The sequence below is a fragment of the Choloepus didactylus genome, chromosome 15 (assembly GCF_015220235.1).
Source record: "Choloepus didactylus isolate mChoDid1 chromosome 15, mChoDid1.pri, whole genome shotgun sequence".
In the NCBI taxonomy this organism is placed as follows: Eukaryota; Metazoa; Chordata; class Mammalia; order Pilosa; family Megalonychidae; genus Choloepus; species Choloepus didactylus.
In genome coordinates, this window is record NC_051321.1 from 67293721 (window position 1) to 67415616 (window position 121896).

At 51.4% G+C, this 121896-nt stretch overlaps 3 protein-coding genes across 6 annotated transcripts; 1 reads left to right on the forward strand and 2 right to left on the reverse strand.

Annotated features, from left to right (window-relative positions):
• Positions 1 to 5511: 5511 nt before the first annotated feature.
• LOC119510413 (perforin-1-like) lies at positions 5512 to 12389 on the reverse strand. 3 transcript variants are annotated; one of them, XM_037804696.1, is made up of 4 exons: positions 12264 to 12298; positions 11882 to 12029; positions 9764 to 10303; positions 5512 to 9132 (listed from the first exon to the last, which is right to left on the reverse strand). In XM_037804696.1, exons 3-4 carry the CDS (start codon positions 10297 to 10299, stop codon positions 7998 to 8000), a joined length of 1671 nt encoding a protein of 556 aa, XP_037660624.1. In that variant the 5' UTR covers positions 10300 to 10303; positions 11882 to 12029; positions 12264 to 12298; the 3' UTR covers positions 5512 to 7997. The 3 variants fall into 3 exon arrangements, with proteins under 3 accessions (XP_037660624.1, XP_037660622.1, XP_037660623.1); XM_037804694.1 differs by lacking the exon at positions 11882 to 12029 and having other exon boundaries at positions 12264 to 12389; XM_037804695.1 differs by lacking the exons at positions 11882 to 12029; positions 12264 to 12298 and adding an exon at positions 11559 to 11694.
• A 12129-nt stretch (positions 12390 to 24518) lies between these two features.
• On the forward strand, positions 24519 to 94458 carry ADAMTS14 (ADAM metallopeptidase with thrombospondin type 1 motif 14). The gene is made up of 22 exons (XM_037804684.1): positions 24519 to 24913; positions 26564 to 27006; positions 47246 to 47402; positions 53654 to 53844; positions 64549 to 64632; positions 65355 to 65502; positions 67408 to 67513; positions 69185 to 69328; positions 70268 to 70400; positions 71840 to 71953; positions 74087 to 74235; positions 76132 to 76307; positions 78928 to 79061; positions 79438 to 79561; positions 80546 to 80626; positions 83437 to 83600; positions 84688 to 84856; positions 85126 to 85258; positions 86921 to 87128; positions 90145 to 90274; positions 90397 to 90507; positions 92482 to 94458. The coding sequence occupies exons 1-22, from the start codon at positions 24826 to 24828 to the stop codon at positions 92949 to 92951; spliced, it is 3657 nt and encodes a 1218-aa protein (XP_037660612.1). The 5' UTR covers positions 24519 to 24825; the 3' UTR covers positions 92952 to 94458.
• A 4467-nt stretch (positions 94459 to 98925) lies between these two features.
• On the reverse strand, positions 98926 to 113633 carry TBATA (thymus, brain and testes associated). 2 transcript variants are annotated; one of them, XM_037804807.1, is made up of 10 exons: positions 113555 to 113633; positions 111812 to 111867; positions 110272 to 110507; positions 108746 to 108901; positions 107709 to 107788; positions 106206 to 106379; positions 104221 to 104302; positions 102723 to 102867; positions 100398 to 100450; positions 98926 to 99127 (listed from the first exon to the last, which is right to left on the reverse strand). In XM_037804807.1, exons 2-10 carry the CDS (start codon positions 111856 to 111858, stop codon positions 99042 to 99044), a joined length of 1059 nt encoding a protein of 352 aa, XP_037660735.1. In that variant the 5' UTR covers positions 111859 to 111867; positions 113555 to 113633; the 3' UTR covers positions 98926 to 99041. The 2 variants fall into 2 exon arrangements, with proteins under 2 accessions (XP_037660735.1, XP_037660736.1); XM_037804808.1 differs by lacking the exon at positions 108746 to 108901.
• Between the last annotated feature and the right edge of the window lie 8263 nt (positions 113634 to 121896).

Below are 121896 nucleotides of genomic sequence, written 5' to 3' on the forward strand. Positions count from 1 at the left end.
CAATTGGGTTGTTTATAGTCTTTTGCGCTTACGAACAATCTTTCAATGAATAACCTTGTACACCTCATTTTGAACACATGTAAATGTATTTGTAGGATCGATTTCCAGAAGTTGAGTGGCTGGGTCAGAACCTTCCTTATGCATTGTCAGTTTAGTTATAAATGACACATATATGTCCTACATAGAGCTAGCACCAGTTTTCACTCCTATCAACAATGTACGAGTGGACTTGTTTTCCCTGTCTTACCTACAGAATGTGTGGTCAAACTCTCAGATTTTTGTCTAGTTTATTTTTACTTTCAATGATTTACTTTTTATTTGTAAACTCTCTCATTCTTTTCCAAATGTTGTGATGACCTTGGCAAATCTCCCCTCCTGGTGGCTTGTTTCCTTGAGTGTTGTGTTGTAATTTTAGATTGTGAGCTCATGCTTGGCTGGGCTTTATGTGGGAATCCCGCAAAACCTAGGCTGAGAGCGTTTCCAAAGCAGGCTTGCACTTACTTTTGTGAGGCATCTGCAAGTTTTACCAGGCCAGGCCTCTTTATGTTTGTTTTCTGGCTTGGCATGTTCTGACCCAGGCAGGTGGTGAAAATCTGACCTGCAAATGTGTGAGATTCAGATCAGTGGTTATGATGTTTTAGGAGAGACTCTGTCCTTCCACCCAGCTTTGAGACTGAGACAAGTTTCTTTGTTGGCTCCCGTTTCCAGTAAATAGGTCCTTTTTCTAGTCTACCTTTTCATGGATGTTGCCAGCCCTTTGAGCATTTATTTAGATTTTGTGTGGAACGGTCTCCACTGTAATTCCCTATTCCTTGCCCCCCCAGGACCTTGTTCTCTGTGACCCACTGGTCAGTCTAACCTGAGGCTCTGGCCCGTGGACAGGCACACGCCTTCGGGACATCTGTGTCTGGTCCACCTGCTCTACCCTGATGTTCTTGTTTCTTTGGTTTTTGGCTTCTTGCTATTCTCTTTCATTTTTTTTTAATTAAATTTTTTAATTAGAGAAATTGTAGGTTTACAGAAAAATCATGTAAAAAGTATGGCATTCCCATATACCTGCCCTATAGTTAACACTTTGCATTAATGCAGCACCTTTGTTACCATTGGCGAAAGACTATTAACAATTGTACTATTAACTACAGCCCATAGTTTACAACATTAGGGTATATTTCTCCCATATACCACCCTATTATTAACACCTGGTGTTAGTGTGATACACCTGTTATAATTCATGAAAGAACATTTTTGTTGTTTACAGTAGCTTCCACTTTATTGTACAGTTCGATGCTTTATCTTTTAGTTTTTATTCTACCAACATATACATGACCTAAAATTTCCCCTTTTAACTATTCACATATCTAATTTAGAACTGTTAATTATACTTTTAAGTTTTAAAAAATTACATTAAAAATTTTTCAAGTATGCTTTTTAATATATGTTTTTATATTTAATCCAGCCTGTCTAGGTGTTTTGCAGCAGAGGAACTTTGAAGGATAACTGTTCTATAATATTTGAAATATATTCTTTCATTCAATAAATATTTCTTGATTGCTTCCTATGTGCTAGACTCTATTCTCTTCTCTTCTCTTCTATTCTATTCTATTGTATTCTTTCTATTCTATTCTACTGGTTAGTTCATACCATTAAATAGAAGGGGGGAATTGCCTGTTTTAAACAAAGAGATCTATGCTGATGGTAGATGGTAGCTATAAACAAGTTTATTTTGGCTGCAAATCCATATTGACATTTTCATATGAGGTCAACCCAACCTATCACATTTGTGATACCCTTGATTTGAGGCTCACCTCCACCATATTGATCTCTATTGGTTAGTAAACTACGGATCTAGGATCCTAATGTGCATATCATAGAAGTGTGTAGTAGAAGTAGGATCTCTTGCTCTTGATATTAATCAATGAAAAAAATGAGGGTTGCTCTAAGGATGTGGGAAAATCTCTCTGAATGGACTTATGAAACTGGAAAGACATCAGTCCTCACCTCACCTCCTTCCTTCACTCTCCTCTCCTTTCTCTATTTCTCTTTCAGACTTCATAGTTGTTCATCTCCTCTCCTTTCTCTGTGTAAAGACACTTTCACCTGACTCCTTCCTGGCTCCCTCATCTGCTTCAATGGCCCCACCAATACCATTTACAAGTGGCAGCCCCAACTCCCAATTTGGCCCCCATGGCTCACTCTCAATCTTGTATAGCACAGACTTTATGGTTTACAACAACCTTTACATGTGTTATTTCATCTAAGCTTAACAAAGCTGTGACATAGGCATCATGTTATTATCACTAATTTATTATTATTATTTTTTTTTAGGAAACAACTGAGACCCACCAAGAAGTGTTTTCCAACATTACACAGCCACAAGTGGCAGAGCAGGGATCAAACCCAGATTTTCTGGCTTGAGGCCAGTAGCCCCTCAGGAGCCCAGCTGACCTACACTTGCCTAATAAATCCAGTCAATCAAAATTCCAATGTCTGGAAAAATTGGGTTTCCAACTCCTCAGTGAGCTCCCAATTTTCTGATGTTTCTATGAAAGGATAGCAGGTCTAGGATTTCTCTATGAGAGTGGTGGCCTCATGCTGTATAGTTTTAAAAAATGGGTATAGGTTTTGTAAATGTTCTGAGGGTCTGCCTGCTGGGCTTGATCGTGCCTGGCCGTTTTGTGATGGTTATGTGAAAACATAAACGTCTTACTGAGCTCAAACCTGAGTGGAAAGAAGTTCTGAGTAAGAGTGTGACTAATGACTCTTTGGAAGAATGTGAGCAGTGTCTGAGACTTTTCCATCTGACTTTTGGCTAGACACTTCACAACCTAACACTCCACAACCCTGTGTGTTTGACCAGCACAATCCACTCTGAACACCTGCTATGTGACTGGTGCTGTTAGGTACTGATGATTGTAGAGGAGGCTACAAAGACACACGAGACAAGATTCCAACCTTGAAAGTTTGCAATCCAGTTAGAGATGTTATAACAGCATGATTGAGCCCTTCTCTACCACTTACAACTAAAAAGCAACCTTGGATAAGTTATGTAATCTCTTTAAGCTCCAGTATCCCCATCTGTAAATTAGGCCTATAACTCAAAAGTGTTGCCATGGAAGTTAAATGATGTGTTGTGTATAGAAAGTGCTTGGCACCAAGTAAAGGATTTAAGTAAAAGTTGTAGTACACAATGGGGAGAGGTCATTGACATGTGGTCTTAAAAGTGGTTTAGGATGTGTGGCTTAGAACGAGGAGCTTTAGTGGTCCTTAGAGGGGAATGATGGCTTTGGGTTGGGTTAGCCCATTGACCCCACCAGGATCAGATGCTCTGGAAGGATAGGGAGATGGCAGAGACTGTGCAAAGTCCTCTAGAGAGAGGACCAGCAGGAGTGGAGCAAAGGTATGGAGGCAAAAAAGAGTGATTAAGGAAATAGCATGTGTTTATTGGTAGGACTAGAATGTAAGGTACAAGTGGGTGGGTATAATAATTATAATTATTGTAGGTATCCCATATTTAATACTATCTACTGGGTATCTTAGGAAGTGCTTTATAATTATGACACAGTTCTAACAAATAAAAGCTACCCAAGACATCTCCTAACTAATCAGCCAATATCCACACTGAGGAGAGGAGAGACTGCTGGGAGTAGAATCTAAACTGAGCAGGACAGTGAGGAGCCAAGCAAAGAGAAGGCCCAGGTAAAAGTGGAGAAGCAATTCTCAAACTCCTCTGAAGCCACATTTTTTTGGTATTAATTTTTTTTTTAAGATTTATTCACACACCGTACAATCATCCAAAGCGTACAATCAATTGTTCACGTTACCATCGTATAGTTGTTCATTCATCACCCCAATCTATTTTTTGAACATTTTCCTTGTACCAGAAAAAGTGAAAATAAGAATAAAAAAATAAGAGTGAAAAAAGAACACCCAAATTGTGCCCCTCCCTGCCCTATTTTTCATTTAGTTTTTGTCCCCATTTTTCTACGCATCCATCCATACACTGGATAAAGGGGGTGTGATCCGCAAGGCTTTCACAATCACACTGTCACCCCTTGTAAGCTACATAGTTATACCATCGTCTTCAAGCTTCAAGGCTACTGGGTTGTAGTTTGATAGTTTCAGGTATTTACTACTAGCTATTCCAATTCATTAGAACCTAAAAAGAGTTATCTATGTAGTGTGTAAGATGAAGCCACATTTTAAAAGCATTTTCTGTATAATGGGAGAGGACATCCTAGAGGCATGACTCTTGGCCAGAATAACCTTGTCCACTCTTCCCCTTGAAGAGTACTGGGAAACCTGTCTCACCTCAGCATGGACGATAGAAAAGGATTGCAGAGGAGGGAGCTGGGCCCCACACAGGGTTATCATAAGGAAAAAGAGACGAATGAGCACAATAACAAGTCCACAGACAAGGAGGAGCTCTAGAAAGACATGTCACAAAAAATGAACCATTTCATTTAATATTTCAAAGAGAGGTAAAAGAATTTAAGAAAATGACAGGAGCTACACCATTAAAGCATGCATCACGATTAAAGACAGTCAGAGATGAGATAACTGGACAAAAGGAAGATTTGGAAAGAGCTCATATGGAATTTTCTATTTAGAAAATGTTTTATAAATGAAAACTAAACTGGGGCAAATATGGTTTAGTGAACAATATGAATGATGCCATAAGAGACATAGAAGATGAAAAGAAGGAAAAATTTAAAAATAGTCAAAATAAAATGGAGAATGGTGAAAAACAGTTATGAGAGAGAGTGATAGCTATGGAAGATAGAAAAGAGGATCCAACCTGTGTATGAAAGAGAATCCAAGCAAGAAAACTAAAGCAGTGGAACAGAAGAAATATATAAACATAGTGAGAGATTTAAACTTACCTTCCTCTGTAACTGATAAAACAAGTAGACAAAAATAAAATGAGGAAAGGTACAGAAGATTTGAACAACACAATTGATAAGCCTGATCTAATTGCATATTTAACACACTGTACCCATGTGCTGAAGGAGATAACTTCTTTCCAGTAAATATAGAACATTTATCTGAATTGCTCACATAGTGGGCCATAAAATAAGTCTCAACACATTTGAATGGACTGAAATTTTACAGGGAGTGTTCTATGACTTAGGGGATTAAGCTAGAAATCAATTTTTTAAAAAAGGAAAATAAAATTTCAAAATGTTTGGAAATTAACCACTGCCCTTCAAAATAACCCCCAAGTCAAAGAAGAAATTAGGAAATACTTTCAACTGAATGATAATGAAAATACGATTTACCAAAATGATAGTTGTTCTAAGAGGGAATACATAGTCTTTAAGACATATATTAGAAAAGGAGAAAAACCTATTATCAATAAAGTATCCATCTCAGTATTTAAAAAAAGAAAAAATTAAACTCAAACAGCAGAAATAATAAAGAGAAGTTAATGAAATAGAACACAATATGTAATTAAGAAAATTAGTAAACCCATAAATTTTTTTTTTTTTAAATAAAAGTTTTATTGGAGAAAAATAGAACCACTACATACACAGGGAAAAATAGCACAAAAATTCAAGTGTCACAGAACTGAAAGTCGGTTATTTAATATTGTTTGCAATTACTTTTCAATTTCTTAAGTAGCTCCCCTCAACTTGTTTTTTTAATAGTTTTGTCCATTTTTCAGCTGAAACAGCATCAAATTTAAAACCCATAAATTTTTAAGCGACTAATAAAATTTATTAACCCCTAGAAAGATAGATAAAGAAAAAAAGAGAGAAAACATACACATTACCAATGAGGTCAACAAAAATCATGAGAAAATTTAATGAGCAATTTTATGCCAATAAATTTAACTTATATGAATTCAATAAATTTCCTAAAAACAGTAACTTTTCAAAACTGACATGAAAAGAAATAGAAATTCTGGATAATTCCATATCGAGAAAATAATTTTTAAATTGAAATTCACATTCCATAAAATTCACCCTTTTAAGGTGAATCAAATTCAATTCAGTGACTTTTAGTTTATTCACAAAATTGTGCAATTGGTCACCACTATCTAATCCCAGAACATTTTCATCACCCCAAAAAGAAATCATTAGCAGTCACTCCCCTTCCCCTTCCCAGCCCCCACCTCAGCTCCTGGCAACAACGAATCTATTATCTGTCTACGGATTTGCCTATTCTGGACATTTCATGTAAGTGGAATCATAGATTACATGGTCTAGTGCCTCTGGCTTTTTCACTTGGCATAATGCTCCCAAGGTGCACCCAGTTTGTAGCATGTCTCAGTGCTTTCCTCCTTGTGGCTGAGGAATATTCCACTGTGTGGGTCTACCACGTTTTATTTATCCATTCATCTGTTGATGGACACTTGGGCTATTTCCACTTTGGAGCTACAAACAGCAGCATTGTAAATAATGCCATTTTAACATTCATGTTTTTTTGTGACCGTGCTTTCATTTCTCTTGGTATATAGCTAGGTGTCCGTGCCCAAATTAGCCTGTCTCCTGCCTGTCCAAGGGCTGTAGGAACTGGGAAGTGTGCTGCATGTGGCCAGCCTCACCAGCAAACACCGCGGAGTACTTACCACTGTCCATCATGGCCTTGTCCAAGAGACAGGGTTGCTCTGGATGCCAGAGAAAGGGCCAGAATCATTAGGTAGAAGGAAGACAGAGAGAATAACACTTAGGCTCAGCAGGTGAATTAATTAAGAATTGTTCTGTCATGGAAATGAGCATCCTTTAGAGGTAGTGAGCTCCCTATCACTGGAGAGGGGCAAGCAGGTGCTGGATGGTGCGCACTGGGTGAGAAAAGCTACTGGATAAGCCAGGGTCTGAGACCCAGCTCACAGTGAGAGTCTACTTCTCCGAGAGAGACTCTGGTTCTATAAAGAAAGGGGAGTTCTGAGATGAGACCCTTGTGTTTGAAAGCTTGTCATCAGGAAATGGGGGGATATGTCTCGTTAAGCATTACAGTCCAGTCTTTCTAGAGAGTAGCAGAGTCCAGCAAACCCCTTCGGCCATGGCCAGAGGCAAAGTGGGAGGGGAGCCTTGCCAGGAGCAGGAGGATGTGCTGGGGACCCCCAGCCCTGGGACGACCCGCAGAGCTTGTCACCTTGCTTCAGGAAGCAGCAGGACCTAGTGAGGTGGGGAAACTGCCCAAAGCCTGGGTCCCTCTGTCAGCTCGCTAAGGGCTTGGATGAATGGTAGTTGGTTCTTAGAGGAAGCGTGAGCCCTCAGGTGGAAGAAGGACAGGAGGGATTCTGTGACCCTCAGGCACCCTAGAAAGAGGATTCAGTAGAACCATCTGCATGGCTGAAAGTCTTGCCTTGCAAACATCTTTCTTTTCCTCGGGAATCATTTCCATTGAGAGAAATGTAATGACAGAGAAGCTCCTTCCAATTTCAGATGGACTCATAGTTCACCCCTAAGGGGACCCACCTGGAGAGGGTTAGTAGGGCTGAGGGGAGAGGGGGCTGGGGAGGCTGGACAGCCCTGTTTGGTTCCAAGCCCAGGATGAGGAAGAAGGAAAGAAGGCCAGTAAGTGGTGTGAGGAGGTTTGGGACTTGAGCAAGGTGAAGTTCGTTGAAGCCCCTCCACACCCCAGGCTGTAGGGGGGCTCAGGGCAGGTCAAGCAGGGTCAGAGAGCAGCCCAAGACCCATGTTACAAGATCCCCTCATTCTCAGGGCCCAACTACTCTAGGAATCAGCCCCTCTGATCTGAACACGGGGATTGGAGACTCCAGTTAAGAATTCTACAAAAATTCACTCATTCATTTCACAGCCAGGCCTCCTGAGGAAAGGGCGTTTGCAGAAGGCATCTAGTGGGTTGGAAAGTGGGGGAGGTCCTGTTCCTGTCCCCACTCTGCCCCATATCAGCCCTCTTCATAAACTACAGCCAGCCTCTTTACCTCCGTGCCCAGGACACAGGATCTGAGAGCTACCTGGTTCCTTGCTTCCAGCCTCCCGGGAATCTGGGCAGCCCCAGGCCTGCGGTGGGGGGATGGCCACCAGCCCTTACCACACAGCCCCACTGCGGTTCCCCGGGAGCTCCCCCAGGACTCCCTGCGGCCTGTATTGTAGGCACTTGGCCCCTCTCAGGTGTGGGGCGCAAGTCACCTTGTACATGAACTCCAGAAACCCTTGATTGAGAAAACAGGCGTCTCTGACCTCCAACTTCTGGGCAATAAGCCTTCGGTCACAAGAGCCGAGCAGGTCATCGTCCCAGCCAGAGTCCACATCCCAGACCTGCACCCTCAGGGGCCCCTGCGTGGCCAGGAGCACATTCCCAAAATCCAGCTGTGTCATCCACCTGGGGTTATCTTTGTTCCACATGATGCCCGTCCGCAACTCCTGGCCACCAAAGAAGACCTTCACGTAGGCGTCCGTGGCAGTGATCCCGTCTCCCCACAGATTCCAAGCTTGGACGATGGTCACCTCCAGCTGGGCCAGGCCCCTCCTCCGCGGACAGCAGTCCTGGTTGGTGACCGCTGAGCCGTGGCACACGCACTGGCAGGGGTCCTTGGGGCTCTTCTGCTGGCCCGGGGGGCAGGGCCGGCTGCAGTCTCTCCAGCGGGCCCTGTCGGTCACGTAGCTGCTGACGGCCCGCCTCAGCGCCTCCCGCCGCGGGTCCTGGCCCTCCAGGAGCACGTGCAGGGGCTCCAGGCTGTAGCCCACCAGGCCGGGGCTGTCCTGCAGCGAGGTCATCCAGGCCAAGAACTGCTGGGGCCCGGCCTGGCCCCCAAACAGCAGGTCGTGCATGGCGGTGTGGTGGCCGCCCACCACTTCAGAATGGCGTTCTCGGTAGGCTTGGTGGAAGGAGGCCGCCATCTTGTGCTTCTGCTTCTTCTCCTCACATTCCTTGACCTCTTTGGAGAAGTTGGCGTGACCACCTATGCTGACCGTGGCCTCGGCAGTCAGGCAGTGGGTCACCTCATCAGCCGTGAGCCCTTCCAGGGCCAGCTGGCAGGTGTGCAGGGCGGTGATGGCTGAGACCCGGCCCCCCAGCTCCACGGCCCGGATAAAGTGGGTGCCGAAGTTGGAGATGAGCCTGAGGTAGTTGGGCTCAGTGGAGGCGTTAAAGTGGGGGGGCAGGGCTCTGAGGGCCTGCCTGAAATCAGGGTGCAGCGGGGGATTGTGCACCAGGCGAAAGCTGTGAGGGGAGAAAGAACATTTTAATTCATTTGCACAAATTTGAGCACCTATTCTGTGTAATTTGACAAGATATATAGGCATTACTGGGCTAAAGGGAGGAGACGAGCAAATGCCTGTGTCACCTTAAGAGTGACAAATGCTACAAAGGAGGAAGCATCTCATTGTGGGTTTGGCCATCTGGTATCAGCAGGGATCAGCAAAGTCTCTGTGCAAGAGGTGGCATTTTAAGTTGGGTCTTGATGGGCCTATAGCCTTGATTTTTTTGATTCTTTTTCCCTGATTATTAAAGCAATACTTGCCCATATTGAAAATTTGGAAAGTACAAAAAAAAGCACTTTGACATGTTAAAAACTCTCTCAGCAAAATTTTCCATCTGCACCGTGAACCTCATCACGGACCTACCCCTTAGTAAACTAGTACTGCTTGATCAAGCCTGACCCTGGCTTGGCTCCTGGGTGGCATTTTGAGTGGCTTGCTTGTCTAGTAGGCTAAGGCCTCTGCTTGTCTCCATGTTTCCATCTCTATTGCTTCTCATTGCAAATGGAAAATTGCTGCTCCTTCCTCTTGACCAATATGCTCACCTTGACCTCTCCCCCAGCCCCACAGCCCTCACCCCTGTGCCCACCCACCTGTACAAGCGACACTCCAGCAAGTTTGTGCTGAAGCTGTACTGGTCCCGGAACATCTTCTGGGCCACAAAGTTGGCCACCTGGGAGTGGGAGCCCGCCACGGCCACCTGCAAGTTGGTGCCCAGCTTGGGGGCCACGTCCAGCCCGGCCCACCAGTCATTGTGGATGCTGTTGGCCACCTCCTGGGCCACTTCCTCTGGAGAGTCGGACACTGTGCTGACCATGCGATGTTGGCAGCTGGAGCCCCGGATGCGCCAGTCAGTGAGCGCCAGGGGCAGGCGCTGGAGGGCGCCCTGCTGCAGGGTGTTTTCACAGAGGGTGCAGGAGCCGTTGGGCCATAGGGACCCATGTGTGTCCACCGGGAAAGAGCCCGAGAGGCGGAGGCTGGTCACGTCCACGCCTTCCCCGGCCAGCCCCACGCCAGGCACCAACCTGCGGACATGCCGGCACTCGGAGCTGTTGGCCACACGACAGGGGGCCCGGGTGGGTGGTGGCAGCAGCAGGAGGGTGCCCAGGAGAAGCAGGCAGGCGGCCATGGAGCTGTGAGGACAGGGGGTGCAGGTTTACGCAGAGCTGAGCTGCTGAAGCAGGTGCCAGGAGAGCAGGTCTCCACAGCTTCTCACCTTTCCCTCCTCACCCTCCCACACACTCAGCCCCCTTTCTAGTACCTCCACCTCCTGCTGGGGAACGTGCCTGGGGCAGGAGCTAGAAATGGCTCAGCTGAGGGTGCACGGGGCCCTTCTGGAAGGCAGCAGGCTCGCTTCTCATGGTTTAAGTGCATCTCCCTCTCGGGGTATGACCAACTGTCCCAGTTTGTCTGGGACAGGGACTGGGAATGTCCTGGTCGCCCTATCCATGCACCCAGCCACCACTTAACCTGACCCCAGAGAAAGAGGACAGAGACTCTCTCGATCCTCGGGTCCCTCCTGGCCCTGACCCCACTGTGGCCTCTCCATGGCAGACCGCCCAGTAGTTTAGGGGCCCTGGGACTCTACTGAATGGGTCTGGTCCTGGCTCTTTCTCTTCCTGGCTCTGTGACCGCGGGCCAGAGCCTCAGTTTCCACCTCTGTACCCCGGGGTGTTGATGCCTCCCTGCCCAGCAAATCACAGAGGGTCACTGTGAGGACTGAGCTGGCAGGGCCCTTTGCCAGGGGGCTGCTGGCATGCCATCATCTGCATCTCTGCTCTCACTCTGCTCGAGGAAGCTCAGAAAACTGAGCTCACCCACAGAATCCATGGTCCTTACCCTGCTGCAGCTCTAGTTACTCGCTGCGCTTCCAGACCTTTCTGACATACGCCAATTTGTCATGAGCAGCAGAACCACTCTCACCTGCATAGCTTCTACCGTTTACAAAGGGCTTTCACATCAGCCATTATCTTATTCAGTAATTTCTCAATTTCTCATTTACAGAGCACAGAATCCTCCAGAGCCCCTCACACCTGAATGCCTGAGCATTTTGTCACCCTCATTTAGAGCAATTAATACCAAATGTAATCAGAATAACAGCTGACCTCTGTGGAGTTCTCACAATGGGCCAGGTACTAAGTGTTTTGCATTTAACCCCTGCCACAGTCCGGTGAGTTGGTCCATGATTTTGTGTATGGGGAAAATGAGGCTTAGAAAGGCTGAGAAACTTTCCCTAAGTCACACAGCTGGTAAGTGGCAGAGCCAGGATCAAACTTCTATCTGCCTGACCCTTACAGGGTCACTGAAATCCTAAGCCAGGAACATGAGAATCCCCCTGCCAAGATATCTAGGGCCCTGATGAGGGGCTGGGGGTGCAAGGCTGCTGACCTTGGAGAGAAGGTGGAAAGATGGACGTTGATTGGTCAATAGGCTGCCTCTGGACAGATGGCAGAGAGCCTGGGTGCAATATCAGAGCTGTGGTGTTCTCCTGCTCTGTGACCTTCTCTTCCTTCTGCTCTCAGCTTTCCCACCAAAAAAATACGATAGTAGTGGTCATCAGGCATGGTGCTGCCACTTCATGATTTACCACTCACCATGAAATACTGAATTCATCCTTACCAAGGTCCCTCAGGGGTAGATACAATTATTTGTTTTATTTTACAAAACAGGAAGGCGGGGCACTCAGAGGCGCAGTGCCTTGTACCAGTTACCTGGGTGGTTGAACCTTGGGCCAGCCCGATTCCAGAGCCCAAAAGTTTAACCCTCAGGTTCCTTCCAGCTGGGTTGTTCTGTGCTGGATGAGATCCAGGCTCTCTGGGGCCCTCTCTCTTGCTAGGATCAGGGAAGTATTGAGGGAACCTGGAGGAGGGAAGGGGGAGGCTCGTAGCAGCTAAGTATCCTGTGGCTGCAGTGCCAGCCTGTGGGGACTCCCAGGGTCACAACAGAGCCAAGAGGGGCAGTCATCTAAGTCAATGGCTGCACCCTGGGGAACCCCCTTATCAGTTTGATGCAGCCCTGGAAGGTGCCTATCTTTGCCCTGGCCTCCTGCCCTTTCCTGGACCCCAGGCCCCTGGCTCCCCCACCAGGACTCACCTGGACTGCCCGAGACCCCGCTCCCAGGTGCTGACTCCAATGCAGGGCACAGCTGAGGGAAGGAAAGAAGGGGCTCACTGCTTTCCCTTCCACCTACAAAGACAAGTGGCCTCTCGCTCCTCCGGTCTCAGGCTTGTGTTAGCCCCCACGGTATCTGTTTGGAGACAATTCTCTGTGGGTCTCTGTAGGTCATGTGATAGCTTTTGTTCTGGCCTATCTTTGCAAGGAGTTTTGAATAGCAAAAGGCTTTGGAAGATAAAGACTTTGTCTCCCTCTAGGGCAGGGGGCAGCTTGTTTGCTGTCCGCTGGGCAAAGATTGGGCAGGTTTGCTAGCTGCCCCTTTAGAAGATTGGGGGTTTCCTAAGTTTAGGGTTCTTCAGCTGGGACATAAACCCGCTGTGGGTGCAGCCTCCACCTGGGCCCACTTCTGAATCACCCGGTGGGGCTTGGGGGTCAAGGGGAGTTGATGGGAACACAAGGCTCATGCTGCCTGCTAGGCTGGAAACAGTGAGTTAATAAAATGACTCCAGTCTCACCAGTGTGGTCTAGAAAATACCATGACTTGAGTTTGACTCTCTGGATCATTTGCAGCTGGAGAATGGCTTGTCTTCCGTCACAAAAGACAGACTCACGACCTCCCTGCCTTCCCCGGCCCTCATGGCTTAGGAAGGAGCGAGATCTTGGAGTGTGGCTGTTCTCAGCTGCTTCCTGGGTCAGGACCAGGGGGATTGGGATGGGGCGGGACAGAGACCTACTTTGAAAATTCAGGAGAGGTTAGTGCTTCCAAGTGAGAGAAAGCTTTCTCTCCACCAGTTGGAGTGGAATCTGGAACCACACACCTCTGGAGCCCTGCTTTTGCATCTCCTAACATGCAATCTTGAGTCCTTTTTTTAGCCTGTTCCGGATTTGGGTCTTCAAACTGCACTGTAATTCTCCCTGCATTTTGTTCTCTCCATGACCCTTATCTTCCCACTCCCAGGCCTCTGTCTGTCCCAGCTCCACTGGCCCAGCCTGAAGTAGCCATCCGGTGACTGAGTCAGCCACCCCAGGAGGGCCTCCTGACCGGCTCCCACCCCCAGGCCTGCCCCCAGCTGACCAGTTCCCACCCCACAAGCCTCTCCCCAGTGCTGGCCTGGCCAGTTGATCTGTAGGCCTTGCCAGAAAGCCTCTCCTGAGGGCCTGTGGGGCTGTGAATTTGGGCAGCCTGGGGCTTGCTGGGCTCAGCTGCTCAAAGTCCAGTTATGAAAGGAACAGCAGGGCCTGGGTCAGGCAGGGGACAAAAGGCACCCATTATTGTCAGGTTGCAGCACTCAGCTGTTGGGTGAGATGATGTGTGTTAAGACCAAGCCTCCCTCAGTTCCTGAGGCTTGACTCTGGAGGCTGATGTCCCTTCTCGCCTTGTAGTCCAGGGTGCAGGGGCCAGTGACCTGCGGTGTCTCCTGAGAGCTGCCTGCATGTCCAGCCCAGTTCTCTGCCCCGCGGGGAGCTAAGGAATAGTCATGCAGCTGACAAGTGAGGCAAATCACCTACTGATGGTCGAAGACCCCACAGGAATGTGGAGAGGGCATGGGTTTTGGGGTCTGAAGAGCTGACTCCAAGTTCCAGTTCTGCCTCTTACTAGCTCTGACTTTGGGCTGGTGACTTAACTTCTCTGGACCTCAGTTTAAGTCTCACCTGTAAAATAAGGTCAATACCCACTCCTCAGGGGTTACATGAGTTAAGGTGATCCAATCACTTTCCACCTGGCCTTGGGTCCTAGAGAAAGGTGAGTTATCCCTGGCTGGGTCACACTCTGCATATCCAACCTCGGGGGTGAAGGTCTGTGCCCACACAGCCCAGCCTCCCAATGGCCGCCTGCGCTCCTCATACTGTGCTCCACAAACAAATCATTCTTGCTACTGTTGGTGTTGTTTTTAGGAGAGGGTCTCTCATTGGGGACCTTCTTGTAAAACCTGGAAATGCCTGCAGGTCTATAAAGCAGGTGGCGATGGGCCTGTTGGGCAGCTGCTGGGGCCTGTGGCAGGGCCCTGCCATCGGCTATGGGGAGAAGAATTGGGATGCTTCAGAGGAAGCTTTTGGCCTCCTGGAGGGAGCTGCTCACCCAGGGTGGGAAGTTGGGGGGTAAAGAGAGCACCTTGATGCTCTTCAATCCAACATGCTTTTATTGAGCACCCACTGTGTCCAAGCCCTAGGGAGACAAAAAGTGAGCAAGACAGGGCCCTTGCTGTTGAGGAATTTATGGGAAACGCTTCAACAAGAAGTTGTGTGTCTTTCTCTGGACCATACTAGGAACCTCCTTACACTACAGTAGGCTTAAGAAACCACATGTAATTCGTTTATTGATTCATCAAGCATTCATTGAGCATCTACTGTGACCAAGGATCTATGCCAGACTGTAGGGAGGCAAAGACAGTAAACCAATAAATAATTCCAATATAGGGCATCCCACTTTGGATGTATGTCCAAGGTACAGCTGTGCAGCAGAAGAGGGAGTGACAGAATGATTTGCTGGGGGAGGGTGGGGATGGTTCTGTCTGGGAATGTTTCATGGAGGAGACCAGCACTAAAAAAGGATTTGAAGGAAGAGTCATAGTTTGCCGGGTGGCTGCATGGGAAAAAGGCATCCCAGGCTGAGGCAGCAGCTGCTTAAAGGCTCGAGGCTGAGTCATGGACGGCCGGAGGCACCGCGGTGATGATCTCATCCGACCCGCTGCCGGGCTGCAGGGAGCGGAAGTGAGTGCTAGAGCTCCCCGGCCAGCCAGCAGCGGATTGTGACTGGAATCCTGGTCTCCAATATCCCAAATACTAGGCACCACACACAACATCTTCACCACTTGATAAATCACACGCAGGTATAAGTTCAAGTCAACTGAATTTAGTCTGATGTTTGTCCGTGGAGAGCAGAGCTCGCGGGACTGACGTTACTGATGTCTGCACAGCACTTTGCATCAGGCCTACGGAGGTTTGCTGAATGCACACTGCCGCCTCCATGACCGAGTGGAACACACAGGCTTCTGCCTCTTTTAGGGGGCATGCAGATGACAGCCTTCGACTTATGACAGTTTGTAGAGGGGGCTTGTAAAAGCTCTGGGCAAATGAAAGGCAAGAATTTTATTTGCAGAGTATCAGTGGCAGGTCATCTTGGAAACAGGCCAGGGTAGAGTCACTTCTAGGCAGTCTGCCCATTGTGGGAGCAGCAAGCCAGGCCTGCTCCATTGTGCAGGACATTTCAGTTCTGTGTGACTAAGAAGCAAGCAGAAATGACAATAGCATTTTGCCTTTTCTGCCCTGCTTCTTAAAGAGCTTCCGGACAGCTGGCTGGTTTCGTGTGTGTCCTTTCTTGGTAGGAGATAGATATTACTATTCTCATTTCCAGATTTAAAAAACAGGCTCAAAGAGGGGCCATGGCATTGGGAACCTATTAGGGTAACGTTGGGCTTGGGCAGAGAGAGAGAGAGAGAGAAGTCTTGGACACTGTGACGTGTCTTCGGGACTCAATTCCACTGTCAGATGTGTGCATGTGTGTATGTGTGTGTGCATCTGCATGTGTGTGTATACCATATATGGTATATTTGATGCATTTCAGAAACCCAGGAAATGATAGTGTAAGTTCCCATCCACTGTGTCATAAAGCTTCTACCCCTTTGGCTCTGAAGACCCCAGTCTACAACCATAGTTGACGCTAGTGCTACAGTGTAGGTGAGCAATTCAAGAGCAGGTTTTGCATCTCACTGTCTTTCTGAATCATCACTGTGTTCCTGCCCCGCTCTCAAACCTTCTGGTGGCTCCCAAAAGGCCTCTGGATCAGCCAGACCCTAAGTGTGATCTTTTGGGCCCGGCATGGTGGAATCCCTGCCGCTTCCACCCACTGGCCGCTCGGCTTCTGTCTCTGGCCACGCTGGTCATGCAGCCCTCTCTGCCTGAGAGGTCTCCTTTCCTCTTCCCCTAATTCCTGCTCATCCTTCAGGCCTTGACCGAGATGGCACTTCCTCCAGGAAGCCTTCTCTGTCTGCTCGAGGATGGGGTTGGCGTCCCTTCTCCATGCCCTCAAGCGCCTGTGCCGATGCCCATCCCTGGAGCAACCTGCCCCTTGTCTGCAGCCCTCAGTAGAGGCAGAGGCCAGAACGCTCAGACCCACCTGCCACTGTCACCCCTGCATGCCCATGCCCAGCTCAGAGCTGGGAGGGAGAAGCCCTTGATAGGTGCAAAATGGTGCCTGCATGTGGGAAAGCTGGGGCAGGGGAGGGAACCCACATCCTGTGGCTGAGGAGGAACCCTCAGGGAAGGTTAGGGCCAAAGATTGGTCCATTTGAAAGGTTGGAGTCATCATCAGTTGCCCACCTCGTAACCTTTGCCTCCCGTTTCTCCTTTTGGATAGAAGCCTAGAAACCTGATTTTGTTCACCTTCATACGAGCAACTGTGTGAGTCTGAGGAGGGGGCTCAGCCCTTGTCGGGAATGGCTACAGAATAGACGAGGGGTAATTTTGAGCATTGGACTTGAGGGCAAACTACCACAAGGGGCCTCTGGGAAGCCTTTACCTTGCTCTTCAGAAGAGGCATAAGAATGCACGGAATTCTGTAGGGTGAATGTCCTGGCTTCTTCATCCCCAAAAAACAAAAATAAACAAACAAATCAACAGGGGAAAAAAAAACAAAACAAGGAGAAACTGTTTAGATCAGGAGTCTGTAAACCTTTTCCGTAAAGGCCTCACAGTAAATATTTTAGGCTTTATGGACCATGTCATCTCTGCTGCAATTACTCAACTCCACTTTTGTAGCAGGAAAAGAACCATAGAGGACACATAAACAAATGGACATGGCTGTATTCCAATCAAGTTTATTTATGAAATCTGAATTTGGCCCACCCATGTTTTAGATTAAAATGTATAGTCTTTGTTTAGATCCTGATCTGAATAAATTGAGTCTTAAAATTTTGAAGAGAGATTGGATATAAGATGAATTCAAGAATTATTGTTAATTTTCTTAGGTATGACAAAGACATTATGGTTTTCATTGTTGCCGTTGTTTTGTTTTTGTTTTTAAAGTAGAGAGTGTCCTTATCTGTTAGTTATTGATACTGAATGGGAGAAGATGCCTGGGATTTGCTTTAAAATAAGCCAGGGTGTGGAGGGGACAGGGGTAGAAATGAAAGAAGACTGGCCGTGTGATGATAATTATTGAAGCTTGCTGATGGGTACACCATGAAGATCTTCATACTATTTTGTGTTCTTTTGTGTATGTTTGAAACTCTTCATAATAAAATCTTTTAAAATTGGGAGGGGATGAGAAAGAACCTCCTCTTCCACTGCCTCTGGTCATCATCAAGTGAATGAATACGGAGCTGACGCAGCCATTTTTTGACTAAGAGGGGCAAGCCCGAGGAGGAGACTAATCAGCAAGCAGAGCGGAAAGATGAAGGAACTTGGGTGCTTGATGATTCTGTCGGGCAGCCAAGTGAACCAGGTCTAGAACAAGCCTGCTTCAGGGTTGCCTGCAATCTGAGACAGTAAACTAAACCACATTTAATTTTTGTTGTTGTTTAGCATGTAACCCAAAGTGTCCTAACTGATCTAGAAAAAGGAGCAGAATGGAAGGGCTGGTCCCCCTTCCCTGCTGCTTCCCACCTGCGGCATCTAAGGGGGAACCAAGATTGGAAGGAAAGCTTGTGAGCACAGGCCCTTGCCAAATTTCAAGATCCTTCAACCATATCCAAGGGGCCCCAGGAAATGGGGTGGAGGGACCTCTGCATTCTGCCTTGCCTTTCATGAATCCCAAAGGACCAGGGCCAGAGACTGCCCTGAACTTTGGTTGTAAGGATGCTGATGCTGAAATCACAGACCTGTAGTTTCAGGAGAGGAGACGGCAGAAACAGAGCTCCCTGAAGGACAGCTGGCCTTTCTGGCACCCCTCATTGCAAGCACAAGGAGACCTCCTTTCCCTGCACCCCTAGACCCGCGGTAACCACAACCACACAACATCTATACACAGGGCCCAAACAGCATTGTTCTGAACTGATCTCATGGTTCAGCTGGTCTCAGGGGGCTCAGCTGTTGTGTGAAGCTTGACGAATCACTGTGGTTAACGTAACCCGTTTGGGTCTCCTGGATACGGTCATTAGACACTTGCCAAAAAATGTGCAGAGGGAATGCTGGGGAGAAAGGGAGAAGGGTGATGTGGAGAAAGGCCTTGATGGGCTCCAGTTCATCCGGACTCTCCTGGAGCTCTGCCCAGGCTTCTGGAGTTCCGATCTGGCTCAAGCCCAGGCTTTGGAATCCGAGGGGATGGGCGATGAGGGGATGAGGGTCACAGCCTTTAATTATTAGGAGCAGACCACAGATCTCAGAGAGTTTGTTCCCAGCCTTTATTTGACCTTGACTTTCAAGGCTTTGCTTTAGAACAGCAATTCTTAAATTTGACATTGCATCAGAAACCCCTGAAGGGCTTGTTAAAATGCAGATTTCTGGGCCCACCTTCTAAGTTTTCCCTTTCAGTAGATGTGGGGTGGGGACTGAGAATTTGCATTTCTAACAAACTCCCAAGTGAAGCTAATGCTGCTGGTTGGGGTTAGGGTGGGCCACCCAGTTTGAGAACCTGGCTCAGAACTTCCTGGCAGTATTGGGACTCTCAGGTAGCTGGAGGAAGAAATCCAAACTCTTCCTCTTCTTCCCTTTGGCTGAAGTGGGAACCAGCGATGGATGGGCAAAGGGCTCCCTGGTTCTGTGTGGGGGCACCAAGGGGCTTGATGCTTTAGGATTGCTGGATCTGGAGCCAGGACATCTGGGGGGTAATCGTGCCCCTGAATGATCTCACTGTGCGACCTTGGGGAAGTCCCTTCTGCTCTCGGCTCCTCAGCTTGCCCCTCTGTAAAATGGGTGGATGGAATTTTTCTGTATGTATTATATACATATGCACACACTTTCTTTAAGAATTTTTTTATTAGAGAAGTTGTAGGTTTATAGAAAAATCATGCATAAAACAGAGTTCCCATGTAACACCCTATTAACATCTTGCATTGGCGTGGCACATTTGTTAGAATTGATGGAAGAAAATTTTTGTAATTGTACTATTAACTCTAGTCCACAGTTTACATTAGGGTTCACTGTTTGTATTATATATATGGCTTGTTTAAAAAATTTTTTTATTCTAGTAACATAAATACAATGTAAAATTTACCCTTTTAACCACTTTGAAATATGTAATTCAGTGCCCTTAATTACATTCTGCATGTGTTACATTTTTCACAACAGAGAAGCTTTAAAAACTTAAAAAAGAAAAGGAAATGAGCTCATCTCTAAGGGTCCATGAGTGTGCAATCACCCACCCGGCCCCTTCGTGACAGCACCCCACGTTCACCTGCCCCTGCCACCCCCTTCCTCCGGGGCTGGAGGTAGGGGTGGAGAGTTTCTGCAGGCAACCCCCTGTACCTGGAAGCCTGTGGGTTTGAACATGGCTCTGATACTTGCTAGCTGCTTGTGCTGGGGCAGATGGCTAATTTCACAGGGTCTTGGTTTCTTCATCTGTGAGTGGGGCTAAGGAGACTGATCTTATAAGGTTACTGAGGGAATTGAGATAAATGCATGAGGTGCCTGGCCAACAAATGGTAGCCATGAAGATTGTCTTTGTGATTTTTAACGATCCTTTCAAGACTTAGGGGAACAGAAAAGCAACACCCTCCCCCTAATCGTGGAGCCTGGTGGCCTTCATGTGGATGGTGGGCTCAAACTTGCAAGTGTGTGTCTCAAGTTTTCCCCTGGAATGATTATGGGAAATGCTTAACTCCCCCAATTCTGTATGAACTGTTCCTTCCCCAGCTCCATTTGTTCGAGTGTTAATTTAATATTTTTTGAGGGTAGTGGGGATACAGCGAAGGGAAAAAACAAAAAACTCAGATAAGGTCCCTGCTCCCCATGGAGCTCGCAATCTAGGGGGAAGCAGATGTTGCTCTAAGAATCACAAGGAATCAGGTGAAACCCCACGGTGAGAAGTGCTGTGAAGGAGATGTAGACAGTGCAACCCAACATGATTTGACCTAGTTGTGAGGCCAGGACAGGCTCCAGGAAGTGACCCCAGAGAGGATAGCTGCAGGATGGTCAGGGATTGATGAGGTGCAGAGGGTGGGTTGGGCACTCAGGGCAGAAAGAGTAGCCTGTGCAAAGGCCCTGCGGCAGGGTGAGCACGGTGGGTACAAGCAGCCAGGCTGGAGGGCAGGGAGTAGAGGGGATGGGAAGCAGGAGGGTCGGCAGGACCACCTGGTGCACAGCCTCACAGGCCACTCCCAGGAGCGCTGGGGGGTTTTATACAGACAGGACGACAGGATTTGAGGTGTATTTCAAATACCTCCTCTAGAAGCGGCCGAAGAGATTCCAAGGCTGGAGAGGAGGTGGGAGATGGATGAGGCCGTGGCTATGTCAGCATTCAGGGAGGGAGTGCTGCTGGCTGGCTGGGGCTGGCGGTGCGTTTAAGCTGGAAAGAAGCAACTTATCTGTGAGGCCTTTTGATGTAGGTTCCCAGGACTTGGAGGTGGTTGATGTGGAGGGTGAGAGAGATGCCTAGGGTAGCTCCTGGCCACCTGGCTTCCTGACTGGGGAGATGATGGCGACTTTCCGAGTTGGGATAGAACGCCCTTTCTCCTCTCCCAAGTGCTTGCAAGTCCAGCTGGTCACTGGTCACTCCTGGAGTTGTGAGACAGGGTCCTCGCCTCCTCCAGGTGGCGATAAAGCCTGTGACATGCTGAGCACAGCACCTGGTACTCGACCAACAGCAGCCGCGCTGGGCCTCCTGAGCTGCGGCAACACGGGGCCTCGGGGTCACCCATTCGGGCCTGTTTTCCAGGGCCCTCCCTCCGGGGCTCTGGGGCTCCTGGCCTCTGAGTGTAGAGACCAGTTTCAAGCTGACACTCTCACTTCTTCCCTTGGGGAAGTCCATGGCTCCCCCTGAGGTGGAGATTTTGTTGTTTCAAACTCCAAACACAGCGTCTTCATCTTGGAAGGAGTAAGGGAGGAAGTGAGCTGAGGCAGAGGCTGTGCTGCGGCAGTGCCTTGGTTTTGAAGCCAGGGAAACTGGCCCTACGCTAAACTGGCTATGGGGTCAGAGGCAAGTCCCTTTCCCTCTCTAGGCCTCAGTTTACCCAACTGTAAAATTGGGTGGGGTTTTGGATTAGAGACTGTCTTGGATTCCCTCTACCTTCCACTCTCTGGGTCTTTGTCTATGCAAAGCAGCGTAAGACTGAAGCCAGGGGCTGCCTTTTTCCTTGGGGTAAAATCCTGGGGTTTTGCTCAAGCCCCAGCTCACTCGTCCCATCTTCCTACAATTCCCACCACAGCAGTCTTTTGGTGATGGACAGCTGCACCATCTGTCTTTCTAGCCTACCTGTACCTGGGGTCTTACTGCATCAGTGGCCCTAGCAGCCAGGTTGGCCTTCCTGCTCTGCTTGGAGGGCACCCACACGGCCAGCCGGGCCCACCTCCACACCTATACCCATGCCCTTCTTCTCACTAGGAGAGCTGTCTCCCCTTGACCTCTCCTGTGGATGGCTCAGTTAGGATCCCATGTCTTTCATGAATTGTTCCTCTGAGCCTCTCTTTTATTCCCAGCACAATTCTCTCCCCTGCCTTACCTGGCTTTCAGGCTCTCTCATGCACGCGGCATGCCTTCCAGTTAGTTGCTGGCTCTATGCAGTGTGACCTTTGGACATCCACCGCATTCCCACCCACTCTCAGGGCCTTGGCCTGTAAGAGTGTTGGATAAGTATTAGGGGACTGTTTGTAGAAGAAATACCCAAGCCATTCTCCCCTGTGCAAATCCCAAGGTGAGAGCCTGGGAAACCCAGAACTTGCCTTCCTAGGAGGGTCCCGAGCTGACACCTATGGATTTCTTTGCTTTGGTCCTGTTTATCTCCAGAAAGGGGGCCACCCAGCCATCCCCCCACCTTCTGACCCAGACTCTGAGCCACGCTCCCAGGTCCCCTCTTCCTAACAAAGACTTCCTCAGTGGAAGAGGGCTTGGACACACAATACTTGCCAACAAAAGCAACCATTGTAGCCCCCGGGAAGGGGGTGGGGAGAGAGAGCCAGGGTGAGGTTTTGCTCTCTGCGTGCCAATGACTGGCTGGGAAGGCCCCAGCCCACGGCCCACGAGTCAGGCCTACGGGGTCCTGATGTAATTGGTCCCTCTCCACTTGCCTCGTCAGAGGCAGGAAGAAGGGGGAGGAGTGGGGCCAGGGAGGTTTGGACCCTCGAGTTTTCTAGGAGAGCTTTTCTGGGATAGGCCTGCAGCAAGGAGAAAACCACCAGTCCTCATGCTGTGACTACCTCCCTTCATCCCCCATTCTACCACCAAGAAGACTGAGACCATGAGAAGAGAAACCATTTTATCCTGAGATTGTTTAGTGGGTTCGAGAAGGGCTGGAACCAAAACTGCTCCAGTCTGCTCGCTTATCCCACACCCTTTCCTCCAAGCTCCCCCCAAGACACCCCCCCCCCATTATATTTGGGCTTCATTGGTTTTCACACAAACGCTAGCCTGGCTCTTTAAGATCTTACGGGACCAGAAAGAAGACAAAGAGGAACATAATTCTTCTCAAACTTAGTATACATTAGCTTGGTGGTGCCGTTTCCAAATGCTCTGATGTTGCTTGGAATATAATAAACTGTATTTCCATGGGACTTTAGAGTTTACCTAGTAATTCCTCTGATCCTCATGATTTCCCCTTTGGCAGAAAACATACTGACGCTCAGAGAGGTAAATGACTTGTCCTTGGTCACACAGCCTGTACAACACTAGCCCTGGGTGCTGCTCCAGCTCTTCTACTAAGGAGTCGTGTGACCTGGGACACATCACTAGAGCTCTCTGAAGCTGCTCCATAAATGCACTGGACCTTCCAAACCTCAGCATCACTTCATTCATTCAACAAGAATTGCCTCTCAGGAAAGCCTGAGCCAGGTCCTGGGGCCACAAGGGCGAATTCACCTCTCCACCCACACAGCCGGAAGGCAGACAAGGAATCACACTGGAGACAAGGGTATAGGACCGGAAGAGCTCACGTGGGAGCAGAGTAGGAACCCATATCTCCTCTCACGGGGCTCTGAAATTCCCATTAGAAGTCTTTGCAGAGATTTTCAATCTGCTAGTGTGCCTCCCTTTAAGAAAGCCTCACAACAAAGTGTCTGAACTCAAAAACAGAAATAATAGAATCTTTATGCCATTTACACCAAGATTCTTTTTTTAAATGCAATTTTATTGAGATATATCCACACACCATATAATCCATCCAAAGAATACAATCAATGGCTCACAGTGTCATCATAGAGTTACACAAAGAGTCTTTATTTCACAGTTCTTAGGGGAAAAAACCTCCTTTCTCCAATTCCTACCTCTGGATTACTTGAAATACAGTTTACTTGCAGATTGTCAGGAACATGTTTACAGAGTAAAGCAAGATGCATAACTTTCTTTAGGGCTATTTACCCTGACTCCTGAACTGGTCTTGGCAATTTCGGGATGTGGCATTTAACCTTCTCAGCACCACTCTCATCTCATTATCTCTTGGTACATCTTGGTGCGGCAGGTGCCTCAGATGCCAGGGGTGGAAGTGGAGGACAATTATCATTTATTGAGCACCTATGTGTTATATATAACACTCACTTTACAGATGAGGAAACTGAGGCTAGGACTGTCTGACTGTAGAACCAAGGCTCTCAACTCCTCACCTTGCTCAGCCTGGCTCTGGCCTAGGATACCCATCAGTCATGGGGGCCCAGGGGAGGGTCTAGTCTGAAAAATGGGTAGATTCAAGATCCAAGGGTGGATAGTGGGGCATCAAGATCACTGTGAGAGAAAAAAGAGTATGCCCTTCCTCTCGGAAGACTCACTGTCTCCCTCCACCCTAAGTACAGTCAGGCATCCCTTCTACGCCCAGCGTGGAACAGCGAAAGAGTAAGCCTTGCGGCTGAGCCGGTGAGAGGGGTATGTGGGGAGGGTAAAAGGAGGGAGCTGGTGGGGCAGGGGCGCAGGGCCATGGACAGAGAATTGGGGCCGTCACTCCAGGAGAGCCCAGACGTTTGAGAGGACACTCGCCCCACGCTCCCGGAGCCCCTGCCCCGGCTCCGCGTGGCACTTCCGATCCCGGGCCACAAGCCGCTGCTCTCCCCAACCCCAGCCCCGCCCCCGGGCGCGCTGCGCCCCCCATCCGTCCCGCTCCCGGCCCCGCCCCGCCCGGTGTGCCCACCCCCGTCCCGCCCCGCTGCCCCTCGCAGGGCTCTCGCCGCGTCCCGGGAGCGTCACCGCACTGGCGGAAGGAGCGGCAGGCAGTAGGCACCCGGGCGCTGGCGCGTCGGCGGCTCCGCTCTCCCGCCAGCAGCCTCGGGCGCCGGGAACCCGCGGTCCGGGCGGCTGCACCGCGCGTGGGGCCCGCAGCGGGCGAGCAGGAGGCTGCGAGGAGGGGAAGTGGCGGTGCCGGAGGCCGGCGGTCTCTGCAACAGCTTGGGGCGCACCCCAGCCTCCGCCCGCAGCCCGGGACTCCGAGCTCGGGCGTCCTCCCTGCCCGCGTCCCCGCGCGGCCACATGGCTCCCCTCCGCGCGCTGCTCTCGTGCCTGCTTCCCCTGCACTGCGCGCTCTGTGCGGCCACCGCGGCGGGCAGCCAGACCCCAGGTGCGTGCGGGCGGGGGCGCGTGGGGTCACCGGGGCACGAGAGGCAGGTGGTCCCGGGTGCTCGAGCCAGCGGGGGGGACTCAAGCAGAGGGAACTGAAAGCTGGGGCTGAGCTCACTTTTCTCTTCGTGTGCCGCTGGCGCTGTTCCACGCATTTTCTCCCTTTCTGGCACAGGAGGGAGAGACCCCAGGAGATTTGGGAAGCAGGCCGGGCGTCCTGGAACACTGAGTCTCTCCCTAGGGACAATGTATCTGATGTATCTGAATCTCTGTTTCTCTCTCTCTCTCGTGTTTTTCTTCTGTATGTGTTATTTGTCTGTGTCCAGTTGTGCTTGTGTGTGCACATGTATGTGTCTGTTTTTTACAGAGTCAGGCCGGCAGGTGGTTGCCCCCACTTCTGCAAACACAGGGCACTCGCCCCTGCCCAAGCACATTCACCCTGTGCCAGCCCCAGCACGGTCCCTTGGTGCAGACACCCTCTCATGCACAGACCATACATACTCCACCCTCAACTTGTGCATGGAATGCCCTCCTGGTGGCTCTGAGCATGTGGGTTGGGGGTGGGGGGGCTCTGGTCCTCTCCTGGCAGGCTGCCTGCTTGTCTGTGAGTTGTTCATGCACCAAAGTGGGACCTCTGCTGCAGCATTCTTGGGGGTCTTCTGCTGCAGTGGGTAAAACCAGAGGAGAGGGGACACGTTTCCACCTATAACTGCCCTGGGCATATGGGATTTTCAAGACCCATCGTTTCTGGGTTTTATCAGTGCTGTGAATGTGGGTAGGAGGTGGCAAGAGACTGAGCCTTATGGAAATGAAAATTCCTCTTGAACTTGTATCCATGACTCACCAGGCCTGGAAGCCAGGGAACTGTCATTCCCACCCGGCATGGCTGGGCTCAGAGAGACCTAAGGGAAGACTGGGCACTGGCACACAGCCTGGACCCTGGGGCCATGACCTCACACTTAATTCAGCCCCAGTGGGCAGGTCACCCCAAGCATCTTTTATTTTTGAAGATCTATATTTACCTCCTTGGGGCTGGGCCATGCAGAAATCTCGGCAGCCAGTACACTTCTTAAAAAAGTTTTCTTTCTATACTTAGGAAAATATAGAGAATGTATTCCCTCCCTCCCCTCTCCAGCTCCTCCTTCCACCCTGACACATGCCCACCATCCCTTGGGTTTCTAGGTGTGTTTGTTTTGCCAGCTGCATTCTTGGGAGCTTGGGGAGGAGGTCCCTACCCCAGGCTGAGCTGGTGACTTCAGACCTTGGGGAGGTTGGGGCAGATCTGGCCTTCCCTCTCTGCCCTGGGGGCTTTCGGGGAATTTCACTCCTTTCCTAGGCAGTGCCCAAGGTTGGAATGCCTGTTGCTAGAGTGACAGGGCTCTGTTTGGCATCAGTTTTCTTCTGCCAAGTTGAGGGTTAGAGGGAGCAATTTATGCCCACAAAGTACTTGAACACCACTCATCCCAGGGTAGAGACCCAATGGATGGAAAATGGATGACAGATGAAAATGTCCACCCCAGGTGACACTCGGGTGTGGACGAAGCAGTGTGGCCAAGTTCCCTGCCCTGTCTCTCCTGCCCCTGGGGGCTGTCAGGCTTCCCCTTACTTCTGCACAGTCTGCATTGAAGTAACTCTTTGTTTACTTCAACAGAGCTGCGCCTCTCTGGGAAGCTCCGGGACTATGTCGTGACCGTGCCCTGCAGCACAGATTTTCGGGGACGCTTCCTCTCCCACGTGGTGTCTGGCCCAGCAGCAGCCTCTGCAGGGAGTGAGGCAGTGGGCAGGCCACCCACACCACCATCAGGCTCCAGTCCCCGCCGGGTGGCTCGCAGCCCCCCGAGCCCCAAAGGAGGGACCCTGTGGCCTGGCAGGGCAGGACGTGATTCCCTGTACTTCAACGTGACTGTTTTCGGGAAGGAACTGCACTTGCGAGTGCGTCCCAACCGCCGGCTGGTGGTGCCTGGAGCCTCGGTGGAGTGGCAGGAGGATTTTCGGGAGCTGTACCGGCAGCCCTTGCGGCACGAGTGTGTCTACACCGGGGGCGTCATGGGCATGCCGCGGGCAGCTGTCGCCATCAGCAACTGCGATGGATTGGTAAGGGGCGCGACACATCCTCTGACTCTCCCCCTTCCCTCCCCACCCCTCCAGTCCAGGCCAGCTGAGCCAGCCCAACATGGTTTTCTCCTGGCTCCCCTGTGTTTGGGATTCCTGTGGGTACGTCGTGCGGGCTGGGCCAAGTTCAGGGACTGTGCTGCCTTCCGGAGTGCTCCATGCTCCCTGCTGGCTACCATGCTCTGCCTGGGGTGAAGTGGCCAAGTTGGGATGGTTCCTTTGTCTTGTCCATCCCCTCATCATCCATGGGACCCACCTGGACCACAGCTTATCCGGCTGGGATCGCTGAGCCCCGACCAACGCCGGGGTTAGGGAGGTGGGCTCTGGAGCCTGGCTACTGGGGTTCCAGTGCTGGCTGTGCCACTCACTCATTAGTTGTGAGGACTTGGATAAGTTCCTTAGCCTCTCCGTGACTCTTTCCCTTACGTGTAAAATGTGGATTGATTCCTCCTGCGTGTATTTTCTGTGTGTCCTGCACGCCAGCATGGTCCCTGCCCTCATGTTACTGCTATGAGTGACCTCACTGGCAGGCATCGGGTGGTTGGCTCCTGCCCCACACACCATCAAGGCTCTGTTGGTGTTAGCTCTGTCCTTATTTTCACCATTACCTCCTTCCTGTTCTCCCAAGTATCTCTGGTTCCAAAGCCAGCCTGCTCGTTCCCAGCTGCTCTGCATGTCTCCTTTCTTAGGACCCTCTCCCCACTCCTTGGTGCTGGGAACACCCCTGCCTGGCTGACTCCATATTGAAAACCCGAAAGCCATGGTCTGGCTTCTCCCTCGCTCACTCTCCACTCCCACGAGATCTCCTTCTCCTCGCTGCACCGTCCTCAGATTGTCAGGCCCTCGGGAGCCTGCCCGGCAGCCTCAAGGGCTGATGGGTGGCTCTTTCTATAGTCTCTATTTTGCCAGCAACCTTGGGTATGAGCTGATGTGTCCCAAGAAGGGACCCCTTTGCCCCTCTGCCCTTCAGCCTTAAGAGAGGAAGAGTCAGATGGGAAAGGGGTGATAAGGGGTGTCCTTCCTCAGTGGCTGGGCTGGGAGGACAGCTCACCGTCTTCCCATCCTCAAGAGGTGTCTTCCTGCTGAACGTCGTGGCTGCCTTTGTCTAGGCCAGTTTTTTCAACTTTTTATTTCATTATCACTTCCCTAAGGAGGCTTTTTAGAAATTGTTTTCCTAATTGCTTTTGCCATGAAAATTTAAAATCACAGGTATATTGAATATCTGTTTATATGCTTTATGTATAGTCATGCTTTGTATATAAAAACAATATTTTTTGCCCCCCCCAACCAATTTTTACCCCTTGTGGTTGATATTGCACCCCCTTCCCTGCGTTGGGAAAGTGTGGTCTAGGTTGGTTCTCGACATTGGACATACACTGGAATCACCTGAGCACCTCACCAGAGATGCAGAATCCGAGTCTCTGCAGGGAGCAACCCAGGAACTGCGTCTCTACTAAGTTCTCCAGGTGATCCTGACAGAGAGATTCCCTGGAGCAGACTTTGAGGAAGACAGCTTGTAGGGTCAGCCGGGGAAGGCTAATCCTTGCCCCGACTCCAGCAAGAGCCTCGGCTGCTGGCCCCAACTCAGCATTTCACATTTCTGTGCAGCAGGAGCCCTCAGGCAGCCATTTGGCTAGTGGGCTATAAGGAATCCCCTCGGGATACAGTGCCCATGCAGTCAGAAATACAGAAAGTACCTGAATTAAATAGTGGATTTCTTGTAAAGTCGTCAAGCCAGTATAAGCTCTTCAGTCACAGGGCTCCTTGAATACTGTCCTGGCAGAAGGCAGCGAGGCAGTGCTCTGTAGTAAGTGCACGCTGGGGACCTCAACTAAGGTGTGAGTGCAGAGTCATCACGTTGTAAGTGGAACTGGCCACCTCTCTGTGCCCTGCAAACCTCCCTTGTCAAACCCTCCCAGCAGCCCTTTGACAAGGTCAAGACTCTCTGTCATCAAGGGCCCTGCCCCTGCACCCCAAGAGGTGCCATCCTAGGGACACATGGTGCATGGGCAGGACGACAAGCCACACTCTACTGAGGGTGACTACGCTGGTTGTTGGGGGGCAGGCCTGGGGCCGGGCACTGCTCGGCCAGTGTTGCTGACTTCGCTGGCCTCTGAGTGAATGTCCTCATCAGCTGGGTGACTTCGGCTCCCATCTCTTTAAAAACATTATTTTTTTATTTATTAAAGCAGTTGTAGGTTTTCAGAAAAATCATACAGAAAGTACCGAGTTCCCATATATCCACACCCCCCACACAGAGTTTTCCCTATTATAAACACTCTATTATTAGTGTGGTACCTTTTTTACAATTGATGAAACAATATTATTATAATTATACTACTAACTGTGTAGTCCATAGTTTACATTAGGGTTCTCTCTTTGTGTTGTACAGTTCTATGGGATATTTTATTTTATTTTTATTCTGGTATCATATATAAAACCTAAAATTTCCCATTTTAGCCACTTTCAAGTATACAATCCTGTGGTGTTAATTACATTCGCAATATTGTGCTACCATCACCACCACCCATTACCAAAACTTCTCCATCACCCCAAGCAGAAACTTTGAACCAATTAAACATTAATTCTCCCTTCTCTGTCCCCACCCCGGTCCTTGGTAACCTACATTCTAGTCTCTGACTCTCTGAATTTGCTTATTCTAATTATTTCATATCAGTGAGATCATACAATATTTGTCTTTTTGTGCCTGGCTTATTTCACTCAACTCGATGAATTCAGGGTTCATTCTTATTGTCACGTGTATCAGAAATTCATTCCTTTATGGGCGAATAGTATTCCATCGTATGTATATACCACATTTTGTTTAGCCATTTCTCCATTGATGGACCTGAGTGGCTTCCACCTTTTGACAATTGTGAATAATGCCACATAGAATGTTGGAGTACAAGTATCTGTGCGAGTTCCTGCTTTCAATTCTTTTGGTTTATGCCTAGCAGTGGGATGGCTGGGCCATAGGGTCGGGGCATTATTCTTCCCCTTTGTCCAAAGAGGGGCTGCACTTGATGCCCCCTGGCAGATGGGAACTGATTCTGCGTGACATTTGCAGGGGCTGCATCGGGTCTCAGAGGCCGTCTGCGGCTGGGCTTCCAGAGCTTACTTCTGCAGCCCTTGTGGAACCAAGGCTCTGGGGAGTGGCTTGCTTTGTTTTCTCCTGCCCTTAGTGAGGGGCAGAAATGGACTTCAGGGGTCTGAGCCGTGGGTTTGGTGCCTGCGTGTGCCCTCAGCTGCCTCCTGAGGCCAGTCCCTGAAATCCAGCTCCTGGAGGCCTCAGGCCCTTCTCCCTCACTCTGCCTGTCCCCCTGTGGCTGCAGGGGCCACAGCCCAGCACAGGGGCCTTCTCAGCAGGGCTGTCCTTACTTCTAGCCCACTCCAGAAAACTGCCCTGTGTCGCGTGCGAGCCAGGGGCTGTTTCACAATGACCCAGCTGAGATCACTTTTGGACTCAAAGCCGTGGTGCAGCATTTCTGATGATGAGATTAACACCACATCTTTATGTGGTCTCTGAATTTTAACCCTATCTTCTCTAACATCTCAAATGCTAAAGACATTCATTCCAAAAAGATATATACTAAGTGCTGGCCTTGGGCAAGGAGCAGAGGGAGATCATAAGGAAATGAGAGGAACACAAGAAATAACAGCAGTGGAATGAGCCCTCCCACAAGCCGGGCCACGCTGCAGATGAGGAAACTGAGTCATGGGGAGTGGGTAGGAAGAGAATACTGTTAGCTTCTGTTAGCACCGGACTTCACAGTGTACAAAGCCCATTTGTCCCCTTCAGTCTTATGAGGGAAGCACACAGATATTGTTATTCTGCCTTCTTTGCAGAGAAGGCGGCTCTGGGCTCCAAAGACTCATTCCCCACCTCCTTGAAGCCTGGGTACCAAGCAGAGGGGGGACTCCAAATGAAGTAGTTTCAACATTGGATTGCTTGGTTTCCCAGAACATAGTGGGTAACACTAAATGGGAGTAATTATAATTTTTGGTATCAAAGGTGGAGACATTTAAACTGGGTCTTGAAGGATGAATAGAAGTTCGCTGGGGGGCAGAGAGTGGGCAGAGAGAAGAGCTTGAGCAAGAGAGTGATGGTCAGACAGAGATGAGAGAGCACCATGCTGACAGGGCTGGGGAGTGGAGCCCAGAAGATGTGGTGGGCAGGCGGGCCCTGGTCTGACCTCACAGGAAGGGCAGGATGGCCCTAGGGCTGCAGGGCGGGGACGGCTATATGGAAGGAGGCTGGGCTGGGTTGGGGGACCCTGTTTCACGGCCGTGTGACCCTGGGCAACCTCTCCCCACCCCCCACCCTGCTGGGCCTCACTTGCGTCCTTGGTGCATGAGGCTGGAATTCGTGAGCTCAGAGCCCCATCCCACTCTGACAGCGGCACTTTGTGGCTGTGCGGCAGGCCTTGCTGGAGGAGTGTGGAGCGAGGCCCCCGTAAACCTTTCATCAATTCCTTGCTCCCCTGGTCAGTACCGAGGATCTGCTGGGCTCTAGGCATGGCCTAGGCTGTAGGTGCAGAGAGGAATGGGATGACTCCTTGAGCCTGGCCTGAACAAACCCTGCTCTGAGTGGACAGACTTGCTGCCGTTCGGCATCGTGCCTGCTTTGATGAGAAGTACAGTGTCTAAACTGGTGGCTGGAACCTGCAGTGAGGTGAAGAGAGCATCATCCCCTCCACTTCTGCTACCCTATAGAGTTGCTCACCCTTGGGCACCTGAGACAGACCCTGGGGAGGGTTGTGTGCATGGCTCTGTGTGTCATGGCTGGGGGAGAGGGAAGGATGGATCCAGGAATAAGGAAGTCTGGGTCCCTGCCCTGGATGAGTTTGCAGGCTAATGGGGGACCGGGGCATAGAAGTAGACAAATTACAATCTTGCGAAGAACAATAGCAGAAGGACCAGATTATTTTTGGTTAGGGCATCTAGGAAAGCTCCCTGGAGGAGGTGACATTGTCTTAAGACTGTTCAAATATTATAAACATAAAAGGAAAATGCCAGGCCCCTGGCCAGCAGAGAGAACTGACCAGGCAGGTTTGAGGATATTTGGGAACAGGAAATAAGGGATGTGGGGGAAGCCCAATTCTAGCCACAAAGTGTTTCCTCTGGGTTTGAGGGATGCTGTCATGTACTCACAGAGCCTTCTGTAGGGTGCCTGTCCAGTCAGTCCACCGGCCTTCCCTGTGACCCCTCACCTTTGTGAGGACCTGTTGGGGTGTGGGTAGTGGGCCCACGTGGAACGCAGACTGCCGGCCTCTAGCAGGTTTGCCTTCCCCGTGGCCATCCCTGTCTCCCTGTGCCCTGCCTCCCCCAGGTCCTGGGGCGCATTGCCCCTGCACTGGGCAATTGGGCTTGTCTGTGCTGTGCTCCCCGCTCTGCCTTCAGTGCCTTCCATGACTCATGGGCCTGGCATGGAAGCAGCCACACGTGTAAGATCTGTCACATCTGGTTCCATTTTCCACCCTCTTTGGATCCTGCATTTCTGACGGGTTACACTCAGCAGAGTCCTGGCAGGCCGCGTGGGGAGGGGGCGGGGGGGGGACTCTCAACCCTGCTTCTCACCACTGCGTAGCCCTGAGTTGGGGACCCTCTCTGAGCCTCAGTCTTCTTGTCTTTAAAACGGGCTTACGTTGGTGGAATTGGGCTTGATGGTGAAAGGGCCTGGGACTTTTTTATGGGTTGATGATTTGTGGTGATGGCTGCACGCCTCTGTGAACAGACTTAGAACTGCTGAATTGCACATTTCAGATGGGTGAATTCTATGGTATGTGAATTATATCTCAATAAAACTGTTCTCAAAGAAATGGGATAACAGAGCCTCCCTTGTAGGGTTATTGTGAAAATTAGTGACATAGTGTACATAAAGTGCCTGGCCTGCTGCAAGGCGCCCCGTGAGAGGGTGATTTGTCAGTGGTAATTAGGAGGAGGCGGTCCAGGTGGCGGGAAATGGGGGGGTCTGTGGGAAATGTGGGGGTCTGCAGACTCCAGTGCAGATGAGCTGTCTGGCCTTGAGTAAGTTCCTAAACCTTTTTGGCCGTGCTCCCAGCGGCCGAGTCCACCTCTGGTCCCTGGGTTGGCTGGGCGTTGCCTCTCGCGCCATGTGGCTTCCTCTGCAGAAGCGGACAAATGGAGCCCGCTCGGTACGTAGGGGTGTCTGTGTCCCAGCTGGTCTCTAATGACCCCAGGCACTTTCCAGGGCAGGGGAGCACTGAGAGGTGCCAAGTGGGGCACTCTGCCAAGGATCTGAGGGCCCTTGTCCAGACCAGGCCCTGCACCAGGTCCTGGGGATATGACCCTCTGTTCCCCGTACTCTGGAACCCCACAGTTTAAAGAGAAGGCTGGCAAACCCGTGAAACAGTAGGAAACAGCAAATACAAGTGGAGATTTCAGTGCTTTGTGGAAATGCAGGAGGCACGATGCCCTCAGTGGGTGGCCCAGGGGTGGGTGCTAAGAAAGAGAAGTGCTCAGGGAAGAGGACATTCAGGCTGGGTTTTAAAGGATCAATAGGAGTTTTTTAAGTCAATGGATAAGAATCGTGGGTATTCTGTAGGGACATTTGGTCTGGGTTTTAAAGGATCAGTAGGAGTTTTTTTAAGTCAGTGGGTAAGAGTTGTGGGTATTCTTTAGGGAGGGATTCACAGGATTAAAGATATGGCAAGTCATTCAGTTCTCCACAGGAAAAGAGGGGTAGTGAAAATAAAGTTTGTAAAACTTCTGCCTCACCAGGGAGCTGAGACTTGCTTGTGAGGCCATAGGGAGCCATGAGAGGTTTGTAAGCAGGAGATACCCATTTTTGCAGCTGTGCTGCTGGTGCAGGCAGGAAGGAAATTTGCCTGTGGCTCATTGGTGTCTTTGTGCCACCTCCACCTCCACCCCGGGCAGCTCCTTGCTAGCTAGTGAGTGAGTGGGCCGTCTTGCTGACCCCTCAGGAAGGCCCCAGCTCTGTTCTGCTTCCCACCTCTGCCTGAGGATGTGGAGTGTGGAGGCCTGGGATTGTGGTGACCTGAAGAGGACATGCCCCATTGACTGGGAGTGTCAAGCTAATGTGGCAGGGTCTTTGAATTTTTCTGAACAGAAATCAGAAATATGGATTTTTAAGTCAAGATTTCTAATTTTAAGCCTGTATATAGATCAAACACAGCATGGCTGTTGACTGGAGGCCCCAGATTGTCAGTGAGGCAATATGGGTATGTGTAGTGGAACCAGATTGCCTAGGTAGGGTGAAATCCAAGCTTGGCCTTTTATGTTCTGTGTGACCTTGGACAATGGCTTAACCTCTCTGTGCCTCAATTTCCTTGTCTGCGAAGTAACTGGATAGAGCAGTATACTTACCTATTATGTTGTCATGTGTGTGCTGCTTGAGCCTTCTGTGTCTTAAGGTGGGTGGCAGGAAAGAAGAGGAAGTCAGGAGCCCCCCATTTGTCTGACTGCCACCCCCAAAGGGGCCTCTGCATATGTCTGGGCAGGCAGAGTCCATCTGGGTGAAAGCTGGGTTAGGGGGTCCCAGCCTCAGCCCAGGTGTGTTAGTTTTGCTAAGGGTGCACCTTGCTCCGTGTGTCACCGTTTTCGTTTCTCACCCTGAGCAGTCACACTGGAGGTTCCTGAAGGGCAGGTTCTGAGGCTGAGTCCCCTTTTTGCCCCTAAGACCCCAGCATGGGCCCTGACCAGGGCAGACCCTCAGTGGGTGCTGGGTGAACAGACTGAGTGAGAAGACGTGGAAGGCTCGGTTCCAGAGGTGACAGAGGCTCACATTGGCGTCTTTTTTGTGAGGAGGGTCAGCATGTCTGTCATTTTCTCTGTGGCTGACTGTCCGTCTGCCTCTGGGCCAGAGATGACACATGGACATTACCCTTTGCCCTCCTGTACCCCTTGCAGACACTGCGGGTCAGCTGTGGCATGCTCCTCCGCAAGCCTCAGCATACCCGCACGTGTCCAGTCCCCATTGGCCCACGTGGGCGTGGGGGTGAAGCCGGTGGCCTCCTTGCCCTTGGTGCTCTCTTCACCATTGAGTTTCTTTCTCTAGCACTCACACCTGCTCTGTGGGTGTGGCCACTTTATCATGTTTGTTATTCAGATAACACAGTTCCCTGAGAAACACTGGGTCTATTTTTCAGAATCTATGTTTGTAGAATGAAAACAAGAAATTGCCTCCTTGCAGAGAAAGAGAGCTGCCCGTGACCTGCTCTGCAGTGTGAGAAGTGGCCTGCAGCCCCCTCTTACTCTTTGTAGAGGGCGTCCTCTACAGCCACTCCTTGACAGTGGGGTGTCTGAGGACCTGGGCCTCAGGTAGGGCCAGGGGTCAGGGTGGGGTTCCTTGACCCCAGCCAAATCCCGGAAGGAGGGCAGCACAGGCTATCCTGGGGAATCAGGCAGTGTGGAGAAAGGGTTCTGTACTTGCCCACTCTGTAACAGAGTGGCTGTATCAGCCATCCACTGCTGTGTAACAAACCAGCCCCAAACTCAGGACTTTAAAACACCACCTGCTTTCTCTCTCTCATGATTCTGTGGGTTGGCTGGCTGGCTCCTGGCTGGTTGTGCCTGGCTCTCTCGCACGGCTGCACTCAGCTGGAGGGTCAGCCGGGCCAGAGGTCCAAGCTCGTCTCAGTCCCATGCCTGGCAGGTGGTGCTCGCAGGTGGCCCGGCTGCCTGCCTCAGTTCTCCTCTGGGTGGCCTCCTAGCTTCTTTCACGGCAACCTCAGGGTAGCACACCAAGAAGGCAAAGGAGGAAGCAGCAGGGCTCCTGAAGGCCTAGCTTTGGACGTTGCATAATGTCACTTCTGCTGCCTTCTACTGGTCAAACCAAGTCATAAAGCCAGAGCAGATTTTCCAGCAGTGGGGAAATGGACTCCTCCTCTTGATGGAAGGAGCAGCTAAATCTCAATGCAAAAAGTCATGGGTATGGGGTCAGAGGAACTCTGGCAGCCTCCTTGGCAAATATTCTTCCGTTTTGACTCTAGACAAGTGGCTTGACCTCTCCAAGCCTCCGTTTCCTCCTCTGCAAAGGGGGTGTGTCTTGTGTGATTTTGCTGGAAATCCCGTACTTGAAGTGGTGTCACACTGCCTGGAACCATAACTAGTAGCTCTTATGTTACTGTTGATCTCTTGGAAAATAGAAGGAAACTGAGGCATGACCCACAGCTGGCTGGTTTCAGCGCTCCTCCTCTTGCTTCCCGGAAGTCTCGTTCCATCTGTGCCTCTGTCTGTCTGAGTGGAGCTCCAGTGTCTGGGTCCTGGAGGGCCTGACTTTGCAGAGTTTCATTCCCCTTTTCTCCCCACTGCCAGGCCTTGCTGTCTGCCTGGGATGAATAACTTATTTATGATATGGAATAAAAGCCAGACATCACCTCACTGGAGCAGAGCCGGCCTTCCATTCCGGCAGGGCTGGTGCTGGAGCTGGGTCTGTGTTCCTTCCTCGGTATCCTTAGGTAGTGCTGCAGAGAGGGGTGCCCCCATGCCACTGGGGGGGCAGGTGAGTGGGTGGGGCCCACCTGCCTTTCCATCTGCCACATAGGCTCGGTGTGGTAGAGGCCCAGTCGGGGGTCAGTGAGAACCCAGAGAATTTCCGCACCCCTTGGACTCTGCAGTGAAATGTTCCCAAACCATCTGCCAGGCTCAGCGTTCCTTTTTTGGCATGCAAGTCTTGCCCTGTCTTCTACATCCTGAGACATAATAATAGTAATAATAATAGTAACGATCATGATAATATTTACATGCTGTCTCATTCCTGGCAAGGAACTCTGTGAACACAGACTCGGGCATCTTCAGATCATCTTTGTGTTATGAAAACTTCCTGTCCTGAATCTGAGCTCAGTGATCTTTGATCTGACTTGTTGACAGCTGTGGCTGGAAGAAGCATTAGGGGCCTCCAGCTCCCCTCTTCATTGTCCAGATGAGGAAACCAAGGCTCAGGGAAGGGAAGCCACTCACCCAGGCTCACACAGCAGATGCATTTTGGAGCCTGGATGGGGTCCAAATGCCCTCCCTGCATCCCACGTGGTCCCTCCTGAGTCAGTGGAAAACTCAACGTCATGAACCGCATGCTAGCCGGTGATGCGGTAGCCATGGCGACAGTGTCAGGGTTGTGAATGCTGAAAGCCATTGGCCCGATGGCTGCTCTCTGGGTGTGTGTGTGTGTGTGTCCTGGGAGTTCTTGGGCTTGGATACTTAGCAGAAGTTGTGCCACCGACTGCATTTCCCAGTGCTTCCCAGCTTTCCCAGTCCTTCTTGGGGAAGGTTATGGCGTGGAGCTGCTGGACGTTTACATGTCATGCTCTTCCCTAAGACTTGGAAAGCAACTGAGAAAAAACTAATGTAAACCACACAGTCAGTTTGAAACTCAAACAGAGTCTTCTGCGAATCTTGGCCCCAAGTCACCGTTGCTACTGCTTTTTCCATCTTCAAAATATCTGGGGGTGGGGTGAGGTGCTGTTATTTACACGTCACTTGCATGGAACATTAAAGAGCTCTGCAGTCTAATTTTCTTCTGCTTTCAGTAACACAGCTGATAGGGCAATAGAACGGGCCCTTTTTGGAGAAATGTCTGAAGGTGAAGTTGTTTGTCAGGACATGGTCGGTTGAGGCTGAATGCAAACCCTGTTCCTGAGTGTTGCTTGAAGCCCTTTGTCAGCCTTTGCTTTTTTTTTTTTTTTTTTTTTTCTGGTACATATTACCATCTACTTTTGACTTTTTTTTTTTTAATCTTCATTTTATTGAGATATATTCACATACCACGCAGTCATACAAAACAAATCGTATTTTCGATTGTTTACAGCAGCCTTTGCTTTTAAGCCAACCAAATATCCATGCCTTTGATCTGCCCAGAAAAACCCTGTCCCCCTCCACGCCACCCCACGGTGGAGGCTCATTTCTGCCCCTTGAGGCTGGCAGGAGCCCGCTCTCTGAATTAGCTCCTCCAGCCAAAAGAGGCCCTGTGCCCATGGCTCGGCAGGCTGCTGGCCTGGATGTGCCGAGGTTTTGATATTTTGTCACCTCGTAATTCATATTCTCTGGATGGGAGACACGAAGTAAAATACACAAACCCCTAATCTATGGTCACATTTTGTTGGAAAGCAGATCACTTGTTACTGGTGATATTCCCAGGGAGTTCATTTTGGAGATTTGGCCCAAAGGATGTTTATTTAAAGTGGTTGCATTCCAAAGGCGACCGTCCGTGGCTTGGTCAGGGCTTACCCTCTTGAAGTTCAGGTCTAGAAAAGGGACAGACAGACATCTCCGGACAGGAATAAATAGGGACCCCCTGAGAGCCACTGGGGGCAGGGAGGAGGGTGTGGCGATGGGGAGACCTGTGAGCTGGGTGGGAAGGCACTCCCGGGGGGCTTCCCGGCAGGAACAAAGGTGTGGAGCCTTAGTGAACACTTGTGCTCCCGTGTATGGGACAGGTCCCGCATGGCTCCAGTGCGGGGATTCTTGCTGCAGTAATTCCAAAGGGGAAACGTGCAGGTTTTACCAGGAACATGAGCCTTGGGGCTCGGAGCCTCCGTCCTCTCTCTCCTGGACTATGGTGGCAGCTTCCCTGACCGATCGCCCCACCTCCGTCCTCCCCCCTGCAGTCTGTTCTCCACCAGCAGCCTGGGTGGTCCTCTGCCCAGAGCCCTCAGGGGCCCTCGCCCCGCTGGGGAAAAAGCCGAAAGGCCTGTGCAAGACCTGCGGCCTCGTGGCCATCACTGCTGTCCCTGCCTGGGACCCTCGTCCCCCAGGGCCGGCTCCCTCATCTCCTTCAGGCTTTTGCCTCAGTGTCACGTGCCTAGTGGCATATTCCCTGACTTCGTTTTTGAAACTCTAACCCCAGGTTCTCCTGCTCCTTTTCTGCTTCATTTGTCCTCATGGCTTACATTTCCGTTTGGCATGCCACGTTTCACTTACTCAGGGTCTGTCTCACCCCTCAGGAGAAAGTTAGCTCCGTCAGTGGAGGAATTTTCAACTGTGTCCCCAGCACCTAGAACAAGGCTTGCTCAATAATTCCCTGATGAATGAATGAAGGAACGAATGAATGGTATGGCAGGCAGAGGTTCAGGAGAAGCAAAATTGCAGACGTACGCGAACATGCGAAATGAGTCAGGAACCTGATGAATGGGCAGGCATTTAAAAAAAATTTTTTTTTAAATTCAGTTTTATTTATATTCACATACCATACAATCATCCATGGTGTACAATCAACTGTTCACAGTACCATTATATTGTTGTGCATTCATCACCCCAATCTATTTTTGAACATTTTCCTTATACCAGAAAGAATCAGAATAAGAATAAAAAATAAAAATAAAAAAGAACTCACAAATCATCCCCCTCATCCCACCCTATTTTTCATTTAGTTTTTGTCCCCATTTATCTATTCATCTGTCCATACACTGGACAAAGGGAGTGTGATCCACAAGGTTTTCATAATCACACTGTTACCCCTTGTAATCTACACTGTTATACAGTCATCTTCAAGAGTCAAGGCTACTGGGTTGGAATTTGTACTAGCTGTTCCAGTACATTAAATCCTAAAAAGTGTTATCTATATAGTGCGTAAGAATGTCCACCAGAGTGACCTCTCGACTCCACTTGAAATCCCTCAGCCACTGAAGCTTTATTTTGTTTCATTTCGCATCCCCCTTTTGGTCAAGAAGATGTTCTCAATCCCACAATGCCGGGTCCGGATTCATCACCGGGAGTCATATCCTGCGTTGCCAGGGAGATTTACACCCCTGGGAGTCAGGTCCCATGTAGGGGGGAGGGCAGTGAGTTCATCTGCCAAGATGGCTTAGTTAGAGAGAGAGAGGGCCACATCTGAGCAACAAAGAGGCACTCAGGGGGAGACTCTTAGGCACAATTATAAGCAAGTTTAGCCTCTCCTTGCAGCAGCAAGCTTCATACCCCAAGACAGAGGGCTCAGCACATGAGGCAGTCTGTCCCCAATGTTTGTGAGAACGTCAGCAACAATCCAGGTGAGGAAGTCCAACACCTCCACATCCTCCCCCAGCTCCTCGGGGGACCCCAAATATATATTTTTATTCTCTGCCCAAATGACTTTGGGATGTGTTGCTATTTCATGCTAACATATACAAACCTACCATAGCTCACTTCCTATTCAAAGTTCTATGTAATTATGGTGTTTGAACAAACTGGCTGTAGAAGTTATACTGTTGAGAAAATATAGATCCTGCACCAAATAAACATCTCTTCCCTTGGTCTCACATGGAAGTTGAAGTTCTAACACAGTCAGTTTCAACCTTTACCCTTTGGCCCGATTTGGGGCAGGCATTTTTGTTATCAGTAACTGATGGTGCTTAACCCAAACGCGCTTTGGCAAAGTGTCGAAGTTCTAAGAACTCAGGAAAACATGCGAGTGGTGCTTGTCCCTGGGTAGGAAGAAGGACAGTAAAGCGCCACATTGATGGTGGCCTCTGGTTAATATGTCTCCTCTTCCCTCTTTTTGCAGAGGCAGGAAGTGGTGACTGGTGATGTTAAGTGTTAGAGCTGGGCTAAGCAGTGGTTTCCAGGTATCTCGGTTCCTCCCTTCCCATTCTCCCATGTGTACCTGCCTCCTTCCCATGTCCCGTAGGGGACCTTCTCCCCCTGCCACCGCTGCACTCCCATGTCATCACTCACTACAGATCTACCACAGAAGTCAGACTCAGTGACAAACATTTCACATGCACGATCTTGTCTGGGGAAGGCATGGTTTAAAAATAAGCTGCGCCCCTCTGTCTAGGCTGATCTAGGATCAGGTCAGATGTGTGAAATTGCCCAGCCAGAGCGGGGAGGCCTTGTGGGGACAGTGACCTGCGGGACACTGTCCCGCAGCAGCGGGAGGGACGGGCCGCACCTTTCCCCGTTGCTGCCCCAGCCGTCAGCTGGCTGGAGCTGAGCCATCAGGTTCAGGCTGCAGGGCCTTGGTGCAGGGAGCCAGCCGCTCCTCGGCCCAGCCTGGCAGCCGACCCTGCCTCCTGGCACTGAGGCCTGCTTCCTGACTCCTTGTCCCGAAGCAGCTGGCCGCTGCCAGGACTCGGGGCCAAGCAGTGGCCAGGCGGGGCTCCCGGCCCCGAGCGTGGTGGACCGTGGGGGGAAGCCTTCAGAGCCATTTGGCTCCTGGGCACTGGGGAGTGGAAACTGGGGGTGGCCGCCAGCCTGGCAAGATCTGCCCTTGACACTGGCTGATCTCCAGGGCGGGGAAGTTGCCAAAGGCAAGTCTCTGAGCACCTGCGAATGAGAGGCCCTGCCCTTCTTTAGGGCCAGGATCCCTGCCATTGGAAGGGGGGCAGCTGCAAATCAAAAGCACGTACTGAGCTTTTAAAGACTCAAGAAGCTCTGTTCTCCAGCGTGCCAGGGAACAGAACCAATTGAACTAATCGTCACCGTCATCAGTGTTAGGTTCATCATAGAGAGAATGCTAATAATTGTTCCTTGCAGTCTGCACTGTGTACTCCCAGCTTGGGTGGCCGTGACAACATTGATTTGCCGTTGGCTGCCCAGCAGGTCACACACCCCACTTCCACCTGCTGGGGCAGTTTTGGCAGATTATTCTTCATTCACAGTGGAGCTGCACCTTGCAGAGCAGGAGGTGGTTACTTTCTAAGACAACACATAAGGCACACATCACCATGTGGTCCAGGTGACCCTGGCCACACTCAGCACCTTACCTGAACGCGAGAGGCAGGCGGTACAGGGCCTGCCCGGACCCCTTGGCTCAGGGCCTGTGCTTCCTGTCCTCTCGTCCCTGTCTGTCTTTCTTGCCCATTTCTTGCACTGAGGCTCAGTTCCATGAGCTGAGGCAGGTGGAATGCCTGCCGCCACTCTGCTACTGTTCTCTATGTGAAACCTAGGTGGTCATTTAAACATTCCTTTTAGTGCTATTCCATTGTTTGGAAGCTCCCAGAATGTGGATCAGTGGTTTTCAGCCCTGGTTGCACATTAAAGTTGTCTGGGCAGCTTTAAGAAAATTCTGATGCCCAGGCCTCACCCACTGAGGCTCTGATTTCATTGGTCGGGGGTGTGGCGTGGACGTTAGTGGTGTTCACAATTCCCCAGGTGATTTTAATGTGCACTTAGGGACGAGAGCCTCTGCCCTGGCCTCTTGGGAAAGTCTGCTGTGGTGTTTGGCAGAGAAGTTGGGGACCAAATAATGGGGATTGAGGAGAGTCAGGCTGAGGAAAGAAGGAAGGAAAGAAAGGATAATATGGCCCCTCTACTGCGGGCCAGGTCCCAGCTGTGCATTTCTCATTCATTAGTTCATTTAATTTGCCCAGGAACCCTTTGGTTGGAGAAGTGGAAACTGAGGCTTAGAGAGGGTGGGTGGGTCACCCTGCTGGGACTGAACCCCATGTGTTTAATTCCAAAGCACAGCCCCTTCCCCTGCAGGTTGCCAGGAAGTCGGCTGGTAGAAAGGTGGTTTTTACCTTTTTTTAAGATTCGTGATAGGGGACGGAAGTTATAAGAGTAATGCCTGTTCATGGCAGGATGCATTCTGTGCAGAACCGAAAATTATAGAAAAGTGAGAAAATACCTAAGAGAAGAAAATTACCTACAATTCTCCACCTAGACACAATTGCCTTACCACTGGGTGCCTTCCCCCCCAACCTTTTGTCTGGCGTGATCGTTTTCATCTGACTACCCTGCACCAGTCTCTCTTTCTTGCTAAGGACATTTCCCCCGAAGGGTGCTCAACCACTGGCATATCTTTCCTGGAGACTCCTTCCACTGTTCAGGCTGGGGGTGTGAGCAGGTCAAAGCCAGACCACAGTGGGGCCAGGAGCTAACGACACCTTTACCTGGGCTCAGATGGTGGCCCCCGGCACCCACAGGCTCCACGCAATGAGGGTAACAATAGTCATAGCAGCAAAGATGGACATTCATGGGGCTGTGTGCATTATTTCTCAGGGCCAGCCCCCAAGATAGGCCCTCTGCTAATCCTGAAGCATATTAAGTAACCTGCCCCAGATGACATGATTTGGGAGTGGCAGAGTCACTGGGGTTCTGAGGTCTCTGTGTTTAACTCCCAACTCCCACCCCATGTTGCTTCCCTCCTGAAAAAGATTCTTGCTGCAAATGGGCCAGGCCCAGCAGGGGCCCAGCAGCCTTTCACCCAGCACCTCCCAGGGCGTGGGGTCTGTAACTGCCTCCAAGTAGCCCTCCTCCGCCTGGCGTTTCTGCCAGGCCTCTGGCCTGTTCTGGAATCTGATGGTGCCCGTGTGCCGGGTCAGGACAGGCTCGGTGCCTTTCACTCCATTCTCCCAGCACTCCTTCCTCCTGCCTGTCCTCAACACTGCGACCCGGTATAAATCAGCTTTCAGTCTTTTCTTGGCTCGAGCTGAGGCCTTGGCAGCCCCAGCCCAGCGCCTGTGGCTTGGAGCTTCCACATCAGGTTTGAATTATATGAAATCAGAGCAGCACAGTCTGTCATCCAAGCCATGCTGACTCGTGAGTCTGTGGTAGCACGCAGCCCGGGTGCCGTGTGTGTGTGTGTGTCAGTTGTCTCTGTGCATGTGAGTGCTGGTTATCTCCGTGCATGTTGGTTGACTCTGGGTTACCTCTGTGTGTGTTATCTCAGGGTGTGCGTATCATCTCCCTGCATGTTTGCCGTCTCTCATCTCCATGCCTTTCTTTGTGTCTTCTTGGTGCATGTCTGCGGTCTCCCTGTGTGTGTGTCACCCCGTGCGTGCCTCTCATCTCTGTGCATATATGTTGTCTCTATCTGTGTCTCTTACCCCATACATGTGTGTCGTCTTGGTGCACTTGTCGGCTGTTTTGCAGAAGAGCAATGCGGGCATGACAGGGAAGTGCTGCAGAATTGCTAGCTGGCATCCTGCTCATGTGTGATTTGTGCTGTAGATTTCAAGCAAGACCATTTGGCACCTGTGTGAGTTTCTCCATCAATGTCTGGATGGGGACTAGGTAGATGGTTGGTAGAACCAGGGTAGAGGATTTTCTGGGAGAGCTGGATGGAGGGAAAGAGGGTGAGTTATGGGTGAATTATTATGCAGATAGTCCAAGGTGGTGAGAAGAGACAAGGCCCAGGCATAATGTATCAAATGGGATAAGGATAATCTCTTGGGCAGCTCTGCCCTGGATCCCTTGCAGGGAGGAGAGCTGATGGGATGTGCCATTACAAAGAGGTTTGGAAACATATTTCCAAGGTTGCACATTACAGAGTTTGGGTTTTGCCCGTTTAAACAGTTAACTGGGTTGAGGAAAGACAGATTCTTTAACCCTTCCCTGGGGAGAGGCCTGAGGGAGTGGAGGCTGGCCCAGACCCAGGAATCCTGGGCTTCCAATTTTAGTAGAGAAGAGCTGAGAGTGTGATGAAGATGGTGTGGGTGGCTGGGGGTGAGACTCCTTCCAGGCTGGGGAGGAGGGGTCCTTTCTTTTGGGGCTGCGTGCTGAAGTGTCTCCCCTGTCCTCAGGCCCCATGGTGGGCAGGGTTTGCCCAGGGACAGGAAGTGAATATCCTGCTTGCTCTCTGCACCATCTGACCAGACAGGCCCCAGGGTTTTGCAGATGCATCTATGAAAGGAATGTTTCCTTGCTCCAAGTGGCCCCAGGGAGGGTAGCATGGTGGTCAGTAGCCATCAGAGGGGGCTTACTTTCTAGTGCTGTCACTTGCCAGCTGGGTGACTGGACGAGTTACTTAACCACTCAGAGCCTCTGTTTCCTCGTCCACAAAATGGGTCTAATATCAGTGTCTCCTTCAAAGTGTGGGGATGCTCTCAAGGTCCCAAAGCCTCCCACCGGGGCAGGAACAATGGTCTTGAAAGGTCTGTGGTGCGTGACAAAGGGCAGGAAGGGGAAGGGTGGGCTGGCAGGCATGGTGGTGTGCAGCCCAGCCCTGCCCCATCCCCACTGAGTTCTCCCTTCTGATGATGCAGTCTCCACCCTTCCCTGGCTGCGGGAATCTAGCAGGGCTGCTCATCCCAGGGTGACCATGTGGGGAAGATTGAATCATGTCCCACTTGTCCATTCAAGTCCTAACCCCTGGTCCCGTGGGCATGGCCTTTGTAAATGGGATCTTCAAAGATCCTGTTGAGATGAGGCCAAATGGAAGCGGGGTGGGCCTCAATCCACCATGACTGGAGTCGTTGTAAGCAAGGAAATTGGACACAGTAGAAACCACAGGAGGACACAGTAAGAGATGCTACACGACAGAAGCACAGGCTGCTGGCAAGCCGCCACCAGGACGTTACAGAAACATGGACTTAAGAGGAAACATGGTCTGCTAACACCTTGATGTCGGGAGGCTACAGATTCCTCTTGCTTAAGCCTGCTGGTCTGTGGTGTCTGGTAGAGAGGCCCCGGCACACACCACAAGACCCCAGCCGGACCAGTCCCAGTCTTCCCTTGGGTTGTGCAGAGGGGGCTACGAAAAGAAAAAGTCCTTGTCTCTGGTGGCAAAGCCATGAGAGGTACCTGGAAGAACTGAGGTTGAGAGCCTTGTCTGAGAGAGCCTCCAGTTGCTGCCCCTGCCATGCTTTGTCATGTGGCCCATGCATTCCTTCTTGGAACAAGGGGCTTCGAGCTGAATTTATCCCTTGCAGCCAAGAGCTAACGGATAAATACTCGCCTTTGGGACCAGACTTGTATGCTGCCTTCAGCACCCGTCCACACCCCACCCAGGCACTGAGCACGACATGACGGACATTTGGTCTCCCACTGCTCCTCTGTGGGTCCCTCCATCCAGACAATGAGCAACTCAAAGCCAAAGTCTGGACCTTGCTTATCTGTTTCTCCCTTTCTCCAGGTACATAATAGGTGCAAAATAAACAAACAAATAAATAAAAGTGGTTTGAACGAATGAATGTGTGCGAAATATAAAGTTTGACATTGACATTTTAACAAGCACACCAGAACTTCTGCAGACCGTCACCTGATAAAATAGTCACCTCGGAAAGCCTTGAGCTCATTCCAGCAACGCTGCTGTTTTTCTCTAGAACGTTCTTTGGCCTCTTCATTGGGCCTGTTTATGAGGAGTAGAAGGCAGTCATCTTGGTTTTGATCCAACCTGGTGTTCGCAGTTTGATGAACACATTTCAGTGGGAGGAAAATGAAAGATATGCTGTCTCTGGGAGATTCAGGGGTGGGTGCTCAGGAGGTCTTGGAGGTGGTTCCCTAAGAAGCAATCTCAAAACAGGGTGACGTGAGAAAATTGGTGGAATTTAGTGGCATAAAGTGGCGGCTTTAAAAAGGGGCCACTGCTGTTCATATGGAGAAGGTCCAGTAGATTTCTAAAGCTGGTTCTTTCGTTCACTGCTTTGTGTTCACAGCTGCATTCTTAGTGCTGGAGCAGGGCCTGGTATGAAGTGAAAACTCAAAAGATACTTGTTGAATACAAATTCAACAAATATTTATTGAGTGCCTATTATTTTCCAGGCACTGTGGTAGGTGGGCTGCTTTGATTACCTTATACAGATGATGTGTGTGTGTCTATGCATACACAACTGCACATTTATGCACATACACCCAGCTGTATGGCCCTCATCAGGGGGTAGTAACCCGTTTGTTGGGCTTGGCTAAGGTTATGTTTTTTTATGTTTTTGTTTCCAAGGCCAACACCTGATTTTTTTAAGGAAATATTTCGACACAGGTGAAAACATAGATTAAAAACAGCATGCACTCCTGCTGCAATCTCCTGGCTTGTTGATTGTTGAATATTAGCTGCCCCTTGGTGGCGGGCACACATAGATGTGCTTTAAATCTGAAATAATTGAAGTTCATATTGGAGTAAGGAACCAGCACCCACCGTGGGGACAATTAACCTTTGCTGCTAGGGTTTTTCCCTCCTTGTGTGACTGTAGGTGAAGCCAGATCCATGACATGGCTCTGTGGGTTGGCATGTGATTCCCTTGTGTGCATGCATGTGTCTGTGTCCCTTGTAGCAGTGGCTTTCATGCCTCCCCCCACTTTTGGAGAAATGGAATCCTTTGTTTAAATGAAATTTTATGTGGGACCCCATGATTAGGTAACCCATGAAAAGCGCATCTGCTTGGCTTGAAATGGGCTTGGGGTCCCCTTGCTCAGCCTCCCTACCTCCTTCCCTGCTGGCTGCCAGGGCCTTCAGATCACTTCCTGATCTCAGGGCACCCCACCCCCCACCCCGGAAGGCCCCAAAAGAAGCCCCTGGTCGGCCATCTGCACTCACAGATGCTCCAGGCACTCATGCCTCTTCCCTCTCCCTTTCTCCTCTCTCCTGCTCGCTGTGACCCTGGCTCAGGCCGGCCTGATCCGCACAGACAGCACCGACTACTTCATTGAACCGCTGGAGCGGGGGCAGCAGGAGAAGGAGGCCAGCGGGAGGACGCACGTGGTGTACCGCCGGGAAGCCGTCCAGCAGCAGCGGGCGCGGTCGCACAGGGACTTCCACAATGAAGGTGGGCTGTGGGCGGGGTCTGGGCTGTGCGAAAGTCTGGGCTGTGGGAGGGGTCCGGGCTGTGGGTGGGGTCTGGACTGTGGGAGGGGTCCGGGCTGTGGGAGGGTCTGGGCTGTGGGAGGGGTCTGGACTGTGGGAGGCTCTGCCCTGAGAGAGGGGTAGGGCTGTGGGAGGGGTCAGGGCTGTGGGCGGGGTCTGAGCTGTGGGAGGGATCCGGGCAGTGGGGGGGTCTGGGCTGTGGGAGTCTGGGCTGTGGGAGGGGTGTGGGCTGTGGGAGGTGTGTGGACTGAGGGAGGGTCTGGACTGAGGGAGGGGTCCGGGCTATGGGAGGGGTCCAGGCTGTGGGAGGGGTCTGGACTGAGGGAGGGTCCGGGTTGTGGGAGGGGTTTTGGCTGTAGGAGGGGTCTGGGCTGTGGGAGGGTCTGGGTTGTGGGAGGGGTCCGGGCTGTGGGAGGGTCTGGGTTGTGGGAAGGGTCTGGGCTGTGGGAGGGTCTGGGTTGTGGGAGGGGTCCGGGCTGTGGGATGGTCTCCAAGCTCTACCTCTGTCCTCATGTCTGAGCTGTTTTTAGGCTGTTTTAGAGGTACTTCTGGCCTCTCGATGGAGGCCTCAGTCTACTCATCTGTAAAATGGGCTGGGCGGTGTAGACCCACTGCATCAGCAGAGAAACCCCATCGGGTTTTAGGAGCTGCTATAACTGGCTGGAGTTGGGGGCCTGAGGAGCCACTTGGGCCCGCAGTACTCCAGAGGTCTGTGAGGACTTCAGCAATGCTTCGCCAGGCTGTTTCTGAGCCAAGGCAGCAAATGGAATGGCTGCAGTTTGCTCTTCCCCCATTAGAATTCCACTCAACCCTCCAGGCACCGCAGGAAGGAAATTCTTAGGGCCTCATAGAGAGACTCCCCAGTGTCAGGGCATCAGAGTCAGCTCTGGGTCTGAGAGACTATTTTAAAATCCTGACTGAACGTTGTTTACTGTGTGACTCTAGGCAAGTTACTTAACATCTCAGATCTTCATTTTCCTAATCAGTAACATGGAGATGATTGTCTGCCTGCTAAGTCTGTTACGTGTATTGCTGATAGAGTATATATATAAAACCCCAACGTGGTGCTTGGGAGGTAGGTCCTTGAGAAATGGCTATTCTCTTTACAGTGTTGTTGTTTAGGGGAACTGCTGACACATTAGTGGGGAACTCCCCGAGGGCAGGGGGACATCCCTGCACCCGGTGACCAGCACAGGATCCTGCACTTGGCGGCACTTGGGACCACGGTTGAGAGAACGCAGGAGTGGATGTGACATGGGGCTGGTGCACGACCAATTTCATAGACTTAGATTTTCCACAGAGCCCCTTGGGCCAAGAGAAGAGAAGGCCTGGGGTGGAATTGGGTGGCAAGCAGACCACGCCCTCGTACCAGGGCCCTGGTGGGGTCGGGCATAGCGTGCAGGAATGCCTGGAAACCAGTTGTCCCCAAATACATCCCTCCTTTGAAGCTCCAGCTGCTCTCAAGTGTCACTCATAAGAGAGGGCCCAGCACCAAGAAATGCACACAGGCTGTTACAGGCCCAGGGGAGGGGAGCGCAGGGGTAGGCGAGCCTCAGTGACGCGTGTGGATTTTATGAGCTCGTTCCCTGCACCACAGCTGGGGAGAAGAAGTCTCACTCGGGTTCCACTTTATTTGAGGCCAATTCTGTATCAAAGGACCATAAGTCACCCCTTTGGGGAAGAGACCTTGGGGCAGTCCAGCTGCATGGCTGTGACCCTGGAACCATGGTGGGCGGCTGGGGGAGCCGAGACCCCTGAGCTCGGCGGAAGTGGAGTTTGGGCCCGAGGAAATGCATCGTGCCTCTTCCATGTCCTCGGGCAACCTGACCCAGACTCTTGAGGGCCTGTAGGAAGGAGCCCCTCCCGTATGTGAGTCCTCCCTAAGAAACACAGGGTGATTCTTGGAAACCTGTGACCCGCACTTCGTGATTTTAAGACCAGCAGTGGAGAACCTGCTGTGTGTGGGGAAGCATTTCTGGGAATGCCCGTCTCCGTTTAACATTCTTAATTAATTAGGATGAAATCTTTTTACCCCTCCTCCTTCCGCGCCTGGAAGTAGGCCTTTTATTTCTTGGCAAAGAAAGAAATGCCTCGGAGGCCTTGGCCAGCTGGCCAGCACCTGCTCTGCAGCCCGTGAGGCGGCTCTGGGGAGATACGCCTCTGCCTGAGCACTGCCCCCGTCACCGTCTGCCCTATCCTGCCCAGGTGGTGGCCAGCTCAGATATCTCCTCCCTGGATCCCTGAGCCCCCAGGCTGTGGGGTGGGTCCTCATGGGACTGAGAGCAAGTCTTAGTCATCTTTGCATCAGTCACATGTACTTATCTGCCCCCTGGGGTATCTAGCTCTAGGTGGGGGCGACGGGCTGGAAGGCGTCAGGAGATCCATCATCCTGATTTTCTGGCTAGGTGGGGTCTACACGGGGGCTTCCTGGTGCCAGGCTCCACTGTAAAGGTGTCTGCCGCACGCCAGTGAACTCGGGGGGCGTGGCCTTGGCCGCTGCTTCCCTAAGTGAGCACGCGTGCACGCACACACGCACCCTCACACACGCCCTTCATGGGCCCCAAAGAAGGGTTAAGCGACTCTTTACTCAAGAGCTCTGGGGAAAAACCAAACTGTTCCGAGTCTAGAGGTAGGAATTCCCTTGGTCAGACTACCAGGCGAGAGCCAGGCCCCTGTAGACCCCACCTTGGCCTTCCAGGCTGTGCCCTGCATGCTCCCATGTCCCTCCTCAACCCACAGTCCTGCCCTCTGTCTAACCCCAAGCTCCAGGTCCCTTCTGAGGAGGACGCTGGACCAAACGGGGCATGTAGCCCTGTGGCCAGGGTCCCAGCTCCAGGACCAGGGACCGGGGCTGCCAGCACCAGAGCAGCTCAGGCTTCTACGTCAGCCAGCTCGGCTGTGCTTGGGGCTTTGCTTTGTTTTAACATAAAATTCACCATTTTAACCATTTTGAAGTGTACAACTTCATGGTTTTTAGTGTATTTACAAGGTGTGCAACTATCACCACTATCGAATTCCAGACATTTCCATCACCTCCCCCCAAGAAATCCCTGTTCCCACTGGCAGTCACTCCCATCTCCCCCCACCCCCAATCCCTTGGCAACTGCTAATCTGCATTCTGTCTCCTTGGATTTGCCTGTCGTGGATCTTTCACTTAAATGGAATCAGGCAATATCAACATGTGGCCTTTTGTGTCTGGCTTATTTCACTCAGCATAATGTTTTCAAAGTCCATCCATGTTGTAGCGTGTGCCCACAATCAGTCGTTTTAACGGCTGTACAATATTCCGTTGTGTGGACACACCACGTGGGTTGATCCCTTCATCTGTTGATGGGCATCTGGGTTGCTTCCAACTTTTGGCCATTGTGAATAATGCTGCTATGAATATTCATGTACAAATTTTCATGTGAACATATGTTTTCAGTTCTCTTGAGAGTAGAATTGCTAGGCCATACGGTAACTCCACATTTAACTTTTTGAGGACCGGCCAAACAGTTTTCCAAAACAGCTGCTATTCCACATCCACATGGGGCTTCTTGGGTGGGCTCATTGCAGGCCTCCCAGTGACCGGCCGGCCCTCTCTTCCCTGACCGTTACTTACTCCCTCCTGAGACAAGAGACACATAGAAAAGGGTGTGATTAGGCTGATGTCTGGAGGCCAACCCCACCTCCCCTTTCTTTCTGCTGAGAGGGAAATCTGGTGGGCCCTGGAGCTGTGTGCATGTTCTGGGTATGACTCAGGGTGAGATTAACAATTGCCAAGGGATTGGCGGTGGGGGGAGATGAGAGTGCTTGCCAATGGGAACAGGGATTTTTTTAGGGGGAGGTGATGGAAATGTTTGAAATTAGATAGTGGTGATAGTTGCACACCTTGTAAATACACTTGCTGTGTGACTCGGGGTGAGCAACTTCTCTGAGCCTTGCTTCTGACAGACCTGACAGGGAGGGCTGCGATGGCCAAGTTCAGAATTTTACTTACACTGCTTAAAACCTCAGGGCCCGGCTCGGGCTGGGAGTGACTGAGTGCACGGGCAGTGCCCCTCCTCCCCTTTCTGCTCTCCCTCCAGGGATCTGCCTGCAGGGTGCTGCACTCACCCATAGACTCAGAGGCCAGGGCCTCCAGGTGCAGTGGGGCAGTGGGGCCTGCAGAGAGGGCCGAAACCCCTGAACCCTGCCTGCCAGGCTGTGCATCTGCCCGGAGGCCGCCTTTTCTGGTTTCCCCAGTGGGTTAGTGACCACACATTTTTCTGACTCTAAGATTAGTGGCTTTTTGTTTCTTTTTTTCCTTTGTACTATAGCACCACTAACCAAAGGAAAAACGAAAAGGAAACAGTAGTGCTGAGCTCCTTGATTCCCTGCTGCCCTGCCCTCAGATTTCAGCTCCAGAGAACTCATGTTGATAGACAGCTCAGAGACAAAACTCCGGTCTCTGCAGAAAGGTACCCATCGGTTCACCCATTGTAGATGGTGTCCCCAAGTACTTGCTCCCGTGCGAAACACAAGCGACTAACAGTGGATTTTGCAGGTGCAGTTTCCTCTGCTCAGGCCCTCTTCTTCCCATTCCCCAGGGTTGTCTCCTGCTCGTCATTCGGTCTCACTTTCGATGTCACCTCCTCCAAAAGCCTCCCCTGACTCCCCGTCCTGGTTTGGGTCTCCAATGTGGAAGCCTTTTCTAGTTGGTCCTGCTGTTGCCCTTGATGTTACTATATTGCTACTGTCTGTTTCCTTGTCTGTTGCCTCCACTAGACTGTGGGCTCCACAGGGGCAGGGGGCCCACCTGCATCAACCACCCACTGACCATCCATCCAGTAAATAGGGGGTCCCTTTTGCAGCCACACTCGTTGATCCAGGCTGGGGATGTAGTGTAGTGAACCCTTCCCACCACTCAGTGGGTTCTCAGATGTTTGTGGATGAATGAATGCTCTTAGGAATTAATGATCCAAGTATCAAAACTTCAAGGTGGAATGGAAGGCATGGCATTACATGTTAAAGCTTTGGACGTTACTCTCGTCCTGCTTTCTTAGCCTTCTGGGTGATTTTCCTCCCTACATTGTCTTCATGCACCTACACTTCACATGGCCCCCAAAACCTTGCTCCAATATTCATTCACACTATGGTGTAAATGACTGACAGCAGCCTGCGATGCTACCTTTCTCAGGCATATGTGTATTTTAAAAGGGAGTGGCTGTGTAGATAGAGGTGGTTCAAAGCAGGGGCTTTTGATTCAGACACACTTGGACAAGCTACATAACATCTTTGAACCTCAGTACCTCAGTTTGTTCACCTGTGTAATGGGGACAATAACCTGATAGAATTGTTGTAAGGGTTACATTAGATTAGGGGTCAGCAAACCATGGCCCATGGGCCAGATACGGCCCACCCTCTGTTTTTGTAAATAAAGTTTTATTGGAACATGGATACACTCATGTATGTATTGCCTCTGGCTGCTTCTGTGGTTTAGCTGCAGAGCTGAGTAGTTGCAGCGGAGACTGTATGCCCACAAAGCCTAAAATATTTACTATCTTGTCCGTTACAGAAAAACTTTGCCAATTCCTGAACTATCTAGTATGAAATTAATAAATACTAGTTAAATAAATAAATATTTGGCTTTTAGCCAAAAGGGCAAAGCTGTGAGGGTGAAATTTTGTGCCCCTGCCAGTGATGGGGAGGGACTTGAGAAGCAGGGGGCACCCTCTACTGCCCTGCCCAGGCCACAGTCACACCAAGATTGTTTTTCCTCTATCAAGACATTTCCACCCACTGTCACCTTTGATTTTCCCAACAACCTTGTGGGGCAAGAGGATAAGGAGTATTTATCCTACTGTTACAGGAGAGGAGGTTGAGACCCGGAGGAGAGAAGGGACCCGGGCTAGGACTGAATGGGAACTAGACCCCAGGTCTCCAGACCCCCAAGCCGGTTCTCACGCCTCTGCTACTCAGTGCCTTGAAGACTTAGCTGCACCCTTGTGCCAGGAAAAGGGCTGGTGCAGAGCAAGCCCTCAATCTGTGTGGCTCACAGTGGCAGGAAAACGGGCCCGTGGCTGTGACACCCGAGCCTGTCTGTGTGCAGGGAAGCTTTACGAAAACCGGACGGGCCATGTTTGGGCCGTGGGCTGTGGCTTCTGGCCACACGTGTAATCCGAGTTGGCGGGCGTCAGGCTGGTGGGCAGCCCCTCCCGTGGTCTGACCCGGTGTCTTCCCGTCCTGCTCCAGCCTTTGGCCTGGGCGACCTTCCCAACCTGCTGGGCCTGGTGGAGGACCGCCTGGGCGACGCAGAGCGGAAGCGGCGGCACGCCAAACCCGGCAGCTACAGCATCGAGGTGCTGCTGGCGGTGGACGACTCGGTGGTGCGCTTCCACGGCAAGAGGCACGTGCAGAGCTACGTCCTCACCCTCATGAACATCGTGAGTCCTGGGACGGGCGGGGTGGGGGTGAGGGAGGGCACCAGTATCCATCCGAATGGAAGGTTTCTCTGGGGACTGTTGTTTTCCAGGGGGGACTTGGGGGCGTCCCTGCTTCCTCTCTGTCCCAGCAGGCGGGCGTGCCCGTGGCTGAGCTAACGCGCAGGCCATTGGCGCTGTCCCCTGGCAAGCTGGAGCCTGCAGACACATTCCGAGCTGGGCCAGGCATGGCCCGGAGCCTCCTGGCCTTAGAGTTGAAGGGACTTCCCTGAGACTCTTTCTAGGAAAAGTCTCAGTCCCAGGTCTGGGGAGACTAGCCAGGAGCTGTCAGCCTGCAGGGGAGGATCCTAAGAACCAGACGGGAACCTTGGCAGTCACAGACGCGGACATTCACAGAGACCAGACAAGCAGGGATATGAGGTTACATGGGCACATTTTGAGAATGTGGTGAACCGGAGCGCCCAGGCCCTGTCCGAGGTGGGCAGCCGCTGCTGAGGTTGTCCTGAAGAGATGCAGCCCTCTTGTCGGAAATGCCAGTTTTTCAGAAAAGTTAGAAATGCAGATTTGTGTGTGTGTGTTTAACTTTTCATTAAGAGAATTTTAAATCCAGGCATCTAAGTGAAAACTCCCAATTTTTAAATGTTAAAAAAAAAAAAAACACTACTGTGAATGCCAAACAAAACGTATCTCCATGCCACGTTTGGCCTGTGGACCACAGGCGTGCACTAGGCTAAAGGGCTGAGAGCAGGGAGACGGGAAAGAAAGAAGGTCCAGGCATCAGAGGCGGTCAGGGTCCGTTTTTCTGATGGCAGGAGGCTTTGTCAGGGGCCCACGGCTGTGGTCCTGGGAAGGACGGGAACCGGTCAAGATGCAGGTGGGACCCGAGGAGGAAATAGCACGGGCCGAGGCCAGATGCTGGGGGCGGGTGGGCAGGTCACCCATGAAGCGTGGCAGAGGGGGGTGGACACTGGACACTGGAGCCCAAGTAGGAGGGCAGTGAGCAATGGAGCCTGAGGCATCAGCAGGCAGGCAGCAGGACAAATACCCTTCACCCAAGTCCCTGCAGGGGGACCCAGAGGAATGGCTCATCGTCACCATTCATCAGGCACGTAAGAGCTGAGAAGGAAGGACTGTATCCACGGTGGCCTCTCTAGGGTGGCCCTGAAGAACTTGGGTGGGGCTTCCTCGGAAGACCGAAGGTTCCAGCCCCTGTGGGCCTCTGCTGGCCCTAAGGTCAGTGTCCTCTGACCCATCACCCGAGGCCTGATGGGAGGGGATGAGGAAGGTGGCTTGCTGCCTGCTCACACAGACAAAAGATGACTTCAGGTGGGCCAGGGCTGGGATAGAATCAACTCACACCCAGTCAAATGTGGACAGTTTGGGAGGCTGTGATGGCCTCTCGACTCATTTCAGGTGTTGGCCTGAATCATGCAGCTGGCTCTGCCCCTTCATGTCTTTGTGACCTTTGGGGCAAGTCCCTACCCCTTGCTGTTCCCTTCCACACTCGTAACAGCGTTAGTGACACTTACTGTGCACATGTAGGTGAAGGAGAGGAGGTGTCCAGAGTGTGGTTTGGTACCGTGCCCCCCCAGAAGCTCTCCGTGAGTGATTTGTTGATAATACTGTGAATTAATGTGGTGAGTGGCAACACATTTCTGGAAACTGAACAGGTAATGAGTAGAAATGTCAACTCCATGGTCATGCCAAGCCCTGTGGGAACATTTGCAGGCTGACAGGACAGCACAGAGAAGGGGATAACAGAGCACCGCAGGTGAGGTGGCTGCGGGGAGGGCCACCATTAGCCGTGTGACCGGGGCCGAGGGACTGCACTGCCCAGGGCTCTGCAGGTTGCAAGTGTTGGAAAACCAACTCAAATGAAGCTAAGAAAAAAAGGGTAATTTACCAGCTCATCTGGGCAGAGGCAGGATTTGCATGTTTGTAGAGGAGAATTTTGCATTGCTCCCAGTTATCTGCCTGCTCTCTGCTGGAAAGTAGCTCCCAGAGCCTTGGCATCAGATAGTGCGGTAAGGGGAGCCGTGGACAGTGTAAAGTATCCATAGAAATAGGCGTTCTTTCCCTCTAAGCTTGAGACCCGGGCCAGGGTGGCAGGTCGCGGGGCAGCGTGGGTGCCAGGCAGTGGGGAGCCTGACTCATTCCACGGAAAGCTGGCTTCTCTCTGCTGCATTCTCAGCCCTAGATTCCGGCCAGCAGGAGAGAATCCTCAGGGGCTCCTGGCTGGGATGCTGCACCCATATACGTGCTGCCTTTGCCACCTGCCTCTGACTTGCTGGATCTGGCGGGAGAGGGGGTGTGAAGAGGATGCCGGAGGTGCGGAGTGGTTGAGGGTGGGCTGGTTTGAGGAAGACAGCCAAGCGCTCCTTGGGTGATGAGTTCCATTCTTCACCACATCTTTCAGAGCAACTCTCTAGACTTGGGTACCTCCGTGGAGAATTCTGTTGCTCACGTTCTCCTCGTGTGTCTTGGCTGGCCTGAGGTGTCAGTGGGTCAGCAGGTCCTGGGAGGGTGGGACAGGCTTCCTGGAGCCCCTCCCCCCAATGCTGGCCTCCCCCCAAGTCTTTGTGTCACCCATTGATTTGTTCAGAGCCAGTGCCGGGCTGCCTCCGTGAGCCCTCCATGATGCTAGGGGTTGGGGTGGGGGTGGGATGTTAGTCAGGGCCCTTGTGGTTGCGGGCGACAGAGTCCCAACTCTCAGTGGCTTAAGCCAAAGCGGGGGCTTACTGGAAGGAAGCTCCAGCAGTGCCCACAGAGCCGGTGCAAGAACTGCAGGATGGGTCAGCTCCAGGGTCCCCAGGGACCCTCTCCCCTGTCCTCCATCCCTGCCTGTCTCTGCTTGTTGAGACAAACTGATAGGAGACAGGCTGCAGACACCTCGATTCCCATATTGCCTGTTTTAGGACCTGGGGGCAGAGGGGATCTTTCCTGCCCTCTGCTGTTAGAGGAAATCCTAGGGTGACTGGCCTGGGTCGGGTCATGTGGCCCTCCCCAGACTTAATATTGCAGCTAGAAGGCTGGCTTGGGCCAGCCAGGTCAGAGTGCTCTGCCGTTTGGGAGTGAGGTGGCGGAGCAGGACGTGTTGCTAGAAAGCAGGACAAGTGGAGCATGCAGGAAAAACAGTAGCTTCCACGGGCGGAGACCAGGAGGAGTAGAAAATGTAGTCCCTGCCCTCAGAGCCTTTACACTGGTGTGTGTGCACATAGTTGTAAATGACATCATTGCAGTAATAACTAGGATTGTTCTTGAGCACCCACTGGGAGCCAGACCCTTTATAAATGTGACCTCTGCCAAGTCTCACTGTAACCTTAGGAGGCAGGTCTTAGCACTGCCGACGTCCTTATGTAGAAATTTGAGGCCCAGGGACCTGGCTCTGATCTGCTGGGTAGGAGCTGTGGGGCGGGGACTCTGTGACTCCAGGGCACACCCCCTTCCCGTGGCCTCTGCACCGAGGCCTCTCTAGCCTCGTGCCAGATGGTGCACCCATAGCTGGTGTCCAGGCAAGGAGGGGAGCTCGGGCACGACTCCAGGAAAGAGAATGTATTCTTGAGGGACCACGTCCCCTGTGCCTGTCCCTGAGCTGCCTTCTCGGGGTGGGAACCCAGGACTTGTGGCCACCGTGTGTCCTTGGCGGAGCCCCACTTGAGCCACTGGCTGGTCTGGTCTGAGACCCTCGAGCGAGGGCTCTGAGGGGCTCAGCTCAAGCAACTGGGGCATGGAGGAACTGCTCATTCAGTCTATTGGCAAAAGATGAAACCCACCTCCAAAGTGACGGCAGCAAGGTTAGGAAGGTGATGGGGAGGACTGATAGAACTTGGGGATTTCCCTTGGAAACTGGAAGAGGTCTTTTAGGGGGGTCATAAAAAGGGATGTTTCTTTCCATAGAGCAAAGTATGAAATGTGAATAGTGCAGAAGGGTCTAGTTGAATTCCTCAGATCTGTGGCCATGACTTTTGGAGCTGTTGCCTGGCAAAGTGGCCGCTGCTATAGGGTGGCTTCGGGCTTCCCCGAGTGCAGAGGGACCGCCAGCCAGAGTTCCCGGCCCGCGGGGGGGAGCGAAGTGGGTGGGAGCAGATGGGAGGCCGACATCCTCTCTCCCAGCCTCTTGTCCCCTCTCCCAGGGGCCCAGCAGCTCGTCCTGTCCCTTGCGTGTGAGCTGTTACCTGTCTGGGATGCTCGAAGCGCTGTTTCCCTTGGGGGATTTCACAGAGCTAGTAAGAAGGGGCTCTCTCCTTGAAGTGCTGCCTGCCTTGGATCATTTCTGATCCTGATTTCAGGCTCCGGGCTGGGCTAGCAGGACCAAGAGAGGAGATCTGGTTCCCAGGATGGGGGGTCCTATCGTGCCAGCCCAGAGAGGGGTGGAAATTGTGAGAGAAGCCCTCAAACTGGTCTGATCAGGCCCACCTGGCTGCCGTTCTCAGGGGTGGCTGTGAGAAGGAGTCAGGGCTGTCCCACCTCTCATTTTCTCTTGAATTAACCTGGGGACGTGCTGTAAATATTCCTGTGGCCCAGATGGCTGGCAAGGACCCTCCTCATCCCTCACTCTCAGGCTGGTGGGGCCTGGATGAACTTATCTTTCTCTGTGCCTTGATTTACTCCTCTGTACCAGGTCACTTGCCTTAAGACTTCATCAAATATCAGGAGTAGGGAACCGTTTGAGCCCTTTGAAACACAAGGGGCAGCTGTTCCAGTGTTCAGTGAGTGCCCGTGCTGTGCCTGGCCTTGAAATTAGGAGAAAAGAATGTGTATGGCAGACAGTTCCTATTTTTGCAGTTTTAGTCTGACTGCCAAACAAGCCCCCGCCGCACTTTGGGGCAGTGCTGAAGGTGCTTAGAGGAGGCAGCCGTCCCCATGGGCTGGAGGGAAAGGAGGGCTTTCCGGAGTTGAGGCTGGAGTTGAGGCCGCCTTGGAGGAGAGGGAGATGTGGCGAGGGGACAAGCATGCGGGCAGGGGTGAGCGGCACAGCAGACTGTGGAGGCCGATGGTGTGCGGGCGCCAGCGTGGAGCCTGCGGACTCCTGCACGTGTGGGCAGGGTGGGCCATGAGGCCGTAGCGTGGGCTCCTGCCTGGAGATGCGGCATGGACCAGTTCCTGATGGTGGTGCCCAAGGTGGATTTGCAGGAGGAGGGATGGAGACCCGAGAGCAGCCGTGATGGGCTAGTGGAAAGGCTGGAGACAAGGACTCTCAGAGCTGTCTCGAATCGTCAGTCTCGTGCCAGCACCCCTTGCATGTCAGGGGTGGAGCTGAGCACTTTGTAGGTGGCTTTTTGAGTCCTCACCATGGCCTCATGTAGTGGATGCTCCTTTTACCTCTGAGGCTTTGAGAAACCAAGTGTCTTGCTCAAATCTACCCAGCTAATATGTGGCAGAGGTGGGATTCGAACCCAGCTCTGTCTGATTCCAGTGTGTGCTTTTCCATCTCTGCTGCTGTGGCAGAACTTGGGGACAAGCAGCTCTGGAGAGGATGGAGAAGAAAGATCCCGGGGCTCACAGCCTGGGGAATGGGAAGACTGCTTCCCTGTGATGGAATAACTTCCGAGACGCATCTCCCAAGCATCCTGGGGGTGATTCCCGGCTGAGGCCAGGGCTGTCAGCCGGGGATGGAGCCTGAGTCAGGCTGTGTCCGTGCCTGCTGAAACTGTTAGGACTCTCCCCTTGGCCTGGGAGTGATATACTGAGTCTCTGGGGTGAGGACCCTTGGATATGGGGGATACTGGCCTCCTCCTAGGGCCTGGAGCTGGATTGAGGGTAAGTGAGGACAAAGAGGCCCTGTCATCAGTCCTCACCAAGCCAGGCTGCAGCCAGAAGCTTCCAGGCTCTGTTTTCTCTGGGACCCCCGTTGGTGCTCACCTGTCCTATCCACCCTGCACCCATCCTCCCAGCCAGGCTGACAATACAAAGGTATTGGCAGTGGTTGCCGGGGAGCCAGGATGCTCTGTGAGGGTCATGCCAGCTCCAGACCAGCTGGGGGCCCTAGCTGAGCCCGGAGCCTACTTGGATGCCCTGCTTGGGAAAACCCAGTGCTCCTTTCATACCCGGGAGGTTTGGGTGCGGATGGCTGTCAGGCCTGGCCTTGGTGGCCTCAGCCTGGAAGGGTGGCATTTTGTTGGCAAATGACATGTGTTAAATATTCATCATAAAGTCTGGTTTTGGACACCACAAAAACTGCTTTCAGGCTGACAGCTTTTTTTGCCAGGCCTTTTCCTTTCACGGGAATATGAGCCTCCAGAGCAGCTCTTTCTCCCTGCTCATGGGAAAGATACAAATCTGGTCCTTCTCCTCTTTTTGGTCCTTTTCTTTTTTTTGTCCCCCCACCACCCCAAAACAAACAAACAAACAAACAAACAAAACCTTTCATTGTTTTTATGGCACTCAGAACCCAAAAACTAAAAGCAAAAATTCGCTCACTCTAAGGCAGTCATTCTCAACTGGGCAATTTTGCCATGCACCGCCCCCCACCCCCCACCCCCCCCGCCACCACCAAGGACTCTTGGTAAAGTCTGGAGACATTTTTTGATTATCACAATTGGCATCTAGTGGGTAGAGGAATATTCAATATGAGCCTGGAGCTTCTTGTAGTGCCAGAAAGTAAGGAAGTGCTCAAAAACCAAAACGATGGGGGTATGTGGAAGGAGCACAGGACCAACCGAATGGCCAAAGCTGGAGCAATCTGCACAACAAAGTAACGTAGTGGTGAATTACAGCCCAGAGTATAACATCAGTATCCATGGTCCATACTGATATTAATAAATGACTGAATAAATAAGTAAATGGGGGAGAAGAGACAAGTCTCCCATGCGAAGAATTCCAAATAATTTATGTAGATATTCCCTCCTCCAGGTGGTGGATCTTAACTCCCCACTCATTAAGTGTAGGCTGCACCTAGTGACTTGGTCCTAGAGAGTATATATGTATGGAAAGTACGTTTTTTTGTGTGTGTGTGTTTTTTTTTTGTATGGAAAGGGGGAAAAGAGGAACCTGGCTTTGGAGAAACCTGACAAACACTACCTCAGCCAGGGGCTCAGCCTCACCTCCTCGGTAAGGAGTCAGGTTGACAGCTTGTGCTCCTGACATGGTGCACTAAGAATGCGCTTTACCTCTGGGTTTTCCTCCTCGAAACCCATACCCTGTCTCTAACCATGAGCAAAACAGCAGACGAATCCCAGATGGAAGGACAGGCTGCAGAATTCCTGACTAGTGCTCCTCAAAACCGTCCAGGTCACCAAAAACAAGGAAAGTCCCCAGAAACTGTCACAGCCAAGAGGGGCATAGAGAGACATGACAACTAAATGAATGTGGGATCCTGGCTGGGACCCTGGGGACAGAACCACTAAGGCAATCTGAATTAACTACGAACTTTGAGTAATAGTAATGTATCAATAGTGGCTCATTAGATGTGACAAATGTATGATAGTAATGCTAACTATAGGGGAACTTGGGTGTGTGATATAGGAAAAGCCTGTAATATTCTTGCAACTTTTCTGTAAATCTAACACTTTTCAAAAATAAAAAGTTGGTTTAGTAAAATAGGATTAGTGCTTCCTTCCGGGCAGGTGGCTGGGAGGTGGCAGTGAGTGATGTAGGGGCCATCTCACGGGCTGGGCCAGCCCTTAAGCTGCAGTTAGTGCTCACTCTTCTGTGCGAGCGTGGGGTGGTCTTCATACCCCAGGGCCTTGCCAGCACCAACTCCCCACCCCTCCCTGTTTGAAAACAGCCTGACTCTGGCGGCCAAGCAGTAGGTGGACATTCCGCTCTGTAGCTCCTCAGGGGGAGTATTTCTTAGGAGTAAAGGACCGTGGGGCTTGCCAAGGGGAAGCTGGCCTTGGCTTGGCACAGAGGAAAGGCTGGCAGCTGCCCTCCCATGGGCTTCCCAGGGGGCCTATTTCTCCGCTCCAGGCACAGGCCAAAGCCTGGGCCTTCCTGCTTGAGGTGCTCAGAGTCTGACCCTCCCTTTGGGCAAGAAAAGAGAGGCTGAGCTCCAACACCAATGGAACCTCCTTCCTTCTTCCTGCTCCCAGGGCTTGACCACAAGGGCCCTTGGGAGGGCCTGGCCCTGCAGAGTTACAGGAGAGCTGGGAAGGGTTTCTTGCAATTATTCCCTGGCTAGCCACTTTGCTGTTTATGAGACATGGAAACCCACGACCACCCGGCATTTGGTCCCATGGAAGTCTTGTTGTGATCCTTAAGTCAGGGTGCATGCTTGACAGTGGGAGAGGATATTTGAAAGTATGTTCTAGAAAGCCCAGAGACGATGTTTGAGGCATCGGGGAGCCAGCCTCTCTTCCTGCCCCTTGCCCTGCTGGGTTGCCTCCTCGCCCACTGCTTCCAGGGCCCTGGGCAGTTCTCTTCTTTCCTGTCCCTGACTCAGAAGGTGTGTGTCCCCATACCCAGCCCCAGGAGCAGAGGGCTCACCTCCCTGGCTCCTCTGTCCTCCCTAATCTCACCTGCCTTTGCGCCCTCATTGTCTAATGATTTCACCAACGCAACTCATATCTTCTCAGTGAGACTGTAAGGACCCTCCATATCCTCTTAGCAAGGGGGCCACATTTTCTGAAGATTTAGGGAGAAAATACGTGTGTGGTTGAGTGGAACCCCACCCCCCACCCCACCTTCCATTGCCCTGCAAACCCTCCTAGGATGAGCCTGGTGTATTTGGGTTGAGGAGAACATTGGCTGAAGTCATCTGAGCATTTTTCTCTCCTGTCCTCTGTGCTCCTGCTGAGGTAGGGGAGCAGGACTGGAAGGAAGCCCCCCTGCTGGTTGAACTTTCATCAGTCCTTGCAGTAGAGTGTTGGGATGGGGCTGGTTTACCCCAGCGGGCTCTGGGCTTTGCTCTCTCTAATCAGTGAGGCCCAGACACGAGTGCCAGGCAGGCCTGCAGCGGAAGCTCATGCTGGCCGCCCTAAAGTCTACATGCTTGTGGGCCGGGGCAGCTGTCAGTTCTGGGCACTAGGGAGAGTGGGCTGGGGCTGGGGGTGCGGTTTTTGCTGCCGTAGCTCTGGGCCACAGCCTGGCTCTGTCCTTGGCTGGCCCGGGAGCGGGTCTCCGGTTACTCTGCTCCCCAGGGGGCTCTCGGGCCTGTAGGCCTGGAAGGCTAGTGCTCTGCTTTTGGTTGACAAGTCATTTGTGAGTGGTAGGTTGGTTAGTTTGCTTTTGAGTGAAAAAGAATTGATGAGAGCGAGGGGTGGATTCTTGAAGAAAGAGAGAGAGGAAAAAAGAAGTGATGGCTGAAGCAGGCGTGAAGCTCCCTCCCAGCTCTGGCGAGTCCCGCAGGAGTCGGGAGGCTGGGCTCAGCTTCAGCCTCCACGGCGACCATGCCCATGGGCCTCTCTGCCTTGGGTGGCCTGTTCCTGGTTCCCAGATGTTTCTGCATGCCACTCCTATGACAAAGCCATTATTATCTCCATTCTGCAGAAGAAGAAACAGAGGTTCTGTGGAGTCACCTGGCTTTTTGCAAGCCACATTCTTCATAAGGGGCAGAGCTGGGATTTGAACCCAGGACTCTGGGCAGGTCACTTCTCTGAGTCTCTCAATGTCCAATGATAGGGGATTAGTTAAATAATTGATGGTCCATCCATGTACGGACATTAAAGATTATGCTTTTAAACACACAGAATAATGGTTAAGTGAAACAAGCAAAATACAGACAGTATATTCCAACCCCATACACATGTATGTATGGAAGGAAGTGTGTTAACTATGGTTATCTATCTGGCTAATAATAGTATAGGTGATTTAATTTTCTTCTTTTACTTTTTCGTACTTTGCAAATTTTTTTTTTACGATGAAATGTTTTCTATTCAGGGGGAAAAATTATTTAAAATTAAAAAGCTGGAGTGTCCAGTAATGGGATGGGCATGCTCAGGAAAGGGTGAGCCCCTGTCCTTGGGGGTGGGCAAGCAGGGCTGAGTGTCCATCTGAAATGGACACTGTTCAGGGGCTCCCTGGGCAGGTGTGGCTGGGATTGGAGCATGTCGAGGATGCTCGGATTCTGTGATGAACTGCCCACAGTTCCTGGGCCTTTGGGGGAAGGGAGTTATCTAGATCGACGCTCCTCAGACTTGACCATGCCCAAGAATCACTTGGGATCTTGTTCAGATTCAGATTCTCGTTCACGGGGTCTGGGGTGCAGAGAGTCTGTATTTCTAACAAGTGCCCAGAGGGTGCTGATGTTCTGGCCCCAGACCCTAGAGCCCTTTTTTCCAGATTTACCCTGAAGGGCTGTTCACTGCTGCCTCCCCAGGGCCTGGGCACCATGGGGCAGACAGGTTATCCCAGTGGTGATTGGAAGGATACAGAGAGGTGTTAGGGTGAGCCACCTGGCCCGCGGTTCCCTGAGCCGAGCAGTGTTTCTCTTGAGGGGAACAGGAATGGGAAGCTGAGAGTCATGGTCTTAGGATCTGAGTTTGGGGCCAGACTCCTTCACACCTTGGCCTGGTGGAGAGAGCTCAGGGTTTGAATTAGGTGGCCCAAGATTTGAATCCCAGCTCTGCAGCTTATTAGCCATGTGTCCTTGGGCAAGTCATTTTCCTTCTCTCAGCCTCAATTTCTTCACTGTAAAGGAGGGACAGGAATGCCGGCTTGGTGAGGTCATGGTGAGGATGAAATGGGATAACATGCGTTGTGTACCTGCACTTGGTAGGTCCTCAGTAGGTGTTTCCCCCCCTTCAGCTGCACTCTCTCCTCTCCTTTCAGGTAGATGAGATATATCACGACAAGTCCCTGGGGGTCCACATAAACATCGCCCTGGTCCGCTTGATCATGGTGGGCTACCGGCAGGTAAACACCCCTTGGCGGCAGGCGGGCCAGACCAGCTGGGGGGTGGGGTGGGGGTGGGGGGCAGGCATCCAGGGAAAAACTCGACTGCAGAATCAGAACGCTGCGGCCATTAGAACTGACTGTCTTCAGTGGTGGAGGCTGCTGGAGGTGGTAAGTGGGGACCCTGGGTTGCCTCCAATCTGAGGATCTGACGAACCTCTTCCCTTCCCATGGGAAGGACCTCTCCTTGAGGAACCGGTGGGGAAAGTAGGCCTTAAAGAGGGGCAATGACGAGACCATGCTTGCCCTGGTGGAGCCCTGGGCCTTGCAATATCAGACCAGTTCCTATGCCCCCCTAAATGGGTGACAAACAGAGTCCTAGTGTGAGGATTAAATAACATAATGGATGTAACGTGCCAGCACAGAGGAAATGCTCAATTAATGCTTTTTCTTTATCCACAAACATGCTTGGTCTGTAACAACACTTGCCCTGCAGGTTAGTTGAGGGGATCGGAAATAATGTGTGCCGGGCTCCCGGGGCACAGCGGGCGCAGCTCCCAGCACTGCACTTGGCATGTGGATGTTCAGTACTTCCCTGAAGTGGGGAGGACTGGTTGTCAGAGTCGGGGCAGCTGGGTACCCCTGGGACAGACGCAGCAGTCCCAGGGCCTGGGTGTCCTTAGACCTAAAGAGGAGGAGAAGGTGGTCTCTGGGGCTCTGACGGCTGCACCCCGCTGTCGCAGTCGCTGAGCCTGATCAAGCATGGGAAGCCTGCACGCAGCCTGGAGCTGGTCTGTCGCTGGGCATACTCCCAGCGGCACCAGGACCCCGGCCATGCCGAGCACCACGACCACGTCATCTTCCTCACCCGGCAGGACTTTGGGCCCTCAGGTATGCAAGGCACTGTGTTTGCCGTGGCCAGGTGTGTGCAGCCTGCCGGGGCAGAGGCCCAGGGCTGGACCTGGTGACAGATGGGCTCTCTCTTGGCCCACCGGGGAGGCTTGAGGGGCAGGTTCCCTGTCAGCATATGATCCATGGGACTTTGGGGACAGTCATGGATAGACAGGTGGGCGGGCTCTGGCATGGCTTCTTGGGACCAGGGGAAGTGAAGGGACCCCCTCTGGTTCCTGCTGCCTGGGTTGAGCCTGGAAGCAGCTGTGAATAGTCAGGCCCTGGACCCTGGGCCTGAGAAGCCCGGGTGGTCTTCTGGATGCTTCCACCTGCACTGTATCTGTCTGTCTTGTTTTCTGTCTGTAGGATGCCTAGGGCAGGGCTTGTGTGGGCTGTGGAGCTCTGGGTCTGTGCCCTGCCTCCAGCTCCACGCCTTACTTGCCCAGATGGCCAAGATCACTTGACCCCCTGGATTCTCCCACCTGTCAAGGGGAGAAAATAACAGTACCTGCCTCCCTCCATGTCAGGGCTGCTAGGAAGGCTGGGGGACACATGAAATGGCAGAGGATTGACAACTGCAGGTGCTCTGCAAACATACGAAGCTATGTTTCCACGTGGGGAAACTGAGGCACAGATTGGTGCAGTAGCTGGCCTACCCCCCCACAGCCAAGTGAGGACAGATTTGAGACTCAAACTTGGATCTCCAGGCTCTAAGTTGAGGGCTTCTGCTTTTTTTTGATTTGATGTTGGAAGTGAGTCAGTCAGCCATGCCCCTCCCCAAGGGGTTTCTTGTCTGAATCATTGACACTGCAGATGTGGGTTTACACACACATGTGCACACACATGCATACCTGCATCACACACAGCAAATCCCAGACCTCCAGTACAGTACAGGCCCCAGAAACCCCCTCCCCACAGCATCCTCGTCAATATAGCCCCAAACATCTCAAATGAAAGAACATTTCGGCAACTCTGAAGACAGCGAATAGCTGTCAGGTGGCTGCAGGCCCAGGTAGGGCGCTCAAGCAGGGAGCACTCTGGACCACCACCCTGCCTCGGAGGTGGGGGTGGCAGGACCTTCCCGAGCCCAGTCTGCCCTCCTGGCCCATAGTGGGCCCTGGGTCAGTCTTGAAAGCAGGCCCCTTAGCACTGCCTGGCCCCACTTGCTGCCTGGTAAATGCCAGCTGCTGCTGCTGCTGTGACAGCCCGGCCCACTACCCTGCCCCTGGCTCCCCAAAGACCCTGCCGGACCCGTGTCTGCACTTTGCCATGCTCTCCTCCACCCTAGAGAGTTGTCTCGTCTGTGCCTTAAGGCCCAGCTCCGATGGCTCCCATAAGACATTCCCTGGCCCCCTCAACCCTTCCAGTTGAATCGTCACCTTCCTCTGTATCACTTCTGCACACCCCACTTTCCTTCTTGGCTGTAGCCCTTCAGGCTCCCCTCCCCTCCCTGCTAAGCCACATGCTTCTTAATTGTGAGGGTGTGTTGCGAGTGGGGTGGGCGGCTTGAAGATGATTCCTCGCTGCTTTCCCCGCAGTATCTAACATAGTGTCACCTTCCAGCCACCACAAAGAAAATGTTCCGAGCTTGTTTGCTGACTGACTGAGCATCTGGCTGGCTGGAGGGATGCAGCCTTGGATAGCCCACTGCCTTGTTTAGAGGGGGAGCCGAAGGCTCTGGGCAGCTGGACACCAAGACGGAAGCCATAAAGCTTCAGGATGCGGGGTGGTGCAGCTTGGCCCAGATCCACACTGCTGCAAGCCGGACTTTGCATGTCCCCTTCTTCCTCCCCGGACCTGGGGCAGCGACCAGGCTCAGGATGTCCATGCAGTGGCCCCGCTGGGCACAGACCTCCAGCGTGCCCTACTTCATCTGCCCATGATCTCTCCCCTGTCCCCTGGCAGGATATGCACCCGTCACTGGCATGTGCCACCCCCTGAGAAGCTGTGCCCTCAACCACGAAGACGGCTTCTCTTCTGCATTCGTGGTGGCCCACGAGACAGGCCACGTGTAAGTGGCACCAGGAGGGTAGGCGGGGCTGGCGGCTCTGTAGCTTTGGGGGCTCTGTGATTTTGGGGGCAGGATAGGGGTGGTTTGCAGCAGAGCGGGCTCTGGTCCCTGTGTCCTGGGAGATGCCAGGGGATCTGGCTCATGGCTGGGCTGCAGGGTCCAGAGCTGCCCGCTGAGGGAGGGAACCAAGGGACCACAGATGGCAATTCAGGGCCTGCCTTGGGCCCACCCAGCCTCCAAATCCTGGGTGCAGGTCCATGGCAGAACCCCTGTCACAGCTGCTGTCAGCTGTCTCTGGGTGGTCTCTAGCCCTTTACCCTGTCCACACTTTGTGGTCTGTTCCAGCCCATGCTGGCACTCGGTGCACCCCAAGAGCTGGCCTGCACCCATCACAAACACACACACTTAGTGCTCAGGCAGTGGGCCAGGGAAGGGCTGGCTCGCCTTGCCCTTGGACTTGGACTTTGTTTATAGCACATTCACTCATTCATTCAACAAATATTTGCTGAGCACCTAGGGTGGGCTGGGCCCTGCCCTAGAAGTTGGGCTGCAGTGGAGAACCAAACAGAGCCCCTGCCCCCTGGGAGCTGCGTCCCAGGGTGGGAGGGGCTGGGCATGAACACACCAGCCACCGCAGCGTGTGGACAGTGGTGCTCGTGGACCACAGCCGTGCGTCCGGGCCTCGTCTGTCTGGCTTTGTGCACAGGGCAGTGCTGAGGGACACGCTTCCCTGGCCTGCCCCTGCCCCCACCCAGGTGAAGGCTATTCTCTGGTGACAGAAGGAGATGGGGAAGGGAAGGAGGCAGCGGGCGGAGGGCAGGTGTGCTGTCCCCCTCCTGAACTGCCCTTCACTGGGCAGGTGGCGGGTCCCTCCTCCCCGGACCCCAGTTTCCTCCCCAGTTACATGGAGGCTGTCCCTGGGGAAAGCTCTAGGCCCTTCTTGCTGTGGAAGCTGATGATTCTGTGTGTTCTGGTGCCAGGAGTTTGTCTTTCTGTATTGGGGACAGAGGCTTCCACTCTCGTCCAGTGGGGGACAGTTAAGCTTAGAGGCCCACTTGTCTGTCCAGAGCCAGTTGCAGCCACCTGGGAGTATTTCAGAGTTGAGAATCTTAGGGCTTTGGCATTAAATGCTGAATATAAAGAGCACAAATGTAGGGGTGGGGCAGCCCCAGGGGCTGCACGCAGAGGTGCTCAGTAAGTGATGTTGGGTGGAATTGAACAACACCTGGTCCTTGTCACTACAGACCTTTGGTCTTGTGGGAGGACAGTGCAGGGGAGCTGCCATGCGATGGTCCAAGTGGCCCTGCCGTGGGAGGTCAGCCCAGGGGCGGGACAGGCAGGGGGTGCGTCCTGGAGCAGGAGTGGGGCTCACGCTGGCCTTGGAGGCTGTGAGGACGTGAATGGGGTTTGAAGAGGGACAAGGCATTCTGGGTGCACGGGCTTGGGGGGCAGAATGAGCCTGACACCCTCCCCCTGGGGGGCAGGATGGAGCCTCAGCTTCTACCCAGCAGCCTTGGAGAGTGGTCCTTCCCACTGTGTGGTGGGGAAACTGAGGCAGGGAGGCAGAGTCCTAGCCCCTGGTCAGGGCAGGGCTTCCCACGGCTGGCCTGCCTGCCCGTCCCCCCAGGGGCCAGTGTCCAGGATGTGACCATTCTCCCCCTTCCCTTGCAGACTCGGCATGGAGCACGACGGCCAGGGGAACAGCTGTGCAGACGAGACCAGCCTGGGCAGCGTCATGGCGCCCCTGGTGCAGTCAGCCTTCCACCGCTTCCACTGGTCCCACTGCAGCAGGCTGGAGCTCAGCCGCTACCTCCCGTAGGTCACCCACGTCCTCAGGGCCAGGTGGAGGGTCAGGTCTTGGGGGACTGTGTGGCCTGCTGCTCTGAGCAGAGGGCACCCATCCAGCCATCTCCCCCAAGTCAGCCCACCTCACCCCCCCAGTGACTTGAATCTTCTAGCTCCCCCCACCTGGCCTGAAACACCCCCAATAGCTCCACAGGTGGGATGGTCCAGTGTTTTAAGGTGCGCTCAGGTGACCATGTGCAGAGAATTGTTAAAAATCCTGGCCCTATCCAAGATGGCTGAATCAGAATCTCTGCCGGGACTGGGAATCTGGATTTGCCGAGTACCTCAGGCAAGGCTCCTGCCTGCTGCAGATTAGGGGCCGTTGTCTCTCCACGGCCCGAGAAGGGTTCCCCACCCTAACCCTCCCTGACCCTGACCCCAGCAGCAGACCCTCAATTCCCGGCTTTGCTGGTCAGCTCCTGGGGTCTCTGGAGAGGCTGAGGTAGAGGATAAATTTTAGACTCAGGCCTGATTTGGATTGGATTTGGGTTGAGGGCAGGTGGAGGGTGTCATGCTGCAAGGTGGGCTAAATTTTCTTCATTCTTCAATGCAAATTGAGCCCTCAAACTGTTCGTGAATCAACCCTTGACCTTGGCCATAGCGTGACCCTCTACTGTGGGCAAAGACGAACCTCCTGTGAGAGCCACAGGCTGAGCTCTTAACCCCAGTCCTGGGTGCCCCCAGCTGTAAATGGAGCCCTCCCAGGCGCAGTCACTGGTCGAAAGCGAGGTCCAGTAGGACTGGAATCCCCGGGGCAGCCCGTTCTCCCTGGGAGAGGCAGCTCATTGGGCCGGTGGGTGAGCAGCCTTTCAGGCCTTTCTTGCTCATGAAAATTCCCCAGTCCCTGGGAAAAGAGAGCTTGGGGATGCCTGCCTCGGGCCCGGCTCACCTCCCTGGTCTCTGCGGCAGCTCCTACGACTGCCTCCTTGATGACCCCTTTGCGCCCACCTGGCCCCAGCTCCCCGAGCTGCCCGGGATTGACTACTCAATGGACGAGCAATGCCGCTTTGACTTCGGCACTGGGTACCAGACCTGCTCGGCGGTGAGTCCTCACCTGGTCTCTGGGGCACCTGGGGATGTCCTGTGAGCCACGCTGGCCGTCTCAGAGCACCTTCCGCCCGCCGGCCAGTTGGCCTGGTGGTGGGCTCCCAGGCTCGGGGCCAGGCAGCGTGGGGGGAGGCTGGGTGAACAGGGCCCAGCCCCCGCCGCCTGCTACACACCTGCCTACCCAGTCACCCCTGTGGGGGTGGGTGCGAGCAGTGGCTTGAGAATGCTTTTTCCCTGGAAAGGTGGGAACAGAGTGGGAGGGTGGCTGTGGGGATCCGGGCTGGGCTGGTAACCTGGGGAGCTTATCTGCAAGGCAGGCTGTGCATCAGGTCAGGGGCTGGGCTCTGGCTGGGGGAGGAACAGTTCCCACCACCTGCTCCTCAGGGCTTTGGCTAGATGTTTGGGGCTAACTCTGCAGCCTAGTGAAATTCTGTACCCCCACATCACTTCTCTCCTGGGGGTCAACTCCATGCTCCCTGCCTCCCATGCCTGAGAAGATAGAAACAAGGGAGCATAACCCTGTCCCTGCCCTGCAGGCCAGGCCAAGGGGAGAGGCTAGGCCTGGAGGTCAGTTGGAGCTATGTGGGAGCCACAGCTGCTAGCAGGGGGCCCAGGCTGAGGCTCAGAGAAGGGGACAGCTCCAGTCTTTGTGACTCCCAGCCCCATCTGGGGCATGTGGGCCCCCTCCTCATCTCCGTGGGATTGCCAAGGTCCTATTTAGCACATTGAGGACCCCTGTGTGTGGCACCTTCCCCACTGTGTAGGCCACACTGGGACACGTGGTCTGACAGAGCACTGCTTTGGGGCTGGAGAGACAGACTGGGATGTGGATTTAAATGCCCAAATGCTGGTGCTTGTAGGTTTTTTGTGTGGCTGGTAGGGGATGATAGGTAAGGATGTTTATTCCCAGATAATCTGACACATTTATCACCTGCTTCTGGCATCACTGCATGTTAAAGTTAGAGGGAATGGGGCTGGGGTGCTCAGCCCTTGTCTAGGGCTTGGGGGGCTGGGCTAGAGACCAGCAGCCCTTAGTGTCCCCCACTCCACAGGGTTTGGGGGCATGGGGAGCCCAGACCTCCCAGAGCCTCAAGCTCTGGTCCCAGGCCTTTGACAAAGTGGCTTGACCGAAGCAGAGAAGTGAGGCCTCAGTGGGAGACAAGGGGGTTTGGGGCTGTGGCTGGCCCCTTCTTCTCAGTGTCCTGTTGGACAGAGGAGAGGGTCCCTGGAGGTCATTGGCACTTGAGGGTTAAGCCCAAGGGCTGCGGGTGTGTGGGGCTCTGGCTGGATGTCCCCAGCTGTCTTCTTGACATTGGCCCGAGCCCCAGCATCCTCCCACCATCCTCTCCCTATTGCTGCCTTTTGCCCCAAGGACACCTGGCCAGAGCTGGAAAGCCAGCCCAGCTGGTGACCCCGGTTCCCCTTGACCTGCAGTACAGTACCTACGAGCCCTGCAAGCAGCTGTGGTGCAGCCACCCTGACAACCCGTACTTCTGCAAGACCAAGAAGGGGCCCCCGCTGGATGGGACCGAGTGCGCACCTGGCAAGGTATGTGTGGGCCGGGGGTCTGCAGGGAGTGACCCTCCTGGGGCTCAGGAGATCCATCCCTTCCCTGCCCCACCCCCTCCAGCTGTGAACATGGATGTGGCGGGAGGGGACTGCTGAAGGACATGTGCCAGCTGGGTGCAGGTAGATAAGCATGGTGGGTTGACATGAACTCACACATTTACCCTTTCTTGTCTCTGTACCACAGTCCTTTGGTTTTGCAATTTGCAGTTTGATATTATCTCATAGCCCAGCTGGCAGGAATGCTGACTCGCATTTTACAGATGAGGAGAATGGGGCCCAGAGGGGTTAAGGAATTTGTCTGAGGTCACACAGAGAATGAATAGCAGAGAAGGGATGAAGGGAAGACTCCAGAGGTCCTGCCTGCCCCCCTTCTCATGCTGTCTCTGCTTCTCCCACATACACGTTCCCCCAACCTCCTACTCCCGGGGCCACCTAATCTATCTTTTCATGTATTTCCTGCTCTGTGTTTGCTCTCTTATGCGTGCATGAGTGCCAGGGCTTCATTTGCCAGGGGGACCTCATGGCCCCTGAGCTGGGATCTGAAACCCGCCTCTGCCCCTTTGCTGGCCCTGCCCTTGGTCACTGTGTGGTGACCCTGTGCCACTCACTGAACTTCACCAGCCCCCAGCCCCACCCCTGACCAAGCCTCCGTCCCACCTCTCAGAGTTGTTCTGAAGTTACTGACTCTTGTCAACTCAGAAGAAAGATGCAAGATGTTCAGGGAAGAGTGATTATTTTCCAGTATCAGCTGATCTCCCACCCCACTAGCCTCCCTCCGCCCTCATCCCACTCCTGCCCTGCTGAGCAGACCTTGGCAAGTGGATGGGGCTTCCCTGTGGCCCTGTCCAGGCCCCGTGGGCTCCAGCCCTATACAGCGGCAGCCAAGCAGCTGGTTACACCTGCTCTAGGTGTTTTGCTTCTTAAGTTTTCCCAGGTATTTTCAAAGTTCCAGGCCCTCTCCAGTTGCAATTTCATGTAACAGTTAATCAGAGGATCTCAGTTTTGGCTGTGCATTTGGAATCATCTGGGGATGAAAATCCCCACTCCTAGAACAGGGAACGACTGCAAATGAGCACAAGGAATCTTTTTAGGGTGACGGAAATGTTCTAAAATTAGATTGTGGTGATGGTGGCGCAACTCTACAAATTGACCAAAAAATCATGGAACTATACACTTAAAACAGACAAATGTTATCGTATGCAAATTTTACCTTATTGTAAAGCTTTTAGAAAAACCCCTTCCCCTAGAAATTCTGACTAAATTGGTTTGCGATGAAGCTGGGGCATTCAGAGTTTTAAAATCTCCCAAGGTGATTCTAAGGTTGAGAATCACCGAGTTAACCTCTTGAAAAAGTTTGTCTGCGTTTCTCTCCTGTTGCCCTGCAGGAAAAGGGCAGGGAGTTAACTTGGTTGAGGCCCCCTTAGCACCTGCTCTGTGCTGAGTTTGACGTAGGGAGTCCTGCCTCCAGGTCTTAGGCTCATCACGGTGAGTAAACAGAGGATCAGCCGGCTAAGGGGGCTCGAGCAAAGCCACACGCAGCCGGCACATGCCCAAATTGGGATTCAAACCCAGGTCTCTGACCCCAGTGTACACTCTCCCTCCGCTGCAGGGAGAGCCTCCCACGTGGCTGGCTTCGCTCCCAGAGACATGTCTGCTAGAGGCCCCTGCAAGGTGGCTTCGAGTTACAGAGCTGAGATCAAGTCCAGGTTACACGGGAAGTTTGTCTTCTCTCCCCTCTTCCTGTCTCAGGGTGATGAAACAAAGGATTGCAGGTTTATTATCATTAGTAATATCTGCCGTGTATGGAGGACTGTGTGTCCCGGGCACGATCTCACTGACTCCATACAACAGCCATCGAGGCGGGTATTATTATCCACATTTTACAGTTGAGGAGTAGGCTCAGAGAGGTTAAGCCACGTGCCTGCAGATGCAGCTCACGGTGGAGGTGGAATTCTGTCTAACCCCAGAGCTCATGCTTGTAATCTCCCATCTCGAAGGCGGATTTTATCCCTCTTCCAAGTCCTTTACTTTGGACCTACCCATGGGGCACCCTGCACGACAGTCTGGGCAGTGGCGGGCACAGGCGACCCCACACCCTCTGCTCCATCTCAGTGGTGCTTCAAAGGTAACTGCGTCTGGAAGTCTCCGGAGCAGACTTATGGCCAGGATGGAGGCTGGAGCTCCTGGACCAATTTTGGATCGTGTTCGCGGTCATGTGGGGGCGGAGTGCGATCCCGGAGCCGGAGCTGTGACTACCCCCCGTGAGTGCATTTGGTTGGGGGGTGGGGTGGGCAGGGGACCCTGCTCCCAAGGGCTAAGGGGCCTGGAAGGGAAGCCACTAGGGGGTAGGGGATGGGAGAGAAAGGCCCCTGCAGGTGGTTGCACATTCGAATGGATGAGGACTGCAAAGTTTCGGGGGGTTGGCAGATTACCCCCTGCATTTTTTAAATGATGCATCAGGTATGACAACTGTGAATATGTCTGAACCAGTGATTCTCAAACTTGTGTGTAGATTTCCCCAGAGTCTGGGTGGGCCTCCTGTGATTCTGCTCCTCGGGTTACATTTTGAGAAAACACTGATCTAAAACTCCAGTAGCCACGTCTTAGGAGAATAAATTCTCCAAGTGCGTTTTCCATCACAGGAGACAAAGCTTCCTTTATTTTTTCTTAACTTACACCTAACATCAAATCCCTCCTTCCACACCCACCCAAATGTCAGCAATCTGGGGGAGAAGAGGTCCTTTCCTCCTTTCTCATCCGCTCCATGGTTTTGTAACTTCTGAGCCCCGACCCCATGGCTTCCATCTCCCAAACTGAAGCAGCCTGTTTAGAACCATTTCCCAGGTATGCAGGCTGGCCATGGCCGGCCGTGGGGGTCAGCCAACTGGAAGAACGTGGGGATTCTGACCTCCACACAGGCAGGGCTTGGCCTGACCCTTCACGGCACCCAGTGATGAATGCAGCAGGCCTGCAGAGGCCATATAGTCAACCTCCCTCTAGCATCCTCTGGAATGGGCATTTATACTCTGCTTGTTTACTTCTGGGGATGGGGTGCTCACTACCTATCAGAGCAGCCTGTTCCTTTGTCAGATGGCTATATTGACCTTTTAAAAATATGAGCCAAAATGAGCTGCCTTATAGCTTCCACCTGTTGGAGATATGAAAGCCAGGCTGAAGAAAGGCCCAGCAGTTCCGGCTCTGAGTAAACCACCTGCAGTCAGGAGAAACAGCTATCCCCTTGATCAAAGCTGTTATTTATTGAACTCCTCTCTTGTAATAGTAACTTTTTTATTTTATGAGGCTTAAAAGATATAATATGTGTATACCCTCAGCTCTATGCCCAGAGAAGCATTTAATAAATGGCAGCTGCTGTTGTAATTACTGTTATTATGGTGTATGGAGCCCTTTCTCCCTAGCAGGTGGGATGCTGAGCACTTATGTGCATAAGCCCATGTAATTCTCCCAGCCCACATGATCCTGCCTGGGAGCTGGGAACTATTAACCTCGGACTCGGCGACACTTTCTATCAACAGTCTTACTTGGTTCTTTTAATTTAATGGAGAAGAATATAAGTTACTTCAAAGTCCTTTTTCTTATTTGTTCTTCATAGGCACACCAAGAGGCAGGCAAAATAAGAGATATTATTGTTCTTCTCTTAAAGGATAAATTAAGGCTTGGCATGGTTAAGTGACTTTCCCAAGGTTGCACAGTCAGGACTTGGAAGCTTGCTACTCTGATTCCAAATTCAAGCCCCTTTCTATCACTTCTTAGTTTATTATGATATTAAGTGGAGTTGGATAGCAATAGGAGTAGTTGAGTCATTGATTAAGTGCCCATTGTATGCAGGCCCTGGGTAACGAGATGAAGGGGTATACAAAAGATGAATAAGACTAATTTCTGTTCCAGCCTGACTGGTGGGTATTAGCCTGTCCCTGTCTCTGCGTGTCTCTCTGTCTCACATACAGGGGAATAGGTAGTATGTGTCTGAAGGGTGGAGCTGTCAGGGAGAAAGAGGAAACTGAGCTCAGCGGCTCCACGGTGGAGTCACTGTCGGGTTTATGAGTTTGAGGAGCCCTGTTTTGTGCCGTCCTCAAAAGCCCAGCCCCCTCAGCCTGCCTTTCCCGCCAGCAAAGTCACCAGGTTCTCTGCTGCCACAGCCCAGCCTATGGAGGCCGCCCGTGCCCGGGGCCCATGTTCGAGTACCAGGTCTGCAACAGCGAGGAGTGCCCGGGGCCCTATGAGGACTTCCGGGCCCAGCAGTGTGCCAAGCGCAACTCCTACTACATCCACCAGAACGCCAAGCACAGCTGGGTCCCCTACGAGCCTGAGAATGGTGAGCAGGCCCTGCCCCCCGCCACAGCCCCCCAGTGTTTGCACCCCACTCTGCCCGGCATCCCCCATGTCTTCCCAGGCTGGGCCTCCCATTGTTTTCCAGCTACCACAGCTGGAAACCTGCTTAGACTGACCAGTGAAGTTGGAGGGATGGTAGGGGCTGGCTGGCCACCAACCCTTGTGCAGCCCTGTGTATTGCACACCTCTAGGGACACTGTCCTCATCAAAGTCATCCCTGATTTGTTTGTTTATCATGGCATTTTTCTGGCAGATGCAAGTAAAGTGTCTTGGGAAATGCACATCACCCAGAGGTGGCATTGAGGCTGGAGTAGGGCTGGTTGTTGGGGTTGGGTGGCTTTCAGACACCTGTCCTCACCTGCCCACGGCATTGCAGGGTGTGGATACCCTTATCTGTACATACCCAGTGTCCTGGAAAGTCCAGTCCTATTACGTGCCAATAGTTTAGGCTTTACTACTTGTGCTGTTTCAGCAGTCATTGAAGGTGATCTGACAGGCAGGCAGATGGGAGCTCCTTCAGGCTGCTCTGGGGCAGACACAGACCCAGACTCACGCAGAAGGTCTGGATTTGGGTCCACACTGGTGTCGTTCCCATTGGTTTTGAGCTCCCATAGTGGTGGAGATAAGCCGGCAAGGCACTGGGATTCTTGGAGTCTGCTCTGGATTGAACTGTGTCCCCCTCCAAAGTCATGTTCAGGTGCTAACCCCCGTCCTGTAGATGTGAACTCAGGATCGTCAACGGTCCTGTTAAGATGGGGCCCAACTGAATCAGGGTGGGCCTTCGTCCATCCGCTGGAGTCCTTTTAGGTGGAGGAAATTGGGACATCGAGTAGGAGGGAGAAAGAGAGACGGGGAGAACGGCAGCTGTGGCCGTGTAGTGGAGGCAGAGGCTGGGCCATGGATGGCCGGCGGCCACCTCCAGAGCCCTGCAGACTTCAGAGAAACACCTGGAATTTGGACTTCTAGCCTCTAAAAGTTGAGACGATGAATTCCCATTGCTTAAGCCAACCAGTCTGCAGAACTTGCTAGAGCCGCCCCAGCAAACTAAGGCAGTAGCTTAGAGCCTTAGGTTGAAAGGGGCCTTTATAGTCCTCTATGCCACCCCCTCCACCCAGCCCGGTGGGCCCAGCTTCTCCACTGACGGGTGCTCTCAGCCCTCCATGCAGCCCTCTAACTGGACAGCTCCAAATTAGAATGGCCGTTCCTCTCTCGGCCTGGGGCAGCCCCTTCAGAGCCCCCCCCCCCCCCAAGTGTCAAGCCACTGAGCCCTGAGCTCTCCATTTCCCACATAGAATTTCAGAACCCTCTGGTTGGAAGGGACCCCAGAGGCCTGCCCGTTCCCCACCAGTGCACAGACTCCTCCAGAGCACCCTTGCAGGGGGCGTCTTCCCTCTGCTTGCATTCCTCCCACTCTGGGGAGCTCACCACCCCCCTGCCACTCTCGGCCGGCTCCCCATTGCTGACCAGAAACCTGCCTGCCTGAGGGAGCTGGTCGGGGGCCTGTCCGGGCTCTGGCCTCTGGCTTGAATGCCTGAAACCCAAGGTGGTATTGGATATTGTGGCTCCAGATGTCACCAAGTGTCATGGGAGCCCAGGGACTAGGAACAGGGAGCTGGACAGACTCCTTTGAAATCTGAGGGAGGGACTGGCTTTCAGCGCCTTCCAAATCCATTCAGAAACCAAACAAGCAACTGCTGCGTGGATAGGGGAAGTGTTGGGAGACCATGGGGCAACTGGACTTAGGGCTTTCCCAGGGCTTTTAGACAAATTCCAGGAAATTAGCTAAGCCCCAGCCTCCCCTTTTCTAAGCAGCACGGCAAGTGTTTATATGTTCTCTGAAACCTCCTTTTTAGGACATCAATAGCCCAGACAGAAAAGATAACATTTAATTGTTAGAGCCCTCACTGCTGCTCCACTTACCAACCCAAATACAGACCACTGTTCTGCCTTATGTTCTTGCAGCTTCGAATGTCCACAGGCAGGTGTGAACATTCAGACACCCGTTGTATCCTGTGCCTGGTGAAGTGCATATAGAGGTCCAAGTGGGACTTGAACCGGGCTGCCTGGGTTAGGATCCTGGTTCCATCACTCTCTATGTGGCTGTGTGACCTTGGGGAAGTTCCTGAACCTCTCTGGTCATTATAGAGTTTCCTCCTCTATAATGCTAGAACCTACTCCCTTGGGGTGTTGAGATGTTTAAATGAGTTAATTTATGAAGCGTTTCATGTGGCGTACCCAAGGTGTGTAAGTTTCAAAGTATCTGGTGCGTGATTAGCATCACTGAATGCCGGCTGTTACTACTGTCCTTGTTGTTGTTGTTACTATTAGTATTGTTTTATCACTTTTTTTTTCTGAACAACCTGATGTGGCATTTTACTGACCCAGGATAATAAAAATAGGGAGCTGAGGTGCAGAGAGGCCAGATAATTTGCCCAAGGTCATGTGGCTAACAAATAAGCAATTCTGCGAGACTTGAACTCCCAACTCCACGACTAGTGGAGTTGGCCATGGGAGCTTCTTGCTGGGAGGGAGTGGATGTCCCCTGGGCCAGCCCACATCCTCTGAGCCCAGCTGGGGGTTCAGGGTGGTCCCTCTCCCCACAGAGGCCCAGAAGTGTGAGCTGATCTGCCAGTCGGCGGACACAGGTGACGTGGTGTTCATGAACCAGGTGGTCCATGACGGGACCCGCTGCAGCTACCAGGACCCGTACAGCATCTGCGCCCGCGGCGAGTGTGTGGTGGGTGCTCTTCCCTGGGCCGCCCGTCCCCCACCCTGCCCTCCCTCTGCTCCCTGAGAAGAGGAACATCGCCTCACCCTCCCCACCCATGATGCCCCTTTGCTTCTCAAAATGACCCTGGGATGCTGGAAAGGGATTCCTGCCCAGCCCCATTCGAGAGCAGAAACAGCAAGGATCATTATCATGTCAGGTTTAAGACCTTGCCCATGTCACATGGCAGAGCCCCTTTCAGAGATGCCTCTGGGAGCTGGGTGCATGGGCCGCAGGTGGCTGGGGCCTGGGACTGGGAGGACGGAGCTGGGGCCTGCTGGCCCAGGGTGTGTGTCGGGGTAGGGGTGGGGGGCTCTTCCCACTGACCCCACACCTCTGACTTTAGCCCGTCGGCTGTGACAAGGAGGTCGGGTCCATGAAGGCTGATGACAAGTGTGGAGTCTGCGGGGGTGACAACTCCCACTGCAGGACTGTGAAGGGGACGCTGGGCAAGGCCTCCAAGCAGCCAGGTGAGCCAGGCTGGGGGACGATGAGGACAAGTGACTGGGGTTCTGGGCCAGCCAGGGTCCCTCAGGTGGGCCCGTCCTCCTTGAGCTGTGCCAGAGTGCAGGGCAGGGGAGAAGACCCTGGAGCCTTTCCCTGGGCCTTCCCAGGCTGCCCAGGGCTGGTGAGCTAGAAGCTGCCACTCATCGCCTCACGTTTTGCCCATGCTGCTGCCCACAGTTGGGGCTCAGTAGCTCCAGGAAGCATTTTCCTGCTAGGCAGTGTGTTGTCATAAGAGCTCAGCCATCTCTTGGGGTTGTGGGTGAGAGCGAGGGGTCAGACAGGTCTGCAAGTGTGCTCAAGGTGTGACTGGTAATTTTCTTTTAGTCTCCATTCACCATTTTTTTTTTTAAACCCTTGGTGCCTCCTGCCTTGGAGCTCCCTCCACTCCTCTCTTTGCTTCCCATCTAGACAAACTTGCTATTGAAAAGGACCAGATATTAGTTCTTTACACTTTAGTATGAATGGAAGGACTTCCTTTTTGGAGATGTTTCAGCTTTGCCTTGCCTCTTCCTGTGGGAGGGAAGGTTGGTGGCTCTGAGAAAGGCTTCAGGCCTCAGATGGGCCCTCGTGGCCTGCTTCACCTAATCCTTACAGTGACTTAAGGTGTGAAAAGAAACAAGGGACAGAAAATCAGAGGAGAGACAAGGAGGGGAAAGGGCAGAAGAGAGAGGAAGAGGAGGGTCAACAAAGTGGGAAATAATAGCAACTAACACACACACACGAACAGAGCCCCTTAGAGTTTAAGGACACTTTTAAGCCAAATACGTTATTTGATCCTGGGGCCAACCTTGTGGGAAGGTGCAGTTCTATTTTACAGACAAGAAAACTGAGGTTCAGAGAGGTTCCCTGGAGACTCAGAGCCCTGGGTGCCTGTGCGGGAGGGTGCTGGGCAGTAGGGCGTCCTGCTCAGGATGCTCATTTGTTTTCCGGAACCTCCGCTGTGGCAGGAGCTCTCAAATCAGTGCAGATCCCGGCAGGCTCCAGGCACATTCAGATTGAGGAGCTGGAGAAGGGCGCCCACCGCGTTGGTGAGTGTCAGGGTGCCGGAGGGGGCAGCTGGGCCCTGGGAGCTGCCCTCTGGTCGCGGGGAGCTGGGGGAGCAGAGGAGGTACAGGTGCAATCTTGTAAAATTGATAATGGGAAGAAGCCCCCTTTTGAAATTTTAAAAAAATTAATGTGGAATAGGTAATCCATTCACAAGTTTCACATCTCAAAGGTATGAAAGGAGATATGGGGAAGAGGCCAACTCCCAGCCCCGTTCCCCTGCTCTCGGTTTCCTTACCCCAGGTTACCACTGTTACCATTTTTTTCCTGCACATGGATGCCTTTTAAAGGAAAAACATTTTCATAGACTGCATGTTTCATAGACTGGATGTTTTTTTTCCTTTGAAGCTTGAGCTTTTATTTTCAGTGTTATCATAGTTGAATAGAAATAAAGGAAACAGTCAGTGCAAATAGCCTGACTGACGTGAGCAGCCCCCTGTTAATACAGCCGGCTGTCGCGTTTAGCCCAGAACGTCCCCTGGTCCAGGTTTTATGTTAGATTTGCCAGACATCCCCTCTTCCAAGATTCCTTTAAAGCTTCTCCTAATACAGGCAGTCTTCAGGGCTTCCGAGTCTCAGGTCCAGCAGGCGGGGCGGAGGTCCATCGGTGGCCGCGCAGCCAGGCAGGAAGGCAGCAGGTTTTGACAGCGGGCGGCAGGAACCAGCGGCACCTCACTTTTTTCCTCCCGCTGGTTGCTGTCCTTCACCCACAGTCTTGAGTCTTTGAGGGTCTCTGAAGGTTTTTACCATTTTACTTCATGTTAAGAGAATTTTTTTTAAGCTTTGCTTTTGGTCAATTTTCTTTTTCAATCTCTCAGGCTATTTTTTTCCCCCTTTAACCTTTTTATCTTGAAATAATTTCAAACTTACAGGACAGTTGAAAAAAATAATACAAAACTCATGCAGAGAACTCCAACAATCCCCTCTCCCTCAGATACCCACATCCACCAATTTTAACATTTTGCCATGTTTGCCGTATCATTCAATCCATCTATTTCTCTGTCAATCACTGTCTGTCCATGTGTTCATCTATTTAGTTATTTATTTTCTGAACATGTGAGAGTACATCGTATACATTATGCATCTTGAATACATAATACTTCTATGTATGTTTCCTAGGTACAAGGATATTCACTTATGTAACCACCTTCAGTACTGTTACCAAGTTCAAGAAATTTAGCATTAATAAAAAGCTTACAGTCTATATTCCAGTTTTTTCAATTGCCTCAATAATGTCCTTTGAATCTTTTCTTCTACTTTATTGGATATAGTCAGGATCACATATTGCATTTAGTTGTTTTTGTCTCCTTAGTTGCTCTTTTTTTTTAATTTGTGGGACATAAACACCCCCCCTCTCAACCACTCCTCAACATTCTATTCAGTGGGATTAAAACCCTACACCAGTTATGCATTAACGTCCAATTCCTACTGCCCCTGGTAACCTGTACTCTATTTTCTGTCTATGAATTTGCATTTTCTAGCTATTTCATATAAGTGGAATCACATTATAGCTGTCTCTTTGAGTCTGACTTATTTCACTCAACATGATGTCTTCACAGTTCGTCTATGTAGTGGCAACATTTTTACAGTTGAGTAATATGGGTAGGGGAATATGATACGTATATATATATTTTATATGTATAGACCACATTTTGTTTATCCATTCAATCATTCCAGTGATTCAGTGTTGATGGACACTTGGGTTGCTTCCACCTTTAGGCTATTGTAAATAATGCCGTTTTGAACATGGTGTACAAATAGCTGAGTCTCTATTTTCAATTTTTTTGGGAATATACCTAGCAGTGAGATTACTGGGTCATATGGTAATTCCATGTTTAACTTGTTGAGGAACTGCCAAACTGTTTACCACAGTGACTGCCTCATTTTACATCTCCACCAATGATGTTCAAGAGTTCCTATTTCTCAACATCCTCATCAGCACTTGTTATCTTCTTGTTATTTTAAAAATCATAGCCATTCTAGTGGGTATGAAGTGGTATGTCATTGTGGCTTTGATTGAGGGGCATTTTTTAAACTATTGCTCCATGCCAGGCCCCATGCTGGGCTGAGGACACCGAGATGGAGAAGTGCTGACGGCAGCTGGGAGAGCCGCAGCCTGTGCGATCTGTGCTGTTCTTGTGATGATGATAATAGTCATAGGGCAGTGCCTACCACTCATTAAGTGCCTACTGCATGCCAGGCCCCCTGCCAAGTTCTTTACATGCAGGAACTCCTTTAATTGTCCCTCGAGCCCTATGGGTGGGGGTGGGGGTGGGGTGGAGGTGCGCTAATATTTTCCTCATGGGGCAGTAGCCCTATGAGCTTGGTACAACAATCATTCCCATTTTATAGATGGGGAAACTGAGGCAGCAGAGGGCAGCTAAGTAGCTTCCCCACGGTCAGACAGTCTGCCTCTAGAGTCTACAGGCCTAACTAACCTTCATGCTCTGCTAGAGGAGTTTAGGGAGGGTAAGATCCCCGAAGGCTGGGCAATCAAGGAAGGCTTCCTGGAAGAGGAGGAAATTGTGCCAATCCTTAAATAAGGGTGGAGACTAGTCAGGCAGGAAGACAGGAAGGCAGTGGGGATGGGAGGAAAGGTGTGTAGCAGGACGCAGAGGCAGGGACAGTGCACTTGGGGACAGCATGGTGACCTGTCCGAGGAAGAGCTCAGGTGGGGAAGAGTGGCAGGGAGACAGGGAGGCCCGAGGGGCCCGCTGGGAAGGTTGTGAATGTCACATTCGCAGGCCCCTGAGGAGGGAGATAGAAATCTGTGTGACCCTCTCCCCCCACCCAGTGGTGAAGAACCAGGTCACAGGCAGCTTCATCCTCAACCCCAAGGGCAAGGAAGCCGCTAGCCTGAACTTCACCGCGATGGGCCTGGAGTGGGAGTACACGGTGGGGGATGCCAAGGAGAGCCTCAGGACCAGCGGGCCCCTGCCCGAAGCCATTGCCGTGCTGGTGAGCCCCTCTGCTCGCCCCTTCTGGGTCGGAGGTGGGAAGACATCCAGGGCAGGGCAGCTGGAGCTGGGCCTCTCTGCAGGACTCGGCAGGGGGCCCGGCAGCCACCGTCCGCTCTCAGCACCCACCTTGCTGCCCCAGCTCCACCCCCCAGTCTGTCTCTCCTGCCGAGCCATGCAGGCCTGGTGCAAACCTGCTTGTTCCCAGTATCATCAGGACCTTCCATCCTGGGCCGGGCTCCTTCCTCATTGTGCTTAAAGACTGGATAGTTCCTTGGCCCCAGATGGCTAGTGTGGAAGGAAAAAGAAACAATTGTCTTGCTGTCACACCATAGGATGCCATGCTCAGGTTGTCTGTTCTCCTTGATGCAGGGTCAGAAATGGGGCCTGCAGGGAGGGCTCTTGGGGCAGGGGCAGGAGGGACACAGGATGGCCCCCTTGTCATCCTGGTGTCCTCCAGTGTCCCTGTGCATTACAGCATTGCCAGCAAGTAAGGCCCAGGAGTGGCTCTCAGGCCATTAGGGCAGCTGGCCTGGGGGTGCTGCCTGGCCCTGCTGGCCTCCTGAAAGGGGGACAGACCACTGTCCACACCCCCTCTCCCCACACCGTGGTCCTAGACCCAAGGAGCGGGGATTGCTAACCCAGCAGGCCACACCAGGAGTGGCTCCCTCTGCAGTGCCTGGCAGCCCTGGCTGGTGGCAGGGGCCCAGGTTCGGACTTTGGTCTTGGTTTCACCCTCACCAGTGGGGATGTCCTGGGTGGCAGTGTGTGGCCTATTGATGTCGGCATATTAATTCGATCCAGTACACATTTCTCCTCTCCCTGTATTTGGTGACCATCTAAGAGAGTCAGGCAGTGCAGAAGTTCTGGGCAGCTGTTCTCGGGCCCGGTGCACACTTCACACTCAGTCTAGTTGGTCACCTGACTGCTGACCTCAGCATCCTCACTGGGCCAGGCTGGGCGCCCTCCTCCTCCCGGCTCTCCCTGCTTCTTCTGAGCCCGCATCCTTCTCCCAACCTCCTGCCCACACTGGGCTGGCTTCTCTGCTCTCCTGTCCTTCTGCCACCACCTCTTCCGCCTCCCCTCAGCTGCTCCCCCCAGGAGACGGTGGCTCCCGCAGCAGCCTGGCCTACAAGTATGTCATCCATGAGGACCTGCTGCCCCTTATCGGGAGCAACAACGTGCTCCTGGAGGAGACGGACACCTACGAGTGGGCGCTCAAGAGCTGGGCCCCCTGCACCAAGGCCTGCGGAGGAGGTACCGGCCTGCCCCAGCCACCCAGCCACCCTGTGGGGATAGAGGGTGCTAGAGCAGGATCCAGGGTGGCGCCTCTGCTCTCTGAGAGCCCAGCAGCTGTGCAGAGAGGTGGCTGTCCAGAACTACCAGGGGAAAGTGAGATGGGACCAATCAAGGAAGACATCCTTCAGAAACAGACGCAGGCAGGAGGGTGCGCAGAGCCACAGGGGGAGGTGGGGCAAGGAGGGGCCTGGCTGAACCAGGCCCACGGGCACCTGCCCTCCCTGCAGGTATCCAGTTCACCAAGTATGGCTGTCGGCGCAGACGCGACCACCACATGGTACAGGGGCATCTGTGCAACCCCAGGAAGAGGCCCAAGCCCATTCGCCGGCCATGCAACCAGCACCCTTGCTCCCCGCCTGTGTGAGTGTGCCCAGGAGGGGCGAGGGGCCTGCTCCCCGACTCTCCCTGCCTCTTCCGCTCCCCCAATTCCCCTGCCCTGGAGCACGGAGAGCCGACCAAGTGCCAGGCTCCACCCATGGCCAGTGCCGTCCTCCCTGCCCCTCAGACCCCTCAGGGGTTCTGGGTTATTAACTTCCACTCCTAGAATAAATAGGATGCTTCCTTTGTTCCTGCTCTCCTGACATTCTTTTACAGATGGGGAAACTGAGGCCCAATCTAGGGACACAGATTTCCTTCAGTGCCCTGACTTACCCATGTAGGTGAAAGGATTTCTGAGCTTCCAGGCCCCAGACCAGGTTGCTGCCCATCAGCTCCTCTTCATCAGGTCATCTGTGGCCTGGTCCCCCAGCCATGGTCGAGCCCCTGATTGGAGTTCCCCAGCCTGAAGATACAGGCTCTTTTGAGCACTAGGTCATGTTCTTGGGATTATCTGGAGGGCCTTTGAAGAGAGGAAAGACCCGTGACTCAGGGAGAGATCAAGTCAGGCCTCCCTGAGCCTGCAGAGCCAGCCCCAGCACCCCCAGTCCCACCTGGCTCTCCTGGTCTCCCCCAGGCAGGCTCAGGGGAGCTGGAGATAGGAACCTGCAGAGGGCCGCATCCGTCCCCCGCCTCCCAGACTGACCGCAGTTCCGGCTCCCTCCAGCAGGGGGAGCCCTGGGGCCGGGCGTGTGATCAGCTGCTGACCAGCCACCTGTGGCCAGCCTCAGCCAGGCCTTGAGACGGTCTCCTCCAGGCTTCTCATTGACTTTTTACTTAATCCCATATACTTTTACTCAGGCCCCCTTTTCCACAAACTCCTGTGATCACAGAGTGTGCAGCGAGTGAACAGAATCCACTCCTCAGTTGTGCATTTGCAAAATGAAGTTTTGGCTTTTTTGGTTTTTGTCTTTTAAAGGAAAGGCTTGTCTTTAAGAATGTGCCTGAAAGAGCCCTACCTTACCTAAAGATGCCTCAGGAAATGGAGGGGGACTAGGAGTCGGGGAGCCGCCCCTCTCTCTACCCTGCCAGAGCAGCTTTGCTTATGTCTAACGTGTCCAATGATCTTCTGCTTGAGTGGAAGGGTTTGAAAGGGAGCTCCATGGCCCAAGGGCATTTGGAGACCATCAGCTTAGGTGCTCAGTGTTAAAGCTCTGTGGGTGATGACAGTAATGGTGCCTGCCATTACTAAGTGCCTACTGTGTGCTACACACTCTGCCAAGTTCTTTATATATATGAAGTCCTTTATTTGTCCCAAGAGCCCCACAGGTGGGGGGTGGTCTACAATAAAAGTGGGGGCTTCCGTCTGTTTTGTGCACTGCTGTGTCTGCACCTAGGACAGTGCCTGCAGACGCTCAAATCCTTACTGGGTGTTGAAAGAATCCTGATTTAAAGATGAGGCAACTGAGGCCTAGAAGAGTTGGTAGTTTGCCCAAGGACACTCTGGGTGCCAGGATTTAAATATGCATTATACTTATTTTTCAGTGAGGAATCAGAGAGCAGGAGAGAGTAAGGACTCCCAAAGGCCACCCAGCCAGGCAGCTGCAGTGCGTTCTGACCCCTGCCTGTGGCTGCTCTGTGGGTGGCAGGCGGCCCCCTTGGAGGAGATTCCACCTCTCCTCCATTTCTCACCCTCTTTGTCTCTAGGTGGGTGACGGAGGAGTGGGGTGCCTGCAGCCGGAGCTGTGGAAAGCTGGGGGTGCAGACGCGGGGGGTGCAGTGCCTGCTGCCCCTCTCCAACGGTACCCGCAAGGCTGTGCTGGCCAAGGCCTGCCCCGGGGACCGTCCCGAGGCCCGGCGGCCCTGCCTCCGCGTGCCCTGCCCAGTCCAGTGGCGGACCGGGGCCTGGTCGCAGGTGAGTTGCTCCCAGGAGGAAAAGGGGAAGCTGGGCCCAACGCACACCTTTTTGGGGGTCCGGGGGAACTTCCGAGGGATCTTCTGGTGCTCTCGCCAGGCAGAGACTTTCTGGTTGAATTTCTTTCTCCCCACATTGGCTCTTGTTTTTCTCAAAACTAAGTTGAATAGCTCCCATGTGCATTTGCTGTGGCTATGGGCAAAGCCTTTACATTCATTTACTTTAAGCTTCACCCTGCGCTGTGAGGCACGGGTTAACATCCCCATGTGTCAGATGCACAAATTAAAGCATATTCTTTTGTTCAAGAAGTATTTACTGATTTGATGGATTGCATGGTGTGTGAACACATATCAATAAAACTGCAAAAAAAGAAAAAAAATTTACTGAGTGCCAGCTACGTGCCAGGCATTGTGGTAGGAAAGCCAGGGATTCCACATCAGTCAGACAAACCTGGTTCTTGCCCTAGTGAGGGAGACATGATAGACAAGGAAACAAATAGCGAAAGTGTTTGCAGATTGCAGTTGGCATGTGGGGAAATCAGCAGCGAATGTGATCTGGAGCTGGGGCGCGGGGTGGTGTGTGTGTCAGGGAAGACCTTTCAGAGCAGGTGACATTCAAGCTGTGGCCTGAGGGAGGAGCCACGGGAAGAGGGAATAACGGGGAAAGAACCCAGGGTAGGAGCAGAAATTGAAATGACAGTGGGGTGGAGCTTAATGGGGTGGGAGGTGGGGCGGGCAGGGGCTACAAGATGGCATTGGAGACGCAGGCAGGGGTCAGGTGGTGCTGTTAGAATAAATCCGAGCTCTTTGCAAGGCCTGCACCATTTGAATGCAGGTTTAAAAGATCACTCTGGTGGTTCTAGAAAGAGTTCATTGCTGGAAGACCAGGAGAACAAAAGACAGACAGGGAGCAGGCTGCTGAGTAATTCAGGGGAGAGCTGCTTATGGCCAGGCCCTGGGGATTTCCACAAGGGAAAATTTTTAATGTCGTGGGGTATTAGGGTTCTCCAGAGAAACAGGGTATGTGGGGGTATTGTTTATATATATGTATACATGTATATATGTGGGTATATATGTTTGTATGTGTATATATATAAGATTTATTATGAGGAATTGGCTCATATAACAATGGAGGTTGGCAAGTCCAAACTGTATGGCAGGTTGCAAGCTGTAAACTGATAAACATGATGTCAAGTCCTTAGTCCAGTTCCCCAGGGAAGCTGGCTGAAGTTGAGTCCAGATTTCTCTTCTGACTTCTGGAATCCTGAATTCTGGCTTTTAAGACCTCCAATTGAATTGGATGAGGAGATCCTCACTTTGCTGAGGGCAGTCTCCTTTGTTGGTAGTAGATGCAATCAGTTGAGTATAGTTGCAAATCCCATCTCGAAATACCCTCGTATTACAAGCAAGCCAGTACTTGACCAAACAACTCAACACTATAACCCCCATAACTCAGCCAAGTCGATGCATGAAATTAACCATCACAAATGGGTTTTCTCCAAAAACTAATTTGATCAAGGAGAAAAGCACAGTGATGCATATTGTTATAGCAAAACATCAGGAAACATCTTAAATGTCCATCTGTGGGAGACTGGACAAAGAAATCATGGTCTGTTCATATAAGAAAATATTATACTGTAAGAAAAATGAATACATTTGGACTGTACTTATCAATATAGATAAATAAATCTCAGGAAAATTAATTTAGGTAAGAAAAAGCACTGAAATATGATACTCCCAAGGGGATACCATTTACTTAATGTTTAAAGAGACACAAAATAATATTTGAAAATATGTTAGAATGCAGATTTATTAAAGCTGGTGGTGGCATTTGAACAGGCTTTCATTAAGTTTCCTATCCTTTTTTGTCTGTTTGAAATACTGCATAATGAAGAGGATTTTTCAATGCCCCAAATCCCCGCACAACTCATGCAGATTTTGTATTCTTCTCTATAATGATAGAGATAGCTTTATTTGGCTTAATACAAAACAAAGATTTCGGGTCCACAAAGACCTCATAGACAAAACTAACAAGGACATGTCAGACGGTGGCGATATTTGCCACTTGTAAGACGGACGAAGCACTTGAGACATTAGCTGGTATCTCGGTAATTGTTCATGTTGGGAGAAGGAGCCATGATGTCCCGAGGCTCTGAGTGCCCCGTGACCTCGTGTCTCTCTCAGGTTGTCCCATGTCCCGGCATGAGAAGCAGGGCCCTACAGGTTCTTCCCGCTCCAGCTAAGAGAGACCATGGTCAGCGCCTGAATGGTCCAGGGACCTGGTCACAATAGGCCATCTTGCTTTTCTGGAACCCCCCCCAACCCGTTATCAGAGTAAGAAGTGTGCAAGGTCCAGGGAGAATGTGTGTGGCCGCCCTTGCAAACCGTTGTTATCTGTCTGCCTTCTGCTCCTTGCACATCTTTCCCTCTTGAAAATGCCTTTCAAGCTGATTTTTGGTCAACTGAGTCACAAGTCACTGAATATCAGATCTAGAAGGGTCCATGAAGACCTGTCACTCAGTTCTCTTGGTTTACAGAGTTGGAAACAGCCAGCAGGGCAGAAGGTGCACAATCTGAGCCCCCATATCCCATAAATGACTTATCATCTAGATAGTGGGCCTGCCCAGGTTGTGCAGTGTGGGAAACAAAGTATTTTACAACCCAGGCGCAGACCAGACACAGTGGACACAGGCAGTGGTGCTGGAATGGGGTCCTGGAAGTCCTCTCCTGTCAGGGGTTAACCGTTTAGATCATGGAAAGGTCCATGGGGTTCTAAGCTCTGGACAGTGTCTGTTTACCAGCTGGTACAGGAGTATTTGACAGCAGGTATGGTGTCCTTGTGTGGCTATTTAGAAGTTCTTGCATATCCCTTGTAGCCACGCAAAGAATGAATTGGCACCCTCCTTTGTACCCTTTCTGCCCTTGGGCATTGACTGGATTTGGAGCTCACTGCCCCTTTCCTCTGTGTCTCCATCCCTCCCACTCTGGCTGTCGTGGCCTGACCCTCCCATGGGCAGTGCTCCACCACCTGTGGGGAGGGCATCCAGCAGCGGCAGGTGCTGTGCCGGACCAATGCCAACAGTCTCGGGCAGTGCGAGGGGGACAAGCCGGACAGCGTCCGAGTCTGCAGCCTGCCTGCATGCACAGGTGAGCAGGTGGGATGGGTGGGCAGGCCCGGTTTTTCTGGTCTCGACCCAAGACCCAGCCCCCTGTTGCATCCTCGCTCCCTAGAAATTCTCAATACTAGAGCCCCTTCTTACCACTCACAGGAGGGCCCCAGAACACCACGGCAGAGGCTGACGTCAGGGAACTTGTCACCCCAGAGGGGGAGTGGGTGCCACAGTCTGGGCCCCTGCATCCCATCAACAAGATATCATCAAGTAAGTGCAGTCTCTGACTCTCACCCCTTACCCGAAACCTTCCAGAAGCCAAAGTGTCATGAGCCAGAGTCTAGAAGACTCTTGTCTCCAATTCCAGAAGGCTGAAAGCTTTTTCCTAAGTTTGGTGCAAACTCATTTAACAGCAAAATCTGATATGAGCTAACGAGAGATAATGGATTTTTTTGCTGCAGAAATATTGCCCTATTTGGTCATAAGGCAATGCCCCAGGCGCCACTGGGGATGTTATGTAGCATACAGTATATGTAATGTGAACACATAGACTATTTCTCTTCTAAACCCCCAAAGTTCTGAATTCTGAATTATGTCTAGCTCCAAGATTTTTGGATAAGCAATTGCAGACCTGGCCCCTTCTCAGGGCTGTTGAGAGGATTAAAAGAGGGTGTGCGCTGTCTGCGAGCCACAACCATGACAATATGGTAGCAGTATTGCTTCCCTGCCTCACGATCAGGAGCCTGTCAGCTCGCTCCCCACCTTCCATTCATTCGCCAGCCTTCCAGTAGTCACAGGGCTCCCCCTCCGCGCCAGCCACTGTGTTCTGTGCTGCACTTCCAGGCTCCTTAATTTTCCCCTTCCCACCCTTCTAAGGAAAGGGTCTAGCAAGACAAGTAGCAGGAAGGTCACAGCTCTCTTGTGTGCAAACCCCTTAACCTCTCTGAGCTCAGTGACCTCATCTGTAAAATGAAGGGCTTGAACTCGATGACCCCAAAGGACCCTCAGGCTCCAGGCTTGCAGCTTCTCTGCTCCTGGCTGCAGCTCCAGCTGGGCAAGTCCTGGGGTTTCCTTCCCTTTTCCTCCCAAGAGCAAAGGGTAGGGCCTGGTTTTGGCGCCATCTAGAGGTCACTGGCTTCCTGTGTTCTGGAATCTTTCCTGAGTCCCCCTAAGCCTTTCTCTGCCATAGACAAAAATAAGTAGAGAGCCTTCAACTCTGTCTGGACAGACCCGCTGTCTCCTACCTACAGCCACAGAATCATTTTTAGAGATACATTAAGCAAAGAAAAGGAGACTGGTATAGTGAGCACCCGCTATGCTGGGGACTTTCAATATGACATTTCATTTAATTATTCCCTAGTGTCAGCATTATCCCCATTTTACAGGTTAAGAGACTGAGCCTTAGAGTTGAAGGGCCTTACTTACCCAATGCCTCACAGCTTTTAAGTGGTGAAGTCTGGATTTGAACCTAGATCTGCTTGATTCCAACTAATTGGTGGAGGGCTGAATATCCCAAATGTGTGTACCTGGTGTTTAATCTGCTTGCCATCAGTGTGAGCCCCCTGGACATTTGCCTGCCCCTGCCCCTGGCCACAGCAGAGCAGATGGCTTTGGGTCAGCTTGGGGGGATGGGTTACAACTCCATCTACAGCAGGGTTCTCAAGCTTTGCAGGAAGTTTGAATCCCCTGAGCCAGGAGAGCTTCTAAAAACCCAGTTCACACACCCCAGACTGTCAGCTTCTGGAGGTAGAGCTAAACATGGGTCACTGGTAAAGCTCCCCAGGTGATTCCAGAATGTGGCCAAGTTTGAGGACTAATGAGGTTAGGGCCGTGGGTCTCAAATTTTAGTGTGCATCGGAATCATCTGGGGGGTTTTGTTACAACACAGTGCTGGTCTCCACCTCTGGAGTGTCTGATTCCAGAGGGCTGGGTGGGGCCCGAGAATGTGCATTTCTAACCACCCTCCAGGTGACACTGATGCTAGATGTCTGGGACCCCACTTTGGGAACCATGGCTCAAGGGGATTTTAGTTCTTCTACTTTATAATAAGGGCTCCCTTACGCAGGTCTGTCCCTGCTGTCAGGAAGCCCTGTGGTCGGTTTATAGTGAGTCCAGCAGGGGAAGGAGGTGGAGGGCCAGCAGTTGGTGGGGAGAGTGGGTGGTAGGGGCCCATGCCCCGGCATCACCCTGCTGACCGGCGTGCTGTGCTTCCCTCCCGCATCTGTCCTTGCACTGTGTGTGCAGTGGAGCCCTGCCCAGGGGACAGGTCCATCTTCTGCCAGATGGAAGTGCTCGATCGCTACTGCTCCATCCCGGGCTACCACCGGCTGTGCTGTGAGTCCTGCACCAGGAAGGGCCCAGGCTCTGACTTGGCCTCACCACCACCCAGCTCCACCCCCGGGAGCCCCTTTGCAGCACCCAAGGCCCCACCAGATGCCGTGGAGCCCACCGGGGGCACAGTGGGGCCAGCTGGCCATCACCTCACCACACCATTCCCAGAGCCTCTGGACAGAAGCTCCCCAGTGGTCCAGTACAGCTCTGCACCTCCGAAACCGAGCCCTAGGGCATTCTGGGGCACTTCCCCTACCACCTTCTGGGGGCCGCCCCAGGGAGGGACTCAGGCAACCACGCCAGGCTCCAACGATAAAGGGCAGCCCAGCGAAGTCCCGGAGCACCCGGGCACCAGACTTCCTACCACCTCCCCGGTGACCTGAGCCCTGCCTCTCCTGTTCCTCAGTCAAGTTTACAAGTCGTGTGCTGCCCCCGGGGCCCCTGGCTCAGAGAACACCCACTGTGGGGCAGGGGCAAGCACAGACTTCCTTTTAAGTTATTTCCTTCTTCTTGTTCTTGTTTGGGGCTGTGACACTCTTCATCCTTGAAGGGGTGGAAGGAAGAGAAAGATCAGGGAAAGCCCTAACCGGAGATACCTCAGCAAGCAGCCCCAGGCAGCAGAATCAAGCTTCTCAGGGGTTCCTGTTGGTTTTGCCTGCCAGGGCCAAGGGTCAGCTCTCGCCCATTCCTCATAGCTGCTGGGCCCGAGGCAGGGCTGCAGCCCAAGCTGGGAGCTGGGAGGGCTGCCACCTGTGCTAGGACAGACCCTCTGCCCAGCAAGGCAAAGCAGGGCCAGGGAAGGGGGGGGGGCACTTACAGGGCAGCCTGAGAGGAAGGGGGCTGGGGTCACTGTGGCCATGAGGTCTCTCCCCTAGCAGGCTGAGGAGGGGGGACGCAAGTTTGTCTCAGGCCCAGCTCTTGGTGGCCAAGGGCTCCACGCAGCTCTGCTGGCCAAGGTGAGGAGCTCTTTACTGGCTGGAGGCAGAGTTTGTAGCTCCATCTGCCCCTGCAGATGTTGCTTTCTGTTGCTTCTGGTGGCTCTGGGTTACAGGCTGGGCTCGGTGCAAGCTGGGCTGGGGGTCCCCACCCCCAGCCCCAGAGAAGGGGTCTCAGAACACTGTAGAACCATAGCCTCATCATCCAGGATTTCTAAACTGGTGCTTGACCACTGAGTAGTCCAGAAATGACATTTTTAGTTATCACCCAGGGCTTGCAGGGAGGCAGGCCTGGAAAGGGACTTTGGGGGATTCAGACAAGTCATGACTTCTCAGGCTGTCAGGCCCCAGGCATGTGCCCCTTCCCCACCATGCCTTTAGTTGTTGCCCCCCACCAAAGAACACTCCTGTTGGAGCCAGAGGTGGTCTTCTCCCACTGGGCTAGAGCTTGGCCAGAGGTTTGTGGGGCTCTGGGGGGGTCGTGAGGCCCCAGGGCTGAGGACCAGGGAGTCCACTCTTGGCCAGACCTCAGGGATGACAAGGACAACTGGGCCTCTGCTCCTACACTGGGGCGGGTGACAGCCCGGGACTCTCAGGAGCTGCTCGGCCCCCCGGGGGGGCCGTACTCACAGAAGTCACGGAGAGGATCTACCAGACTCCTCAAAGTGGTTCGAGGTGCTTGCCGGGTCTTCCTTCCCGTTCCTCAGCCTGGACAAGGGGCTGTTCTGAGCGGCTTTGAGAAATAGGAGCCCCTGGAGCCCCACAGAGGGGGCATCCCCAGGTGCTTTCTCCACCACAGCCCTCCCCTCCCTGGGATGCTGGGGCACACATCGAGTCATTCCCGTGAGAACCGAGCCCGGCCGGTGTTGAGGTGTGTAAACTCTTGTGCCTTTGAGATCCAGATCTTTTACCTTTTAAATATTTATTAACATTGTCCTTGGTGTTTTATTTTGAACCCTCAAAAGTTGTGTTCTCTTTTTTCTCTATTATTATGCTGGGCTGTGACAGGAATATTGGGAGTGGGGGATGGGACAGACTCGACCCCCAATCCCCCACACTTGGCACCCCTCACCTTGGGGCTCCTCTGAGCATCGACTCAGGGTGAAGCGGCAAGAACAGGGCTGGGTCCTGGGGATCCCAGACTCTGCCACCGAGTACCTGTGTGGCCCTGGGCAAGTCCCATCCAGAATTTGGTCCAGAGGACAGAAGGGGTCAGCAGAGGGAAGAACATTCTAGTTATCAGAAAAGAACATTCACAACCCAAGGGAGGTTTCCTTGGAAGGTGGTGTGTGGTCTTTCCTTGTAAGAGTCTGAGCAGATCATGGATGTGTCTGAGGTAGAAATTGCTGCATCTTACTGGGCGGGGAGGGCTAATGTGAAATTCATGCCAGACAATTAAAAATTACTGACCCGCTCCTTGCCCTGTGCCCATGTCAGACATAACTATCCCATCACCACACTTTTCAATGTGTGTATCATAGGCACATCCCTAACGTTTGGGGGGCCCAGGATAACAGCACAGACTGAGACCACCACCAACCCCTGCCCCAGCCCAGAGCTCACCACTCTGCCATCTCTGGCACTACAGGACAATGTTGCTAATGGATAGAACATCTAAAGGATGTTCTAGATAGGAGATCAATAAGGAAATGGAAGATTTGACAATGCTATAAACCAACTAGACCTAATAGGCAACAGCAGAACACACATTCTTCTCATGTGCACACAGTTCACTCTCTAGGATAGACCATAAGTTAGATCACAAAACAAGTCTTGATAAATATTAAAAGACTGAAATCCTACAAAGTACCTTTTCTGACCACAATGGGGTGAAGCTAGAAATCAATAATAGTTAATAAATAAATTCAGCAATGTGGCAGGATACAAGATCAACACCCCCAAATCAGTGTTTCTCTACACAAACAATGAACAATTGGAAGAAGAAATCAAGAAAAAAATTCCATTCACAATAGCAACTAAAAGAACCAAATATCCAGGAATCAATCTAACCAAGGATATAAAATACTTGTATATAGAAAACTACAAAACATTGTTAAAAGAAATCATAGAAGACCTAAATAAATGGAAGGACATTCCATGTTCCTGGACTGATTGGAAGACTAAATATTGTCAAGACGTCAATTCTACCCAAAGCAATTTACAACTTCAGTGCAACCCCAATCAAAATTTCAATAAGCTTCTTAGCAGAACTGGAAAAGGCAATCATCAAGTTCGTATGATAGGATAAGGGGCCCCAAATAGCTGCTGTGTGACCCTGGGAAGAAAAATGGCTTCCCCTTGACTTTGCAGCTGGCTGTGTCTGCACAGCCTGTTGAACGGCATGGGCTGCTTTTGTCTTCTACAGTCTCAGCTGATTTTCACTCTTTCAGTCCCACTCAGGTTTTTACTCCTTTACAACCAAGTCAGCAATAATTAACACAGAACTATTATTACAGCATCTTTGTTGCTACTTGTCTTTCCTTTTGCACCTTGAAATGACTCAAATAAACTAAAAATAACAAGGAACAGGCCACTAATGTTGGCACTTGGGAAGGGGACCAACCAAAAGTGTATGCTTCACAGAGAGTCATCTAGAGATGGAACAATTTAGGCCAAAGTGAAAGAAGGCTCCAGGAATGGACACATGCCTTTTTCCCTGAAACTGATACAGTGATGGAAGTTAGACAAAGAGAAGCCTGGTGACCTCATGGGTACCCCTCAGTTTGGTGGGAAAAGGTCTGGGGGTTTGGGCATCCAGGGCAGACATGGGCAGAACAGCTGGTGGTCCCCTCCCATTGTGGATAACGAGTATCCCAGATGGAGCTGGAAGAATTTCTTATTTGCACTGTTGTTGTTTGTGTGTGTGTGTTTTTTTCTCCCAACTGTCAGGAAGAAAGTTACGTAAGAAATAATTACCCTGGACTAATGATCTCTGGTGGCAAACAGAAGTGTAAACTGAATGGAATTAACAAAACGCTAATCTACATCAACAGCAAACATGGGACCCTCAGACCAAAATATCTGGTAGGCTTTCCCCAGAGGGCATCCTCTGTAGAACTAGGGAAGTTCCAGAAAAGATGGAGTATCCTCATTTACAAAACAGGAATTATGTTTTGTTTTTAAAAACAAGACTACATCTGAATAGACGTTTCTCCATAGAAGATATACAAACGTCCAATAAACACATAAACAGATGGTCAGCATCATTAGCCATTAGGGAAATCCAAATCAAAACCACAATGAGACTCCACTTCTCACTCACTACAAGGGCTACATTCAAAAGACAGGTAATGATAAGTGTTGGCGAGGATGTAGAGAAATTATGACGCTCAAACACTGCTGGTGGAAATATAAAATGGTGCAGGGTCACTTTGAAAAAGTCTGGCAGTTCCTCAAAAGGTTAATCATAGAGTTACCATAGGGTCCAGCAATTCCCCTCCCAAGTATATACCCAAGAGCTTTGAAAACATATGTCCACACAAAACGTGTACATGAATGTTCATAGCAGTATTAGTCATAATAGCCAAAAGTGGAAGCAACCCAAACGTCCATCAACTGATGGATAAATAAAATGTGGTGTATCCTTACAACGGAACATTATTCAGCAGTAAAAGGGAATGAAGTTCTGATGCATGCTAAAATATGGCTGATTCTTGAAGACGTCATGTTGAGTGAAAAGTCAGACACAAAAGGACAGATATTGTATGATTCCACTTACATGAAAGAACTAGAATATGCAAATTCAGAAGTCAGAAAGTAGAGTATAGTTGGGGGGAAGGGAGGATGGGGAGTTTATGCATAATGGGTGTAGGGTTTCTGTTTAGAATGATGGAAAATTTTTGGTAACGGATGACGGTGAGGGTAGCACGAGATTGTGAGTGTGATTGATCCCACTGACTTTTTTGCTCGGGAGTGGTTGAATTGAGAAATTTGCCATGGTAAATATTAATCCCACAACCGTATTTCCTAAAACATTAAAATGATTTAGGAGGATTACTTATAGGGCTAGGGTTTCCATACCAACAAGTATGGTTTTTTGGGGAAGTAGACACCTAGATTTTTTTCTGCTATATGGTTTTTTAAAAATTATTATTTGTAATGGAGAAAAATGCTGTTTACCACCGCAACTGCCAAGGAGCCTGGATGCTCTTCCATGAACAGAGCTTCTGTTTGGTCCAGCCTCTTGATGAGGTTGGACAGAAGTGTTTGGGAGTAGAGGCTGGAGGAGGCTGAACTGCTGCACTGATTTAAAAAAAATAATGTAGAGTTTCTGGGAGTAAACTGGTGGCAGGGGGAAGACAGGAGGGAGGACAAAGCCAGCCACATAACAAGGAGCATAGTTGTTAGCCAGGAGCTGTCGCCAGTGAAAGATCCCCATGGATGGATGGCCAAAGGACTTCTAAAAACAAGGTGAGTTAATATTCAACGTGGAGCAGTTTGCCACGGTCACAGTAAATCTCCATCCATACCCTGAAGCCTACTGCACACAAATGTTTTGGGCAAATGGGATATTCGGAAAAACCCAGAATGATGTGAGGTGCAGAAGGGTCAGCAACTGTAGAATGTAATCCATGGGCTGAACTAGTTGGTAGAAGTAAGCACTTGCAGACACGGGTGGCCAGAAAATTGTAAAGCAACACCCACCCATTTCCAGGGAATTTGCAGAAAGAAATCTCAAGGAAGACACTGGACTTCCTAGAGGTGCAAGCCTTCTCTAGATCTTAAAGGATAGAGACAGCTGACATCTGGGTTACATTTCTGTGATGCGTCTTCCTCCTTGGTCTTGCCTAACCACATTATGCTAACCCTTATACTCTTCAGACAGGTAACTCCAGCTTTGGCAAGGGTTGCTATTCATAAGACAGGACAGTACAGCAGTTAAAAGCTGGGACTCTAGAGCCAGACAGCATTTATTAACTGTATGACCTTTGGCAGTTACTTCACCTTCTGAACCTCGGTTTATTTATCTGTAAAATGGGGGTGATAATATCAGTACTCCACAGGGCTCTTTGGAGAATCAAATATATCACTGCATGTAAAGCGTGTAGAACAATTTTCATAGCACCCACCATCAGCTATTATCTAAGTCCCTGCCTCAGTGCCTAGCATGGTAGGAGCTCAATAATAGGTAATCAACATTTTCAGGGACTGACCTCTGCTTCAACTACCCAGAGCCCTGTGTTTCTTGGTTTCAGCAGAGCCTTCTCAGGCCTCCCCAAATATCCTCTGCTTTTCTGTTCTCTAGAACAGAAAAGAACCAGGTAAGCCCCATGCATCAGTGTTTGGGCTCCCTCCGTGGGAGTGGGGATGGTTTGGTGCAGCCCATCCCTTCTTCTGGAATAAACAACCCTAAGCACATGGCTACTACTGATTCATAGGAGAGTGGTATTGTCCTCTCAAAGGAAGGAAGGACAGTATTTTATTTAAGAGACTCTGTGTGGTAGCAAAGCAGGTGCTGCTCTTGAGGTGGTTGGGGTGGAAGCACCCGAAACCTTGGGGGCAGCTTTTGGGCTGGGTGTGCAAAGCTGCAAGAACTCCTCAGTTCTCTGCCTTTGGCTTCAACGTTTTCTCTTCTGAATTCTGGCTCGAATGCATCCAGAGAACTTGTGCTTTCCCAGTGTGCTCTGGGGAAAGGGGAGACAGAGCAGGCAGGAGGGGAGGAGGAGGGGCCGGGCCCCTGCTTGGGAGCTGCCCAGACCCCTCCCCACAACAAGGTCCTGGGCGGAGGAAGGAGGCCTGATTTGAGCCCAGCTTCTGCTCTCAGTTCTGCTGGTGGCCACAGCAACTGACTCCCTTTTCTGAGCCTCGCCACCCCTCGTGTCCTTTCAATGTCCAGGTAACACCTATTGAGTGCCTATTCTGTGCCAGACACTCTGCTGGGCACTCAGGATCTGGGGCTCCCCTCAGGGGCCTTACAGTCGAGTGAGGGAGAATAAGATACACCTGGGACACTTGTCCCCCTCTCTCTCCTCCAACACCCCTGCCCCAGGGCTGTGGCACCAGGACAACTGCAACGGCCTCTTCCCCGGTCTCCTCCTCCCTTCCCGCCCCCCACAGTCCATTCTCTGCACAGCAGCCAGAGGGATTGTTTTACAATTCGCCAGATCATCCCAGCCCCCTGCTTCTGAGCACCCTGTGCACCCCACCACGCTGTATGCAAGAATCACACACCCTGCATCCCCCTCCCTGTCTCCCCACGCCTGCATGAACCACTGCTGCCCACCTGTCACATTTCTTACCACTTCCCCCGCTCAGGAGGCTCCGGCCACTCCAGCCTGCTTGCTCTTCCACAAACACGCCAGGCCCTTGCAAGTTCTGCTTGCAGGGGTCTGCCCACACCTGTGTTCTGCTGAGTAAGGAGCCCTCTCCCACCCTACCAGCCACTTTTACCATCACAGCACCCAACTTTATTTTCTTGATAGCACCTATCCCCCGTCAGATGTTTTTTTGTATGTTGTCTGCACCCTCTTCACTGGAATATAAACTCCGTAAGAGCAGGAAATCATCTGAGGTCTTTCCCGGGGATTCTCCAGGCCCAGCCCATACTAGGTATTGAATGAGTATTTTTTGAATGGATGGATGGATGGATGGGTGGATGGATGGATGGATGGGTGGATGGGTGGATGGATGGGTGGATGGATGGATGGATGGGTGGATGGGTGGATGGATGGGTGGATGGATGGATGGATGGGTGGATGGATGGATGGATGGGTGGATGGGTGGATGGATGGGTGGATGGATGGATGGATGGGTAGGTGGGTGGATGGATGGATGGATGAAATGAGAGGCTTCCTTGGGTACAGATCCATCTCCCAGGTGCCTTGAATCCTCTGAGGAATCCAGCCAGGTGGGCTTCTGTGAGCCCCCAGATTGATGCACTGCATGAAATCTTACCTGGTTTTTCGCTTTTTGGAACAGGTGGTGTCTTTGTCTTCTTCAGGAATTGGCTATAACCAAAACAAAGGAGAGGCTGGAAGATTAGGCTAGAACCCACTGTGGTGAAACAGGAGGTGGGCAGACAAGGTGAGGAGGGTGGTGCAGCAAGTGGGTAGCTGTCTGCTCCAGGGAGAGGCTGCAGTGGCCCCTCCTGGCAAGCCGGGAAGTGTCTGTCCATGGCTGGGCCTTCCTGCCCTGCCCCAGTGAGGACCCAGACAACTGTGGCTCCACTGCCTGCCAAGGTCACAGGGGACCAAGGCCCCACCAGTCCCTGGAGCCGATACCACCAGCATCAGCCCTTCCCCAACCCTCCCTTGGCTCCCTGGCTTCCTCACAGACAGGAAGACTTCCGTGAGAGCAGAAGACAAGAACTCCTGCTTCCCTAATCAATTACATACAAATATGAATGTGGGGTTTGAAGCTGTAAGTGCCCCAGAAAAACATGTTCTTAAATGGAGTCCATTCCTGTGGGTGTCAACCCATTGTAATAGGCCCTTTGGATGAGGTTACGTCAGTTAAGGGGTGGCCAAAGTCAATCAGGATGAGTCTTTATAAGCGGAGTGAAACTCAGACAGACAGACAGACAGAGAGAAAGCCACAGGAAGCAAGAAGCTGAACATCAGTGGAACCCTGGAGAGAAGGGAGAGACCAGGAGATGCCACCATGTGCCTTGCCGTGTGACAAACTAAGGACCGAGAATCGCCGGCAGCCAGTCCCAGAACACCACAGTCTACAGGAAGAAAGTCGCCTTGATGATGCCTCGATTTGGACTTTTTCCCAGCCTTAAACTGTGAGTGAATAAATCCTCATTGTTTAACCCAGCTTGTTTCATGGTATTTGCTAGAGCAGCCTGGGAAACTAAAACAACGAATAATGCTTTTTATCTTGAGCTTTATTCTTCACCCAATCCTTTTTTGTCCCCTACGCCATTTCTCCTCCCTACAGTTCTGGGGGAGGGGGTGTGAGAGATGGTGGCACTGAGGGTCACAGAGAGAAGGAAACTTGCCCAAAGTCACAGTGAGGACTGCCTCCTCTGGCTTCCTAAGGTGGAAAGGAAAACCAAGTCCACGGCCAGAGGGAGAATCCACCTCTTCAACAAACCTAAGCACACACGCCTCTGCCCACCCCATCTGCTAGCCCTGCCTGGAAAATTCTGGATCTGGTCCTGGCCAGCTCCTCCATCCCATCAACACCAAGTCCCAGCAAGTCCTCTCTAGCCCCAGGTCCTGCAACCCTCCCTACCCCACATTGTTTCTAGAATCCCTTTCCAGAGTACAGATCTGCTCTGCTGCTCTTCTCCCTCCTTGAATGGCAAAACAAGACAAAACTTTTGTGGCTCCCCACATCCCATAGAATGAAGATGCTTAGCCTGGCATTCAAGGCCCCCCAGGATCCTACCCCGCTTTCTAGCCCCCACCTCCCTCGCCTCTCCTCACCAGCCACCCCCAACTTCACATTCCTTAAAGCGTGCACCTGAGGACTTCCAGGCCTTTGCCCAGGCTATTCTCATTTCCCAGGCTGAGCTTTTCTCCACACTCTTCTCGCCTCCACCCTCTCTTCCACATGCCAAAATCCTATCACTTGGGTGATTGTGAGAAATGCAGACGCCCTGTGCTTGTCCTCCATCTCTGCACTTTCAAGTGCCCAGGTAAATCTGAGCCCTTCTGGGCTTGGGCCCCACAGCCTCAGCGTCAGACAGGCCTGGGACTGAGTCCCAGAGACCATAGGCACTTCACTCCCCCACTTCTGAATCTCGGGTTTCTCATCTGTGAAACAAGGGACCACTGTCTCAGGAAGTTGTCAATGGACTAGAGATGTGTCCAACACCCAGCAGGGCCAGGCGCACACGGGGGGCCCTCGGTGTGCCGGCCCTGCTCACCCGCTTCCTGAGGCCTCCCCCCTCCTTCCCTTTCCCCGATCTGTAAGGATGCTCTTTCCCCTCCAGCTGTCCAGGGCACTTAATCCCCTCCTATTCCTGCCTGACAGGTGTTAGCATTAGCTCTGTGTGTCTCCCCAAAGACCGAGAGGTTCTGGAGTGCCAGCTATGCTCTGGCCAGCCCTCCGCTGCTGAGACTGGCAGCGGCGATTCCCTTGGCCTTCCTGCAACCCGGGTAGAATTGGAGGGTTCCTGGGGGCTTTTCCCTCTAGGACAGGCTCAGCCAGACGACTCCGCCAGCACCAGGCTCCCTTCTCAAGGCCTGGCTGGCCTTGCTGGAGGACAGGTGGCTGGACGGGAGGGAGGGCTCTAGGAGAAGAAGGGCAGATGAGGGGCAAGGAGCCCACCTGGAGCGGGGCTGCTGGGCCTCCTGCGCCTGCTCTTGAACTTCCTGGATCTGGCCAAGGAGTTGCTCTGTTGGAATGGAGATGAGGGGCTGGGGGAGGAGCTGAGCCACCGCCATCTGCAGGAGCCCCAGCACCAGGTCTTTGTCTGCAAGCACAACCCCAAGGCAGAGTCCTCAGAGGCAGGACCCTGGCCCCCTCCCTGCCCCTGGAGCTCTCTCCAACCACCTCACCTCTGCCCAGAGGTCCCTACAGGGGAGGTTTCCACCCCCTCCTTGCCGCTGGGTATGCAGAGCCCCCACCCGGGAACCTTGCTTTCGTCCCCTCTAGCCCTCCTGCCCACCAAACTCTCTTGTCCTCTCTGGGAAGCCAGCAGGCCCTCCCCGTCCATTCTCCACGTCCAGGAAGGCCTCTCCATGGGCTCCTGCTCTCGCCACCCTTCACTCTCCCACGTGCAAATGCCCCCCATTCTCTGCCCCAGTGTGAACGTGTGTGTATCCATGAGTTCACATGCAGATTCGGTTGTTCCTCATTATTAGCAGATTCCTTATCTGTGGGTTAGCCTACTAGCTAACATTTATTTGTATTCCAAAATCAATACTTTGAGTCACCTGCTGCACTGTTCCCAGTGTCAAATAAGGTGACACTCGGCTTTGTGTTTCAGCTCTCACGGTGTAAACAAGTGTCCCTTTCACAGTATGTGTACTGCCACATTTCTCGCATTTTTGTGCTTTTTGCTGGCGATTTTGCTATCTAAAGTGGCCCCTGAGTGAAGTGCTGATGTGCTGTCTTGTTTCTAAGCACGAGAAGCCTGTGGTGTGGCATAGAGGAGAAAATGTGTGAGATAACCTCGGTCCAGGCCTGAGTTACAGTGCTGTTGGCTGTGAGCTCAGTGTTAATGAATCCATCATCTATGCTAGATAAGGTATCTTTAAACAGAAACCCGCGTGTAACAAGGTTATGTATTGATCGGTTGATATAAATGTTGCCACCCGAGGCTGGCAGGGACCTCACCCTGTGTTTTACCCAGGAGCACTGGGGCAGTGTTTGCTGGTTCCGTGTTGGTGGCAACTTCATAGGACTTAACTGCTGTGAAGTGCGAGAATGGACTGCACCTGGTTTCTGTGTGTGTGTGTGTGTGTGTCCCACAGTGGTGTGTGAGTGGCCGTCTCTGAGTAGCCCTCTGGATTTCTCCCTCCCCACACCTAGGCCTGGGCGCAGCATGAAAGAGGGGTCCCCCCAAAGGAGAGAGGTCACAGAAATCCCGCTGAGGAATGGGGGAGAGGGAGCAGTGGGGTCGTCCAGCCGAAAAGGGTTAGCCTAGAGCTCCCGCAAAGGAGAAGGGGCCCAGACAGAAGACCCCGTGGTGGGACCCGAGTGACATCTGAGTCCGGCAGAACCAGAGAACCAGAGAACCAGAGACCTATCCCCGGAGGCCTGAGCCCTCAAGTAATGAGTCAGCCTCCACTCAGAGAGGGGGGCCCCAGGGCTATGTCCTCACCTTTGGGGGATGCAGAGAGCAGCCAGAGCTGGATGGTACCCAGTGAGTCTGTTTGCAGGATCTGACAAAGGAGCTCCAGGACCTGTGGGCGGGAGGATGGGCCTAGTCGGCATGACCCCAACAGGATCCCCTGGTACACATGGGCTGGGAGGGTGGCACGGGGCCCCTCCCCATGGTGGACCCTTGCTTGGCTGAACTGATCCCCTCTGCCTGGGACTGTGCACTTGACAGAGGGCTTTCTGTCATCACAGCCCTGGAGGAAGACTTCACCTCCCCATTGGACAAGCGAAGAATCAGAAGCCCCAGAAGAGGAAGTTGCCTAATGGGGAGACGGTGGCACACATTACAGAGGTGGACCCCCTCATCCCTTCCGAACTCTGCTTGTGATGGCTGTAACCCCAGGGACCCTCACTGGGAAGACAAAGGCAGAGCTAGCCAGTCAGCTCCTCAGAGACGCACCATGTCCCAAATACCCAGGTCCTCGGTGTGGGGATTTTGGGAACCCCAGGGGCCTCCCCACCCTGGAGCTCTGGGAGTCTGGAGCTGGCGGCACAATGGAAGGGCAATCCCAGTGGTCAGCCTGAGGGGTGGGGTCGGCTGCTTCCGCAAACTGCCAGGCTTGGGGCTCCTTCCTGCCGAGCAGCGTGCGCGCTGGGCTCCTGGCTGCCTTCCCAGCCTTGGGCATCTTTGCTACTTCAGGTCCCGTTTTCCCCTGTGTTCTCCAGTCATGTATCATTGGGAAAAGATGCAGCTCTGTCTTGAATGGGTTTTGGGGGCTCCCTAGGCCAGGTTGATGATGGTGGCAGCAGCTACGGCCAGCTGGAGCTGGGGCCCAGAGTGGGAGGTGGAGCCCCTGGAGTCCTAGGAAAGTGGGGTCCCTTCAGTGCTGGGAGTTCAGTCTCTCCAGAACCCATAGGGGCCTGTCAGTTCCCAATGAGTCTGCCTTGTCCTTGGCAGAGGGGGAAATGGGCAAGGCCTGTCCCCAGGCCTGAGTCTGCTTGGGAGACCCACCCTCACCCCAGGTACCCACACACTGCAGGGAACCCACCCATCTCTGTTCTCTGTATCCAACTTACCTGCCCTGTGCCCCCTCCCCACGTGACCCGAGAACCTAATTCCAGGCAAGGTGAGGCCGCCCTATGGTGGAGAAAGTACTGCATTCTAGTCCCGGCTGTGCTGCTTCCTCTCTGGGGGATCTTGGGCCAAGGAACATCACCCGGCAGGGCCTCAGCCCCCCATCTTTGGCATGAGAATTCTGGGCCCCGTCTGCTTTATCTGCTCCGCTGGCCTGTTTTAAAGCTCCAGAGGGATTGCATGCTTCAAAGCACTGGGCACAAGGAAGGTGTTGAGATGCTGGCTCAATGTCTGACTGTTCCTGGAGAGCATGTGTCCATTTACCAGGGACCTTCAATAACCTACTGCACCGGAATGAGCAACGGACCCATTGCAGGCCTTGATGGGGGAGTTTGAACATGAAGGAGGTGGGCTTTGTGCTCTGCCTGAGCCCAGGACTGACCACTCTCCTCAGAGTGGGAGAGACAAGGCTGGGACTAGCCTTGCAGAGCCACAGGGCGCTGAATACTGGGTGTGGTTCCAGAACACACTAGGCAGGGCCTTCAATCTCTATGCTGTCATCCCACCGCTACAGCCCCCCTACGTCATCTCATCAGCTGCCAGGGCTGGAAGAGACCTCACGTGATAATGTGTTCATACTTCCTAGTTTGGACAGCTCATGAAATCAAGGCCTGGAGAGGGGAAAGGACTTGTGCAGAAACTGAGAGACAGCAGGCATCTGGCTCTCAGCCTGGGGTTTTTGAGTCTTAAAGTCTCAGGTGCATGTATTCTTGGGTGAGGCCACACCTCGAAGCAGATTATAAGAGTCCTGCTTGGCACAGCTGTGGGCCTGGCAGCCAGAGCCACCGTCATCTCTGCCCTCTGACCAGGGCTTTCCCAAAGCCCTGTGCCCGGCCTTCCTAGGGGCTCACCAGCAGCTCCTGATCCTGCAGGATGGAGGCCTGGACCCCTCCATCTCTGCCTGGTGGCTGATTCCGCTGGCCCTGGCGGACGTTGCGGTGGGCAGTGGCCCGGGTGGAAGCTGGGATGAGCCTACCCGTCTCTGCAGAGTACCTTGCCCCCTGCTCCCGCTGAGGCTCCTCCTGCTGCTGGGAGAAAAGTGGCCGGAGACTCCAGGCAGGGAGAGAAGGGGGGTGGGGGGAAGGCAGGAGGAAAGAGAAGGGGAGGAGGCCAGGTCACATTTCCAGACACTGCCTCCTCTCCGCCCTGCTGACCACATCACATCCTGTCTCCTTTCCTGGAAATGCAGCAGTGCAACCTTGCGGGGTACCAGCCACCCCACCCGTCCTAGACCCCTCCTTCAGCATCCCTGGCCCTCTCCCCAGGGGCGAGCCCGTCTGTCACAGGCAGGTTTAAACCAACAGAAGCTCTTCTTCCTGGAATTCAGATGGGAGGGTTGAAAGCTGGATGCTCCCCGGCTTTCCTCATTTTTCTTCCTGGGCAGGGCCTCCCTGCTGCCTGCCCCTGGCCCATCAAAGATTTGAGAAGTGTATCCTGTGCCAGGGCCCCACAGCGTATCTTAATTATTTGCTCAACTTGCCCCCAGGTCCTCTTGCCCTGGGAAACCTGCCCCAAGCCAGGCTCTGGGTGCAAGGCCCAAGGCTCCTGCCACTGCAACGCCAATTAAGACTGGGTGTATCCTTGCCCCCACTTTCAAGAAAAGAAAAGTGAGACCCAAGAAAGCTCAGTTGAGTTGCTCTGAGCCCTCGGTGAGTTGATTACAGAGTAGGGACAAGAGGCTGAGCCTCTGACCCTCCACTCTGGCTGCCCGAGACCAGGCGCAGGGTCACTCTCAGCCTGCACGGGCCAGAGCTGTCATAAAACCTCTCCCACCCACCTTCAAGCTACCTCCCAATTGTCTTCACTGTTTTACCACCCAAGAGCACCCATGATGTCACCCCCACCTTGTTTCTAAACCTTCCACGATTCTCCACTGCCCATGAGATTAGAGACTAAACTAAATTCAGAAAATGAGAGCAAGCTCCTCCCTGCTATAGTCAAAGCCAGGCCCCCTTCCCATCTTATCCCCCATGGCTGCCCACTCATACCCCGTACTCCGGCATCCCTCGTCCCTAAACATGCCCTGCACTTGCCAGCTTCTGTGCTTTTGTGCTAGTTGCCTCTGCTCAGAATGCTTCCCCCATCCATGCATAAACAGCCCACTATGGGCAAAGGCCTTCAAATGCCACCTCTTCCCTGAACCCTTCCCGGATTTTACCACCTGGGGATTCTCTCTCCCTCCTTTGAACTCTTCCTGTGACCCTCCTCCCTTATGTTTGTACTCATCAGCTCCCTCCTCCCTGTGCCAAGAGCAGACCTCTAAGGTGGGGCTGAACCGTCTGGCAGGGATCCCATTACAAACAGGTAGATCACTTTCGTCTCTTCCCAGACTAGCCCCTTTGTTCTGCACCCACCTCTTTGTTCTTCATCTCGTCTTCCTTGGTGAAGATTGCCACCCGGGAAGCCAGGTCCTTCAACTCCCTCCTCCAGGCCTCTGGGAGGAGGGACAAGTTCCTGCCAACTGATAGCTGCCCCTCCCCACCTTCCCCTCCCTTGGCACCAGGTGAAGGGAGGGAAGTGGGGGGGGCAGGAGCAGAGCCTCCTCTCCTGCCCAGCCTTCCTGCAGGGGGAAGGGAGAGGCCATGCCCTTGAGGGAGGAAGATTAGAACTAAAGGGTGGATGCGAGTGCCGGTGCTCCTAGAGGGGGCTGATGTGGATGTCTTAGGCTGTGGCATTACTGGGAGACACTGGAGAGCATTTGGCTCTGTGTGCCAAGATGCTGTGCTTCAAGCTGGGTTTGTATCTTTTAGGAACCTGTTGCCAGGACTGGGATTAAGTAGAAATAGCTATACTAGGTATTGAATATTTGAATGCTTCCCCCATAGGTTGATAAAGAGCCACTGTTGCAAGCCTTGCAAACCCCTCTGCCCTGCCCTGGCTGTCTGGGTCCCTTCCCCAGGTTCTCTCCACCACCACCCCCAACCTGCCTTTCCTGCACCACCACCCCCAATCCCACCACCCCCCACCCCCCACCCCCAGTAATTGAAGGGGCAAGGCTTGGCCGAGCAGAGGCCTCCAGATGCCCCTTGGCTGTGGTCTTATTGGCCGAGATCTCAGTACACCAATTAATAAATGTTGCAGATACCATTCCTGTCTATAGCTGTAGGTCACATGGCTGTTGTCAACATCTGCCTGCCATGTGCTTGTTATTAGTCCTCAAATCCCCATAATCCAAGCAGGGGTGCATTTCTGAGGGCCGGCACCTGGGAGGTGGGGCATCTTGCAAAGGTCCATCTGCGCATGGAAATCAGGCTAAAAGCAGGGTCCCCCCACTGCACTCCACCGTCCTAAGAGCAATGGCCCTCTCCTGCTCAGGCACCTGTCCAAGTGGGGCAGCCCTTGGGGGAGAGCATGAGCCTCAAGGTAGAGGGGGTGTGGCCCAAGTACCCACCAGAAGGAAGCCGGGGGTCCCGGTTGGATTGCGGGTCTCCAATGGGGACAGAAATGGTGGGCATCCCCATCAGACAGCGGGATAAGAGTGAGGTCTGAGGCAAGGGGGCCAGAGAGAACTCGTCCCTGACGACACAGACGGGCTTCCCAGTGAGATCTGCAAAGGGTTAGAGGTTATGGGAAGGGAGGTCCAGGCAAACCCTCAAGCACTCTGGGAGGCTGGGGAGAGGCTGCTGGGCAGGGCCCCACTTCTTTCAGGAACCACAAATCCACAGATCATTAGAACTGGGAGGGCCTCTGCAGCCACCTGGGCCAGCACCCCTGGGGACACTCCGAATGGATAGTGGAGGGGACATGCTCAGGCTCAAGGTGAGACAAGAATCAGGCTTCCTGGGAACTAGGCCGGAGGTGTCCTGACTTCCTGTGACACTGCAATGAACTGCTGGTGTGAGCACACGGGGGAGGCAGCATAAGATGAAAGCATTACAGTCTCCAACGGCAGAGGTGTGGGCTCAGATTACAGGGAGAGAGAGAGAGCTATCTTCCTGCTATGCTGTCAGACTGTGCAAGGCTGAGTGAGGGCTGCTAGAGGAGGCAGAGAGGCAGGTTTACACACTAGTTAGCTCTTCCACTGCTACCCTCCCTGTCCAAGCCACCGGTGGCCACACTGGACTCACTGAGATGGCTTCACGGCAACTACGGTGGCCTGTGTGGCCCACACGACCTGGGCCCCCGTTGCCTCCTCTGTACCCTGCTCCAGCCACGCTGGCTTCCTCACTGTTCTTCCAACAGAAACAGTACCCTCTTGCCCCAGGGCCTTTGTACATGCTGTTCCCTCTGGCTGGGACAGTCTTTCTCCTGATAGCCACTTGGTTCGCACATCTCTTTCTTTAATTCTTTGCTCAAATGTCATGTTATTGGCGAGGCCTTCCATGAACACCTTTTAGAAATAGCCATCGCCCTACCCCAGCCTTGGCCTTACGGCTCTCAGACATCTCCTATATTAACTGTCCTTCCCCACTGGAGTGTCATCTCCGTGAGGGCAGGGCCTGGGCCTCCTTTGTTCACTGTTGTGTCCCCAGGGTCTAAAACAGTGCCCAATTCGATAGTTCCCATGTTATGACCGTCTGACGGATGAGCGGCTGTGTGGATAAAGTAGAACTAGATTTGGAGAACAGAGCATAGATCTGGGGCAGAACATCCATCGGTTTCTCTAACGTGTAAGATGGGGAAAATCCGGCAGTGGGGGGATTCCTGTAGGGGGCTTATTGTCTGCCCCGGGAGCCTGTGCTCCTCTCCTGCCCTCTGAGAAAGAGCCTGGACTAGTAACCAGGAGGGCAACTTTGAGTCCTGACTCGGTCAGTTGGCAGCTCTGTGACCCCAGCCAAGTCTCCACCCTCTCTGGGCCTCAGCCTGGAAGCAGTGACTGGGGCAAAGAATCCCTTTCCAGTCCTAAAGACCAAGCAGTGATGGCCCTTCTGCCTCCCCACCCCCACTCCCATCCCCAACAGCCAACCCCGGCCCTACCTTGGATGTGGGTCACGTGCTGGGGGTGAGGGTGGTGCCGGGAAAAGAAGGAGTGGTGGCTGAGGCGGCCAAAGCGGTAGGTGCCGGGGTGTCGGGGCTTAGGGGCCCTCACTGCCTCTTGGGTCAGCTGGAAATCCACGATCCCTGGGATCACCAGTTCTTTCTGTGGCCTGCTGTCCCTGTGCCTCCTTGGTCTGTGCTCTGGCTTCTTCTCAGACTTCAGCTCGGCCTTTGGACTGAAGGAGAGGGTCAAGAAGGAGCTACTGGAGCCTCCTTCCAGCAGCGGAGCCCACCAGAGCTCAGAGCTCAGTGCTGATGACAGAGTCCATTTCTGCGGTACTCTGAAGTCTGGTTTCTGGGATTTTACCACCCCCTCCCCCATGGCATCCAAAGCCAGGCCTCCCCCAGGGTCTTTTCCCAACTGCTGCATTCCAGAACCAGCAACCCTTCTCTCTGCCTAAGATGTCTAAGCAGGGAGCTAGAATCCATTTGTGAGAATGCAGATGGCATATCTCCCAGGGCTCCAGTTTTCTCCCAGAGATCATCTTTAAAACCAGAAAGAGAAGCCATAGACCCACCTTCTCACCCAAATACCTGGGGACAGAGCAAAGACACCTTATATACAACCCCAGGGGCAGGGGGCCGGCCTCAGGCAAGCTGCTGGCAGCCCAGGAGAAGCCATCTATGGGCTATCGCCCTCCCCCAGTGCCCTCAGGGGTAGTCTTGGCTTCCACTCAGCGTCTGCAGGCCAAAGCTGAGCCAAGGTTGGACCACACAAGCAAGCCTTTTTCCCGGGATGCCCCTCCCGGGAGATGAGTTGGTGATCAGGGCTGTGACGCTGCAGGGGAACTTCACGCTCTCGCTTGGCTGGAGACAAGCCATCTCAGGTTCTCCGTCCATCACTCTGCACCCTGCCCCCCTCCTGAGGATGCTGAGTCTCTGCCCCTCGAGGAAGAGGTAAGACCAGCAAGGATCCAAGGGTGTGCTGCTCCCTGCCTGGGCCCTGGTAGCTCCACCAGCCTGCTCGCTCTCTACTCTCCCTCCTCCTGGCGGCCCTGGCTGAAGGGAGGCCCTCTGGAGGAGTATACGTGGGCTCTGGAAATGCTAAGCAAGGCGTGTTGCCCCCGGACCCTCTGAGGACTTCACTGACCAGGCCCCTGAGCTTCCTGCTCCGAACCTGATTCACCTGTAAGGGATCTGGGTCTCAAAGAAATAAAGTAAACCTTCTCTGAAAGTCACGGTTAGCTGGCCTCCTCTAGCCCCGACTAACAGAGGAATCCACCCCCTGTAAAACCCCGGAGTTCCTTCCTTTGCTCAGTGTTGCCATCCCCCTGCCGTCACACCCTCACCCTACCCAGAGCACTGTGCCTGTGGCCTGTGCTAACTCGGGCCTGCGAACCCTCCGGAAGCCTGGCTGGCTGGTGGGGCAGACGAGAGGGGACTGCCTCTCCTGGAGCCCAGTCCGGGCTCCACCAGGGCCGCATTGTCTCCGGACCCCCACTGCCCCTTCAGTCATGGAGGTGGGCATTTGGGGCCTTACCTCGTCAGTGGATGTTCAACCAGTTGGGTTCTCACGTCTGAAGCCATGTAGGATTTCTAATGGAATAAAAACCAGTGCACTTAAAACCAGTATTGAAGAGAAAGTGGGTATAGGAGCCCTCAGGGACTGGTGGTTGGAGAGTAAACCGGAACAGACACTTCGGGGAAAAAAATGGCAATAGCTTGTCAGATTGAACCTTTGCATGCCAAATGGCCCAGCAATTCCTCTCCCAAGAGCATTTCTTACATATGTGCAACAGGGGCTATTTATAAGAATATCCATTCTAATGTTCAAAATGGCAAAACTCTGGTGACAACCCAATGTCCAATGACAGAAGGATGCCTAAACGAGCGGTGGTACATTCACACAATGGAACATTGTGTCCCAATGAAAAGGAATAAACCATAGCCACATGAAACAACATGGATGAATCTTGCAAACACAATGCTAAGCTAAGGAAAGCAAGTTCCAGAACACCATATAGTATAAGACCTTTGTTTTCCCTATGAAGTTGTAAGTGAAATTATCATAAATATGTGATAAAACTTAAAAAAAAAAAAAGCAAGGGAATGCTAAATGCAAAATTCAGACAATGGCTATTTCTGAGGGAAGGCAGGGGGATGAGGTAGGAGAAGAGTACATAAGGAGTTGAGTTATTGGTAATATTCTAGTTTTTTATTTGGATGGTGCACTTATTGTGTTCATTATATTATTGAACAAACTAATAAATGGATGAAAGATGATAGGTGTCAAAACCAAGGGTTGTGATTAACCTAAAACTATGGACCTGGAAAAAGTATATACGTATATACACATTCATACACATATATGCATATGCATACACACGTGCACACACACATGCAACCACAGGACTAGGGTTGCAGGTCCAGGGGATGGGATGGGAATCGGACAGGGAATCAGGACCTTCTGAGAATTAACCTTTGGAGTCACAGCATCTGCAAGGGACCCTGGAAGTCCCCCAGTGGCAGCCCTTCTTCGGGTTAGGGTGGATGGGTCAGCGTTGACTGAAGTCAGCGAAGGAAAGAGACTGGCCCAGGTCACACAACAAGGAACCAGAGCCCAGATATCCCAACTCAAAGTCTTCTGATCTTTTTGCTAAAGGGGAAAACAACTGGCGGAGCTTCTCTTCAGGATATCCCTGGGCTGTGCTGTAGACTACTTAGATGTTGCAGGCATGAAGGCAGGGCATTTGGGAGCCTGGGATTCACTGGCAAAAGGTATTTTTTAGAGCAGAGTCTTTTAAATGCTTTTGACTGTGACCACAGTAAAAAATTCATTTTCACATATGACCCAATTCACACGTGTGTGTATATGAAATTAAAACAAGATTGTCCTGAAGCAGTACTGATCCTTAGCACATTTGACGCACAATGATTTTTTATCCTCTTTTTACTGTTTTTATTTTGCAGGTGTTAGACATGACCCATTCAATTGATTTTATAAGCCACTGATGGATCACAATCCCCAGCTGTGAAGAAGAGGTCACCAGGGACTCTACCAGGCCAGGCCTGCCTTTTCCAGAGCTGGAAAGGCCAAGCCCCACAGTGATGTGCCCCTGCCCTGCCCTTATCCCTTCCTTTCTCCCCCTTGATCCCATCTAGCCAGGCACAATCCAGAGACAGAGCTGCCCTCCTCCCCATCTCCGCCCCTCTGGGCCCTTCCCTGGAGGCCATGGCCTGGCTCTCCTGTCCACTTCCTTCCCAGAGAGGTCTCTGGACTCACCAAGGAAAGTGCCCGCTAGAGCATGTGGGTGAGAAGCTCCCGCTGCCCAAGCAGGAGCAAGAGGCAAATCAACATGAAGTCTTCTGTGACTGCACTGAGCCTGGTGGTTGCTAGGTTACCCCTTCCCGACAACCCTAGAACCACTCCCCAACACCCCTCTCCCTCACCCCCCACCCACTCCTCTTCCCCCTCCCAGAAGGACACCCGGGGCTCACCTAGGAGCTTCTCTCTCACTCACATCCAGAGCTTTCAGTGGAGACCAGGCACAGAGCAAGAGTCTGGGGCTGGTTTCAGCCTGAGAGCAGCAGGCAAAGAGAGAAAAACCAGCACAGGACACTGTCAGCCCGAGCAGGCCTGGGGGAAGGCAGCTGATGCCCACAGAGCGGTCTGTCCCCACAGATCCTGTTTCTGGGAATTGATTTCCAGGGAGTTGTCTCTCAAGTGGCCAGAAGGAGACTGCCCACAGGCCCCAGCCAACCCCCTACCCACTCTAGGCAGGAGTGCCGGGTGGAAAGAGCTAGGGCGCTCAGTGGGAATAGGGCTTTCAACCTGGGTTCTGACACGTCCTAATGTGTTGTCTTGGGTAAGTCACCTGTATTGCCAGAGTTGCAGAATAGTGGAAGAATCCTGGGTTCAAATCCCAGTTCTGCTACTTTCTAGCTATGGGACCTCAAACAATTTACCTGATGCCTCTGAGCCTCAGTACCTGTATCTCTAAAAAGAAGATGATACTAGTCCTTATTCTGGCAGTATTGTTAGTGAAGATGGAGTTAATCTATACATTAAAGTGTTCAGACACCAAGGCTATCTCTTGAGCACCAAATACTATCACTTACTATTATTACTTTCTCTGGGACCATAAAATGGGGTCCCTTACTTCTGGGGTTGTGGTGAAGGACAGTCCAGGTCATATGCCTGGCACAAAAGAGATGCTCAAAATGATAATAATTGTTATTACTGGTAAGTTGACTGGAGGTAGGATTATAGAGTGGGATGAGCCCTTGGAACTTCCTTGTGAATTCACTTCTCTTCTCTGAGGCTCCATTTGGATAGCTATAAAACGGGGGTAAGGAGAGTCCTTGGTCCACAGGGCTGTAAGGAGATGAGAGGTCTTGAGGGTGTAAGCAGGCTCTGTACACTATGTTTGTAGATGCTGTGCTAGGAATGAGGCCCATGGCCCCCAAACTGTTGGGGCTGGGTCTGTTCCAGTGTCTTTGTTCTCTCCCTGGCTTCCAGACTCTGCGTCTCCCCAGTGGGAGCGAGGAGAGGAGGGAGGGTAGCTAGAGGTGGAGCCCAGGCCTTTCGAAAGTTCTGCCCCTCCCACCCATCCCAAGGCAGGGGGTGATGGGGGTAGGGTTCAAACCATTGTGGTGGCCATGGGGGAAGGGGGTGGCCTCTGATCTCAGCCTTGCCCCAAATGCTCTTACACAAGCCAGAGAGTTACCCTTTAAAGCTCTGGTTTGTCCTGGGCCTGTCTCTGCAGGAATGAGGTGACCCTTTTGGGGCCATTCTGAAACCCCCCTCTTCCATGCTTCTGGAAATCCTGGTGACTGTTCTGAAAAACAATATCATGTTTGAAACAAGAGAGGGCTTTCTTACCTCCTGACCACCCTTTCCTCCTGCTGCTTCCCGCATTCTTGGGGAATTTCCTACCGTATGAGCTGAGACAGATGATAGTAAAACCCACTCTCACCCTTCTCATTGTTTCCTGTTAACGATTCCATTTTATTATTTAGAACTGAACGCAGGAGTCTGCATGCAAATTGCAGCTGGGCAGACGAAGGTGGTACCTTAGGAAATGCCTTCAACACTGGAGGATATTTTTTAAATTTATAAATAAAAGTAGAGCTGAGGAAACCCTTCTGACTTCTCTCTCTTTGGAGTGTAAAAAACAGGAGAGAGATTGCCCAAGAATGGTTTGAGGTACAGTCCTCTGCCTGGATGCTGAAGATAAAAGAGGAGCAACCTAAAATACTTAGGGAACGCTGCCTATGTGCTAACCCTTTTAGATATTATATCATTTGACCCTATAGATAAAGAAATTAATGATCAGGGAAACCTTGGTCAGTTTTACATATTGCAAATATATTCACCCCTCTGTGGCTTGCTGTTCTGTCTCTAGATGATGAAGAGAAATTCCTAATTTTAACATAGTCCAATTTATCAGTCTTTTCCTTAACACTCAGTGCTTTGTGTCCTATTTAAGAAATTTTTGCCTACCCAAGGTTATGAAGATATTCTCCTATATTATTTTCTAGAAGATTTGTGGTTTTACCTATGATATTTAGATCTACATCAACCTGGAATTGATTTTTGTGTGTGGTGTGAGATAGGGGTCAAGATTCATATTCTTTTCCATATAAATATCCATTTGACACAGCACCATTATTTAAAACACCAATTTCTTCCCATTTCTCTGCAGTACCATCTTTATCAAAATGCCAGGATCTGTGCATGTGTGGGTCTGCTTCTTGTGCAGCGCTCTGTCTACCCACACACCAGTACTGCAATCTCTTAATCACAATAGCATTTAATACACCTTGATGTCTAGTGGATATCAAGTGTAAGATTTCCAGCTTTGTTTTTAGATTGTCTTTGTTATTCTAGTTCCTTTGCTTTCCATATAGATTTTTAGAATAGTCTTATTTATATCTAAAAAAGAATCTTGCTAGAGATACATGGGGTGAAACCTATGTATCTATTTCGGGAGACAGATGAGAGTATTATTTAGAACTCTTCAGTTCTAAATAACAAAATGGACTCGTTAACAGGAAGCCACAAGAAGGGTGAGAGTGGGTTTTACTCTCAATCTTTAATAGATTGGTCCTTCTGATCCATGAAAATAGTATGTCTACCATGTATTTAGATCTTTAAAAAATTTTTTTCATCAGTGTCATGCAGTTTTCAGCATACAAACTCTGTACATGTTTTGTTTGGTTTACACCTAGGTATTTCAAGGGTTTCTTGAGTAATTGTAAGTGGTATTGTATTTTTAATTTCAGTATCCATGTGTTCATTGCTAGTAAATAGGAATGTGTTTGAGTTTTGTATGTTTAGTTTGTATTCTGAGACCTTGCTGAACTCACTTATCAATTCTAGATTAGTTGCAGATTCCTTGGGATTTCCTATGAGGACGATCATATCATCTGCAAATAGGGACAGTTTTATTTCATACTTTTAGATCTGTATGTTTTTTATTTCCTTTTCTTGCATTCTTGCATTGGCTAGAATTTCCAGCACTGAAAGAGTGCTGAGTGTTCACATCCTTGCTTTGTTCTTCATCTTAGGGGGAAACAGTCAATCTTTAACCGTTAGGTATAATGTTAGCTGTAGGGTTTTCTTTGTAGATGCTCTTTATCAGGTTGAGGAAGTTCCCCTCTGTACCTGTTAATTTTTCTGAGCGTTTTCATCATGAATGAATGTTGAATTTTGCTTTCTCTGCATTAAGATGTGATTTTTCTTCTTTAGCCTGTAATATGGTGGATTGCATTGATTTTTTTCTGAAAATATCTTTCTTTTATTCCCACTCTTCTTTTTTTCTTTTTTAATTTTTTAAACAGCTTGATTCACACACCATACACCCATCCTAAATAAACAATCAAAGGTTCCTGGTATAATCATATAGTTATGCATTCACCACCACAATCTATATGAGGATATTTCCATTTCTTCTGCAACAAAAGAGGAAGAGAAGAAAAAAGAAAAAAGAAAAAAGAAAAAGAAAAATATGGTAACTAAAAGAAAATAAAAGAAAAAATAAAATAGGAATAAAATAAAATACAATAAAAAGGTCAGACAACACCACCAATGCCAAGTATCCCATACCCCTTCCTTACATCCCCCTCTTATAGACATTTAGCTTTGGTATATTGCCTTTGTTACAATTAATGGAAGCATATTACAATGTTGCTGTTAACTATAGACTCTAGTTTGCATTGATCATATTTTTCCCCAATACCATCCCATTTTCAACACCTTGCAAAGTTGACATTCATTTATTCTCCCTCATGTAAAACATTCTTATATTTGTACATTTAATCACAATCATTGACGACTCTAGGTTTCACTGAGTTATACAGTCCCAGTCTTTATATTCTATCTTTCCTTCTGGAGTCCTACATGCCCCTAACCTTCCTCTTTCAGCCATACTCACAATCATCTTTGTTCAGTGTACTTACAATATTGTGCTACTATCACACAGTATTGTGCTATCCATTCATGGATCTATACAATCAATCCTCTTGAACATTCTATACTCCTTCAGCATCAAATGCCTGATCTCTACCCTCTTTCTATCTCCTGGTATCTTCATTTCTACACTCTTCTCCAAACCTTTCTCTCCTTTATTTTCCTATCTGTCTATAGCACTCCCTTTAGTATTTCTTGTAGAGGAGGTCTCCTGTTCACGAACTCTCTGTGTCTGTTTATCTGTAAATATTTTAAACTCTCCCTTATTTTTGAAGGACAATTTTTCCAGATATAGGATCCTTGGTTGGCAGTTTTCCTCTTTCAGTATCTTGAATATATCATATCACTGCCTTCTCGCCTTCATGGTTTCTGTTGAGAGATCCACACTTAGTCTTATCAAGCTTCCCTTTTATGTAATGGATTGCTTTTCTCTTGCTGCTTTCAGAATTCTCTTTATCTTTGACATTTGAAAATCTGATTGGTAAGTGACCTTGGAGTAGGTCTATTTGGATCAGTTCTGTTTGGGGTATGTTGCACTTCTTGAACCTGTAATTTCATGGCTTTCATAAGAGTTTGGAAATTTTCATTGATTATTTCCTCTATTATTCTTTCTGAACCTCTTCCCTTCTCTTCTCCTTCTTGGACATCTATAACATGTATATTCATGAACTTCATGTTGCCATTCAGTTCCCTGAGACTCTGCTCATATTTTTCCATTCTTTTCCCTATCTGTTCTTTTGTGTGTAGGATTTCAGATGTCCTATCCTCTAGTTCACTAATCCTTTCTTCTGCCTCTCCGAGTCTGCTGTGTATGTCTTCATTGTGCTCTTCATCTCTTCTATTGTGCCTTTCATTTGCATAAGTTCTGCCATTTGTTTTTTCTAGCTTATGAATTCTTCCTTATGTTAATACAATGTATTATTTATATCCTTCATCTCTTTTGTCACATTTTCTTTCCACTCACTGATTTGATTTAGAAGATGTATTTGAACATCTATAATTAGTTGTTTCAACTCCTGAATCTCAGTTGAGATGTTAGTTTGCTCTTTTGACTGGGCCATATCTTCATGTTTCCTGGTGTGCTTCATGATTTTTGCTGTTTACGCATCTGATTTTCTTGATTAGTTTATTCTGGGGTTGTTTTCTCTCTTTTCCCTAGGGTTTTCTGTTGGTTGTCTTTGATTTCTTTCTTTTATTTGTTTCTCTCTCTGGTCTGTTGTCAAATTGGCTCTGCCTCCCAGTCTTTCCCCCAAAATCAGGCACCCACCATGGCCTGCCACAGGGATGGGAGGTGACACTGGGCACCCCAGCAAGTTCACTGTGTGTGGTAATACAAATCTGCTGACTTCCAGTGGTGCTTTGTTGTCCACCAGCCAGCAAGACCTGGGTTTGATTTAGAGCCCTGCTTTAACAGTTGGGTCTTCTCTATTTCTTAGCCAAAACATGGCCAGTTTTCCATACAGGGTGTGTAGACCAACTCCTGTGGTCCTAAGAAAGGGTCCAAAACATCTTTTTAAAAGTATTTAAAGTCTCTTACACCTTCTGTACAGTCCAGCAGATGGTGCTGTTTGGTAATGTAATAGTCCTCAGAAGCTGCTTTGCCTCCAAGTACAGGCTCCATCTACACAGGTGAACTGAAACTGCAGCATTCATACGTCCTCAATTTGCCAGCCAAAATTTGACACATTGTGGTGCTCCACTTGTGGCAAAGTATTCCCTTAGCTGACCCTGTGCTCTGGCTATCCCCAAGGCAAGAAAATGGCTGCTGGCTGCTGCTTCCCTCAAGGGTTGGGGAAGGACTTTCAATCCCATGGCTGGAAACACAATCTCTGTCCATGTTTTCTTAGTCTCTTTGTCCCTCACTGACCTGGACCTTGAAATGTCCTCTCCTGTCCCCTGGGTCTTCAAATGGTGGGGGTATGTGTCACTGCTGTGAGAGATTTTATAGTTTGTGTCCCTAGTGGGAGGAGGGGTCCCATCTGCTGATTCTGTGCCTTTCCTACACAGAGACTGAGTGAGGGGAGGGGAGAGGACTGGCTGGTCTGGGATGGAAGGTTCCAACCTGATGTTTCTTGTCTTTCTTCAATTTGGCATTTGCAGGGTTGTTCTCCAGTCTATATCCTCCTCCAGAGTTTTAAACAATTCAGAATTGTCCATTTATTAATTGAATCTCTTGAGAGAAGTTTTCAGCAGCTGTTGCACTGTCATGTTAATGACATCACTCCCGATTGCATTGATTTTTTGCATACTGAACCAACCTTGCATCTTCAAAATAAATCCCACTTGGTCCTGATGTATATAATTTTTTTTATTTATTGTTGAATTCCATTTGATAATATTTTATTAAGGATTTTGGCATTTATATTCATAAGCGATATTGGTGTGTAGTTTCCTTTTTTTTGTACTCTCTTTAGCTTTGGTATCAGGGTAATATTAGCTTTATAAAATAAATTGGGACAGGTTCTCTCCTCTTCTCTTTTCTGGAAGAGGCCATGCAGAATTGGTGCTAATTTTTCTTTAACTGTTTGCTAGACTTCACCAATGCAACTGTCTGGCCTGGAGGTTTCTTTTGGGGAGTTTTTAAAAGTATGAATTCTATTTCCGTAATAGTTACATGACTATTCAAATGATCTATTTGACATTGGGTGAGTTGTGGTTTATGTTTTTCAAGAAATTGGTCCTTTTCATCTAAGTTGTCAAATTTACGTAGCATTGTTTATAGTATTACCTTACTATTCTTTTGATGTTTCTAGGATCTATGATGATATCTCCTGTTTCATTCCTGATGCTGGTACTTTGTGATTTTCTCTTTTTTCCTTTGTCAGTCTTGCTGGAATTTTGTCAATTTTATTGATCTTTTCAAAGAACCAGCTCTTTATTTCATTGATTTTCTCTGTTTTTCTGTTTCTAGTTTCACTGATTTCTGCTCTTTATTATTTCTTTTTATTGTTTGCTTTGAGTTTATTTTACTCTTCTTTTTCTAGGTTTTGAGGGGGAGCTTAGATTATTGATCAGAGACTTTTCCTTTTTTCTGATGGAAGCATTTAGTGCTATCAGTTTCCCCCATCACTGCTTTAGCAGTGCCCTGCAAATTTTGATGTGTTCTATATTCATTTTCATTCAGTTCAGTACATTTTAGAAATTCTCATTGAGACTCCCCTTTTGGCCCATTGATTGTTTAGAAGTGTGTTATATAGTTTCCAAATGCTTGGAGATTTTCCTGTTATCATTCTGCTATTAGTTTCTAGTTGGAGTCCATTGTGGTTAAAACATGTTCTATGATTTTAATTATTTTAAATTTGTTAAGCTTTGTTTTATGGCTCAAGATATGGTTTATATTTGTATATGTTTTATGGGCAGTTGAAAAGAATATGTATCTGCTGTTTGGGGGTGTAATGTTCTATAAATGTCAATTAGATCCTGTTGATTGATGGTGTTTTTGAGTGCTTCTGTATCTTTGCTGATTTTCTATCTAGTCATTCTATCAATTATTAAGAGAGGGATGTTGAAGTATCCAATTCAAATTGTGGATTTGTCTATTTCCCCTTTCAGTTCTGTCAGTTTTTGCTTCACATATTTTGCAGCTCTGTTGTTTGGTGAATACACAATTAGGGGGATTGCTGTGACTTCTTGGCAGATTGACATTGTTATCATTATACGATGTCCCTTCTGTCTCTGGTAGTTTTCTTTGGTCTGAAGTCTAATTTATCTGATATTAAAATAGCCACTTCTACTTTCCTTTAATTAATTTTTGCATGATTTTTTTCCCATCCTTTTACTTTTCGCAGCCCCACTCTCTCTCCCAGCCTTCTGGGATTTTCACACAAATGTTAGATATTTTGTTACAGTTCCTTAGATCTCTATGCCTCTGCTTATTTTTAAAAGTCTATTTTGTCTCTGCTGTTTAGACTAGGTAATTTCTATTGTACTGTCTTCTGGTTCACTGATTCTGACCCCTCCATTCTGCTGTTAAGCCCATCTACTGAGCTTTTAATTTTGGTTAAGATATTTTTTCCTTATTAACATTTCCATTTAGCTCTTCATTATATCTTCTCTTTGCTGAGGCTTTTTATTTTCTCATTTCTTTCAAGCATGTTCCTAATTGCTTGTTGAAGCAGTTTTATCGTAACTGGTATTAAATCTTTGTCAGATAA

Excerpts from the sequence above, each read along its gene's own strand:
- LOC119510413 (XM_037804694.1), bottom strand. The coding sequence starts at position 10,299 with ATGGCCGCCTGCCTGCTTCTCCTGGGCACCCTCCTGCTGCTGCCACCA. Across the intron at positions 9,133-9,763 it reads CTGGAGTGTCGCTTGTACAG|CTTTCGCCTGGTGCACAATC; the intron begins GTGGGTGGGCAC and ends CTCCCCTCACAG.
- ADAMTS14 (XM_037804684.1), top strand. The coding sequence starts at position 24,826 with ATGGCTCCCCTCCGCGCGCTGCTCTCGTGCCTGCTTCCCCTGCACTGC. Across the intron at positions 76,308-78,927 it reads CCCCTACGAGCCTGAGAATG|AGGCCCAGAAGTGTGAGCTG; the intron begins GTGAGCAGGCCC and ends CTCTCCCCACAG. Across the intron at positions 80,627-83,436 it reads GAAGGGCGCCCACCGCGTTG|TGGTGAAGAACCAGGTCACA; the intron begins GTGAGTGTCAGG and ends CCCCCCACCCAG.
- TBATA (XM_037804807.1), bottom strand. The coding sequence starts at position 111,858 with ATGGCTTCAGACGTGAGAACCCAACTGGTTGAACATCCACTGACGAG. Across the intron at positions 110,508-111,811 it reads GTTGAACATCCACTGACGAG|TCCAAAGGCCGAGCTGAAGT; the intron begins GTAAGGCCCCAA and ends CCTCTCCTTCAG. Across the intron at positions 104,303-106,205 it reads TGCAGGATCAGGAGCTGCTG|GTCCTGGAGCTCCTTTGTCA; the intron begins GTGAGCCCCTAG and ends TCCCGCCCACAG.